The sequence below is a fragment of the Petromyzon marinus genome, chromosome 47 (assembly GCF_048934315.1).
Source record: "Petromyzon marinus isolate PM22_M1 ecotype Great Lakes invasive population chromosome 47, UKy_Petmar_22M1.pri1.0, whole genome shotgun sequence".
Taxonomy (NCBI): domain Eukaryota; kingdom Metazoa; phylum Chordata; class Hyperoartia; order Petromyzontiformes; family Petromyzontidae; genus Petromyzon; species Petromyzon marinus.
The window spans coordinates 3138139-3253065 of record NC_133713.1 but is presented as its reverse complement, the minus strand read 5'-3'; the positions used below and the strand labels follow the sequence as shown (position 1 = coordinate 3253065).

Here is a 114927-nt window from a genome sequence, read left to right as displayed (position 1 = left end):
AGAGGGTTGTTTCGTCTTTAATTTTTAGACAAGCTCCCCCTGTCTGCTTTCACACCGTAGCGTATATCTGTACCACACGATGTGCTTACACTCTACCCCTGGAAGACCCCCTTTGTCCCCACACTCACACCTGAGACTACGCGTTCCCGAACACACACACACACACCCTTAAGGCACGTGTAGCCCTAGCTGGCGGTCACTACCCACTTTTGGGCGACATTCACAAGAAAGCCAACTTCGAGGTGACGCACGACGTCGCTCGCCGTGGGCCAACCACGGCCCTGCCACCATGGTCCGAGTAGGAAGAGAGCCGGCGCCCTGCTGGGTCCTCTCCACAACAGGGGGAGCGGTCAGGGGCAGCGTCAGAGGCAGCTTCAGGGGTAGCCTCCAGGGGCAGCCTCCTTGCTTTCCTCTGCCCGCCCCTGCTCCCCGACCGGACGTCAAAGCTGGACGCTTGGAAGCCGACACCTTGTGTATTGTAGGTATTTTAACCACCCGCTTTCTCTATTACAGGTGTACCCCAGCCTCCATTGTGTTCTGCCTTTACACTTATTGGTGCCATGTGACAAACATCCATTTAGAGTATTTGGCTGCTATCAATTTCCACGTGAAAGGCCACTTGGCTGAGCTATGATTTGTGGCCAGGTGGCTTCTGAAAGAGCAATATTGCTCAGAGGGCCTTACATGGTACAATAAATAGTTTAGAAGGGGTGAATGCCAGTGATCGAGGTTAATAACGGAATGGAAGCCAAAACAGGAAAAATTCCCGAAAGGACTTCCACCAAAAAGATGGAGCCATGAGATGAATGGATTTTTTTACATCGAGGTAACATCGCAGGACCGTGAGAGACGCCGGCGGCTTGGGAATGCCTCCAGCACGTCGAGCGAAACCTCGGACGTCATGCCGAACAGCACGGAGTGGTACGGCCCAAAAACACGGCAGAGAGCAATTCCGGATATACATTTAATTTAATTTTAGTCACGTTCCATATATGAAGAGTTAATTTATACGGAACAAAATAAGTCGACAATGTGCCTCCTTCCCACATATGTCTCTGCACATTAATTTGTTTTTATCACATTGTGTAATTTACGTGCAATAAATTTTTATTTTCCGAAATGCAAATTGATTGGAAGTGTTTCTGCTGCAGTGTGCGCCACTGCTGCTTAACATGAACCAGCCTCACTCTTGCAGAGCACGGGGCCATCAGTGCGCGTAAACAAATTACATTTCACATCGCCCGACTCCTGAGGTGAGATTCAACAACAACAAAAACACAATTTTCAATTCAACTTCCTTTCCCAGAATTGTTTCGCTGGGAAATGACATAACGTGTGCTCCTGATAGCTTAGAAATGAATGTGTCATTGTGGCGATGTGTACAAATAAAAGCCACCACCACCACCATTGCATAAGCCTCAGAAAAGTGGTCTATGCTTACAATGACATACAGGCAAGAGTGAAGGGGAAGTTAATGTGTAGTAGTTGGTATTGCCTATAGGAGTTAGAGGCAGGGCTTGATTTCTTACCGAAAGTTGTTCCAGGTTGATTTAGAATGGGAGGTGGAACAATTAGTAGCCACAGCCAGAGCTGCAAGTATACTAGATGTTCTATGACGGGTGCATAAATAACTTCTGGACCACCGCCCAGACAGATCTGGCTGACATATATTAAGACATATTTGTTATTAATGGGCCATTTAAATGTGAGAGTTTCACTTATGAGTTCAAATCCCACCTTGGTTAAAAACACTGGTTACGATTGTCGGTCTAATCACATCATGTGGACAACAATGTATCTCATCCAGAAGAGGGGATATCTAAATTCAAATGCAGTGTCTTGAGTGATGGATTACTGCACAACTTGACGAAAACCACGACTAAATCATCTACTGGACATCTGTAAAAAAATAGCTTCATCGCTCATCAAATTTCTCTAGTATAAATAAAGATACGTATTATTGATTTATTTCAGTAAATGTTTTTTTTTCCACGATTAACTTTCCAGACCAATATTTGAAAGTATTCAAGCAAACAAACTCTGGACCGTACAACGTGGTATTAGAATGGGTGACAGGTGTGGGTTGTTCAACCGTGTTACAGAAAACCCAGGGCACGGCATGGGAAGAATTCCTCAACACCAGAAGAAGAGAGAGAACGACACAATTGCGTTTTGTTAAGGAAAAAAAATTGCCTCGAGTCGTCTATTATTACTCAACTTACAAAAAAAACACCCGGGGCTTTTATAACGCCAGGGAGACTTACAGATTTCCCAGGACTGCTACTTTAAGCAAAATCAGGACAGGTGACAAACTGTACTCCTAACTCTACCCCCGAACCATACACCCTATGAAGGTGCGCCTCGTATCCCCCAAGGCGCCGCCGGGTTGACACCCTTTGTAGGTTTGTACCGAGGCTCCCACTCCCACACAACGGGCATGGCAGCCACACCCAGACGCGCGAGTTATATAACAACGCACCGAGTCGGTGCCAATATTTTCAAATGTATGGGGTGGGGAGGTGTGTGGGCGGGCGGGTCACAGTGGCTGAGCCGTTCGCTAGCAGTTCGCACGCCTAATGGAAAACTACAGCGACTCGATAGAAGGCATTACAGCTAGGAAGCGTGGCCACGGGGCAGATGGCGCGGGCAATTTGTTTTTTTTTTTACCAATTTGATGCTTCGCTATGGATCCTTTTATGATAACTTCATTGGAAATTGCATTGGGGCGCATTTCCTTTTTTTTGTACATATTAGAGAAAGTCACCCAAATAGCTGTGTAATTTTTTTATTTAAAGCTTTCGTGACTGCAGGGATTCATATTCTTGTTTCCCTTCGACGTGACTTTACCGAAAGAACCAAGCATATAGCTGTGTAAGTTAATTTTGTAAGTCTACCAAAGAATAGCCTGAAAATAAAATGCCCGATCCTACTTGTGCGACAGGGCGCTCATAATTTAACATTGAAAGGTTTTTTTTTGCAACATCAATGTTCGCATGCGATGCAGTAGTTTTTGCTCCGATTTCTATCTGTTTCATTACTGTATTTTATGTTTTGCTTTTGTTCTTTCCTGACCCAGGTCCCTTGCAAATGATACACACCCTGCTCTCCCTTTAGTTCTCTGCTGGTTACACAAAAACAAACTCGAATCTTGAACTTGAGGAGTGCTGAACCTTTCCCTGAGGGCAGAGCAGGGCTTTAAAATACTGTATATTTTTACATATTGGCACATTAACACACACACACAATCGACACAGGCTAAAAGTGTAGCCCTGCAATTGCTTCCTCACACAAATGCTGGCAGAAGGGCTTTCACACCGCTAAAGGACGCTCTCAAGAGCCCGTCAATCTAGAGCAGTGGTCACCAAACTACGGCCCGCGGGCCGCATCCGGCCCGCGACGTCAGTCCATCAGGCTCGCCGACGGTACTTGAATTTGGTTGATAAAACGTATGGAACACGAGACGTTGTGATACAATTTAAATATTATGTTTAGAATACTAGGAGCTCTTCACGCGTGCGGAGACCTCCTGATTGCTATGTTCCTTAAATTTACAATTTTAAATTATTGTATCTAAATGTTCTTGTTTTTTTGTAATATTTGCTTATTTCGCGCCATCCCAAGTCCTTCCCCGGCTCGTGGTAGCTCCGCCTACGCTCTGACGTTACCATGGTTTCCATGGCAACGTCACGGAAACACGTTACCATGGTTTCCATGGCAACGTCATGGCAACACGTTACCATGGTTTCCATGGCAACACACACAAACACGCATCTTTCCCGCCCCCAGATTTCCCGGCTGTCAACACAGGTCCCACGCTCCAGAAATATTTATTTATTATGCGGCCCACGCTCGTCATTCTTTCGGTTATCCGGCCCACTGTGAAAAAAGTTTGGTGACCCCTGATCTAGAGGGTAATTGGTCTACTCTTCCACGCTGTGCAGATGTCTTGGAAGAGGTGGGAGTTCCCACTCTTTATCCCACCACACACGACCAGCTGATAAACTGTGGTTAACCCATTCATACTGCTACTCGGTGTAAGGCGGTGGCAGAAGATTCGAGAACGTTGCACATTTTTCTACTTCCTCGCCGGAAGATGGGAATCAAACTGGCCACCTCTGGATTGCAAGTTCAGTCTGCTGACCATTACACCGCGGCAGCTATGATCATTTACCGAAAGTATTATAATTCATTTCAATCTTTCCTGAGTTGGCAAGGCCATGGAAATTAGAATGCATGTGGAGATGCGACCAGTAGAGGGCAGGAGAAGTCGAGGGAGACCAAGGACGAGATGGGAGATTGTGACGTGCGGAGATAAACAAAGATTCAATGTGACTAGAGAATATCCACAGAATGGAAGCACGTGGATAATGGGACACTTGACTTTGTATATGTAAGTGTATGGGTCTCAATGTAAGTCTCTGGACAATGCAAGTGCATGCTAGTGTAATGACAGGGTGACACCTGCCGGCCTGAAAGGGGTAATTGCGGTTATGGCTGCATTACGTAATGCCTTATTATAAGGGGGGCGTGTCTGGGGTAAAGGTGAAGGGCGGGGTCAGTCGAGAAGCTCCGGGAACCAGCCCGAAGGTTCTGGAAAGGGGGCGTGGCGGCCAGAGGTGGAGCTTGGCCGCGCCGGGCAGATATAAGGGGGACCGACTGGGAGGTTTGGGGCTGGGTCCTGGCTGCTCGTCGTCATCTCTTCGTCTTCAACCACGTGGCTGTTCTTCTGCAAGACCATCTCCGTCGCCGCCGCTATGCTAGTCGGGCAGCTTAGCGCAGTGTATGACGGAGATGGGCTGTGTGCTATGTGTAGCTGCGTTACGAAGTGTATCGCTCCGTGTGCTCTTAATAAAAAAAAGCCTTCTCCTCGACGTGTCTAGGAAGTGGCTCACTACACTAGTGTAAGGGTCTGTATGTAAGTCTATGGATCTCTAAGTAAGAACAGTGGGCGCGACTAGAACAATGGCACAGAATGGAAGCACACGGAGAGAGAGAGAGAAAAAAAGCCCAAGCAGTTGACCCCACGCAATTCCGAATACTCTTGGCTCAGAAAAAAAGTTGACACAGGCCACCCTGGCCCCGACGGTGGGGGTCGTGGGTATCGGGTGAACACCTCTGATGCACTCTCGCGACATTAAAGAGGGGCTTGCTTGTTTTTGTCGGTAATTAGTTGGCAGCCTATGGGGCGCTGTGATGTCACGGGGTTCTGCAACATCGTGCGCAGGGAAATAGACACCGCCGGGCGTGCGTGGCACACTGAGTAACCACGCGCAGGGAACTTGTGCAACAAGGTGTGGATCAAAACACGAGCCCTGTTCACATCCCTGCTATTTAAATAAAATAAAAACCCTCCCACAAACAGCCGTTGATTCAGATAAATATAAAACTCCGCAATGAGTGATGCAGGCACGAGCACAAGTGTGAGCAGATCCAGGTCTCTTGGCTTCAGTTCCCGGACGAGGACCTCCCCACACACACCAAGCCGGTCACACCAAGCATAGCAGTACTTGACAATGTCTTGATGGAGGTTTTACAAGAATGTATTTCGTTGCACTGCCCTCTCCTACCCACAACATAACCCAGCCAAACATCCAGCTTCGGAGAACTCGGATGTTTGGTCAATACCGGTAACATTGTGTGTCTGTGTGTGTGTGTCTTCGTGTGTGTGTGTCTTTGTGTATGTTTGTGTGTGTGTCTGCGTGTGTGTGTGCCTGCGTGTGTGTGTCTGTGTGTGTGTCTGTGTGTGTATGTCTGTGTGTGTCTGCGTGTGTGTGTCTGTGTGTGTGTGTCTGTGTGTGTGTGTGTCTGCGTGTGTGTGTGTCTGTGTGTGTGTCTGTGTGTGTGTGTCTGCGTGTGTGTCTGTGTGTGTGTCTGTGTGTGTGTCTGCGTGTGTGTGTGTCTCTGTGTGTGTGTGTCTGTGTGGTTTCAGGAAAGGGCGGTCCTGCACAGATGCCATATTTCTGTCCGTCTGCTACAGCAGAGGTGTAGGGAATTCCAGAAAGACCTACATCTCTGCTTTATTGACCTGGTCAAGGCCTATGATACCATCAGTAGGCCTGGGCTCTGGGTTGTTCTTCGTACTTTTGGAGTACCTGACCCTCTGCTCACGATCATTAAGGACCTTCATGATGGTGAGCGGGCCCTGGTAAAACTACGTGGCCGGGAGTCAGAGCCATTCCCTGTACACCTTGGGGTGCGACAGGGATGTCCTTTGGCTCCCACATTATTTAACATCTATTTTGACCACGTAGTTCGTGAAGCCTTCAATAGCTGTACCGGGGGAATCTCTAAATGGTACAGATATAATGGGAGGCTGATCGATGCCCGGGTGCGGTCAAGGGATGGCTCCCTATTGCTCAACCACGTTATGTATGCCGATGATTTGGTAATAGCTGGTCATTCAGAGGAGGAGTTGGAGACGCTGCTGCTGAGACTGGAGCGTGCTACTAAGAGATGGGGCCTTACCATCAGCCCCACCAAAACTAAGCACCTGCCTGGGTATTTTGTACCATCGGACACTCCATCCCCACAACTCCCAATCGGTGATGGGGTAGTTGTGGAGAGAGTGGAGAGTTTCCCATACCTGGGCAGTGTGCTTATGACCGGCTCCAGTTTAACAGCAGAGGTCTCACTCCGAATCAGTCGAGCGCCAATATCTTTTCATCGGTTGCGTAACGCTGTGTGGAGCTACCTGGTCTGTCGCTCCGCACTAAGCTTCAGGTCTTCTCGGCCACGGTCATTCCCTCCCTTCTCTACGCTTGCGAAACGTGGACCCCCCTAATGGAACATCTTCGCCGGTTAGAAACATTTAGGCTAGCCTGCCTACGATCCATCCTGTGTTTAACCAGGATGGATTGTGTGACAAGCTCACAAATCTTTGAAAGATCTGGGCAAGGTGCCATCGGTGAGCTCCTCCGGCAGGCAAGGCTGCGTTGGCTGGGTCATGTAGCCCGCATGCCCAGCCACCGCATGCCGAAACAGCTTTTGTTCGGCCGGATCAAGGGGGCTAAACGGGTGCGGCATGGGCTAGAGAAGAGATGGAGTAATGTGGTACAGGAGGACGTGGAGTTGAGTGGACTTGCCGATGACTGGTACCAGCGGTGTCAAGATCGGCCTCTGTGGAGGAGGCTCGTGAAGGACGCTACTGGGCAGTTGGAGGCAGTCGCCCTCCAACAACAACGGAGGGCGGAGGAGCGACGCTCATAACAACGAGCGGAGCGCCGGATGGCTAAAGCACAGCAGGTTGGCACAGTAGGGGGCACAAGTGGTACATCAGCCAGGCATCTCAGTGATCTCAGTCAGTCGACCCGTGGCACCTGGGTCTGCCCCGTGACCTCCTGCCAGCGGGCGTTCGACACTTCACGTGGTAGCCTCAAGGTGCACATGGCCTGGCACAAGCGTCGTGATGACGTCACCGCCACTTAGTGGCGAATGGCGGTTGTTGTTGTGTCTGCGTGTGTGTTTCTGAGTGTGTATGCGGGGAGCGATAGTGCAGCGGTTAGCGCGCTGCGCTATGAAACTGGGCGATCCAAGTTCGATTCCCGCTCACGGCCAACATCAGTGACGGTTATCTGAACCGGTCCCGGGCCTCCCATAGGTCGACTCAGCCTCAAATGAGTACCTGGTGCGGTGTGTAAACATTGCCACTAGGGAGACAAAGGCGGTCGGGCGTGGTGCTGGTCACCCACCCCCTCGTGTACCGTTCCGGCCTTCATAGGTGCTCGTTAACAACACTTGCCCCTACAGTTTGCTAAGGCTATATGGGGGATTTTTTTTATCTTTGTGTCTGCGTGTGTGGTGGAACCACACACGCAGACACACCACATCAGCGGCATCCACGGCGGTCTCTTTCACCTCGGACATGTACACGCACCACGTGCACCGTCCACCAGCGGGCGCCATGCGGTTGACATGGGCCCCGATGAAAAGAATTAATTAAATTAGCGAAGGGGTCAATTCTAGATTTGAAGCTTTCGTGACTGCAAGGATCCATACTCTTTGGTTCTATTCGGTAAAGTCACGTAGGTAAAAAATAAAATAACAAAAATCACGACGTTTCGGCCACAACACAAGTGGCCTTCATCAGGCGTTTTGCTTCCTCCCACACAGCTTAAAGGACGCGACCTGGACTTGGCTGTTTTCACTCCAACGCTGTCCTCATGACAGCACGGCAGCGTCCACATGCTGGTGGTGTGAAAAGGGGATTTTAAGAAGCTGCGAAAGTTTGGGGTACGACTACTTGAAAAATATACTGTACCATTGAAAAATTAGTTTAATGTTTGGTTCGATTTAGAACATCTTTCCAATGGTTGCTTAATTTGAAACCATCTTCTCGGTTGAAATTGTGTCTGTGTTTGTAGATCTGAATTGCCTCGTGAATAAATCTCTGATAAAAACCCGTGTGTTTGCAAAGAACCTTGGTATCGGAGAAAATTATATCGTGATCACCCACAGCGTTGTAACAGTGATCAGCTACGGCAGAATAATTCATTCTGCCGTGTTTCAAATCTGATTTGTACTCGCGAATTCGGTCAGAGACATGTCGCTTTGTCTCCCCGATATAGCAATCACCGCAGGTACAACTCAATTTGTAAACCCCGGGGAACTGTAAGTCAGGAATGACATCCTTCACGGATGGGATCAGATCACGAATTTTGTGTACTGTATTGAACCGGACCTGGATCTTGTGTTTTTTTAGAATTTTGGAAATCTTTTTAGTAACGCCTGCTATATATGGTAGTGTGATGGTTTTGGCCGGAGTATCAAGTGGTTGTTTCTGTATGGAGAGAGAAACAGCTTGGCGGATGGTACGGTCAGAGTATCCATTCCTTTTGAGGGCCAGGTGTACATGTTTTAATTCACTGGTCAGGTGGTGTTGGTCCGAAATACAATGAGCCCTATGGTATAAAGTTTTGATGAGAAAATTCTTCTGAGCTGGGTGGTGGTGGGAATCAGGCTTCAAGTAGGAATCTGTGTGGGTGGGTTTCCTTTAGACAGAATGCCCCAACGAACCATCAGGTCTCCTCTCAAACAGAATATCCAAGAATGGTAGCCTGCCATCCTTCTCCACTTCCATGGTGAATTTGATGGCGGGATGTCTGGAATTGATGTGGTGTAGGAAAAGGTTCAGAGCTGGGAGGCCATGTGGCCCAATGACGAAAGTGTCATCCACATATCTCTTCCACAGGGAAGGTCTGAGGGTGGAAGTCTGGATGGCGTCCGATTCAAATTTCTCCATGAAAACATTGGCTACCACTGGTGACAAGGGGGAACCCATGGGAGTACCCTCATTTTGCTTGTAGAAAGAACCATTCCAAGTAAAGTAGGTGTTGGTGAGGCAGTGCCTGACCAGAGTAGCAGCATGTGGACGCTGCCGTGCCCCCTCGCCAGCCTGCACAGGTCGACCCCCTCCCTACGTTTCATCATGCTAAGTCCGCCTATTAAAATGCAAATTTTTCTGCTAATTCCTTTGTCAAGGCACCTTAATTACTCTCACACAGCTTAAAGGTCGCGGTCTGAGCTTGGCTGTGTTTCACTCCAGCGCTGTCCTCGAGACAGTCTGGTCCCTTCACCTGATGAAGGCCGCTTGGCCGAAACGTCGTGATTTTTGTTGTTTTATTTTTTACCTACGTGACTTTACCGAATAGAACCAAATAGTAGTTTCGATTGCAACACAAGCAATCATCATCAGGTAGAGGGAACACATAACCGCCGATATATATACAGACCTTAAGTAGAGGGACTTAACACATATATACCAAGGGATACAGAGAGACGGAACATCACACTAAATCAAACAGGGTTTAGCAAAATTTGGAACTATGTAAAGCAACACAGACGGTTGGTTAAAACACAATTAACGCAGGAGGTTTGAAATCTGTGTCTTTGTGTTCTCTGCTGGTGTACCTGCCTTTGTGTCTTGAATTGTATTTATTTCGCTGTGTTGTCTCTACATATAGTTGTGTACCTGGGTGCCTCTAAGTGTGCGCTGCTGCGCCCCCTCTGTGTGCCTGACAACTTATATCATGCTAATTTGTGTCCCATTGATATAGTCATAGGTTTGACCCTTTTAACTGGCACAAAAAACTGACACCTTTATTCAAGGCATCATGTCAGCAATAACCACAACACAAGCAGTAAAAATGCAAACAAAAAGACAACTCTGATAATAATATGCATTGAGTCCCAACCCCTCCATCTCTAGCTACTTAAAGCCTCGGTACAGAGTTGCTTCACTTCTTAACTGTGCACGTTTCTCCCCCCCATAGGTCTCTCTACGGTAAATATTCTATCACTATCTTAAATTTCACACTTAACTTACAATTTAACAATCTTTGATACAGCGTATTCAACCAAACCATGCGTTAATTGTGTTTTAACCGACCGTCTGTGTTGCTTTACATAGTTCCAAATTTTGCTAAACCCTGTTTGATTAGTGTGATGTTCCGTCTCTCTGTATCCCCTGGTATATATCTGTGTTAATTCCCTCTACTTAAGGTCTGTATATATCTGCGGTTATGTGTTTCCTTCTACCTGATGATGATTGCTTGTGTTGCAATCGAAACGTCGTATATTATGTAATTTTATTTTTATTTTTCTTATTTCTACGTGACTTTACCGAAAAAACCAAAGATTAATTCCTGCAGTCACGAAAGCATCAAATCTAGGGGGAAGGGGTCCCCTGTCCAATGCGTCCTCCACCTCGTCGTGGCTTGGTGTCTTGGTGCAGTGGCACGACCTGTAACACTCAATGGCTGCGGTCCATCCTGATGCTCACGTAATCCAAATTCCTTCTCATTCCGCGGTCTATTTCACAATTATCAAATTTTTTGTGGTTTTGAGGTGTGCCTATGTACAGCGCATGTGTCAAACCACTGCTGGATGAGTGCCTCCACACATCCTGCGGGTCGTGGGGGGGGGTTACCTGACAATTGCTTCACCACGCTAGTGAATCCAGGTTGTTCGTGAAGGGGGGGCAGCATAGACTTTGGAGCATCGGAGTACTACTGTACAACAATCGGTTTTGCTCTATGGCGCACCGCATAGCCCAGGCCGTTACCAAGCTAAAGGGAAACAGCATCGTGGTCGCATCCACAGCAACGCCCCGAGGTATTTGGCTACATCACTAGTCTTAGGAGGCTTTGAGAAGGCGCCTGGATTTTCGACTTCTTCACCTGTGATCAATCACTACTTTAAAACTGTTTTAATACAAGTTGTCAAACTGTGTTATAATACAAGTTGTCAAACTGTAGCCACGTCTGGGGGACGGGGGAAGTTCCCAGTTGCTACCCGACTCTGTCTGCCAAAATCCAACCGAGAGCAATTCACTCTTACAACGTGATTCAGTTTCTGTCCCATCATTGCTTTATTGCCATGATCCTTCCATCAAAGCCAAGTACTCCTTCTACCAGATTGACTGTTTCCTCTCACCCATGGCCCACGTTTAAACCTCCATGTCACAGGACAATTCAACATTTATATTTTTCCTTTCCTCCCATTATGCGACTTCTCTGTAACTCCCTCCCAAGTTCCTATGTTACATCCCATGTACATGTACTCGAGTTATAACCTGGTTCAACAAAATACACTTGACTTTATCCCTGTTGCCAGTCAACTCCTGGAAGAGAGGCTTCCCATGCCACGTGGATCGTGGGCATTGTTTGACAGGACCACGCTGCTCAGTGTGGGTTGGTTGAGGCGGCATCGATGTGGAAGCACAGCATCCATTTTTGGACTGGCACCGATCCAAGCATTATCCAGGCCTATACCTGTTTAGCTTCCGAGATCTGATGACATTGGATGCATTCCAGGTGGCTTGGCCGGACAGCTCCTGTAACCTCGCTCATTTCAAGACGTATTTTGTTATTGCCAGTCTAATCATTGCTGCAAAAAAATAAGCGTGCATTTCTCCACGCAAACGTTTTTTTTAATCCATCAACTCATGAGATAGTTCCAAACACACACTTAAACGTGCAGCATCAACAATACATACCGAGTTGTAACGTGGCTATTAGTCGTCTTTTTTTTCTTGCTACTCACTTCGCATTACTCGTATAGGCCTCTGTCAATATTATTTTGGAAATACAGTACTGTTGCTGCCAACGCAGCCACTCCGAGGCTTCAGACACCTGGCCTGCTCGGCGAACAAGTGACTTGGTGGAATCTGTTCCTTTGTAGCCACGATGGGAAAACATATTTTGTTTTTTATAGCTGTACAAAAAATGATTTATTAGAATTCATTCGTATCTGCTCTGTTACCCCGTCGCTCATGGAGGACAGAATTATGATCTTAAATGCTTATCTAGTGACCTTGATAAAGTGGTACATCATGACCCTGCGACTTTTACGGTGTCATGTAAGAAGTGGGGGCCAGCAGTTGAGGTCACAATGGGCAAGTTTAAATTGATTAATGTAGCCACTTTGCATTGCTTCACTCCTTCACATCGTGGCCCAGTCTGACCTCTCCGATAAAGAGTAAAATAGGTGCGGCCATAGGCCATCCCTGAAACGTCCCCTGGGGGATTGAGCACTGAGACATTACGAGTACGGACGGCGTGGAATTAACGACGACACAGAAAGGGCAGTGCAGATTTGTCTGGACAAGATTCTGGGTTTGGCCACCAAATGGATGCACTGCGATTGAGAAATGTGTTGCTTAGTGTATTGTTAAATTAAGGAAACATTTGTCACGTAATGTTCATTACAACATTGTGGTTGCCGTTGGAAAAGAGGGCATGTGTCACGTGTGGGGTTAGTTGACCCCCTGGTTAAATAAAGCATACAGACACATGTCACGATAAGGGAAGGAACAACATCGCTCACGGACTGGGGCAAATCCATTGGCGAGAGCAGACATCGGTAACCACCCAAGGTGCCATTGCGATAGTTTTTATTTATTTATAACCCACTCATATTGTACGAGTCACCACATAACCTACTGGTGTTGGCCACACAGCGGCATCGCCAAATAAAATATTACTCAAGTAATAAAGTTGCCAAACTTCAAAAAAGGAACGAGGCGGTCCTTGTAAAGTCGCCAGCAACATCACCGTACAACTTTGCTAATTACTGGTATTCATCATCATCATAAGTCATGATCAATCCACCGCTGGATGATAGACCTCCCCAATCCATCAAGAACATCTGCACACGTGGCCATTCCCATTGCTCCATCTCCCCGACTAATGTACTCTCGGATGCGTTCAATCAATTGCCTATCACTTGGTGATAATTTATTATTGTCGTTGCTCGTGAATGTAGCGAGCGCTCACACAGTGGACTCAATGCGTATCTCGGGAGTCACCCCGGCTAAACCTGCACCGGCGGCTAAGCCACTGTTCGCAGAGGAGTCCGTCCCTCGTGGTTGCCCAAACGTCCTCAACTCTCTCGCCGTGGAAACCAAATAAAGACGAAACCCCACGAGGTTGGCCCAACAACGAGTTTGAGTCGAGGACAATCCGCCTCGGGCCCCCATACCCCGCCTCTCAACCACAAATAAACACGCCGCCGTGTGGCTGATGGGATGTGTACAAACAAAATATTGCCCGCCTGGTTCAGTGTTTATATTCCCGCACGGACCGCGCACGAGAACGCGGCGACCAGCGTGCGGACGAGGGAACGCCGCCATCTGGTGGACGAGGCAGCCATCTTGTGGAGCCCGTCGTCTCGTCACCATCCAGCAGTGGCAAGCCTGGCTGCCTGGCTGCCTGCCTTACTGGCTGCTTGCCTGCCTGCCTGCCTTACTGGCTGGTTGCCTTACTGGCTGGCTGCCTGGCTGCCTGCCTTACTGGCTGATTGCCTGGCTGCCTGCCTGGCCGACTACCTGCCTGGTTGACTTCCTGGCTGGCTGCATGCCTGTTTGACTGCCTGGCTGGCTGCCTCATTGGCTGCCTGCCTGGCTGGCTGGCTGCCTGACTGCCTGGCTGGCTGCCTGCCTAGCTGGTTGCCTGGCTGACTGTCTTGCTGCCTGGCTGACTGCCTGCTTGGCTGGCTGGCTTCCTGCCTGCCTGGTTGGCTTCCTGGCTGCCTGGCTGGCTGGCTTCCTGCCTGCCTGGTTGGCTTCCTGGCTGCCTGACTGGCTGGCTGGCTGACTGGCTGCCTGGCTGGCTGGCTGCCGTTAAGACACTGAATGTCGAAACCAGCCCAGCGCGTGCTTGTGTTGAACCAATGCTGCCGAAAAGATGCACTCCCAGAAGGCCGTGAAGTTTGACGACGTGAGGTGTGTGCAATATATTTTTGTTATTCTATGTTGAGTGAGCAATAGACTTATAAAGGAGACACATTGCTTATTTATTCTTTGCCACCTTATGAGTGTAACGATACCACCGATGAAAGTTGACATGACCCAGCATCAAATCGCGTGTGTGTAAGAATAAATGTCTTTTTTAATTTGATTTACACAGCATCGTCGTTTCGTGTCCATCAGACCAACGGAGATCAACGACCACCATCTGTGGGCAACAGGTCCACAAACGCACGCACCCACGCACGGTCAGTCGTCGTGCTTGAGAGTCATCAGCTGTGCATGGGTCCCACCGGCAGGCAGACGAAGCTGATGCCGATGAGTGGTTGGAGGCATCACCGCAAGCAGCAGCAGCTCGTGATTTAAACTATAAACTATTGTTTTTTTTATTTTACCAGGCAAGGCCCACTGAGCAAAAACAGGGACTCCTCTACATACGAACGAGTTAGGTTCCAGAGGTCTGTTCGTAAGTTGATTTGTTCGCAAGTCCAACTTTACTCCTGTAGATTCCAAACACGTTATTACGGCATGTACACTAGACACGGGGAATGGCTGTAAAAGTTGTATAATCTCCAGTCGACGCAGATGCCACTGGTTCTTCACGTTCTGCAGATGTAGATGCCACCATCGTGATTTAAACTATAAACTATTGTTTTTTTTATTTTACCAGGCAAGGCCCACTGAGCAAAAACAGGGACTCCTCTACATACGAACGAGTTAGGTTCCAGAGGTCTGTTCGTAAGTTGATTTGTTCGCAAGTCCAACTTTACTCCTGTAGATTCCAAACACGTTATTACGGCATGTACACTAGACACGGGGAATGGCTGTAAAAGTTGTATAATCTCCAGTCGACGCAGATGCCACTGGTTCTTCACGTTCTGCAGATGTAGATGCCACCACCGCCATCTATTGCGCGGCGGTTGAACTTACGACTCTCGGTCCGAACAGGCAACTGGACATACGGACCAGGTTTGTTCGTATCTCTGAAAGTTCGTAAGTCGAATGTTCGTAAGTAGAGGAGTCACTAGAAATCAATTTATTTTCTGATGCGACCTGGCTATCACAAATGATAGCTCAACGAAGTGGCGCATCGTTCGGAATTTATAGCAGCCAAATAATCCAAACGCACGTTGATTCTAAATGTGGAGGGGAAAACCGGAGGACCCGGAGAAAAATCCACGCAACGTCGGGGAGAACGCGCAAACTCCAAATGTGCAGTCAGGATCGAACCCACGACCTCCTTCATACCAGGCGAGAGAGTTAACATCTCTCCAGCGTGGCGTGATGTTAACAACAGCCGACACCTGCCTGCATGGAGCCAGTAAGCGTGGAATGTTGGGCCAACGTTCCATGATTATTGGGAATCCGGTTCATTTTTCATTTCAGCTCACGGAGTAAAAACCGTACAAAAGACAGAAAAAGTTTAAAATGACGATGAGATGGGACAAGTTTGTTGATAATTAAGTCGATCAATCCAGCACATACCCAACATGGTGGCACTTCATTGGATTTCTGGTGGAGTGAATCATTATCGGCCTGGCCCCTCGAGTCCTATCCACTGTACTCTAGGATCTTTCCGTCAAGTCATGTAAATACAAAATCAACAGATCACGACGTTTCGATCGCAACACAAGCAATCGCTACGGCCCAGTGACTTCAGTTTTTGAATTTGGCACGCAAAAAAATCCATAAAGTTTCACATTGCTTTTATTTAATTTTAAATTAACCTAAACACGATACATGAAGGCATGATGAACAAAGAAACAAGTTTACAATATAACACAAGAGTTTAAAACAAGACATTTTCCTGCACCAGGGGTGGGGAACATTTTCTTTTACCGAGGGCCCAAACAGGACATTCTAGCGCCTCTGGCAGGCTACACAGTCTAGCACACAAACACCTTCGTGTCATACAATGATGCAACAAAACAACCAGGGCCCACCTTTACTGCGCTGTGAGAGGTGACCGGGCAGACGGAAATGATAAACAGTTTTACGAATATATTCCCCTCTAGGACCCGATTAGAGCGGCTAAAATGCTCGCCGTGACAGATAAATATCGTTTGCTGTGCTGCTTTGAAGCGATGTGGGCACAGGCCCGAAGTCATTAAGTCGTGGGCCATATCTATTCCATGTGCCGTATCTACTCCACGTGCCGTAACTATCTCACGGGCCCGTAACTAGCCCACGGGCCATATCCAACTAGCCCACGTGCCATATGTTCTCCACTCCTTATCTAAAGGGAAGGACACTCGGCGACACGACCACTGCAGAAGGCGCATGATGTCGCCCCATCCGTCGTTTACAAGACGCCTTATTCCTCCACCTAAGGGCGAGGCCAGCGATTAAACGGCGCCCTGCGACAACGATTGCAGTGAAACGCTCTGGCAGCAGACAAAGCTCTCCACTCGAGAGATATCGCAGACTGCGGCGACATTACCACTATGAACGTGCGCATGCCCCCCTCCGTTTTATCTCGACCGCTCGGAACCCCTTGACAAATCTCGTTCGCTTCAATCCCAAGGCAGGAGCCCCAATGGCCTCTGTAATCCATTTCCCTGCAGCGTGGAATGTCCCGTGTTGCGGGTCGCTCATAGGCACATGACCAGCAGCCGCAGCCATGGCGAGCGTTTATTTGAGATCCTGGGTTCTAATCAAGGCATCCGCGGGCAAGTTAACCGGGTTCTCAAGTGCAGTGAGTTCGTGGTATCAAGCCAGTCACCAATGACCTATACAAAAACACATTAAATTAGGTTCCACACTTAATTGGTTTAAATACCAGCTCTGAGAATTAAAATATCGGTTTGTCACGCGGTGAACATTACTCCGATATGCAGAGCGTTTGGGAAAGTGCAACCCTCTACTGTGACGACGGCAGGTCACTTGGGAAAGATCCCAGAGGTAGCTCTGTAATATCCGCTTACGTGGGCCTTTCCCTCACACGGAGGACCGTATTGCTCTGCTCGAATTCCGAATGGGATACCTCGTCCCGCGACGCGATGCCGATAGCGCGATCGGGATAAAATTGCGAAAGAAAAAATAGATAATTCCGCGAATAACGAAGGCGCTTGTGATTATTACAGCAGGTGGCAGACTCCGGACTTTCTCCCCACGTCGCCGTTCACCCCGTCACCGCGATCGCCCTCGGTGGCGCCGTCATCGTTGACCTCTTCGAAGAGGCCCATCTCGATCATCTCCTCCTGCCACGCGAGGGGCACGGGGCCCGTGGCAAAGCGCGCGTAGAAGCCACGGTCTTTGTCGTCCAGCTCCACGCCCTTGGTCTCCGAGAAGTCCTGGATGTCGCCCACGTCCTTGGCATAGACGATGCCGGGGTCTGGCACGAAGGGCGGGTCACCGAGCCCAGCCTCCAGCCGCTGGAAGTTGACGGTGCGGAAGAAGTCGTGACGCCGGGGATCGTCATCGGGGCCTCTGTGAAATCATCGTTTCTCGTTAAAGGGAGGTGTAGTAAAAAAAAGACATCAGTGGTTCCATCTCTTGTAGCTAGATGTCTGAGCTATCCCACGCGAGTTTGAGACTACGTTGTTTATTGAAATAAAAAAAAAATACTTGAAAATCACAGCCTAGTGCCTTGGGAGTTACCAGAGTCTGCACAGCAGCGTCTCGATATGCGGTTGCATTCAGGCGTTATGTAAATCCAAATTGTATTGTGTTATTATTAGTCCGACAATCTGCACTAGACAACAATGGAGATATCACCTCCTCTTCCCTTGAAGGCAAGGGCAAGGGAGGGATAGGGTCTGTTCTCTCTGGTTCTCTCGGGATGCTAGAGGGAGGGGTAGTTTAGAGGGCTGTACAGAAAATGCTCGTGAAATTCCACAGGGAACGATTGTAGTTGGATATGAAATGCCATTTTTAAAAAAAGAATGAAAAGAAAATACTAGTCAGATTGCAAATCTAGGAGCGCGGTAATCACTTCCACTCCACCAGCCAATCATCTACCGGGAATACAACCGCATGCAACATGGAAACTCGGAGGAGAGAACACCGCACAGACGAGACTGCGACGATACGGACACACGCTGGGGGACCGAGAGGGTCAGATTTGCCAAGACGTCCGCCACCTGCAGCCCAGCCGCTCCTGCGCCTTCTTGGCCAGCATGAGGGTGCACAGGTCACGTGACTGGTCCGTGAAGGCCGGGTGGCTGAACACGACCGCGTCCTCCAGGGTGCGGCGGCGCACCTCCTCCTTGGACACCTTCTCGCGGTAGTCCTTGAACGGTGCCCGCCCGCAGATCATCTCGTAGACGGTGCAGCCCGTGGCGAACCAGTCGGCGTCGAACGCGTACGGCTCCTCCAGCACCACCTCGGGCGACATGTAGCCGTTGGTGCCGGCCTGCAGCATGAGCCCACGTGCAGACGCGTATAGGGAGACGCACGGACACATGGATTATTGTCACGCCGAACTCTCGCCGTTTCCCCGGTGCCCACGTGTACGCACCGCAGCAGAAATGAATTTGAGGCCGAGGCGAATTCGGCCAGTGTTATTGTGTCGTGAGCGGGAATCGAACTCGGGTGGCCAGGCGTGCTGCGCGAGGCGCGCATCGCCGGCACCGCCGCTCCCCCCGGCGCAACGACACACAACCCAGCCACCCTTCCGCACTGGCACCCATCCACACCACCCACACACACCCCACACACATCCACACACACTCCACACACACCCACACACATCCACACACACCCCACACACATCCACACACATATCCACGCACGAGCGACGCACGCACACGCCCGCAAGGCCCGCACCGCCGCGCGGACCGACGAACCCTCTGGCGGATGGTCTCCTGGCCGTCTGCTAGGACCACGGCGAGGCCCAGGTCGGACAGGCGGCAGTGCCCGCGCTCGTCCAGCAGCACGTTCTCGGGCTTCATGTCGCGGTAGACGATGCGCGCCGTGTGCAGGTGCTGCAGGCCGCACGTGATCTGCGCCGCGTAGAAGAGCGTGCGCGCCGGCGACAGCCCCCGCTCGCCCATCTCGTAGATGTGGTACTTGAGGTCTCCGCCGTTCATCAGGCTCATCACCTGGGGGACGGGCGTCGCGGGTCGTTACCGACCGCGGAGGGGACGGGGGGATCGTAGGTTCGTCGGCTGGGAAACGTGGCCGTAGATCGTCGCCCGCAGTGCGGGGCACAGGGCCGTTAGGCTGAGAGACGGGGTCATAAGTCACCACCCGTTGCGCGAGGTCGCAGGTCGTTACCCAGGAGACGGTGTCGCAGGTCGACAACCCGTGTGGCGGTGTTACAGCTTGTCACCTGGGAGACGGGGTCACAGGTCGTTACCGGGGAAATGGCGGTCATGGGTCTTCACCTGCGGCGATCAGCTAGGAGGCGGGAGTCGCAAGTCCTGACCTGGGAGACGGGGGTCACGGTCTGCCGCCCGACGCGTCGCGCGGGTCGCGGGCGGCGGCGGCCGCCGTAGGTCGGTGCTCACCAGGCAGAGGTGCGTCTTGGTTTGGTAGGCGTAGGCGAGCCGCACCACGAAGGGGCTGTTGACGCTCTCCAGGATCTCCTTCTCCAGCAGCGCCATCTGCTCGCCGCGTTTCTTCTTCAGCCGCTTCTTGTCCAGCTTCTTGCACGCGTACATCTTGCCCGACAGCTTGCCCTGGATGGCACACACCTGGGGGAGAGCGAGCCGGCGAGGCAGGATGAGCAATATTGTCGCCGTGGTGGTCGCGTGGATTTTTCTCCGGGTCCTCCGGTTTTTCCCTCCACATTTAGAATCAGCGTGCGTTTAGAGTAGTTGGCTGCTATACATTTCAACACGATCAGGCGCTTTGTGATCATTTCTGGCCAGGTCGCTTCTGTTAAAGAGCTGTACAGCTCAGTGGGCCTTACCCCTTAAATTAAAAAAAAGTTTTATGGTTTAGTTTATTAGCAACGCGAGGAGGGCCGGGCCCTCTGATAATTATTTGAGTGAAGCGACGACTCTGCCAACTACCGGTTCGATTACTCGATTACACTCCAGGGAAATGTATTATTCAACGATTCGCGTTTGTGCAATATATTCCATTTCTCACGAGAGACACAGTTGTTTTCGCTCCGATTTTCGATGAGCTTAATTGCTGTATTTCTTATTTGATTTATTTGACTTTGGTCATATCGTGTTACCCCAGGTGACCCTGGCAAATGAGACCCCTTTTCGAGTTCTCACCTTGGTTAAGCAAAATCAACTTGATTCCTGACCAATCGGAACAACATGTAAGGAGTTGGGAGGGAAAAAAAAGGTAATCACTGCCGTTCCCTGGTGTGACACTGGACGGGAGGTGACGGATTGCGGGGGGGGGGGGGGGGGGGCGGTTTGTGAGATCACGATGGTGGATGTGGCTCGGTAACGGCGGGGGCCCGAGTGATAAAGCACAAGAAAAAAACAAGGAGCAAACGAGGACGTTTCAGCCAATTGACGAGAACCAGTCTGAATGAGAAGAGGGATCACGTGACACTGTCAACTGGATCCTGGTCAATTCTGGCAAACCAAAAAAAACGATTCATGATGGCTTAGAGCCCTTAAATCCACTGCTGCTGCTGGATGAAGGCACTCCCCATACCGTTTCGCTTCACGAGGAGGGAGGGGGGTGGGCGGTTTTCGACCGTACTTCGCCAAGCCGGTCAACCGCGGGGTTGGTAAAAAGGTGTGGCCAACCGCTCGTCAAAGTGTCGGATACATTTCGGCCGCTGATGGTGGGCGTGACCAGAGCAATGTAACTCGGGTCGCCAGGTTTATCGCGAGTGGCGCTAATCGCTGCGCCGCCACTCCTATGCGGCGCGCGCATATAAGGAATGGTAAGAGGCACTGTAACATTTGCGAGCGCCGCCTTTGATCGCGCCGTGTTTTATTTACGGAGCGGACGCCGATATCATGGCATTCACCCTCTTGTGATCAGTGCACAAAGGCTCGATTCAGAACGCAGCGTGCGCAATTTTGTCTTTTTGGCGTTTCGTTACGGACATCTTTTGAGAACCCTGCGCAGATTAGCCTGGATTATATTTCATTATTATTGTAATCTCGAGCAAAATCCGTAACATGAAATCCAGGCGGGAATCGGTTTAGATCCAATGTCGCCGTTTCACATGCAGGACCTGAAAAATGCAAGCCATGAGGACGCCGTGAGAATGGCAGAAAATGTTTTGTATCCGTTTAACATGGCCGCTGTTTAACATTCAGGGCAATGTCAATACATTTTAAAACACAGTTGATGTGCAGAGATTATCAACATTGCAACTAGGCTCAAGCGCCGATTAATGACGTCCGTGGTAACCATAGCCGATGATGTTGGTGAATATGACGGTAATGTAACTGCTGATACTGTTGCTGCTTCTCGGGCTGGTGGCGACGATGGGAGGCTAATAATGAAAATGACATCGTCGCTGCTGCTGCTGCTTCTAATGATGACGACAATGCGCGCCGACGGCGGCGGCGGCGGCGAGGAGCGGCGTCTCCATACCTCCCCGAAGCCGCCCTTGCCGAGTGTGCGGAACTCGTAGAAGGAGCGCTCGCTCACTGGCTGCCTCTCCAGCACCTTCCACTGCAGCAACCTGTCGAAGAAGGGGCTCGCCAGGAACTCCCGGAAGGGCTGCCCCACCAAGAAGAGGCGCGCCTCCTCGCGGGCGCGACGCACCAGCTCCTCGGCCTCTCGGCCACCGGCGGAAGCCACCGCGGCCGCCAGCTCGGCGCTCAGGAACGTCAGGGAGCGCTCGGAGTCCGCGCGCAGGAACGCCGCCACCGTCGCTCCCGCGAGGCCCTCGCGGGCGCCGTCCTCCGACAGCTGGACCTGCTCCGCCTCGTCCAGGAATTCGACGGCGTGAGCGTACTCCGGCACCCCGCCGGCGAACTGGCGGAACAGCCGGCGCCCGACGGGCTGCTCCTCGCACAGCCCCGCGTAGGTCTGCGTGCCGGCCACCTTGGTCCTCATGTCGGCGCACTGGGCTCCCCGCGGCCCCGGCAGCACCATGCTGCACCGTCGCTTCTTCCCGCTGCCGCCGGCGCCGTCGCCACTCTTGCGCGCCTCCAGGTAAGCCGTGTTGGCGATCAGGTTGTCGAGGGCGCCCAAGTCGCACATGGTGGCGGTGGCGGTGACGACGGCGGTGGTGGTGGTGGTGGCGGTGGCGGTGACGACGGCGGTGGTGGTGGTGGCGGGAACGTCGCTCTGCCTCCTCCTCCGGCTGTGTACGCCGCTCAGGTGTGGCTTTATTTTTTAATTTTCAGATGCGCCGCTAAGCCGTGCGCACGGGAAAGGAAAACGAGGTCAGGCTCCCTGCAAAACCACCCACCTCCACCCCCCCGCTCCTCAAAAATGAATCAAAGCGACCGGAGTGGCAATTACGACTTGCACAACGAGGAGCTATTATCTGCGACGAGAGGACCGGCTCTTGACTCTCGGGAGGGAGACGTCACCGGCATCGGATTTATCTCCGTCAAGTCCCGCGCTCGATCGCCAGCGCTGCGGCAACGAGCTGCCGTGCTGCGGCGCCGCTTAATACCCGCTTTGCCACGCCGCTCTAAGTCCATCTCCTCGGCACAGCCTAAGACGGAACTTTGCAAGCCTCGGCACAAAAACGGCTTAAGGGCCCGCGACCGTGACGGTGAAAGTGACGGTGACGGTGGCAGTGACGGCGGCGTCTGCACGGCCACGACGGGTGCTCCCTGACACCTCAACCGCGGGCGTCATCTCCTCCGCCACGCAGGCGTGCGCCACATTCCCGCGACGCAAACCGCCGCCGCGTCGCCGCGCCGGGCAAGCGCGGCGGCGGCGCACGCCCGCGCCGCAGAGCCGCCGGCGGCGGTGCTCTAGACGGAGCGACGAGATCGGCTCGTGCGCCGGAGCGCCGGGTGGATCGGTGCATCGCGGGACCGTGGAGGGACGGCCGACGGCTTGTGGTGGCCTTCGTCCAGCAGTGGATTGTGCCCTGGCTGAGGACGGTTGTGTTTATGCGAGCGCTGCAAGCTCGACGGTTGGATGTTTTCCCTGCCGCTGTCACCGGGCGTTATTTCGCCGCGCGCTGCGATTTGCCGCCGACGCTGTGGGGCTGCCAAGCGGGGCCCTCATTTGTGAGGGCCCTGATTTGTGAAGGCCCCGGAGGAGGCCCGGGGGGACCTCCTCACCGCTGGAGATTCTTTGGAGAAGCTGGGGACAACAGAGCTCTCCTCTTTCCACCACAAAAACCGGGTCGTCAATGCCCAATCAACGTTTCCCTTTGCACGTTCACCAATTCAACCGGGACAATCGAATCCCGAGTTGTCTTCTCGAGATAGGTGCACGACAGAGAAGTTTTAAAGAGGATCCGAGTGGCCGAGTACTTCAAACTAAAATGTATAAAATATGATTAAACGTGCTATCGGCGTCACATCACGAGAGCAAGAATACATTTGGACCTCTCGCGGTGCGGTACGACCCTTTGCGTTAGAGAACGGCCCCAAGAAGTGGATATCACAGAGCATCCTCCGAGATCCCTTCAAGCAAAAAATGTTCACCGAATACAGGGGCAGCACTTACCCACCCGCGCGACACGTGAGAGTGATGTTCACCACACCACATTCAATTCATTCTCAGAACCGGATTGCGACCAAATTAAGTGCAGAAGCTATATTTTTTACGTGATTAGCTTTTTTATGTTTTGCGCAGTCTTTGGTTACCAGGCCGAGACCGTCAACGCACTGTACTCGAGGAACCGGTTGAATCACACGGGCAGCCGCCTGGATTCGAAAGCAGGATCTCGGCACCCTGACCTCCGAGCCGTCGGCCACGTCGAGAAGCCTCAGGAGGGAGGCGCCCAATGGCGGAGCGCCGTCGCCTCCCACGGCCAAACTTTACCACTGGCCACAGCCTCGACGCCGCTACTCCGTAGGACGCGGAGTAGCCTGTCCGTTGCCTCCCCAGCCACGTGCGCACCGACTCACCCCGCCGCTCTTGCGAGCGAGACTATCTCTGGCCTCTTGCGGTCTCATAAAACCAAGCCGACTCGGCGCTTCTGGGTGCACCGTGGGAGTGTTCCCCAAGGGCACGTGGGGCCATGGCGGGCGGTGGGCCGATGGTCGTCGGGGACGCCGGCTGACCCGCACGAGAGCCTGAAGGGCCACGGAAAAGGACTTCATTTCGAGCTGTAGGTTGGGTGGGCAGGAGAAGTCACGGCAAGAGGTTAGACGCCGCTCACTCCCAATTGTAACGGGCTGCACGAAGTGCGTTATCTAAGCAGGGTTGAGCTTGGATAGGGCCTGGATGGGCGACCACAACTCGTGACAGGCGTTACAGGCCGCGGGGCTACATGGAGCACACAAGTGTTTATCAGCCCGCACCGGGGGGCAGCGTGGCCAATCGGGGTCAAACCAACCCCACGACTCGCACGGCGGTGGAGCGTGGAGGCGCTCGCACCCAGCGGTGGCTTGACAAGACGACGGCTGTGCGTGTACATTACGTAACGGTGAATCCCCCCGCGCGTCGGAGTTGAGCAGGCATGTGCCCCGTGCGCCGACACGCCCGTCCACCTCTGTGCGATCCGAGCTGCTCGCGTGGGCTCTCTCGCCCCGCTCGGCGTGTCGCTGCGCCAGAGATAAAAGTGCCGAGGCGGCGCGACCCGCCGGGCTGCAGACAGCGATGGCGGCCCCGAAGATTACGCAGCCGACTGCCGCGAAATCCGCTTAGCCACGGCCGCTCGCCAAAAACGCACGGCACCGCGTCCCCGCCACCCTTGAGCCGCCGCTGCTGTCGCCGTGGTAAGCGGCACACGGCGCGGCATTCAAGGACACGCCGGCACAAAGAGAAAGGTTCCCAACCCCCCCCGCCCCCCTGCGTAGCCTACATGGGCCTTGGGTGCCGTTAGCACCACACCCAACCTTTTGTATGAAACCCAGGGCTGATGTTTGCGCACCGCACCACCTATTCATTTGATGCCGAGTCGACCTAGGATAACCACAGGATCGGTTTAGATATTCGACACAAATGTTACCCGTGGTGGGAAATGGAACACAGGTTGTCGGGGTCATAGCGCAGTGTGCTCACCACTTCGCAAGACAGACAAGAACAAACACGCACGTACACTAACAATAAATACTGTGTAGCAGCGTGGCTCTGCTTCAGATGACAATCCGAGCAAGGGTCCTATCAGGTGAGGAGACCTGGGTCATGGTCAGGAGCTCCCATTTTGGCAGCCTGTAATTTACATTGCGCGAGATGAACACATCTCTCACAAACACACACTGCCAAAGCTCATATCAGTTAAAGAAGAATATATTAGGTGCCAGTAGCATAGCTGCACTAGTTTACCAAGCGAGACTTCGAAATGTTATTATGTTTTTAAATTCCTTTACCCTTCAACTTCCAGAAAGTTCGCCATTCGCATGGCCAGTTTCCAATCGCGTTCGATTTCCGGTGACGGCTAAACTTCACGACGGGCGATATCCGAACCAGCCCGTGCCCCTCTGCCCTTCACCAATCCACAAGGTCAAACAAGCAGCGTTGGTGACGGCGCGGGGAGGCCCTTCATGCAACGGTGGACGTAAAAAGTGGTGAACGACAATAATCATTGCCACGCAATTTTTCCTTTCCTGTAAATCGCCGCGTTTGATTGAAGTACGTTGTACGTACGAAAGTATGTTCAACTTATTTCGCACTGTACGTAGCCAACCGTGCTAAATCGGGAGGTGCGATTGGGATGCGGATCGCTGACCGATTCGCTCACCACGTCACACACAAGAAACCATTTCCACGCTCCACACGGGAGACTGCGACACGGGAGGGGGGGGGGGGGAGGAGGAGGCAAAAGCTCATCTTAAACGTTTATTTTCGTCGACGCAAATATTCTGCACACACGGTGACACGCAGCTTCACAAACGCTCCAGAAAAATCGCCGAATCCATCCTGGACCAAGAACATCCACCCTTGTATCGCGCTCCCTCACGGCGGCCCCCTCTCCAAGCCAGCCCCAATCACCCAGACGGCATTACGACGCATCAGCTCGTCACAAAAACACAAACCCTCAACAAGCGTCCCAACGTGCGCAAACGGCGGCCCGTTTAACCACTCCGATGGCGTTGTCGAGTGTCACCGCGTGCTGTCCGGCACGATGTCCGAGGTTTCGCTCAAGATGCGGGGAATTGCGTCAGGGGCCGAAGAAGCTCCCGGCACGTGCAGCGAAACGTCGGGACGTCGCGCCGAACGACACGCGGTACAACAGGGTGACGCGTCGGAGAGATACGCAGGACAACCGCGAAACCTACACAGTAGTAACAGCCTCTTTTCTTACAAGATTGCTCGGACAAGCTCACACACAACAGCACGCTCTAATACTGTGCACAAAACCGTGGGATTGGCAGCAATCACTTGGCCATGACAATCGCGATTCTGTTCGGCCACCGACCTCCCAGAAAACAAAACCAGACATGCACAGACGCACTTCCAGGCGTATCCTGCTTGCACACGCCACGTGACCACTCTCATGCAGGGGAATGGCTTGTGGCAGAATCGAGGACGTAGAAATTGCAACGGTTCTGTTCCACCACGCTCGTTAAGCCCGGGGGGGAGGGGGGGGGGTCTTGGGTTGGGGGGGGGGGTGACGTGGAAACAAACGACGGCGAGAGGAGCTTTGTTTTAGCGCGCCAATCCGATTACGCCGACGGTTTTATTTTTTACATATGTTTAGCAATTTATGCGAGAGATTAAGACGGGGCCCCGTAAGTAGTCTGCCGAGCATGGCTCGGCCTCGTTTGTAAGTGCCCACCACCCAAGGTACATGACTGCGTGCGGGCAAGGGGAAGGCCGCAGAGAGTCGACAAGAACTTGTATTGACTGGGTCTCTTGAGGCGAGCGCTGTTGCCGCAAAGCAGTGAACCGGCGAGGGCCTCTGGAGAGCGGCCCAACAGCACGCGCGCCCACCTAGCCGGGTGGTGGAGGCAACGGCAGCCGCCCAGGAAACTGGGTGAACAGCGGGTGTGCGTGTGGTTCAATGGTTGGGATCGCAATTAAAATAACCTCGTCTCTTTTGTTTATTTTGTGCCGTGTCTCATTCGATTTTTTGTCACATTTGTAAAAAAAAAACAAGTTTCACTACCACAGCCTAAATGCAACATTTTCCTGTAATTTGCGTAAATCGTGAGTAACCGATTGGCACGCACACGATGCCGATGCGTGCACCGCTGGAGTGAGAATCGATTTTAAATCTACGAGTCGTGCCAGTGCGCAGCGTGCCACTACGCTTCACTCCCTAAGACAGCCGCCCCACGCCGCGCTGACAAATCCACCGACAGAAAGCAGCGGTTCTACGGAGAGACATTCCGCGCACGGCCCTGTGAGAAGCCACTGCACGCGCTCCAACGAGACAAATCCACGGGGCCGAGTAAGCGGAACGCGGGGAGCCGATGCCCACACTCCTTGACCCCCCTCCCCCCCCACCCGTATGCAGCAAGCGGCGTGCCAACACGTGCAGCATGCAGACGGCTGCCCGGAAAATTCACAGCCCACACTCCCAAACGTGCCCACGCACGCCGCGCCACCGGCAATCGCTCCTTCCGGTTTATTCTTCAACTCCGCGATGGCCTGAGAGATTTCCCCCCCCCCGCCCCCCCCCCCCCCCACCAACGCCTTGGAGCCCTACCCACGAGCACGGCGCGCAATCTCCGTGTCGGGGTGGGGGCGGCTCCTCCTCCTGCTCGTCCTCCTCCTGCTCGTCCTCCTCCTGCTCGTCCTCGCGTCCACGCGTGGCGACGATGCCCGGGGGCATCATTTGCCTATTCTCTGCACCACCCAGTCCTGCTGGCACAGCGGGCAGCGGTTGTTCTGCTTGACCCAGAGCGACATGCAGCAGTTGTGGAACGAGTGGTTACACTCGCCCCACACCACTGCGCGAGAGGGAGAGAGGGAGAGGGCGGTGTGAGCGTGCACCCCGGCCTCGCGTTGTGTCCTGCACACACGTCACGCTCGAGAGGCCGCAGTGCACGGTGGGTGTGGGGGGGTAGCCTAGGCACCCTCCTCGCCGACAACTGTGGTCAGCAAATGCATGTACGAAACGTCGTACTCAGATTGTAAATGTTGTGGCTTTGCTCTCTCGAACACACCGGTGCTGCTGTACCAGTGACGAATTGGCCACGTTCTGTTTACGTGACAAACCTTACTAATTGGTCGTGTCGGGTTTAACGACGCATTTATATATTTACGCGATCTAACAAACAAAAAAACCTGTATTATGGGTTATACATTCATGTGTGTCGAACTTTTTTCGCACCGTACGTAGCCAACCGTGCTAATCGGAGGTGCGGGGGATGGACAACACACTAAAACGCAAAAAGCCGTCCTGAAGAAACCAGTTATCAATCTAGAATCATTTAAAAGTGCATAGCTCCGGTGGCTTCATAATATCGGCAGGAGGAGCGTTCCAGACGGCCGCAGAAGCGAATCCGAAACGCGCCGCGCGTCGCACAACCTCGTCGCGTCGTCCGGTAACCGTGCCGAGCCACGAGGGGCGATTTGAGCACGCGACAGAGAGCTCCCCCCGGTGCAACGGGCCAAGGAACAGCGACATCTGTTTTCAGGGTCGGACAAAATTGAAAAAATAAAATTCTCCCGCCGTGCCCGATGAGTGCGGAGAGCGACGGGAGACGACGCGGAGCGTGGCCAGACCCCGCGGGGTCACCGGTCCCCCGGCACCCCACCAGATTGTGACGACACGGCCCAGCCCCAGGGTGGCGGCGGCGGCGGCGGCTCTTACCCACACAGTCCTCCTGCTTGCTCTCCGCTTGGCACCGCAAGCACGCGTCTGTGGGAGAAGGGGGGGGCGTAGGACAAACCTCGGGGTCAATGTCGTCTGTGGTCGGAGCATTCGGGGAGACGGCAAGGAGAATGCTTCAGGTTTATGCAGGGCGCTTCAAAAAAACGTTAACACTTAGTGAAAAAAAGGAATAATGCACTTGAACACGATAGCAAATGTGATGTTAATAGCTTCAAGAAGCCAAAGAGTGTCCCCCTCCACTTGTTCGCCACCATTGTCAACGAGTGCCTGGATCTTCTCCAGGTGGTCCCCAGACTCCGCAGGCAGCAGCACCTCTGGCGGGCGCCGTTGCAGATTCTCGGGAGTGTTAACATTGTTTTGAAGCACCCTGCAAGCACCCGCGTCCTCGCTGTGTTGCCCAGCTAGGGCCGGTGCCGCTTCTCGGTTAAAGCTCCGCGAGAGGCCGGGGAGAAGCCGCCTGATGAAGGGGACCCCCACGATGAAGGGGACCCCCCCTGGTGAAGGGGACCCCCCCTGGTGAAGGGGACCCCCCCGGGGACCCCCCCCAGGGGCTCAGAGAGAGGGGGGGGGGGTAGATCTGGTGGGGGGAAGATCGGGGCCAAGGCGGACTCGGTGTGGTAACGAGGAGTAAATGGCGAGCTGTTTTTTGGGTCGAGGAGTGCCGTGGGGAGGCGACGATCCCGTGGCGTGCAGGCGACCCGGGGCCGAGAGGAACTGGGGGCCGAGCTGGGGGCTTGGTGAGCGGGAGGGGGGTGCTGAAGGGAGAGGAGCGAGGGGAGAGGGGAGAGGAGGAGCGGGTCGGCAGAAGCTGCGGCGGCGGCTGGGTTCGAGTCAAAGGGAGAGAGCTGCGAATCGTGCAGCAGGAGCAGGATGGGGCGAGGTGGTGCAGCAGAAGATGGGGTGAGGTGGTGCAGCAGTAGGAGCAGCAGGAGGAGGAGATGGGGCGAGGTGGTGCAGCAGGAGGATGATGGGGCGAGGTGGTGGTGCAGCAGGAGGAGCAGCAGCAGGAGGAGCGAGCGAGCGACTGAGCGCGGCCCACTCGAGGCTCCTCACCCATGACCTGGACGCGGCATATGGCGCACGTGTCGCACTCCACGTCCCAGCTCCACATGGCCACGGCGTTCCACTTCTTGAGGGAGAACATTCGCTCGGGCCCGGCCCGCTGCGGACCCACGGGGCCCGCGGGGCCCGCCGGGTCCCTCACGGGCGGCGCCGCCGCCGCCTCGGCCTCGTCACCCTCGGCGTCCGCCATCCCTCGGCTGCTGCTGCTGCCGGCACAGACGCCACGGGCCAGCGAGGGGGCAGTAGAGAGGGAGGGCAGCGGAGAATTTCCGTGATTGTTTTTTTCTGCAGTGGCGGTGTCTTCTCACACCGCCCCCCACCGCACTCCCGGAGTGATGATTCTCCTCCGTCTTCGGCACGAGGCCTCTCCTCGTCAGTCCGCTCCGACTCAACAAAGGTGGTGCTGCTGCTGCTGTGTCGGGTGGAGGAGGGCTTACGACAACACGACGTTGTTTTTTTCTCTCGTGCGATGTCACCCGGCCATCTGTTGTGATGCATCACAGGAACCGCGTGTTGAATCTCATCCGCTCCGGCCTCTCTCTATGCGCTATTAGGAGCATTGCCTGAAACGTCGTTCGTTGTAAATGTTTCCTGTTAAGCGCACACCGCTGTGACCTCCTAACGTGGTTTTGTGTCTTGTTCTAACGCTCTGACCCGCCTTTACTTGACATCTGTGGATAAGAGCTTTATAGCTCATCGGATTCCTCCAGTTTCAATACAGATTCTCATTCTGTTGAACGTTTTGAGTTGTTTTGTCGGTGTTCGTGCTGCCAACTCATAGCAACAACAACAACATTAAGCAGACACCATGCCCCTTACCATGACTGTCCTTCCACGTTACACAAACTAAAAGTACCCTATGTATTACACAGACCATCAGCAACAGCATTCTGCAAGTGCATAATTTCAATCTCAATGTAGATTGAAAACTCATTTCTTGTGTTTAGTTTCTTGTCTACGCACGGTGCGAAAGAAGTTCAATATACATCATTGATTCAATATGAGCAAACTCTGGTTTGGTTTCGATATTCATTCTCTGACCAGCAGATTCAGTGTTGCATGAACCGATGACGGTGAACTTGTTCAAAGCTGGTCAATCTATCAGCTGTGCAATAGCGATATTGTTTATGCCCCAAACGTCCCCTATTATATCGTTCTCAGTGTTATTGGCGAATGTGTTGAGAGAGTAGAATAGGACAGCAGACAGCGTAGGGTGGGTGGGTGTAGGGTGGGTGGGTGTGGAGTGGGTGGGTGTAGGGTGGGTGGGTGTAGGGTGGGTGGGTGTGGAGTGGGTGGGTATGGGGTGGGTGGGTGTAGGGTGGATGGGTGTGGAGTGGGTGGGTGTAGGGTGGGTGGGTGTAGGGTGGGTGGGTGGGTGTGGAGTGGGTGGGTATGGGGTGGGTGGGCGTAGGGTGGATGGGTGTGGAGTGGGTGGGTGTCGGGTGGGTGGGTGTCGGGTGGGTGTAGGGTGGGTGGGTGTCGGGTGGGTGGGTGTCGGGTGGGTGGGTGTGGGGTGGGTGGGTGTAGGGTGGGTGGGTGTAGGTGGGCAGCATCAAGACGAAAATTAGTGGGTGGGAGGAAAGATAGTGTAGGGAGCTATGGTGGGGGGGACGGGGGGTGAAGCATGAGGAGTAGATGGGGGTTATTGGGGGCTGTCGAGGTTAGCAAAGAGGGCCAGTAGGGGGAGCAAGAGGCACGGGCTATGTCAACTTTTGTCACGGTCTAAAGAAAAAAAAAGGTGACTGAAACGCCTCTGTGGTGACTGTGATTGTCACTGTGTGGTGCCGGGCTTACGAAGTCACGGCGGATAATGCGTTGGCATTATGTGTTAGCCCCTTACTGGGCGTAGTACCACCGGCCCTAGCGGGGCTTGGGTGAGCGCTGGTCAGCACGGAGGCACCACGTACGGTGTGCGGTGCGGGCTCCCGGTGAGGGAGCGTCAGCCAGCCAGGGTTACGTTGGGGCAATGTCTACTTCTGCCGTAGCGTGGCTAGATGGATCATTCAACACCCAAGTGAAGGTTGTGTTATGTTATGATGTTGAGTTACTGAATAAATAGTGTTGCTCCCAAGACAACGTCAGTTGGACTCATTACACTTCACCGTGCTAATGATGGGGCGTTTTGGACATGTACAAAATAATGTGTTTATTGTGAGAATAGGTTTTTTCCCATTTTATCTGGCAACAAAACAAGTGTTAAGTTTTTATTTAAAGCTTTCGTGACTATAGGGATTCCTATTCATGGTTCTTTCGGTAAAGTAACGTAGAAGGGAAACATTAAAATAATAAAAATATGAAACAATAAAATTATCACGACGTTTCAACTGCAACACAAGCAATCATCATCAGGTGTGAAAACCACAGCAAGAAAATTTGAAAAAAGTGGCGGGTTTTTAACGATGTGGTTTTCACACCTGATGATGATTGCTTGTGTTGCAGTCGAAACGTCGTGAGAATTTTATTGTTTTACATTTTTATTATTTTATTGTTTCCCTTCTACGTTACTTTACCGAAAGAACCAAGAATATAAGTGTTACGTTGTTAAAACACCAAACTGAAACCTTTTACAAGGAGTCATGTCTGGATTAACCACAATACCTGTGATCAAAATGCAAACAAAAAACATACTCTGATAATATATGCATTGTCTTTGAAACTGATTGGTACAGCACGAAGACAATGCACTATCAGAGTAATGAGAGCTCGGGGTGAGCAGGAAAACCTTTTTCCTAAGCAGCTCTCTCACTATATTTTTTCACCTGATAACGATTGCTTTATCAGGTGAAAAAACGTCGTGATATTTTTGTAATTGTTTTTCTATCTACGTGGCTTTACCAAAAGACCCAAAGAATATGAATTCCTGCAGTCACAAAAGCTTTAAGTCAAGATTTAACCTAACACCTGCTTTGTTGCCAGATAAAATGGGAAAAAGGTATTCTCAGATTATGGTACTGGCAGAGGAGGTCCCATGATGTAAATGTGTTTATTGTTGCATTAATTCATTTGTAGACAGGTTCGGTATATCACAGCAGGGCGATAACAATTTAGCACTTGTAAGGGGTGGAACACGATTTTAATCGTACTCAACGAAAACAAAAAGCTCTTTTATTATGTATAGATTTTCCCTCCCCAAGCGGGGAGGTGCACCATTCCCGGAGGTACTGCAATACCGGGTTGATGCGCGGAGTGGACGGAGCAAGCCCCTATTCCATCTCCCTGTCCCAAAAATCAATTTAATATAAGGTACCACAATGTGGTACGTATCAGATATTAAACTGATAAGAACAGATACTACACTTGATCTTAGCCAAAAGGCCGAGAAGCGATAGCTTAAAGCTGTCGGTGGTGGGTTACACATACCCACAAAGACTCTCTCTACGCTATGGGGTCAAACCATGATTATCAGAAAACAGCTATCATCACATGTAATACATCCAACTACGCGGAACAATTAAATATCGTAAATAACTTGACGGAAAATTTGGGAACTGGAAATCTGTTTGCATGAAAAATGTATAAGAATGTTGTTGTTAGAATCCCGCGCAATGGCCTATGGGAATTATGTCATTACGGCCATATCGACTTGCGCCACTTGGTGGCGTGTTACCCATGTGAGTGTGTGAATGTTTATAATCGATTCTCATGTTCAAGATCATTAATCTAAGCACTTTATATTTTCATGAATGATCCTACTTACACAACACGTGTTTTATAATAAGTACAGTACAGCATATTGTTAGAATCCCGCGCAATTACTTATGGGAAGATGCCAAAAGTTATCTATGGGTCGTATCGTGGTGAATTCAAAACGGATACATTACATGTAACACAATCTTAATTCTGGTTTTAAAACGTTGTATACAGATTTACATTATATTGTATATTTAAATTCGGACATCTGATTTTCATACCGAAAATATATAATTACATATAAATATTAGCACCCCGCGCAAACGCTCATTGGCATTAGTCGGTACCGCCTTGCACCACGTGGCGGCGTTGCTGTACACACCCGTGGGCGTGATAAGTCCTGGACTAAGTTCTAAATAGATATTTTCATAAATTATCCGTTTTACGGTCAAGTAAAACATCTTGCGATGCGGTCACATTTAAAAGCTTCGAAAATGCAAGTCGTATGTAATTGTGACTTATTTTCCCCAACCTTGTGTGTCGCTATACCAAGGCCGTAGCCATGGAGTCAACATGGGGGGGGGGGGGGTGTGACCAAATCTTCCAGGGAGTCTGGGGATCCCGCCCCAGAAAAAAATATCTACATTTTTAAACTCATTTCCTGCCATTTCCTGCCAAAAATATAAAAAATTCACTACCACATAGGATGGACTTTTTTTTTTACAATAATGTCTAATAGCGTATTGTATAACATTGCTCTGTTTTTACTTTTTTTACCATTTCCTGTTTCATTGTATGTGTAGTGGATTCGAATTAGGTGCACACACAACTTCTTGGGAGGCAACACTTATTTATTAATGAACACAACAGTTAACTCTTACATTACGCTTAGGGTGGTGACCACCGACTTACTCTAGCTAACACACGCTTCTCAGATACTCTAGGGAGGTACAGCCTCCTGTCTTGGCGGGACTCACACGTCTACCGCTATCCTAGAGTCCTCCGGCTGGGACCTACACACAGATCTCTTGCTAACCTAAGGAGGTACAGCCTCCTGTCTTGGTGGGACTTACTTACACGTCTACCGCTATCCTAGAGTCATCTGGCTGGGACCTACACACGGATATCTTCTTGGCGTCTTCATGATGCATCTTCATTCTTAATACGGGCAGCCTCGAACCTCGTGAAGAGGCTGCTTATATGGGCCTTGGCGTGCCCGAGCCCTGGCCACGCCTCCCTTCGAGAACCCTCTCGAAGCCCCCCTGCTGTCCACGTGCCCCCCGAGGTGCCCCCTAGGCCCCCGGACCCACAGGGGTCCAGTCACGTGTCCAACCGGGGTCACAGAGTCCAGAACCGGCCCTGACGTCATTCCCGCCTCCAGGCGGGATGACGTCATGTGTGTGTGTAGACCCGTGTGGTCGTGACGCTCCCCCGCATAGTGACGTCACACGTGTGCGTGTGTACACAGTCGTGATGCTACCATCACTACATATGTAATGGCAGAGATGAGGGATTTATAAAGTACACCCATAACCACAATCATATAAACAGAAATCTATTTAATCTAGATTTAAAGCTTTCGTGACTGCAATGATCCATACACTTTGGTTCTGTTTTATTTTTTACCTACGTGACTTTACCGAACAGAACCAAAGAATACCTATTTAATAGCAATATATTTGGGGGGACATTTAGAGCATATTTTAATATTGGGGGGGGGGGGGGCCTTGCATCATTGCAGTCACTTCAACTCTAGAAGTTTTGTATATTAAACTCGAGGCGTATACTCATGGACTCTCTCGTATGCCAATCTTTGAGGTGAGACAGGAGAGACCAAACCGGCGTGACAGATGGCACGTGTGATTCAGACGCAATAGAAACAGGACAGGCTGGTTGCACTCATCCTAGGTGCGTTCTCTCCACACCCAATGTGCTCATGTTCGCGCGAGTTGACCAGTTGCGAAATGTTCTCACCTCTGTCATTTGTTTAACATTTTCCCTCCCCAAGCGGGAAGGTGCACCATTCCCGGAGGTACTGCAATACCGGGTTGATGCGCGGAGTGGACGGAGCAAGCCCCTATTCCATCTCCCTGTCCCAAAAATCAATTTAATATAAGGTACCACAATGTGGTACGTATCAGATATTAAACTGATAAGAACAGATACTACACTTGATCTTAGCCAAAAGGCCGAGAAGCGATAAGTAAATGCTGTCGGCGATGGGGTACACATACCCACAGACTCTTTCTCTACGCTATGGGTTGAAACCGTGATTATCACAAAGCAGTTATTTCGCATAAAACACAGCCAATACACGGAAGATGAAAACATTCTAAAGAGCTTCATAATCATCTTTGTCGATGAAAAGCGGATTTTAAAATCGAAAATGTATAAGAACAGCACAATGTTAGAGTCCCGCGCAATGGCTTATGGGGAGACGTCATGAAACTAATCTACGCTATGGGTCGTTCCGTGGTGAAATACAAAACGGATATTTTAGATGTAACACAATCGAAATCGTGCCGTGCAAACATTGTATAAAGCTTTACATAATATATTTAAATTCGGATAGCTGATTTTTATTCAGAAAATATAAAATTATAGCAAATTATTATCATCCTGCGCAGACGCTCGTGTCATAGCCGATCTTGCTGCTTTTAGCCAATCAATCACATTATTACTCGATCCACGGATCGATTGATCGATCCAACTTTAACCCTCAACGTCCGAGGAGTCCGCGGCCTCGTGGACGCTTCTTGCAGCCGCTGCTTCTGCTGCGCCGGCCCTGCATGCCGCACGCGGTGTTAGAGAACGAGCGGCTTGGTTAATGTTGTTGCTGCTGCTGTTGTTGACGCCGCTGCTGCTGTTGCGGTTCTCCTTGCCCTGCCTCACTACCGGCTGCAGCCCAAGTCTCGCAGTGCTCCAAGACAGCTGCTGCTGCGCTTGATGGTGATGAAGGTGTTGCAGCTGCTCATGCAGCTGCTGATGCGTGGTGGTTTTAAAGGCCCTGCGGGGGGGGAGCCGGTGCAGGATTGGGGGCTGCACTGAGACCCATCGTCGCACTCAGATGTCCGGGAGACGGACACCGTTGGTGGTGTTGTTGTTGTGCCGATGACTGGTACCAGCGGTGTCGGGATCGGCCTCTGTGGAGGAGGCTCGTGAAGGACGCTACTGGGCAGTTGGAGGCAGTCGCCCTCTAACAACAACGGAGGGCGGAGGAGCGACGCTCACAACAACGAGCGGAGCGCCGGGTGGCTAAAGCACAGCAGGTTGGCACAGTAGAGGGCACAGGTGGTGCATCAGCCAGTCATCTCAGTCAGTCGACCCGTGGCACTTGGGTCTGCCCCGTGACCTCCTGCCAGCGGGCGTTCGACACTTCACGTGGCCTCAAGGTGCACCTAGCCTGGCACAAGCGTTGTGGTCACGTCACCGCCACTTAGTGGCGAATGGCGGCGGTTGTTGTTGCTGTCCATGAGGATGGTGGTGGTGGTGCTGGCGGTCAGTGGCGGCCCCATGCCCGCAGAGCCGCCGCCTCCGGGATTGTCCACTGATGGTGGACGAGCGCAGCATGGATGGAGGCGAGATGGACGACACGGAGGGGTGGAGGCTGGCCGTGGGAGGGCGAGTGGAGGGGGGTGACACTGTGGTGTCCACTACGGGACACGGGGACGCAAAGGGAGCGCGTGGCGAGCTGCATGGTGGGGCTAGGTGAGTCCACAAAGATAAATACACAAATATAAACTATACCCCTCGTCGCCTTGGGGCAAGTGCTGTTAGCGAGCACCAAAGAAGGCCGACACGGCGCACGAGTCGGAGGAGTCAAACCGCGCCCGACCGCCTTTGTCTCCCCAGTGGTGGTGTTTTTACACACCACACCAGGTGCTCGTTTGAGGCTGAGTCGACCTAGGGGAGGCCCACATGACCGGTTTTTGTCTGGTACGGAAACCGTCCCATCACTCAAGATGGCGATTCCCGCCAATCCACGCCTGGGTCTCGCGTTCCTTTACCAAGATGGCTCTACCTAGTTCCCTTGGCGCTGCGGCCCGTTGAACTGCCCTACCCGAGATGGCCGTGCCTGTTGCCGTACGACATTCTCCTCGGTACAAACATGGCCATTCGTGCCTCGTTACGAGGGCTTCTTGGGTTCAGGGGGCTCCTTACCAACGATGGCCGTTCCCCTAATCTTGTAACAACAAAAAAGGCCGCCTGTACCGTTTCTGTGCGGTGAATCACAATCCTCGTGAATGAAGAAATTTCAGAGGCTATATGACATCGGGAGGTGGTGGCACCACAACGGAGAACTGCCGAGATGAGACTCACGATGCTGAATGCCACCGTTAACCAGCACCACTGAGTGGACAGAGGCCCGCCCCTACAGCTCGTGGCTGTGACGTGCGGCGTCATCGGCGGACAGCGTGCGACGCTGGGGCAATTGAACACAGGAATGAGATGTAATCGATAAAAAATGGGTCAAATGGTAGTTGGGAGTTCTGTTAAGCCAGGAGAGGAGAGGGAGTGGCTGCATAGTCAAATGTAGACGACGCTGTTACACCAGTGCTGCGGGGATTATTACGTTAAGTGAACCGATTTGAAGACGGTTTCAATTTTATTTTGCTTAGAGACAAGGATGGTGTCATTTGCAAGAGTAACTTGATTCACCAAAATGACAAATGCAAGAACATAAAGTACAACAATCATCTCAATGTAATGCAACATCGTGAGACAAAGAATGGAAAAGGGCACACTCATAAATCAATATAAACTAAAATACATTTCCTGAAACGAAAGTTAGCTTGAGATAAATTACTTTTAAAAAAACGTTAATCATTAACATTCGTTCAGTTACAGATACATCAAAATTGATTGAGGGTGCTTGTTGCACAGGCAGGTAGAAATCACATTCCCACGGGGCACCATGTGACCTCAGTGCACTGTTACATCACTGTGATGTCACCATTACATCATCACGAACACATGGGATGCCACGTGACTCCAGTGCACTGTTACATCACTGTGATGTCACATCCCCCCCACAAACTTAGTTGCTAATCTGGCAGCGTGAGGGTCAGACGTATTCTGTCTTTGCTACATGGGTTTTATGTTTGCAAGTTTTTCAACAAATCAAAGTCAGCCATCATCATCTTGAGAAGGACACATTTTTGGACGCTTTTTTATTCTTTACAACCACATCACCACAATGTCGAAGGCCAGGAAAAAGGGCTTCGTTAAGCATCTCAAGAACATCTTCTGTTGCTTACGCAGTGTTTCAGATGATGAGGTTTATGAGCCAGGCAGCTGTGTTCCGAGCTCTGTGAAAAGTCATGAGGCGAGCCCAGTGGCTAGCCATGAGGAGACGGAGGTGGCAAGTCTTGAGGCAAGCCTGCTAGATAATCATGAGATGGCCCAGGTGGCTAGCCATGAGGAGACCGAGGTGGCAAGTCTTGAGGCAAAATCGGAGGCTAACCATGAGATGGGCGCGGAGGCAAGCCGCGAGGTGGATGCAGTGGATAACCGTGAGATGAGCCTGGTGGCTAGCCAAGAATGGACAGAGATGGCAAGTCTTGAGGCGAGCACGGTAGAAATCTGTAATATTAGCTTGGTGGCTAGCCATGAGATGGGCACGGAGGCAAGCCGTGAGTTGGACCGAGTGGATAATCGTGAGATGAGCCAGGTGGCTAGCCATGAGAAGACCGAGGTGGCAAGTCATGAGGCAAGCCTGGTAGACAATCATGAGATGAGCCCGGAGGCAAGCCGCAAGGTGGACCTAGTATGGAACTGTGAGATTAGCTTCGTGGCTAGCCATGAGATGAGTCTTGTCACAGCTATGCGGCGAGCCTGGTGGCTATCCCTGAGGCTAGCTGTGAGAGCAGCTCAGTGCATAGCAATGAGATGAGTCTGGTGGTTAGACTTGAGACGAGCCCGGTGCCTAGCCAAGAGGCAAGTCAGATAGGTCACCATGGGCCCAACCCAATAGCGGACAGCCGTTCAAACCGGGAGGCAGACCATGGGCCAAGCGCAGCGGTAGATCGGGAGCTGAGCCCAGCTGAAGGGGATAAAGCAAACCCAGTGGCAAGCCACCAAGATGTTCGTGCTGCCAGCAATAAGGCTGCCGAACGCAAGTGCTGCCAAGCTACAAGCGACCGGGACAGTCCAGGTTGCGGGAGTGGTCAGGCTGCTGGTTGCAGGGAAGGCCAGGCAGAAAATCGCGGGTTCGGCCAGGCAGCCGGTCAAGGGAGCAGACGAAGACGCCGGGGTGGCCAAGCTGCCAGACGGAGGGGCTGCCAGCATTCCGCTCTCGGGGGCACGCAGGATCTTAGACACAAGGGTACCATTCCATCCACAGCGCCTGCCATCATCAGGCCTACCTCCCAGAAGCTAGCTGCCTGTCCTGTGCCAGATAAGATTGCTGTGGAAGGTAAGCTTGTACCAAAGTGACTCTGTGACCACTAGCTTGACTTTGGAATTCCCTCTCATGGTCTCTTTTTCCAAGTTCTTTTAACATTACTTTATCCCAGAAAAAGTGTTAACTCTTAGATATTATAACTTCACTGCTGGGTAATTGACGTTTCGGCCATTTGGCACTGTCAACAAAAACACGTCATTGTAGAGAAACTGCAATCTCATGGGCTTACTCTGTAGTAGGGTTGAGTTTCAGATGAAAGTTTGTTTGTCACATTTTTGCACAATGTACGTTGTTATATACTTATGTTTCATCGGGTTGGCAAAAGTGACACGAAGGCATGAGGATCCATTTATGGATGAAAATCAACGTGAATTACGGGATACATTGCAGCCCTTCCATAATCCTTCATTTAGTGGAAACATATAAAAAATGAAAATATCGGACAAGGACCAGGTTCTTGCCCTATCCGTTGAATATTGTTACCCTTACCACGTTTACAGAAAATTACGTAAAAAAACAGCTCACTGCAGGGTCACCTAGAGTTGAAAAATACATGGTTGTGAAAGGGTTAATTAAGAGCACCGCACAAAACAATGATATCACAAATTATGGCTTTACCACACAACTTTCGAGCCAGTCTCCGGAGTGCCTCGAGTGTTAACAGAAAAGTCCGTATGTGTTTTGTGCGCAGATAAGAACAATAATGGAGCTCCACGACTTGCGCCGGAATCGGGGGAAAACTTGAGCCTCACATGGCGGTGGAATGTATGCGAGGGTGCTGGCCTTGACAACATGGGGAACACCTGTTTCCTTAATGCCACCCTGCAGTGCCTTACTTACACAGCACCCCTGGCAAAATACCTGATCTCCAGACACCATTCAGGAAGAAGTGAGTTCCCAAAACACTTTGAAATAACAAAGACCTGAAAATAATTGTGTTTTGTGAAGATTTCCTGGCTGTGTGCTGCACCTACAGCTGAGCTGTGTGATTGGTGTTGTTCTGACAGCATGTGCCACCTCTGCTTCACTTCACAGGTACAGAGAATGGATTTTGTATAATGTGCATACTGGAGAGGCACACCATTGCAACATTCAGCTCCAAGGGCAAGGTCATCAAGCCCTTGGAAATCGTCCAAAACCTCAAACGTGAGTTCCGTCCAATACAACACAATTGTGCACACTCAATTGTGAACCTATTCATTGGGTGGCAGAGTGGGGCATTCTTTAAACTTTTTCCTCGTAACCTTGTGTCCAAACCGCTTATGACCTCCATCCATTTACCCACAGGGATCGCCAAACACCTGCAGTTTGGCAAACAGGAGGACGTGCATGAGTTCTTCTGCTACATCGTAGAAGCTCTCCACCTCTCCTGCCCAATCAACCACCACAAGTAAGTAGTGCACGTCCTAGGCCACTGGTTTCCAATCTGTGTTACCAAAAATTGACAACAAAGTTTGCAGAATAATCTTTAAATAAGTGTTTGGCTGCGAGGTAAAACATAGGGGTTAAAACAAAAAGGAGTAACTCTCCCATGTGCACACTTGATAAAGATGATGCATCTGTAAGTTACCGTATGTGTGATGTCATTCATTTCCAGGTGCAGGCCAGAAGAACATGTGGAGAAGACCTCGGTGGTTCACCACATCTTCACAGGGCAGCTGAGATCGACAGGTAGATGCCAGCTCCATGTGCAACATCATCTCTGCAAGTAGCGATCGCACCGAGTGTGACGACGCATGCTGCACAGTGCAGATCAACTCTACACTCTCTTACGCACGTACACAGCAAAAACACACAAATACAGAAATCCCCCTCAAGCCTTAACAGAATGCTGGAGCAATTGCTATTAGCAAGTACATATGTAGGCCAACATGGCACATGACAAGGTGGTGTGGCTAGCACCATGCCCGGCCACCTTCTGGTGGCTAGCACCAGTGCTGAAGTAACACAATGCAGCAGATACTCATTTGAGGCTGAATCGACCTGGGAGAAGCCAAGGTTCAGATGTTTAAAAACATTTTGGCCGTGAGCGAGGATCGAACTCAGTTCGCTGGGTTTGAAGTGCAGTGCCGCTAACCACTAAATTTCCACTCCCCGCACAATAGGAAAATGCACACGCACACAGACACAACAACCCATTTGATGAGATACAAACACAAGTATTAAAGCTTAACATCAACTTGCATGCATGCACGTAATTATTTTTGCAGCATTTAACTTGAAATTACCACGTGGCTCAGTGGGAGAGCCAGCAGCTCACAATTGGAAGGTTAGAAGCTTAAATTCAGATTGGGGGTTGACTCGCCACATCATCAATCCGGGGTCACTAAATTGAGTACCACGTTGTGGGGAAGTCAACAGTGGTTGTCCTATTAACAGACTCCCCCTTGCCATATGAATGAGGAGTGAGGACATTCTACCACTGCCTCAGGTTTATAAAGAGCAGATGCGCACTATCTCAATGCCCATTTGAGCAGGAAATTACTTATAATGTGAGTCAATATCACATGTGGTTGTATCTGAGTGGGTGATGCCTGGGGAATGATTGTGAGTTTGACTAGGGAACTTTATTTTATTCGAGTCTTCTAATCAGAATGCTAACCTCTAATTGCACGTGTGAATGTGTGCTCGTGGGTTTACTTGTGTTTCACAGTTGGAGTGCACGCAGTGTTCCTGCACCTCGGACAGATTCGAAAACTGCCTGGACATCAGTCTTCACATCAACGTAAGAAACGAGGAGGTCTCGATTTACTTAAATGGTACCTTTACTCGTGACGAGTTTTGGATTTAAAAGTTGGGGTTTATTATTTTCTCATTCTTAAGCAACACTTTTTGATCTTTTTCAGATCATGTACATTACACTAGTACTGTCACTCAAACACATTCAGTTTGCTGATCGTCTGGAATGCTGTACATCGGATGAATCTGAAAATTGGGAGCACGTCTTTAATTCCTGTCACCTTAAGACACTGTCCTCTTATGTCACACCACAGCCAGTACAACATAAGGACTCACTGTAAAAGTTGTTTCCAGTGTTCATTTCAAGCACTCGTTTGCCTTCACGTCGTTCTTTTTCACGGAATTCCCCAGACCTGCTGGCTGCTTTTTCAGATTTCACCAAGGCAGAGACACTGGATGAATACACTTGCCAAAGGTGAGCATGGCACGACGTCAGTGTTACGCGAGTCTGTCTACTTTGTATGGCCAACATATTTGTACAGTTTTGCACTGTGTGCTTACGCGAGCATCTCGGTCCTTAACTATGTTACCCTATTTGTATTTTTTATTTATTTTAAGATTGCATCTTATAGCTATTTTATATTCTATATTTATTCAATTGTATATACTTTAGCCCCTTGGTGTTAGACTTTGAACCCTTATTATAGTAAGACTTGTTTACCACTTATTTAAGATTTTAGATTTCTATATGATGAATGTATGCACCATCCTGCCAAAGTAAATTCCGTGTCTGTGTGAACTTTCATGGCGAATAAAACCCTTTCTGATTCTGATTATACTGACGCTTATGCTTTTTGGTGCGCAGGTGCTGTTGCAAGGTGAAGGCCACGAAGAGGATGAGCCTTCACCATCTCCCAAATGTCTTGGCCCTATCCATCAAGCGATTTGATCTGTTTGGAAACAAGATCAATCGGGTAATGTTTTGGTTAATATACATGTTTTTTTTTATTTCTTCAAAAATGTTGCCGTATTTGCTCAATTTTTTCATTGCTTGTTTTTGAGCTACTTCCTTTTTGAGTAATTTCTGTGAATTATTTCGCATTATTTCTTTTGCCACGGTAGTAACCCAGATCACTCGTGCAAATGTGACTTTTCACGGTCTCTCGAGCTCCGACCTTGTTAATCTACCTAAACTGGACGCTATGGTAGCTAAATGTTAACTACCTCCCCCAGTATACAGGAGGTTCGTGGGTTCGATCCCGATCCTAATGCCTGTATATTTGGAGTTTGCATGTTCTCCCTGTGGTCACGTGGAATTTTCTCCGGGTCCTCCGGTTGCTGCTAGAGTATTTGCCTGCTATAACTATTCACGTGATAAGCCACTTTATTGAGCTATCATTTGTGGCTAGATCGCTCCTAAAAAAGAGCTATATAGCTTAGTCAGCATTACCTGGTGAAGTAAAAAAAATAGCAGAACAAAAATGAGAATAAAAAACTAAACTCGACACTGCATCAATTCTTCTCTTCCCTCACCACTGCAGGATTGCCCGTACCTACAGCACCTGGACGTGCGGCCATTGATGTCGCAGCAGGAAGACGCAGACCCTATGGTGTACAGGTTATACTCGGTCCTTGTGCACTCTGGGAAATGCAGCACAGAGGGACATTACTACTGTTACAACAAGGTGATGCACTGCATTATCACACAAACACACACCAATCATCCGTACGCGTAGATCCTTTAAATAATTCGATTCAGTGAAAAAACATCAAGACAATTCCTGCTCCTATTAGCCGTGAGGCGGTGCTCATCTCCCATTTATCGGCCTGAGCCAGTGGTGAAAATTCCCCGTGACCGAGGGAGAGCGTGTGCATAGAACAACCACTGATCACTTCACGAAAAATGTGTAGTCACTTTATTGACCCTGGATAGATGATGGACCAAGTGAAGTCTCAACCAGGATTTGAACTTTCAAATGTAATAAATTATTTTATGGATTATCGGTTCGATTACTCAACTTATGGGACGACACAATAATGGATGGAATAAGAGGGTCACCTCTGTTCCTGATGTGTCATTTTACGAATATATGGGGAGTTCAGGTGCAATTGGATAATCGTCGTAATTAATCTTCGATGTTTTTTTGGATACAGATCCGCGATGGGAGATGGTTCCGGATGGACGACGACTTGGTGACGCCGGTCGACACCACGGTGGTCATGGAGAAACAGGCATACATCCTCTTCTACGTCAGGTGAGTAACCCACGAGTTGTATTTGTGGGTATGCCCACAACAAGTGTGGTCAATGTGGAAGAGTAGACCAAATACCATCCAGAGTTTGTCTCCTCGAGGATTTTCTGCCAGCAGTGGCATGAGCAATAAATTTCAGAGCCACGCCGTTATCATTATAATTTTTACCTAAGTTGGGGAGGTTGCCTTCCACCTTTGCTGTTAAGGCTCCATCTCTGTTGAACTCACGGGAAGTTCACCAGGTTGCGCTTTGGGCCAATGAAACTCATCTAGCGGTCGTTCCATGTGCTGTGTGCAGGTCCCCAGAGATGAAGGCCATACCCGTGTGCAGTCAAATCAACGACGGCCATGGGAAATGGCATCAAAAGAGGCGGCAGCGACGATCCCTGACCCCGGCGATCAACCGTCATCACTGATGGATGATACCACAAGGGCCGTGGTCAAGCTAATCATCGGCACGCGCCGCTGCCCCCTGCCACCGCCGCTGCCACCACTGCAAGGGCAATGCTCACCGGGTCCTGATGAATACCGCTGACACAACACAGCCCAGCAGCACCAGCACCACACCCACAGAGAAGATTATTACCATTGTAAATGTGTACATTGTATAGTTTTGTGAATACAAGAATACGTACTTTAAAAAAAAAAGTTTGAATCAATTTATTATTCTTGGGTATGATTCTGTATGTAGTTGGTAAGGCCATGTCCAGATCTAATAGCCAAGGGACATCCAAACAGCAACGTGAACCTATGAAATGGCTACTGCATTATTTCTGTGTTTAAAAAAGTCGTGAATTTTGATGGCTGTTTTGCCATGCAGTTCAGAAGTTCAATACCCACTTAATCCACGAGATGGCATCACTTCAGTGGTTGCAATATGGGGGCAAAAACAATGAATTGTTTGAGAAACATGTGAAATAAGTGGTGTTGTATGTATGTTGAATTTCTTTAGCATCGTATGTAGCCTAGTCGGGTGATCGGAGGTGCGGGTTATCAAGTAACACACTCATTAGGCGTATTTATCCGATGGTGCGACTAAACATACTACCTTACGTTGTACTGTTAGGGTCGCCGGCCCCCGGGATCTCCCCTGCCTGCGACCCTGTCCGCGAAGTCCCGACGCTCCCGGACTCTCCACTAGTGTGGGAGCTGCCGCCGCCGCACTCCTCCCCGGGCGGGGAAAGGTCGTCGCGCTCCTGTTCCCCCCCGTGTGCTGTTCCCCCCCGAGTCCGGGTTTCCGACCGGTGAGGCATCACACTCGACCGCCCTGGGGCCCGCTAGCGCTTCGCCGGCACCCAAACGCGACGCTCCCCGCCCGCGCAGTCCCACGCCCCAATCACACGCGGGTAACCGGGGGGTTAAAGGTCGGAGGGTAAGCGACGTCGTTCGTGCTCACTCCGACGATTGGGGGGATTGGATTAAACGGGTTTAAAGGGCTATGCGATGGGCATGCGCACGAGACGGGTATCCGCTCGCAACGCGGGAGTCCGCAGCCGACGGTTTGTAGCGCACACACTCCACGCGGCGCCGCTCCACACACGCGGCGACCACCGAGAACAGCAAGCGCACCCACGCTTCCACTCTCTTTCCACACCCTCGCAAAAACCACCACACCAGTCTGTTATGTAACGACCACCGCGACAGCAAGCGCACCCACGCTTCCGCAAAAACCACACCAGTCCGTTATGTAACCGCCGACGATTTATTCCACCGCGTCGGCGAGCCCTTATTTAACCGAGTCAGTCGGGATCAGCGGGGCAGGACCAATCTATCTCTCGATAGTCGGCACTACACTCTACCTGTCCTTCTCCCCTTTACCCTCTCCGGTTTTGCTCTTAAGCTAAGTCCCAACTCCCTCTCTCTCTCTCTTACTCACGGTTCGTCATCACTGCCGTCTGGTCCTCGCGGCGCCTCGATACGTCCCACGGACGTTCGCGCGGCTGGACTCGGGAGTTGACGGGCCTGGGGGTTGACTCGAGTAGCCAGAGAACCTTTTTCCTTCGCCCTGACCCGCTTTATTCTTTCTACATCAAAGGGGCTACCTGGTGCCGACTCGCGGGCCAATCAGCTCGCTGGGATCACCCGCCAATCGGTAGGCCCATCTGTATCCCAGCATCCCCCGGGCCGTTGCTTTCAGCGACGTCCGCATCTAAATTTACCTGCTCAGCGGCCCTCCAGCCAGAGGGCGACCCTGCTTTCCCGCCGCTCGTGGCTCTGCCCTCCTACCTGCCTGCTGACCCGTGTGTGTTGTGTGTGCTGTCTACCCGCGGTGGCTCGGCAGCCCCGTCGTGACCATGTAATTACAACCAAAGTCACGGCGCCGCGGTGGGTGTTAGCGTCGGGGGAGACCGTCCAATTCCCTGGCTGCAGGAAACCGTGAAGATTATCCCTTTACGAGGGCTTCTGGGTGAAAACCTGTCGGCCAGGGTGTCTCCCCACGCGCTCTAATGGTGGGGGGAGTGCGTGCGTGTGTGTTCCGGTGGGGGGGGGTGGGGAGGTGGTGGGGTGGAGCAATGTTGGCCTCGCCGCTCGGGGCGGCGAGATCGCAGGTGGGCCACCCGCCGATCGGCTCCGTGGCGGCGGCATCACATAGCCCCCCGAGGTGCCAGTCCCCGTCCCGGGTTGACTGGAGCACCTCGCCTGGGCCGCGCCCACGAGGTAGCGCTGCGGGGTCCGGGGGATCCGCCCGGATCTCGTGGCTGGCCTCGGGGGAGGTGGCTCCGTCCTCGGGGTTTCCTGCAGCGGTCTCCTTCTCCACTCCAGTGGCTCCTCCGGTCCCTCGGCACCTGGAGGCTGGGGGACAAACTCTGCAGCAGCGGGGTTTAAGGGGCGACGTCCCCGCCGTCCTCTGGCGGGGCCGGGACGCCTCGGGGCTGGGGGCCCGGCGGGGCCCATGTAGTGCGCGAGGCCCCCGAGCACGGGTGGCGCAGGGGCACCGGGATTTCGCGGTACTCGGGCAGCGAGGTTCTCCCCCGCCGGGGCTGCCCTCCATGGTTTTAAGCGGCGGACGTTAACCACCGTTTCTCGGCCCCTCTCTCCACCCTGGATTAATACCATCCAGGGAGAGATCTGCCGTACCACGGTCCAGGGTCCCCGCCAGTAGGTGGTCAGCTTCCCCACCTGTCCGGCCCCGACGCGAGGGGTGTGTAGCCACACCTTGGTGCCTGTCAAGAAAAGGGGGGGCTCCACGCGGGGTCGGGTGCTCTGTTCCTGTCGCTGATGCGCGGCCTCCCCTTGCGGGTAGGCCCGGTCCCGGACCCCTCGTAGGGTCTCCATCAGATGTTCCACGGGGCGACTCCCTTCCTCCGTTTGGGGTGGAGGAATGCCGAACAGCAAGTCTGCGGGTAGACGAGACTCACGACCAAACATCATTAGGAACGGGGTTTGTCCCGTCGATGTGTGCACCGTGGTGGCGTAGGCGAACAGGGCGTAGGGGAGGTGTTTGTCCCAATCCCGTTGGTTTGCGGCCGCCATACGCTTGAGCTTTCCGGCCAGAGTCTGATTCATACGTTCAACCATACCGTTCGCCTGGGGGTGGTACGCCGTGGTTCGGTCTTTCTGGATTCCGAACTCCCGGCACAGCGCCTGAAACAACTCGGCCTCGAACTCGCTACCCTGGTCGGTAAGGACTCGCTCCGGGATCCCGTGCTTAAGTACATAGTGCTCCACGAACGCCCGGGCTACTACCAGGGCCGTTTTATCGGGGATGGCCACCGCCACGGGGTAGCGGGTGAAGTATTCCACCGCTACGAGGATATAGCGGTTGCCCCGGTGGGATCGTGGGAACGGCCCCTGGAGATCGATGCCGACCAGCTGGTTAGTCCGACTGACGCGGAACGGCCTTAGGGGTACTTGGTATCGTGCCGGTTTCGGCCCGCACTGCTGACAAGCGCGGCAGCCCTGTACCCAGGCGGCCACATCTTGCGTCAATTTGGGCCAGAGATACTGGCGACGCAGAGTCTCCCGAGTGCGCCGTTCCCCGTCATGGCCCCCGAGCGGGTGGTCGTGTACCAGCCGTAGCAGCTGGGGTCGCACCTGGGCGGGAACACAGATGCACCCCGGCTGGCCGGCCTCGGTTAACTCCCGTACCACCCCGTTCTGCACACACAACCGGGCATACAAACCGCTCCAGGGCCCTGGTAGGGTGCTTTTCCCCTCCCCCTGGGCCGCTTCCACCGCCGCCAGATCCGGATCCCGCTGCTGGGTCTGCCTCAGCTGCTCGTCGCTCAGGCCCGGGAAGGCACAGCCGACGTCCTCCTGGATCCGTCCGATCGGGGCGGGGTGGTCCGCTGGGTCCCGAGTCGTGGGCCCTGCGCTCGCCGGGCGGCCGACTGGGTCCGCGCCTCCACCTGTGGGGGTCTCTGTGGCGCATACCGCACTCTCTCTCGCCGGGGGGGGGTTAGGTTCAGCGGGTTCCCGGGGGTCCGTTGCCTGTCGGCAACGTCCCCCCGTGAAGCACGGGCAGGCCTCCTCCGCCCTCGTCTCGGCACACACCGCGGGTCGCCGTGATAATGCGTCCGCGTTTGCATGCGTCCGCCCCGCCCGGTATTCGATCTGCAGGTTGTACTCCTGCAGCTGCGCCAGCCATTGGGCCATCTGCCCCCGCGGTTCCTTGAAGGTGAGGAGGAACTGCAGAGCATAATGGTCCGTGCGCACTCGACATTTCCTGCCGTATAAATACGGCCGAAACTGTTTACACGCGAAGATCACAGCGTACAATTCCTGACGGGTCACACAGTAGTTCAGCTCGGCCCCGCTCAGGGTCCGGCTGGCGTACGCAATCACCCGTTCCACCCCTTCCTGCACCTGCGACAACACCGCACCCAGCCCGCTGCTGCAGGCGTCGGTGTCCAAAATAAAGTCGGTGGTAAAATCGGGGAAAGCCAGTGTGGGGGTGTGTGTGAGGTGGTCTTTGAGGGTGGTGAAGGCCGTCTGGCAGGCCTCCGTCCACTGATAGGGGTTCTTGGGGGAAGTGAGTTGGGTGAGGGGGCGTGCAATCTTGCTGAATCCCTTTACAAATCGACGGTAATAGGTGGCGAGCCCCAAGAATGACCTTATCTCCGACAGGTTTCTTGGCTGTGGCCAATACACTACGGCGCGTACCTTGTCCGGATCGGTGCGCACCCCCGCCTCGCTGACGCGATGTCCGAGGTACCCCACCTCGCGCTGTGCGATGTAACACTTACGCGGCTTGAGCTTGAGATGAGCCGCTCGCAGTCGCTGGAACACCTCCCGTAACCTGGACCAGTGCTCAGACAGATCTACTGAACACGATCACATCATCCAGGTAAATCAGGCATTGCTCCCACTGCAAGCCCCGCATCACCAACTCCATCAGCCGCTGAAACGTCGCGGGCGCGTTGGTGAGCCCGAACGGGAGTACTCGAAACTCGAATAGTCCCATCGGGGTGGTGAATGCGGTTTTTGGCCGATCCTCCTCCGTCATCTCCACCTGCCAGTACCCGGACGCGAGATCGAGGGTGGAAAAATACCGCGCTCCGGCGAGGCTGTCAAAGGTGTCGTCGATGCGCGGTATGGGAAAGGCGTCGCCGAGGGTGACTGCGTTTAGTTTGCGGTAATCGATGCAAAACCGGGTTGATCCGTCCTTTTTTGTTACTAGCACCACCGGGGCAGACCAGGGGCTCGCCAAGGGCTGAATTATGTTATCGCGGAGCATGTCCCTGACCGCCTCTTTGATCTGGGCGCGTTCGGGTGCGCCCACGCGGTACGCGGGGAGTTTTATGGGTCGGGCGGCCCCGGTGTCGATTTGGTGCTTAACGAGATCTGTGCGACCCACGTCTGAATCGTGTTCGCTGAACACGTCGGCGTACTCCCGCAGTAACCCGCGTAGCTGATCGGCCTCTCCCTTGGGTAAATCTGCCCAAGGTACGTGTACCGCGTCAAGAAGGGGGGCGACCTCGGCGTGGGGAGTCGGGCCGACTCGCCAGGCCAGGTCTTGTTGGTCCTCGGGGCGACCGGGATCCTCCGCCCAGAGTGCGAATACCGAGTCGCTGGAGTGGCGCGCGTGTAGGGGGTGCACGGTGGCTACTGTGGTGCGCCGTCGTAGTATTGCTGGGGTGCCGTGGGGGTTAAACACACACATGAACAATCGGCCCCCATCGGCGTTTACCAACGTGGCTGACCCCACAACCCCGTATCGTTTTGCCAACTCCGGGTGAGGAGTTAGCATTACCTCCCCCGATGGTCGGTGCGCGGGGTCGGTGGAGGGTGTCGCCACAGGCACCAGCATCTCGGCGAGCGGCCCGATGGTGACGGCCGTCGTCAGGGTGGCGGCCACAGGTGTGAAGCGGGGGCGATTCGGCTCCCGTCCCAGGAATGGAATCCGTTCCCCGCTGCCTTCCACGGTGGCGCACCGCTGTCGGGGCTGCACGTTGAGCCCCAGCTTTTCCAGGAGGTCGGTACCTGCGATACACTCGTGGCACAGCACACTCGAGACGTAGAACTCCTGAGTGCACACCTGGTTTCCGAGACGGACCTCGAGGGAGATCCTTCCTAGCAACCCCATCCCGGCTCCGCTCGCTGTGTGCAGCGCGCAATCCGGGGCCGGCAGGCGGCTCACGTCAACCCCGAGCACGCTGCAGTGCGCGGCGCTCACGAGTGAGGCTACGGCCCCCGTGTCCAGTAGGATCCGGGTGCGCTGCCCGTTCACCTGTCCTTCCACCAGTGACGTGGCCCCCGTGATTCCTGCCACCAGCTCCCGTAGCCAGTCGCCCGTCCTCACCGCATCCTTGGGTGTTGTGGCCGTGACCTGTGTGAATGTCACTTGCTTACCATTATTATTATCGTCGTTTTGTTTCAGGACCTCGGTGATTGCACCCCTAGGTGGTCCACTCTCTAGGGGGCGTTGGCGTTTAACCCTTCGGTATATCTAGCGCGGGCGATCTGTGGGCAGTCTCTCATGAGATGCCCCTGACGGCCGCACATATAACACGCCCAGGGGGGGGTGGCGGCTCCATAGTGGGCACCCTGCCCGCTCCCTCTCCCCCCCGTGCGCCGCTGCCCAGACTCTGCTTCTAGTCGGGCTACCCACCCAGCTAGCCCTCCCAACTCGGTCTGAATCGTCTCTACCGTAGTCTGCAGCGTAGTCACATGTGCCCGTACTTGGGTTACGTTGTTGTCCACTTGGGTTACTTTGTTGTCGATCCCCCCGATGCCCGCCTGTATCCCCGCTACCCATCCCGGGGTGGTCTCGCGGGATACCGGAGGCCCCCTTTCCCGACCCCCTACCATCCTGGCGAGCTCCTGTTCCTCCTCTTCCTCCTCGGTGGACAGACTTGCGATGGTGCGCTCCCGTCCCAGTCCTCGGAGCTGTGCGCGTTCGCTAGAAATTCTTTCACATTTGCGCGCGCGCTCGACAAGGGCATCAAAGGGGAGGCGCGTACAGTTCACGTCTGGCTGCCACCACGCCGTGCGCGTTAAGTATCGCTGGATTTTCTCTGCGGCCAGCTCCTCAATCGCTTCCGTGGTGTACCTCGGGCGTGCAATCTTTGTTAGCTCACGCACATCCTCGGCATAATCGCGCAGGTCCTCGCCGGGTTGGCGACGGCGTGCCTCTAAGGCCGCTTTTGCCTCCTCCTCATCGCGCGTACCGAAGCGCAGATCAAGTCGGCGCATCAGCTCCTCTAGCTGTGTCTGCGCGCTTGCGGGTAGGGCTTCCACAAAATCGGCTGCCCGCCCATCCAGATTCATATTAAGTTGACGTAGCGTCTGCGCGTCCGTCCACCCATTAATTTCCTTAGCCCCTAGGACGTTGCGGGCAAATGCTCTCCACGAAGGTGTACCCCGGCCAGTGAATATATGCCTTATTTTCGCGTGGGGTAACGCGGGGGTTCGTACCGCTTCTGACGCCATAATGTTAGGGTCGCCGGCCCCCGGGATCTCCCCTGCCTGCGACCCTGTCCGCGAAGTCCCGACGCTCCCGGACTCTCCACTAGTGTGGGAGCTGCCGCCGCCGCACTCCTCCCCGGGCGGGGAAAGGTCGTCGCGCTCCTGTTCCCCCCCGTGTGCTGTTCCCCCCCGAGTCCGGGTTTCCGACCGGTAAGGCATCACACTCGACCACCCTGGGGCCCGCTAGCGCTTCGCCGGCACCCAAACGCGACGCTCCCCGCCCGCGCAGTCCCACGCCCCAATCACACGCGGGTAACCGGGGGGTTAGAGGTCGGAGGGTAAGCGACGTCGTTCGTGCTCACTCCGACGATTGGGGGATTGGATTAAACGGGTTTAAAGGGCTATGCGATGGGCATGCGTGCGAGACGGGTATCCGCTCGCAACGCGGGAGTCCGCAGCCGACGGTTTGTAGCGCACACACTCCACGCGGCGCCGCTCCACACACGCGGCGACCACCGAGAACAGCAAGCGCACCCACGCTTCCACTCTCTTTCCACACCCTCGCAAAAACCACCACACCAGTCTGTTATGTAACGACCACCGCGACAGCAAGCGCACCCACACTTCCGCAAAAACCACACCAGTCCGTTATGTAACCGCCGACGATTTATTCCACCGCGTCGGCGAGCCCTTATTTAACCGAGTCAGTCGGGATCAGCGGGGCAGGACCAATCTATCTCTCGATAGTCAGCACTACACTCTACCTGTCCTTCTCCCCTTTACCCTCTCCGGTTTTGCTAAGCTAAGTCCCAACTCCCTCTCTCTCTCTCTTACTCACGGTTCGTCGTCACTGCCGTCTGGTCTTTGCGGCGCGTCGATACGTCCCACGGACGTTCGCGCGGCTGGACTCGGGAGTTGACGGGCCTGGGGTTGACTCGAGTAGCCAGAGAACCTTTTTCCTTCGCCCTGACCCGCTTTATTCTTTCTACATCAAAGGGGCTACCTGGTGCCGACTCGCGGGCCAATCAGCTCGCTGGGATCACCCGCCAATCGGTAGGCCCATCTGTATCCCAGCATCCCCCGGGCCGTTGCTTTCAGCGACGTCCGCATCTAAATTTACCTGCTCAGCGGCCCTCCAGCCAGAGGACGACCCTGCTTTCCCGCCGCTCGTGGCTCTGCCCTCCTACCTGCCTGCTGACCCGTGTGTGTTGTGTGTGCTGTCTACCCGCGGTGGCTCGGCAGCCCCGTCGTGACCATGTAATTACAACCAAAGTCACGGCGCCGCGGTGGGTGTTAGCGTCGGGGGAGACCGTCCAATTCCCTGGCTGCAGGAAACCGTGAAGATTATCCCTTTACGAGGGCTTCTGGGTGAAAACCTGTCGGCCAGAGTGTCTCCCCACGCGCTCTAATGGTGGGGGGAGTGCGTGCGTGTGTGTTCCGGTGGGGGGGGGGGGTGGGGAGGTGGTGGGGTGGAGCAATGTCGGCCTCGCCGCTCGGGGCGGCGAGATCGCAGGTGGGCCACCCGCCGATCGGCTCCGTGGCGGCGGCATCACAGTACCAATTACTGCTCTGGCCCATGGACTAAATAGCTCAATTACAACCACTATATTTGAATGCATTAATTCTGCGCGTAAATATACAATGTCCAACAGTGTGTGGCTACAATACCACAAGAGCTCCATGATAGAGTCTATTAAGCCTACAATCTCAATTTAATTGCCAGCTATGGGGAGCATCACTGGCTAGTGATAGCTGAACCGATCCTGCTACCAACCTGCACTCACCAGCGTGATGAAGTATGGCTCAACCCCTAGGAAATGTGTTTTTCGCCACACACTACACAATACATCTCACCACATACGCTACACTTGACACCACACTACACTATTCATCAAATTGACTTTATTATACACACTATACGCTACACCACATAAACCACACAGTACACAATATACACTGTACAAAACACTATTCAAACTATACTTGACACTTCACACTACACTATATATGACACAGACTGTACTATCCACGTTATTGCACACTATACACCACACTTACAGACACTACACTATAAACCACAAACTACAGACACTACACTATACACACCACTACACTGTATACTGCACTGCACGACACACTCCACACACAATATTCACTTTACACCACGCTCCAGTACATTACACCCCAAACCTAAAACAATACCGTAAGCTCGTAAAGGACGACCCCTGTGGAGACAAAGCGATGAATGAGTTCACGTGCAAGAGATGGACGGACGGTGGGAGCGATGGACCGTGAGCGAGGGCGACTGGTGGACGATGCCTTCATCCAGCAGTGGAGAGACGATGGCAGGAGCCGACTGCAACGCGCGGCGGCACTCTCCCTGATGATCTCCCTCATCCCTCTTGAGTTTTGTGAATCTACAGAGGCACAGAAATCACGGCCACATTCCCCGAAACCCATGAGACGCGCCGGAAAGTAAGAAGCGCAAATCTGGTAACAAGACAAAGATCCCCCGTGCAGCCTGTAACAGACTGTTGGGGCAAGTGCTGTTAGAGCGAGCAAGCAGCACCTATAAAGGCCGGCAGGGCACACGAGGGGGCGGGTGGTCAACAACCACGCCCGGCCGCCTTTGTCTCCGCAGCGGCGATGTTCACTGCACACCGCGCCGGAAATTCATTTGAGGCTGAGTCGACCTTGGGGAGACCCAATACCGGTTTAGATAATCGTCACCTGGTGTTGGTGGTCGTGAGCGGGAATCGAACTCGGTTGGCCGGGTTCGTAGAGGCAGCGCGCTAACCACTGCTCCACCGCTCTACAAAGACAAAGCTCGCCCGTGTAGCCTGTAACAGGCTGTTGGGGAAAGTGCTGTTAGCGAGTTGCACCTAATGAAGTCTCGAAACTGCACACGGGGAGGTGGGTTGGTCAGCACCACCGCCCGGCCGCCTTTGTCTCCCCACACACACGCACGCATACCGGATTGTAAGATGCACCCCCGACTTTTGCTTCACACTCGTGGGTGCTGGCCAGAGAGAGAGAGGTGGCGTCTGTCGTGTGTGGGGAGGGTGGTGCAGCGGTTAGCGCTACGCTGCACTACGAACCCGGTGACCCGACCACGAGTCCCGATCACGGCCACCAACACCAGGCGGCGATTATCTGAACCGGTCCCGGGCCTCCCCTAGGTTGACTCAACCTCAAATGAACACTTGGTGCGGCGTGTAAACATCGCCACTGGGGAGACAAAAGCGGCCGGGCGTGGTGTTGGCCACCCCACTCCCTTGTGTGCCGTGCCGGCCTTCATAGGTGCTCGCTAACAGCACTTGCCCCTACAGTCTCTTACAGGCTATACGGGGGATCTTTATCTTGGATCTCGTTTGACCCCAGGCTGAGTGGACGCGACTCCGCCCTCCAGTGGCCACATTGGTTAATTTTACTCCGCCTGCTCCATCATCAGAATGAAACTAAAACTAAACTATTTTTTTTATGTTGCCAGGTAAGGCCTGGCTGAGCTTCATAGCTCTTTTTCAGAAGCGACCTGGCCACAGTTGATAGCTCAACGAAATTGATTATTATGTGGACAATTTATAGCAACCAAATACTCTAAACGCATGTTTCTAAATGTGAAGGGGACAACCGGAGGACCCGGAAAAAAAAAAACTACGCGACCATGGGGAGAGAGACACGCAAACTCCATATATATAGAAGGCGTCAGGGTCGGGATCGAATCCACGACCTCCTGCATACCCGGCGAGGTAGTTAACATCTCATAGCCACCGGGGCACTCAAAATAGGTGGGGATAAGGGTCCATGTGGGGCGGGGGGTTCAGAATATTTTAACCGGTTCTGGGCATCCCCTAGGTCGACTCAGCCTACAATGAGTACCTGGTTCCCTGTGTGAACACCATCATTGCTAATATAAGGAGCCAAGAATGTGTCCCGCGCGTGACGTCACTCCGCGTTGAGCAGCCCCCGTCATTAATAATCATGAGCAGGTGACGTCACTCAAACTCGAGCAGCCCCCCTCATTAATAATCATGAGCAGGTGACGTCCTCCAAATGGACACCCCCTCCATTATTATTACCGATGATAATGAGCATCGCTCAGAATCAGCGCAAGTGTGTACGTTGAACTTTTTTCGCCAACCGTGCTAATCGGAGGTTGCAGGGGAAGCATAACAAACTAAACACAAACAGCAGCTTATCAAACTATGGGATCTTCCATATTGTTCATTATTTTAATCCAATCTACGTCACCTGTAGCTTAAATATTACTCTTAGATATGCATCTCTACATGTCAGAAAACGTCATTTTGGACAGCACTCGATTACAAAATACATTGTTTATTGGGTGGGGTGTTGAAACTAATCCTGGTCCCATTACCGCCGCATCTTCTCCACTCACCTGTAACTCAACAGATTTCATAAACAGACTGGGTACCCGCAGTAGCCAGAGGCAACGCATAGAGCGGTGTCTTGTGGAGACCGGAGGCAGCGGTCAGGAGCGGAGATCCAGCTCAAGCTCGAGTGCTGGCCTCCCAGCTGACGTTCAGTGGAGCAGATGTGCTGGTGCAGACATGGAATCGGTGGAATGTGTGTGTGGCAGGATTGCTTTAGGGCCATAGGCGTGAGTGAAATTCTGACTTTACGCCCGATGCATGTGGCTTTGTATTTCTTTTGGGGGTTGTTTGCCACGATTTAAGGTGCTTCTCACATCTCTCCCTTTGTGTGTGTTTGTCATTGTTTGCACTCACTGAATGAAGTTGAATACAAAATCTGACAGCCACAGGAACAAGTTCAAGATGAAGTAGGACATCGGAGTGCCAATGATCTTGTATGTACTCACTGAATGAAGATTAATACAAGATCGGACACTCACAGAATCAAGTAAAAGATTAAGTAGGAATGATAAAATGATAAAATCGTACATTAGCATAACATTGATTCACTAGCCTTTTGCCCGTGCAAGGACGGGTGTATTGCAATTTGCAAGCGAAAAGCAGAGCGCGACGTGATATTCACTGCATCAATGCGTGTGCAATTTGTAAGGGCGCGGTGACACAGACCTATTTCATTTCAAGGATATAATCTCTTGTTCATCACGACCTTTTTACTTTGATGTCTCAACAACAGCGTTACGGAGACCACGTGACGTGATGAGGGCTCTGCCTTTGTAGTGAGGGTTGTAAGTTGACGCCGAGGAGGAGGGAGGAGGCACCTCGCCCCCTCCATGTGGAGTGACGTCACCCGCTAATTATTATGAATAGGGTGAGCGGGTGACCATTTGGAGGACGTCACCTTATAATGATTATTAATTAGGGGGGCTGTTCGATGTGGAGAGACGTCACCTGCTCATGATTATTAATGAGGGGGGCTGGTCGACGTGGAGTGACGTCACGAGCGTTGTACGCAGACATTATTGGCTCATTATAGTCGGTAATAATAATGGGGGAGGGGGGGGGTGTCCATTTGGAGGACGTCACGGACTCATGAATTTAAAGTCAGACCCCCCTCAAAAATGACATCACAAAGCTCTGCCCCTCCCCCCACCAAAATAAAACATGCTTCAAATCGTTTTAAACTATTGTCATTGTAGTGCGTATTTAATGTGGCGCTGCACTCTGATGTTGTAGGAGAAAACATTTATTAAAAAGTATATTTAATTAAGTAGAACGTGTTGACTATATTTATTTAAAGTTGCGCATTTTGATGTGACGTCACATTTCTCAAACCCACCAACCCCCGTCGTCACACATCGTCACAAATGTCTGACCCACCCCACCCCCCAGGTGCGTGACGTCATTTACGGACGGTGATTAGTAGGGATTCCTTATAAACAAGGATATTGAGCTGGGCGCCGGATCGGCTGAGCGGCATCGATACAATTGACCTCGATTAACGATCCACAACACCATACATAGTCCAGTGCGTACTATTATTGAAACCGTTCATTTTTAAATCATCCGATTTACACCACAGGTGTCTCCAACATCTTGATATACAGTCATATGCTGCAAAAATTGAAAGTAAAAATGGTATGCGATTGACTTGTACATTGTGTATCGCGATTCAGCTCCAGGGGTTATACTCATGAATGCGAATCTTTGATGCACAGGCTACCGAAAGAGGTCAGTGTCAAGACAGTACAGGACAAACGTGGACAATCCATTGGGTTGATGTCAAACCGGCATTCAGACGTCAGTAAAGCCGCACCCTCGGTGCGAAACGAGTAGCTCTGTCATTTGTTGAACATTTTCCCTCCCCAAGCGGGGAGGTGCACCATTCCCGGAGGTACTGCAATACCGGGTTGATGCGCGGAGTGGACGGAGCAAGCCCCTATTCCATCTCCCTGTCCCAAAAATCAATTTAATATAAGGTACCACAATGTGGTACGTATCAGATATTAAACTGATAAGAACAGATACTACACTTGATCTTAGCCAAAAGGCCGAGAAGCGATAACTAAAAGCGGTCGGTGGTGGGGTACACATACCCACAGAAAGTCTCTCTACGCTATGGGGTCAAACCATGATTATCGGAAAACAGCTATCATCACATGTAATACATCCAACTACGCGGAAAAATTACATATCGTAAATAACTTGACTTAAAATTTGGGACCTGGAAATCTGTTTGCATGTAAAATGTAAAAGAATATTGTTGTTAGAATCCCGCGCAATGGCCTATGGGAATTATGTCATTACGGCCATATCGCCTTGCGCCACTTGGTGGCGTGTTACCCACGTGAGTGTTTGAATAGACTGATGTTTGTAATCGATTCTCATGTTCAAGATAATTAATCTAAGCACTTTATATTTTCATGAATGATCCTACTTACACTACACGTGTTTAATAATAAGTACAGTACAGCATATTGTTAGAATCCCGCGCAATTACTTATGGGAAGATGCCAAAAGTTATCTATGGGTCGTATCGTGGTGAATTCAAAACGGATACATTACATGTAACACAATCTTAATTGTGGTTTTAAAACGTTGTATACAGATCTACATTATATTGTATATTTAAATTCGGGCATCTGATTTTCATAGCGAAAATATATCATTACAGCTAAATATTAGCACCCTACGCAAACGCTCATTGGCATTAGTCGGTACCGCCTTGCACCACGTGGCGGTGTTGCTGTACCACCCGTGGGCGTGATAAGTCCTGGACGAAGTTATAAATTGATATTTTAATAAATTATCCGATTTACGGTCAAGTAAAACATCCCCAACCTCGTGTGTAAGCGCGTAGTATCACTATTGGGTAAACAGGGGGCGGAAGAGTGGCTACGCCGATGTTCAAGGACTATGGCCAAAGGGGCCATCGGTGATCTCTGGGATAACGGATCCTGGGACACAATCCCCAGAACCCGAGAGGGGGGATTGGGGGATGACGTCACCCTTACAGGACCTGGTGGAAGGTTCTGGAAGGCGGGGCCAGGGCGGAGCAAGCCCCGGACCTGCATATAAATTGGACCTCTGAACGATAGAGTCAGTCACCTCCACTCCGAAGACCTGGGCTGCAGCTAGGACCCTGGACCCCAAGCTCCGTCGTCCTTCTAAGGACCGGAGCTCAGTGAGGCCAATGGTCAGGGCCAGAAGACCCTGGCAGGGTCGGGTCAGCAAAGCCTCCCCTAGGGCCCAGCCGGAGGATGGGAAATTAGCAGGGTCCCAGTGGTAGGTCCGTGCAGCCCGGAGGCCATACCTCCCCAGGTATCGATCGGGTAGGGACCCTGCAGCAAGAGTGCTAATAAATATTGTGTTGCCTCAATTGGTGTCTTCCCTGGTTTTTGAACCACTATATATGTAAACGCGTAGCGATTTGTACATTAAACTCGAGGCGTATACTCACGGACTCTCTCGTATGTCAATCTTTGATTTAAAAAAAAAATCACACAGTCGAAGGGGCCGTCCATAAATGACGTCTCACGATTTCTGACCCCCCCCCCCCCCCCCCCGTCGGCACACGGCGTCACAAAAAGTCAGACCCCCCCCCTTCAAATATGACATGCTTCAAATCGCTTTAAACTATTGTCAGTGTAGTGCATATTTAATGTGGCGCTGCACTCTGATGTTATAGGAGAAAACATTTATTAAAAAGTCTATTTAATTAAGAAGGATGTGTTGTCTAGATTTATTGAAAGTTACGCATTTTGATGCGACGTCACATTTATGAAACCCACCCCCCCTCCTCACACATCGTCACAAATGTCTGACCCCCCCTCCCCCTAGGTGCGTGACGTAATTTATGGACGGCCCCGAATGGCGCCAACGGAACATGACAACCGAAAGAGTTCAATGGAGTCAGACAGCACAAAGGAGGACAATCGCATGAGGTGAGCCAGGAGAGACCAAAACGGCGTGACAGATGGCACACGTGATTCAGACGCAATACAAACAGGATGCCTTGTCTCTCGATACGCAATGCGCTCACGTTCGCGCTAATATGTAACGAGGTTACGTGCTGTACCGGGCGAGGTGACTTGTCAACAGTTGCGAACGGAATCACAACGTTGATGCCTTCTTACATTTGTTAATATTTTCCCTCCCCAAGCGGGGAGGTGCACCATTCCCGGAGGTACTGCAATACCGGGTTGATGCGCGGAGTGGACGGAGCAAGCCCCTATTCCATCTCCCTGTCCCAAAAATCAATTTAATATAAGGTACCACAATGTGGTACGTATCAGATATTAAACTGATAAGAACAGATACTACACTTGATCTTAGCCAAAAGGCCGAGAAGCGATAACTAAAAGCGGTCGGTGGTGGGGTACACATACCCACAGAAAGTCTCTCTACGCTATGGGGTCAAACCATGATTATCGGAAAACAGCTATCATCACATGTAATACATCCAACTACGCGGAAAAATTACATATCGTAAATAACTTGACTTAAAATTTGGGACCTGGAAATCTGTTTGCATGTAAAATGTAAAAGAATATTGTTGTTAGAATCCCGCGCAATGGCCTATGGGAATTATGTCATTACGGCCATATCGCCTTGCGCCACTTGGTGGCGTGTTACCCACGTGAGTGTTTGAATAGACTGATGTTTGTAATCGATTCTCATGTTCAAGATAATTAATCTAAGCACTTTATATTTTCATGAATGATCCTACTTACACAACACGTGTTTTATAATAAGTACAGTACAGCATATTGTTAGAATCCCGCGCAATTACTTATGGGAAGATGCCAAAAGTTATCTATGGGTCGTATCGTGGTGAATTCAAAACGGATACATTACATGTAACACAATCTTAATTGTGGTTTAAAAACGTTGTATACAGATTTACATTATATATTTAAATTCGGACGTATGATTTTTATATCGAAAATATATAATTACAGCTAAATATTAGCACCCTACGCAAACGCTCATTGGCATTAGTCCGTACCGCCTTGCACCACGTGGCGGAGTTGCTGTACCACCCGTGGTCGTGATAAGTCCTGGACTAAGTTATACATAGATATTTTCATAAATTATCCCATTTACGGTCAAGTAAAACATCTTGCTATGCGGTCACATTTAAAAGCTTCGGAAATGCAAATCGTATGTAATTGTGACTTATTTTCCCCAACCTCGTGTGTCGCTGTACCAAGGCCGTAGCCATGGAGTCAACATTGGGGGGGGGGGGACCAAATCTTCCAGGGGGTCTGGTCTCCCCCCCCCCCCCCCCCAGAAAAAAATCTAAATTTGAAAACGAATTTCCTGCCATTTCCTGCCTAAAATATATAAAAAAAGTTCGCTACCACATAGGATGGACTTTATTTTTACAATAATGTCTAATAGTGTATTGTAGTACATTGCTCTGTTTTTACCTTTTTACCATTCTTGTTTCATTGTATGTAATGGCAGAGATCAGGGATTGATAAAGTACAACCATAACCACAATCATATAAACAGAAATCTATTTTATAGCAATATATTGGGGGGGGGGGACATTTGACCATATTTGAATATTATAATAACGGCCTTGCGCTATACTCCGAAACGTGATTTGATTAACTGTATTTTTTACCTACGTGACTTTACCGAATGAACCAAAGAGTATGGATCATTGCAGTCACGAAAACTTCAAATCTAGAATTGCGCTATACTATATATATAAACGCGTAGCGATTTGTACATTAAACTCGAGGCGTATACTCACGGACTCTCTCGTATGCCAATCTTTGATACAAAAAAGTCCCACAGGTTAATGGCGTCAATGGAGTCAGACAGCACAAAGGAGGACAATCGCATGAGGTGAGACCAAACCGGCGTTACAGATGGCACACGTGATTCAAACGCAATAGAAACAGAACAGGCTGGTGCACTCATCCGAGGTGTGTTCTCTCTGCACACGCGATGCGTTCATGTTCGCGCTAATATTTAATGAGGTTACGTACGAGACACCGGTTAAACATATTCGCTGTACCGTGCGTGGCGACTTGTAACCCAGTTGCGCACTGCCTGCTCACAAAACGTTGACGCCTGCTAACATTTGTTAATATTTTCCCTCCCCAAGCGGGGAGGTGCACCATTCCCGGAGGTACTGCAATACCGGGTTGATGCGCGGAGTGGACGGAGCAAGCCCCTATTCCATCTCCCTGTCCCAAAAATCAATTTAATATAAGGTACCACAATGTGGTACGTATCAGATATTAAACTGATAAGAACAGATACTACACTTGATCTTAGCCAAAAGGCCGAGAAGCGATAACTAAAAGCGGTCGGTGGTGGGGTACACATACCCACAGAAAGTCTCTCTACGCTATGGGGTCAAACCATGATTATCGGATAACAGCTATCATCACATGTAATACAACCATATATCAATATTATAAGCATCATTAATAGATTACTTAAAATATATATTCTTTTTTTTCGAGAACCGAGCAAAACAATTATTACAAACCGGCGCAAAGGCTTATGGGAGTCATGGCAGTGTATATCTACGCTATGGGACGCAACCACTCTTATTCGTATCACAATAAATACTCAAGATGTTATGACATTCTAAACAACTTTACATACAATACTTGAATTAAAAAAGCTACTTTTTGTTCTGAAAATATTTCATTATAGCAAATTATTAGCATTCCGCTCATGTCAGCGCGGTCCATTCCCGCCTTGCGCCACGTGGCGGCGTACAATGCGCACACATCACCACAACGTGCGCTTGGTAATAGAATGTACCGCAATGCGATTCAAATCCGCTCCTTTTAGCTGCACGTTATCCCACATTCAAGCCCAGCGCATCTTGAGACGTGGTCACATTGAAGGGCTTCAAGTAACAAAAAATCGCACGTATTGTAGCGACATTTTGTTACGATGTTGCTGCTGACCTGTAAGCCTCTCCACGGAAGGTTCGACTCGCTCTTTCTCTTCGGAGTTTCTCTGTTCTCTCCCCGTGTTCTGCATGGGTTTCTTCCGGGTCCTCCGGTTTCTGTCCATAGCTGAAAACCCCACACAATGTAACTCGTATTGGCCAAACATCCCAATGCTGAGGAATTACCTGCAACTTACTCAATTGGGAATAAGCATAGCTTCATTGCCCTAGACTGTGACAAACCTGGCATGACCCTCCTAAAAAGAAACGTCGACGCTCTGGTAGGGTGGTAGTAATAATTAATAAGCTGCGTACCTGTAGTGACATTGGGGATGTCACTGTATGGTGCCGGCCCTAGAGGGCCATGGCATGCGATGTACTTACATCGCGGACAGCGTCGTGTGTGTTACAGAGTGTTGCCGGCTTTGCAGGCTTCGGGCGCAGAGGACCCGTCGACCGGACGAAGCCAACCTCGCTAATCGGATCTCCCTCAAGTCCACAGCTCGCTGGGCAGCATGCCCTCCTTGGAGTTGAGCGAGGGGTACAGATTCTCGTCGGCCAGGAAGCAGAGCGGGAACTGCACGAGGAAGCCGCGAACTTTCCGCAATTCTTCCGCGGCGAGGCCTGGCTCGGCGGACGCCAGGCCTGGGCTTGCCTGCCGCTCGCGCAGCTCTCCGTAGTTGCGCACCTCGTCTGACGGGAGGCAGCGGAACACCTGGCAGCAGTGGGGTCGGAGGTCACGGGAAAGGACGTTGCCTTCTCGACGAAAAAAAACGTTAATTCACAAGTACGCGTGTATTCGCGGCATTCTTGTAGCCAGGCTTAATTCGCCACTCGATATTTTCCGCAATGCTGCTAGGCTGCCTTGGAGTAAGGTTATTCGGTGTGCAATGACACCGATACACATTCTTGCTTGACTAATAGCCTTTATTGTGGACACCAATACTATTCTTTGGGCCCGGACATCGGTTCTTCATGTACGAACTTCGTCTTCTCTCCAAGCGTCCTTTCCCCTTGCGCTATCCCCTTTTATGTCCCTCAAGCCTCCTTTCTGGAAGGTTCGCTCACTCTATTTCCCTCGGCCAATCCCCGTCCTCCTTTTCCAATGGTTATCAACCGTTTCCCCGACAGTCAACCCTCGTTTCCCACCTTTTACGTTTAAATTTCTCCTCCAATCAGTTTAAATCTCTGACCCTAACCAATCCTCTTTGAGGCTTCCCTGCACCAATCAGAGGCATTGACACACTTCCTGACTGTCCGTTTGCACGCGTACCATGTCAGGTAAGTGGTCTGTTTTCAGCCTTTACAGGTGTAAGGCACTACTACCATTACCACGAGAAAACAAGGTACCGCCTATTCATAATAATCATATATTACGAACCTTATATTCCTATGAATGAAACGAGGCAAAATACAGTTGGTAGTACGGTGCAGCTACAGGTGCACAGAGGAAGGTACTAGAGAATGTATAGCAGCGGATAGAGAATGGACATCACCTTGTCGTAGACCATGGCGTTGCGCGCCGCCGTGGTCACCCACACCTCCTTGTAGAAGCGGTCGCACACGGGGTCACTAACGTCAACTGTGGCATCGTCCGACAGGCCCAGGACCATGCTTACGACACGGGACACAAGGGTGAGACACAGAAGGGAAGAGGGCTTCTTTACAGTCGTTGCTCAAGTTTTAAACGGCACATTTTATTCACGTCATAAACGAATCCACGAGACGGCAGACGTATCATGTGCTTGCACAACTGCACATCAGAACTTGTCTGCCCCTCAGAGGGGGCGTACCGACAAATGGAATGTGCCGAGTAATGGAGCTGCAATTACGTTATCCACGAGAGGCGCAGGCACGACACTGAACGTGTCTCCACCCTCACCGGAAGCAGTGCGTGCGCAGGTGCAAGGCAAAGCGCCCGGCTTGGTAGGGCCGCCCGTCCATGGTGGACGGCACCATCTCGCTGTCCTCCACCATCACTGCTATCTCGCTGTCCCTGCGGCCCAGCAGGCTGCGGTCGTTGATGTTGGCAGAGCCTGCAAGCGCGGCGGCGTTGGTGGTGGTGGTGACAGAGGCAAGGGATCAAACCAAGGGCGGGTGTCAAGAGTCAGAGGGATTTTTTTGTGGCGAGATGTTAACTAGCTCGCCGGGGTATGCAGGAGGTCGTGGGTTCGATCCCGACCCTGACACCTATTGTATATTTGGAGTTTGAATGTTGTCCCTGTGGTCGCATGGAATTTCTCTGGGTCCTCCCGTTTTTCCCTCCACATTTAGAATCAACGTGCGTTCATAGTATTTGGCTGCTATAAATTCCGCGCGATAAGCCACTTCATTTAACTATCATTTGTGGCCAGGTTGCTTCTGAATAAGAGCTATACAGCTCAGTGGGACTCACCTGGAAAAATTAATATAGTAAAAATAAAGAGTTTGTTTAAATGAGCATTGAAGCAGTGCTCATCTCCCATTAACAGCCCTGAGCCAGTGGTGGAAATTCCACATTCCTATGGTAGGCGCCAGTCTATCCGTAGGACAACCATTGTTGACTTCCCCACAAAGTGGTTTGTATTTTACGACCCCGGAGAAATGAAGGGCTGAGTCAACCTCCAACCAGGGTTTGAACTCGTAACCTTCTGATTGTGATCCCAGCAACATGTGCTTGTATGAGACGCTACCCTGCCAGCGTAATGTAAGTGTGCATTGTTTCACACCTAGTAGGCTTTCGAGACCAATGTTATCCATAAGAAAGGATTCTTGGGTTAGATCGCGTAGGTACTGCATATTCTCACGTTAACATAATCCATTGTAATTTATATGACCACATTAACCCCTCTCTGGTCTTCGCACCTCATTGGCTCTTAGTGATGACATCACCATTACTCTATTCAAGACTGATAACAGGAAGACTTCTTCACAATTCTGCCAAATCACCTGATGAAGCTGATTGTAATCACCAGCGAAACGTCGTACTCAAAGTGCAAATGTTGTGGGTTACTTTCCACCACACCGGTGTGCTGAAGTGGTAACTAATTGGCACGTTTTGTTTACGCGACAAACCTTACTAATTGGCTGTGTCGGGCGGTGGCAGGGTTAACAACACATTCATATTTACGTGATCTACCCCCCCCCCCAAAAAAAAATACCTGTATTATGAGAAAAGAATGCGTTGCTTATATCAACGCTCCTTACATACGGTGACGAGGATGCGCTTATATGAGGTGGGGGAGGATTGTGGTGACTGCACCGATAATGACGGTGGTGTCATCGGCGATGAGCAGCTTGCTGTGCACGTAGACAAGCTCCGTGACGAGGCGGCCGTCCAGGTTGGCGTGCGTGCGCAGACCGCAGAACGACACAAAGTGCATCCAGCGGTCACTCACTGCCGCACGCACAGGCACACAGACACGCACGCACAGGCACACACGCACAGGCACACATGCACAGGCACACATGCACACGCACACAGACACGCACGCACAGGCACACACGCACAGGCACACAGACACGCATGCACACGCACACAGACACGCACGCACACAGGCACGCACGCACAGGCACACACACACGCACAGGCACACACGCACGCACACAGACACGCACACAGACACGCACGCACAGGCACACACACGGATGCAGATAAGACAAAAATCCCCCCGTGTAGCCTTTAACAGACTGTAGGGGCAAGTGCTGTTCGCGAGCACCTATGAAGGCCGGTAAGGTACTCGAGGGGGCGGGTGGCCAGCACCACACCCGGCCGCCTTTGTCTCCCTAGTGGCGATGTTTACACACCGCACCAGATACTCATTTCAGGCTGAGTCGACAAAGGGGAGGCCCAGGACCGGTTCAGGTAATTGTCACTGGTGTTGGCCGTCAGCGGGAATCGAACTCAGGTCGTCGGGTTCGAAGCACAGCGCGTTACCTGCTACACCACCGCCACACATGCGCGTGCCAGAGGTCAGCCGTCAGAGTTTCAGCCCCACAGCGTGGTGGGGGGCAGGGTGAGTTGCCCCCCTGCCCCCTTCCCACTGCTAAATTCTTAAAGTCGAGGAAAAAAAGTGTTGGCACAAAAATGTGAACTAAGTGATGGGCGTCGCAGCCTTTATCGTGACACGAAACGGAGGTGAGAGGCAGAGCGGAATACACGGTGGACTGGAACAGATCGTCTCACTACCCGTTCAGTTCAGCGTTTATAGCATCTGTTTAAAGTTTGTTTAACATTAACTGTGTTGTGCCCCCCACCCCCTGCCAGCCCTATTTCTATGTTTTTTTCATGCCTCCCACTTTAAACAAGGTCACGCTACCAGGCTGCACCGTTTGGTAACAACAACATGAACACAATTCAACCGCAGAGACTAACGCCGGAGCGGCAGCTGGAGGAGGGGACACGGTAGCACTCACTCTCTGCCTTGAGCCTTTCGATGATGGAGTACTCTCCACGGCACATGGTCCTGAGGAATAAGACAGCGGGGGGTGAGCGTTTAGGCCAGTGAAACTACAAACTAAACTCTTTATTTTACCAGTTAAGGCCCACTGAGATATATACTGCATCTCTTTTTTAAGAAGTGACCTGGCCACAGATGATACACTCAACGAAGTGGCTCATCATCATCATCACGTGGAAATGTATTGCAGCAGCCAAATACTCTGCTGGCAGTGGTGATGGTCGTGAAGGTTTCCCAAGGCTTCATTTAGCAGTCAGTGACCACCGAAAAACGGTCCAGTGTAAGCCATCTTTAGTTAACGTTTCACCTATACATGCTTAGCAATACAATAGTATTGCTATCTCGAGAGGCCGTGCAATCGACTGCGTAACTATTACAACTGCTCTGTGTCCTGTGACACCGCCATATACACGCTTACATAAATCACAAGAGCCCCCATACGGCCAAGTATTAACGCTCCCTTACAATCGTCCCTGGGGTTGGCTGTCCCACCCCTGGACAGGCCACCACCTGTAATTGAGGTGCATGACGGCCTGGATGGCATTCCCGCCCCCCGTGGTGATGTCGCCTTCGAAGCCCGGTATGAGGGGCAGCACCACGTACACCCGGAACGTCCGATTCTCCCTGTAGGTGGGGTGAGGGCAGCGTGGGGGTGAGGGCGGCACGCTCGAATGCCAGGAATAATAACAATATTAATCGTTGCGGAGTAGTCCATCGGTTAACGTTTTTAATCCCTTGCAAGAAAACTACTGTTAACGGTATTAACTGTTCATCTATATATATAAAAGGGAAATTTGTGATTATGTGTGTCTGTTCAAAATGTTCAGCGTACTTCCCGACAGGCAACAAACTTGAAATTTGCCATGTGGGTACTTTCTAGACTTTACACCATGCAAAAATTATAAAAATACACTTTTGTATATTTTTTTTGGGGGGGGGGACGCAATAATGCATATATATTTTGCACGGCAAGTGAGCTGTGACGTCACATCTGTCATGTGACCCGTGTGCGGAAGCGTACCGGAGTGTGACTGCTAATCGCGGGTAAAGTGAAATACAAATGTGTTCCAGGTCTAAGGCGTTCTTCGCGCGGCATTGCTTTATTATTTCAGTCGTTTACTGCCGGACGCACCCTGAAAGTTGTGTGTGTCTGCAGCAAGCGCGTGTATGTGTATCTATGGACACACGCGCGTGTGTGTGTGTGTGGGGGGAGCGGTAGTGTCGCGGTTAGCGCCACGCTGCGCTACGAACCCGGCGACCCGGAGTTCGATTCCCGCTCACGGCCACCACCAGTGACGATTATTTGAGCCGGTCCTGGGCCTCCCCTAGGTCGACTCAGCCTCAAACGAGTAACTGGTGTGGTGTGTGAACATCGCCACTGGGGAGACAAAGGCGGCCGGGCGTGGTGAATACAAGTCCCGGGCGAAGCCGGGTAGTAAAGCTAGTCGAATATATATAAAGATCACTGGAGTCTTGCAAGAGAGCTGTTTCCCTTGCCAAAACAGAAACCGTAATGTGAACAAAGCCAGATGGTGTCTGAACACCTATTTAAGACGTTTTCAGTCCATTTAATGGTGAGGGTGTTTATTATTTACGTGTTTGGGAGGAAACCGGAGCGACACTCAATTCCCGTACAGATGGAAACAGATGCCGATGAGTCCACTTGCCGTGCTACCTTCTTCGGCAACAGACTTGTGAAGGCCTGGCATTAATGTCGGTGCTGCCCTGTACACACTTGGTCTTAATGTTAGTGCTGCCCTAAATTAGCAAATATTAACCCACAACAATTCGTTATGCAGAAAGCCTGGTTTCATTGTAAGTAGGTAGATGAAATGGATGGAGCGAGTGATTCAGCCCATTAGGTTGCCCCCATCGGTGAGAGATTGGTCAATAAAGGCCATCAAAAACACGTCAAACCGCCTTTAACCAATGAAGATGTTGCCTTTAATTTCTCCAATCCAGTTTCTCTAAAATATACTCTAATATTGATTTGAACAGCCTTGGTGATAGTGCATCTCCTTGTCTGACTCCCCTTTTGATTGAATTTTATTAAATCCTTCGTGGAATCTCCATGTGGCGGTTCCATCTATAATTGGCTTTTGTCATAAAATTTGCATTGGCAGACCGAAATAGCATGCAGCCAATAAGCTTTCCACATTCATTTATGCAGCAAAATGACGCTGGACTGGTTTTCGATTCAACTAGGACTCATCAGCAGAGTGTGACACCTCCGAATAGCACGGGTGACCACGTACGATGCGAGAGAAGTTCAACGTACATACATATGTGAAGACCGACAACAACAGACCGCTTACATGACACGGCACGTGTACAAACGGAGTCAGGAAGTGTATCAAGCCTCTGAATGGTGCAGAGAGGCTTCAAATGGGATTGGTTAGTGCCAGAGAATCGAACCGATTGGTTGAGAAATTCAAACGCAAAAGGCGGGAAAACGAGGGTGGGCTGTTGGGGTAACGGTTAAAAACCGCTAGAGCAGGAGGACGAGGACTGGGTGACGGAAATGGGGGTGAGCGAAAAAAAAGGGGCTGGAGGAATATAAAAGGGGAGAGCACGAGTGGAATGGATGGTTGGAGAGAAGACGAAGTTCAAGCATCAAGAACCGAAGCCCGGGATCTAGGAATAGCGTCGTCTCCAAAATAAAGGCTCTTAGTAAAGCGAGAGCACGTGTTGGCGTCACTACACATACATTAACAACCAGAAAATATTGCGATGTACAGATGGTACCTGTAGGCCTGCAAGATCCTGTCCACGAGGGCATCTCCCACCTTGTTAAAAACCGTCTTGTTGTCGGCACAGCTGATGAAGAACTGATTCTGTGGGACTCGCAAATAATCAGACCGTTGACACGGAGAGTGGAGGCGAGGGTCAGTGCCAGGGGATCTGGCGGCACACACGGCACGCTGGGAAATGGTAGTGCACTGCCACTGGCGGTGCGGTGGCTTGGCGAAGTCGGTGGTGTTGGTAGAGCAGGTGGTGTCATTGACATTACTGGTGGTGTGGTTACTTGGTGGAGTTGGTGGTACTGTATGCATGTTGAACTTCTCTCGTACCGTATGTTGCCAACCGTGCTAATCAGAGGTGCAGGGGAAGGTCAATAAACTAAACACAACAACAAGCAGTTCGAAAGGAATTCGTTTTCAATTTATATTTAAAAGTGCATAGCTCCAGTGGCTTCCTAATATAGGAAGAACGTTCCAAAATGGGTGCAGAAGCGCATCTGGAAGCGCGCAATGCTGTGACCACCGTCTTTCTTCGCTGGTTAGCCAAAAGCCGCTACTGTGAGGATGACCGGAGTTAGTTTGATGGTTTATGCTCCTTGACGAGACCAACAAGGTAATGATTGTGACCTCATGATTATATTCGTTGGGCAACCGGAAGCCAATGCAGCTCGGCGAGCACCGGACGGACACGTTTGGACCTTGCAAGTACCCGTCAGGACACGCGCCAAATAATTTTATACACCGCCGCTGGCAATGTCGCTGGTGGAGTGGTGGCTCGGTGAAGTTGCTTGAGCTGGTGGCGCGGTGCCCCACCTCTATGTAGATGTAGTGCTTGCTGCTGCGGATGGCCGATAGGTACGCCAGGTGGATGGACTCCTCGTGACATGTCACCCCAGCTGACCAGTGGCTCACAGAGCGCAGCACCTGGGCCGGCGCATCACAAATTGGCCGCGGAGCAAACGTTGTGGCACATCTCACGTGTTTATGAGATAACGCACACCACACGAGCGTGTTTCAACAGAGGAGAGGTGCAGCCCATCTGTCAATTTTATACATGATTAAAATCCACTGCTGGATAAAGGTTTCTCCACACCGTATGGTTCGTGGGGGGTTATCTGACTGGACTTCACCATGCTGTTCAGTGTGAATTGAGGAAGGTGGGCAGCAAAGTTGTGGGAGCATAGATGTACAGTATAACACTTAAATTTGCCGCACTACCCACAGTATAGCCCAGAAGCAGCCTATGACACTTGTTTTATGCATGGTGGTAGCACATCTAAGCCTTGTCCAAGTTGACCCCTGCTCAGCTTCCGAGATCTGATGAGATCGGGCACGCTCTGGGTGACTTGGTCAGAGGCATGGGTCGACAGCCAGGAGATATTTAGAATCCGCATCGGGTGGCAGCTTCAATCTGGATGTGAACTTGGCAAACCTGCACGTTGGTGGCCACGGAACCAGGCAGGGAGTGGTGGAGCTGCTGTGACGTGCGGTGGGATTTTGGCAGCAGGAAAGGGAAGGAGTTCCTTTTCGACTTCTTCTTCACGATCTGGAAGGACATCGCATTCCCGCGAGTCAAGAGAAATGTACGTGGTGCACCGTAGTCGCAGCGAGCCGACATCCTCGAACGTGACGGCTTAAACTAAGCTCGCAACTATATTTTTAATTTACCAGGTAAGCCCCACTGAGTTATCAGCTTCTTTTTCAGAAGCGACCTGGCCACAAATGATAGCTCAACGAAGTGGCTTATCGTGTGGAAAATTATTGCAGCAAAATACTCTAAACGCTCGTTGAATCTAAATGTGGAGGGAAAAACCGGAGGACCCGGAGAAAATCTATGCAACTATGCTAGGTTTGGGATCGAACCCACGACCTCCTGTACACCAGGCGAGGTAGTTAACATCTTGCCACCATGCTCCCGGCTTCCACACCGTTTTCCACTAGCACATCCGAGCGGAGCAAGCGCAGGGCCCTCGCGGAGCCAAACAGTCATAGGCTGGCCTCACACAAGGCCAAGCAGGGCCAGGGGGCCGGGGCTGTCACACATCGACTGCGCGTGACGTCAATCAAGCACACGGCGTCAACTGTGGTCATCAGCGGCACGGTTTGGGCTGTGCAGGGGAAAAACAACCTGGCATCTTCTCAAACCACGAAGGCCTGGCTTGGCACTTCCCTGGCGACTTCATTTCGTACATACAGAGCATGGCCACATGAGGCCTACCCAGGGCTTAATTGCTCATTGGTGGGGTAGGGTTGTGGCACAGACATAGCGAGGGGTATAATGGATGTGGGGTGTACTGGGAGTGGAAAATATTTTCAGGTTACTGACGCGGGCAGACCTTACCGATATTAATCCCTGGGCCTACTACATAAAATTGGCCCATCACAATAAGCACATCAGCAAAACTAATTATATCTCAGTTGTTAGCGCTACGGTGTGTGTTAATGTGTGGTCCACCAAAGGTATTTGAATGTCCTCTTTGGCCTTCAGTAGAGGAACCTGTTGCTCACCCCTCCTCCAGACATACAGAGCAAGGGAACATACAGGGTGCGTGCAGGAGGTACGACAGCCCTTGCATCCCCTTTGCCTCCCTGAAATTGTAAACACAGTAGCAGATGCCACAGCGGTAGCAGCAGAAGCAGCAGATGCAACAGGATGTTAAGTGAAAGCAGCAACAGTAGCAGCAGTAGAAGCGGTCCATAAAAAAATGTTGGGTTAGATATAAATGTGTCGTTATAACCCGGCACCACCCGATGCAGCCAATTAGTAAGATTTGTCACGTAAACAAAAAGTGCCAATTAGTTATTACTTCAGCACACCAGTGTGTTGGAGAGAAAGCCCACAACATTTACGATTCGAGTACGACGTTTCACTGGTGATTACAACAACCAGCATCATCGGGCGATTTGCCAGAATTGTGAAGAGGTGTTCCTGTAAAGGCGATGCCATCACCGCAAGCAGTAGCAGCAGATGTTGTAGCAATAGAAGCGAGAGCAATAGTAGGAGCAACAACATCATCATCATCAGTGGGCAGCAGTATCAACATCACCGTCGTCGTCGTCGTCATCAGTGGCGGGCGCACCTTGGTGAAGTTCCAGCGCTGGATGAAGTGCCTGGCGACGTCCCGCGCCGCCGCTCCGTGCACCGCGACGCCGGCGTCGTGCCACGGCATGCGCGGCGTCTTGTAGCGGTCGATGAAGTCTGCCGGGCAGAGCCGCAGCCGGGCGACCGACGCGGTGAACCGGTGAGCCCCCCCCCCCCCCCCCCCCGTTGTTGGTGTTACTAGCGGGGAGCTGGCTCAGCGACTCGGGCGGTGAAAAAAATATATGCAGGGCGATCCATCTATAGATGCCACAATCATTGCCACACTGCCCCCCCCCACCCCTGAACTGCCGTTTACTTTTCAGCAGGAAGACCGAAGGTCGTGAAAGCGATGGCTCGGTGTCTCGTAGCGGAGAGCTTTGGGGAGAATTTCAGACGTGCGTTGAGATCGCCGAGAGCTGTGTAGAGGTGCAAAGAAGTTATAAATTTCATAACATAGCCGCGCCATAGATATCAAACCCTTATCAGTGCCTACCTTATTACAGACCAATTCGGACCTTATTGGTCATCCCATGCCCTTATAAATCTCAACGTTCATCCTACAAAGTGCCTTCACAAGGGAGAAACACAAACAAATAGACAAAGGAATGTGCCCGTATTGAAACGGCTGTACGCCGTATGGACCTGAAAACTCTATTTCCATGTACAAGAACACGGCTAAACCGTATGGGTTGACAGGTATGTGAAAGGGTGTTATAAGCACCCTTAGCAAAATAGCATAAAATAGCAGAGCTGTCACATCCATGGACGGGGTGGAAACATTTCAGAGGGAGGAGAGGAGGCAATGCAGGGATTAGTTGAAAGGAGGGGGCAGAGGGAGAGAGAGAGAGGAGGGGGAAGCAGGACAGGATGGTGGCTGAGACTGGGAGCTGGACGTGTCAATAAAGAGAGCCTTTCCCCGTGTGCTGAGCCTCCGTGTTCCTTCTTACAGAGGCGTTGGAATGCGACGTCTTGTTTTCTCTACCGCGCCCTTGAATTTGAGTGTCCGGCCGCCAGGTGGCTCAGCGGCAGTGTGGGCGGGCGGGGGAGGTGGGTGGGCTCGCAATCGGAAGGTTGCGAGTTAAAATGTTGGTTGCGAGTTGACTCAACCCATCATCCCTCTGGGATCGATAAAACGAGTACCACGTTTTTTATCTTCTTTGGTTCTTTCGGTAAAGTCACATAGAATGAGAATAAAATAAAAAAATAAAATAACAATAAAATTCTCACGACGTCGTGAGAATTTTATTGTGTTATTTTATTGTATTATTTTATTATTTTATTCTCATTCTACGTGACTTTACCGAAAGAACCAAAGAAGATGAATCCTTGCAGTCACGAAAGCTTTACATCGAAAAAGTACCACGTTGTGGGATAGTCCTCTGGTAAAACTTGCACCAGCCATAAAATTATGGACTTTGATTATTACTTTAGTGGGTATGTATAACGTATATCTATATGGATCATCATGTTTTTCCAGCACACAAATTCGAGGACACCTCTTCGCAATGGCCGTGGCTATTCGTCATCCGACACAAGACAGTAGCACCCCAGTTTACGTCGGGGGATGCCTCCGTGAAAGATGCGACTACGAATATCAAAACGACGTCGATCAAAGCGATTTACAGGGTACGGTGGAGGCGAAGGCTGAGAGGCGACAGATAACGAGAAAGGACGGGCGACGCTGTCAGTGGCGCGAGTGTGGGGTTGAGGCGACGCTAATCAGGTCGTAGTGGTATTCACAAAGTGACGGCGTATTTGAGATATGACGTAAAAGGGGGAGGCGTAAATCGGGGTATTACTGTCCATCAGTCTACCAGCAAGCTGGAAAAAAATTGTTAGAAATGTCACCCTGCATACTGCCCTCTCGTCGATCCACTGCTGGATGCACTGAAAGAGGTGGTGGCGGCTTAGGGAGGCCTTCATCCAGCAGTGAATAGATCATGGCTGCTGCTGCTGCGACTGATGATGATGATCAATTCCTGGCCGCGATCAGTATCTGTGGGCGAGTGATATCCGAACCAGTCCTGGGCGGCCCCCTTAATCGACCCACACTGACCAGCATGGTGAAGTATGGTCAGACAACCCCTTGTGGCTGAATGACCGACACAGTGCGGGAAAGCCTTCATCCAGCAGCGGATTGAGAAGGGAGCAGTAGAGACACTGACCGGCAAAAGGCTTGTCAAGCTGCACCCAGTCCTTGAGTATGAAGTTGCAGTAGTCTTTCCCGTGCCAGAAACGTTCTTCACCACACACCGAGCCTGCAAAGCCAAAAATATCCTCCGAATAACCTTAACAGACTGGGCAGTACTGCCACCAAATTATTTTTTAATGTTACCAGGTAAGGCCCACTGAGCTATGTAGCTCTTTCGCAAAAGCGACCTGGCCACAAATGATAGCTCAACGAATTGGCTCATCATGTGGAACTTTATAGCAGCCAAATACCCTAAGCGCACGTTTCTAAATGTGGAGGGAAAAACCAGACGACCCGGAGAAAATCCACGTGACCACGGGGAGAACATGCAAACTCCAAATATACAGGCGTCAGGGTCAGGTTCAAATCCCTCGACCTCCTGCATACCAGGCGAGGTAGTTAACATCGAACCACCGTGGCACCATGTAATAATGTCAGCATGTGCTCGCGGGCCACTTCACCAACAAACTGCATCTCTCGTCTCCAGCTCTCTTAATATCTTATGGCTCTTTTATCTCCCTTATCGATTCTCTGTATCTCTTTATATCTCGGGGCAGGGTGGAGGGCGTAGCTCAACAGCACCAGCAGTGAATAAAACACGGCGCTGGCTGTCACCGGTCGGGACCCACGCGAGGCGACGCCGCGGTCTGCGCCACGGTTGCCGCTGCGCTCTCGGACGCGGTGGCCCGGGAGCATGCGCGGCAGGGGCCCCGGGCGCCCGCCGGACCCTGCGCTGCTCTCGGAACGCTCCCGTGACGATGACACCACCGCTGGTGTCGTGATCGTCGACGACGACGGTGGAGGCGACGGAACGATGCGGAGCGCGCCCTCCAGAGAGCTCGCCGGCACGCATGCCTCGTGCAGCGCCACCTCCTCGCGCCGCTCCACCTCCTCGCGCCGCTCCAGGTCCTCGCGCTGCTCCACCTCCGTCGTCACCATCGACTGCCGAGACCAACCGCTCGTAAAGTCATCTACTCCTTCATTTAAGCATTCAAACATCAACCCACTCGTCTCACCATCACCGTCACCATCGCGATCAGCTGGATGAGGCCTCCTTAAGACACCGCAACTAGCGAGTGGCCTCACACAAAAGAGGAATGAATAAAGGAGTCCCATGTGGCATTCTGCCCCGTGCCTCCAGGAACGTCTGGATGGCCCTGCCACCTCCAACCTCACAGTTCCCACAATGCATCCAGCACCAGTACACTAGCCAATCTCATCGCTCCATCTCCACGGTGGACGATCTCTTGCGGGCGCTTACACCCACTCACCTGTATACTCTCGCGGTAAGGCCCACACCCCCCTCACCTGTACGCCCCATCCCTAATGGCCCCTCCCCCCGCTCACCGGCGACTCGCGACGCGAGAGCGAGGGGCTGCGCTGGGGTGTCCGGTGCACGTCGCCCACATCCGTGAGACGGTGCCGCTCGTCGTCCCAGCGCCCGTACGCCAGGTCGATGCCGCCCAGCAGCGCCAGCGACTGGTCCACCACCACCAGCTTCTCGTGGTGCGCCCAGAACAGCACCGTGGACGACATGTGGTCCGGGTGTCTCATCACCTGCGGCCGCGTCCGTGGGGAGGGCGGGTTTCACCGGCTGGGTCATGGCGCTGCGGTGAGTTGCCGGTTCCGAGAGCTCGTTTAGCGCGAGGATAATTGCAGAGGTGACCTTCGGATTTTTTTGTCATTTTTGTTCACCAACATCAGAATCAGAATATTTATTTATACTGGAGGGATTCGATGAACTATGAAGCTATTTTTCAAAAAAGCAATACAAAAAATATGATAAGAGTCCAAAGTATAGTAAAGGTAAACAAATAACTTTAAAAAAAGTATGCAAATAAAACTAAATATTTTTATATTATCAGGTAAAGCCCACTGAGCTATGAGCTTCTTTTTCAGAAGGAACATTGGCCACAAATGATAGCTGAACGAAGCGGCTTATCACGTGAAAATTTACATCAGACAAGTACTTAAAAACGCGTGATGTTTCTAAATGGGCCGAGCCAGTACAGGGTCTTCACAGTACAAGTGCAGGGTCTTCGCAGTACAGGTGCAGGGTCTTCACAGTACAGGTGCAGGGTCTTCACAGTACAAGTGCAGGGTCTTCACTGTACAAGTGCAGGGTCTTCACAGTACAGGTGCAGGGTCTTCACAGTACAGGTACAGGGTCTTCACAGTACAAGTACAGGGTCTTCACAGTACAAGTGCAGGGTCTTCACAGTACAGGTGCAGGGTCTTCACAGTGCAGGTGCAGAGTCTTCACAGTACAGGTGCAGGGTCTTCACAGTACAGGTGCAGAGTCTTCACAGTACAGGTGCAGGGTCTTCGCAGTACAGGTGCAGGGTCTTCACAGTACAAGTGCAGGGTCTCACAGTACAGGTGCAGGGTCTTCACAGTACAGGTGCAGGGTCTTCACAGTACAAGTGCAGGGTTTTCACAGTACAGGTGCAGGGTCTTCACAGTACAGGTGCAGGGTCTTCACAGTACAGGTGCAGGGTCTTCACAGTACAAGTGCAGGGTCTTCACAGTACAAGTTCAGGGTCTTCACAGTACAGGTGCAGAGTCTTCACAGTACAGATGCAGGGTCTTCACAGTACAGGTACAGGGTCTTCACAGTACAAGTACAGGGTCTTCACAGTACAAGTGCAGGGTCTTCACAGTACAGGTGCAGGGTCTTCACAGTACAAGTGCAGGGTCTTCACAGTACAAGTGCAGGGTCTTCACCGTACAGGGTCTTCACAGTACAAGTGCAGGGTCTTCACAGTACAGGTGCAGAGTCTTCACAGTACAGGTGCAGGGTCTTCACAGTACAGGTGCAGGGTCTTCACAGTACAGGTGATTTTTTTCAATGGCTAGTTGCCGAGTCCAGCCGGACCCACACCATGACATGCTTGCAACAATCAGACGTCCGAATTGGCCTCTGGGCCCCTGCACTCACATACAGACCCGTAGACTCACGTAGAGGCCATAGACTTACAGTCATCGATAGAGTCATAAAGATTGTGCAATTAGTTGATGGTCTCATCCCGGTCACCAATGAATGCACACAAAAATAACCTTCCATTTAATTTGTTTTTGCTCTGAATTTTTGGCTAAATTGCAACTCTGAGAATGATAAATATAGTTTTTTTCTGCCATGCAGCAAACATTACTGTTACAGGACAGGTGGGAAAAGGCTGCCCCCTACTTTGTGCACCCGAGGCAACTTGAAGGAATCTCAGAGGTAGTTCTGTGGTGTCTGCTTCTTGGAGGTATTTTACTGATCACAAATCACCCAGGAGCGCAGGGTGGGGGGGAGGGTCTTGCCTTGATGTTGGGGTGGAGATCCATGAGCGTTTTCTTGGTGTAACCACTGTTGATGCCCAGAGCGAGTTCCACTTCCTTGTAGAGAAGCACAAAGATTCGTACTCCCTGCTCCTGCATGAGACACCACCATCACTATTATCAACAACAACACCGCCACCACCATTACCATCGACACCACCACCAGTACCACCGCTACCATCACCACCGTCAGCACCTCCACAACCACCATCATCATCAACAACAACACCACCGCCGCCACCATCACCTTCACCACCTCCACCAACAGCACCACCACTGCTACCATCATCACCGCCAGCATCACCACCGCAGAGTGTTATGATTTACCTCCCAGACGAGTTGATGACTTGGCTTGGTTCTGTGTTGAAAATTTGATTGAGGATTTGCTACTTTTTGTTTAAATTTAGTTTGCGTGTGGGGAGCAACGAGACATCAATGTAATTTAATTGATTCAATAAAGAGTCTCAGCACACACAAAATTGTTGTGTTAAATATGGGGTCTCTATAAAATTTCAGCGCTGAAAATGTTAAAATATCAGCATGACTGCCATGCGACAAACATCTCTACAGCTGGGCACGTGGGAAATTGCAGCGCCCATCTAAGGGATTTCAGAAGTAGTTCTGTGATACCCCCATCAGTGGGCCATTGTCTAACATGCGGTGATGCACTACGAGCTGCACAACTGTAAGGAAACTGGTGGGGAAAAAAAAGAGAAAACCATTCAAATGAGGGAACACCAATCCAAGGTATTATCCGTGTGATTCTGACCCGGATGTCAATGCGACGATCTATGATCAATGTACCGCCTTGCGCTTGAGAATGCAGTCCAGGCGCCACGTGTTCCCATCCACAATCGGCCTCCGCAGGAAGATCTCTGGGCTTAGCCTGCATGAGAGGCAATCAAATCCCAACATTATCCAGTCATCAGTCAAATTTGATGTTCACGCTTTTCTCAGGCCAGGTCTATACCCGAGCGACCGCTAAGCACAAGCGCATCGCTCCTTTCGAAATCACGCAACTTATTCGTCGCCCGCCAACTGCTTTGTTCACACCTGAAGTGAGTAGCTGCGCGGCAAAGACAAAGCGCGTCGTCAGGAATCGTAACGAACCCACTCACAGTTGTGCAAATGTGAGCAGAGTGGTGGTTAGCTGCGCTGCGCTGCAAACCGGGCAGGCCGCGTTTAATTCTCGGCCAGTAAGTAACGAAAGTGGCACGTATACGAACCAGTCCTGGGCCTTGCCTGGGTCGACTCAACCTTAAGTTAGGACCCTGGGGCGGTGTCTAATAAAAACATCGGCGCTGTGGAGACAAATGTGGCCGGGCGTTGTGCTAGCCACACCACCCCATTGGTGCGCCGTGCCAACCATCATAGGCGCTCGCTAATAACAGTTTCCCCAACAGCGCAAGTAGGCTGCGAGCGCGTGTGTGTGTGCGTGACCGGTTGCCCGCGCCTCCCACCACCAGTCGCAGATGAAGATTTCTTCCGTCGCGGCCTCCAACGCAACTGCCACGGCGTCAAAATACCCGGCGGCGTTCACGAACCTGCGGGACAGCGGCCATGCCGGACACGACCCCCGAGGTTTTACGCGGTTTTGAACCCGCGGCGACGGGCGAAGGGAGGACGTGTCCGAGCTCCCCTCGGCAGGTCTTACTGGACAACTGTGGAAAAGAGCTTTACAGCTCGCCGGATTCCTGCAGTATAAATACAGATTCTGAGATTGTAGCTGGGCACTGCAAAGGTTGAGGTGAGACGGGATGTAAGGTGCTTTTGAGTTGCTGAGGCGTTGCAGCAAGCGCCCTACATAAAAGCAAATCCTCACTAACACCCTGAAGTGGAGCTGCGGGTGAGGTGGCTAGCGCACTGCGCTATGAACCTAGCGACCAGAGTAAAAATAAAATATATTGCCACGGCTAACATCAGTGGCAGGTGATATCTGAACCGTGTCCAAGCAACCCCCAACATCCACCTTCAGCAACCCACAATGACCAGTGTGGTGAAATATGGTCACCAACCTCAAACACTGACAGTGTAGAAAGGCCTTCATCCAGCAGAGGTTGTGAAATAGGGCTGTAGGAATGATTCATATAATAAAATGAGAAGTCCGTGATGTGGCCAGCATTGAAGACAACTCAAGAAGTATCTCATGGCAACCTGACTCTTTTATATTGAGCTGAAATTTTACCAAAATAATTGGAAACCCCAATCGAATACGATGGGATTTTTGAGCCGAGACCATTAATTCACTCCGCTAGAGAACCCGGTTTAAACATGGGTGGCTTTGACCTCAAGCCCAGAATCTCAGTGCTGCCAGCCGAGCCCTCTGACCACTAAGCCACTTACTTGGTCACCAACAACAACGCAGAGTCAGCCTTGGTGGCTGCTTTAAATCAAACACAGAGGTGCTCCGACACGGCCGTACATTATTTAGATTATTTTGCTGATATACATATTCCATGTGATGATAAGCCACTTCATTGAGCTATCACTTGTGAAAAAGAAGGGGATAGCTCAGTGGCCTTTAACTGGTAAAATTAAACATAGTTTCGTTTTATTTGTATATTTTTAAAAGTGATTTGCATACCTTTCCTATACTTTGGACTCCTATCGTATTGTCATATTGCTTGTTGTTGTAGCGTTCTGACCCTGTGTCCCTACTGGACATCCGTGAAAAGGAGCTTTTATAGCTCATCGGATTCCTCCTGCAGTACAAACAACAGACTCCGATGTCGATTCGGATACCAGTTGGCAAGGGTTCCCTCGCGGACCGGGGTGAAGGAGTTAAAGCGGTTGTCGGAGAGGAAGTCCTTGCCGTGCTTCGACGCAAACTCCCCGATGGAGCAAGCCCACGAGTTGGCCTGCCTGAACGTGGGGAACTGCACGGTCAGGGACCTGCGCGCGAGACCGAGGCACGCGCGACGGCATCTGTGTCATCGTCGTCGTCCGCATCACTTTCGTCGTTGCCATCGTCGATGTCGTCGCCGTCATTATCGTTATTGTCATAATTATTGTCATCGTTATTGTCATAATTATTGTCGTCATCGTTATTGTCATAATTATTGTCATCGTTATTGTCATAATTATTGTCATCATCGTTATTGTCATAATTATTGTCATCATCGTTATTGTCATAATTATTGTCATTATCGTTATTGTCATAATTTTCACGGCTGCCATCGTTATCATTGCCGTCGTCATTTCCATCGTCAGCTTCACCACCATTGTCATCTTCATCACCATCGTTATTATCATCGTCGTCATCATCCCTTTGATAGCCGCCATCACCATCGTCGTCGTCATCATCGTCGTTCGCAGCTGTAACAATGTTCACAGCTGACATCGAGTCTCGTTGCCGTCAGTGGCGTCGCCGCGGGGTCTCCGCGTCTGCTGCGCTCGCCTGGACAGGTTCTGCAGCACGAGGCCGTGGCGCACGTCCACCTGGGCGGCTGCGGCGGCCGACTTCACGCAGAAGCCACGGTCGTACAGCAGCACGGACGCCACGCTGCCGTCCTCGGGCCGCTGGTACAGCACGAACGAGTCCTTCACCACCAGCCATCTTGTGCCGCAAAAATCACACGAAGACAAGAAAAAGATCCCCTGAATAGCCTCCAACAGACGGTCAGGGGGAAAGTGCTGTTGGCGATCCGCCACCTGTGGAAGGTCGGCACGGCACACGAGGGGGTGGGGTGGTCAGCATCACACCCGGCTGCCTTCATTTCCCCGATGCATTACACACGCCGTGCCACGGTGGTAAATTAAGTCTGAGTCGACTTAGCGGAGGCCCGGACCCGGTTCAGACATTCGTGCCGATGTTGGCCAAATCAAGCTTCGGGCCGTCGGGCTCGTAGCGCAGCGTGTGCCAACCCCATAAAAAATCAACAAAGATCCCCCATATAGCCTTAACAGACTGTAGGGGCAAGTGCTGTTAGCGAGCACCTATGAAGGCCGGCACGGCACACGAGGGGGTGGTTGGCCAACACCACGCCCGGCCGCCTTTGTCTCCCCAGTGGCGATGTTTACACATCGCACTAGGTACTCATTTGAGGCCGAGTCGACCGAGCGGAGGCCCAAAACCAGTTCAGATGATCGTCACCGGTGTTGGCCATGAGCGGGAATTGAACCCGGGTCACCCGTCAGGTTCGTAGCGCAGCGCGCTAACCGCTACCGCTGAACCCATCTCCCACGCGCTCCCCACACGCGCTCACCGCCTGGCCCAGCGGTAGCAGGCCTTGTGGTAGCCGCAGCAGTGGAGGCCCGGGATGCGGTGGCCCCCGGAGCGCTTCACCACGGTCCCCTCCCTGCGGAGCACGCGGCCGCAAACGTCAGCGCTCGCTCCGTTCCCACGTGTCAGTTTTTGTTGTTGTTATTTTTACTGAAGCTACCGACAATACCAAAAGGACCGCAGAGCTTGGGCAAAGTTAGCGACGGTTCTGGCCGCCTTCCCGCTTGTCTGTGGTTCATCGCAAATTCTACAGCAACATCGCGAGATGTCATTTGCATGAACGACGCTGCTTGCCATACATACACCGTAAAAAATAAAATATGACCAGTTTCTTTTCATCAACGAGAATGACAATTTAAAATAAAATTACTGAAGCGATGAGGCAGCAAGGGCAGGGAATAGGGTGGGGAACCGTGTGCCTCGAGGGCAGAAGTGGAGCCTTATAAACGATTGGCGCGTAACCTCACACTGGTTGACGCTAAAGTTTGATCGCACAAGGGTTGTACATGTATGCGTTGACCGTGTAGGCTCAGAACTATTCACATGAACGTATTTGTACGTCATATTTCTACCAGCATTTGATAGGTCTCTCCAGCAGGTGCAAAATCTCCCTTAAAATATCAAAGGTATTATGTTATTATTTCAATGGAATTTCACGTTTGATCAGTTTTTTTTTGGGTTGCTTCGGGAACTTCGGGGAAAGTCCCAGGGAAACGCTGGAGAAGCAGAACTCACAATCCCTTGGAGCCCAGGTCCCTGATGAACGAGAGCTCGCTGACTTCCAGGAACTCCATCTGAGCGGCAGCGGTCACAGCACCAAACACGTTTTGGAACGAGCTCACTCTTGTGGGTTTGGCTTTAAATCCCTTCCCTGCCCTGGGCTATTATTGAAGCCCGGAATTCTGTTTGTCCGTCACCTAAATTACAAGAACCTTTCAGAAAGTTCTAGCAAGTGGAACCCCCACCCCCCCCCAACCAAAAAAAATCACTCCCCTTTAAAAAAGAAATAGATTTTGCAGGCATACATGCCTACACATCCTACATACAATAGTTAGTATAATCTGCACACATTGTGGGGGGGGGGGGGGGTGGAAGAAGAGGACATCAGTGGGGGCGACAGACCAGGCATAAAGTGTTGGGAAGCTCTCCGTAGGAGTCAGAATATCGAATTCATTTTTTTAAAATTCCCTCCTTTATTTAAGATATCTCTTTATTTACACCTGTGGTTAGCGAACCACCCCCAGCACGATTTGTGGTTATATATTCATGAAAATGCACTGCATCGCTGCACATGTGGTTAACGGACTTGGTGCTTCAGCTTTGATGTGCAGTACCTGCCGATGTTGTTTGAATGGTGCATAACTTGAATGTTGTTTTCCTGTGTCTGCAATGATTGATGCGCTGCTGTAACTTTTTTTTTCACCAAGGCAAACAGATCAGGGACATATCTATAATGTTTTATTGCCAGAAAGGGTAAAACCTATTCTTATTTTTCATACTTTGATGCAGGCAAAAAAGGTCCCATGATATAGCTGCTCACCCCGAGTTATAAATGCTCTGATACGTGTGGCATTGTCTTTGTACTGTTCACCTTTTGACGTTCTCTGGTTTGACACTGGTGAGACACGGCCATAAAGAAGGCTGTCTCTGATGTAGGCCAATCAGTTTGAAAGACTATGCTTATATAATTATCAGAGCGTGTTTGTTTGCATGTTCACCACAAGTACGTGTGGTTAATGCAGACATGATTCCTTGCAAAAGGTGTCTATTTGGTGTTTTAACATCTTAACACCCTAATATAGATTTGAAGTTTTATTGTCAGAAAGGGTAAAACCTATTCTTATTCTTCAAACCAGGGACAATTTAGCTGAACCAGTCCTGGGACTACCCGAGGTCGACTCAGTCTTAAATGAGTACGTGATGCGATGTGTAAACGTCGCCACTTGGGAAACAAAGGCGGCCGAGCGCGGTGCTGGCCATCCACCCGCTCGCGTCACATGAAGGACTTCATAGGTACTCGCTAATGGAACTCACCCTAACAGACTGCTCAGGTTATACGGGGGAACTTTGTCTTTGGATACTCACAGTAGCTGGATGATTCATGTAGATTGGCTGCTTGAGAAGGTTGGTGAGGAATTCCTGTAAGAAGTCCTGCGAATTGACGGACATAAAACGTAAAGATTACCATCCACCACACGCGAAGGTGAGACTGGCGAGGACCCAAGTGTGGAGTTGTGTGTGGCAGAAACCTGGCCTCTGAGCAAGGAAGACAAGGAGATTGGAACGTCTTGAGGGACGGTGTCAAATGGGAAAAAAATTAAACCCGTGGTGTCATGTGAATGGAGAGACAGATAAATGATGTTCTTGATTAGGTCCAGGAGAAATATAATTTGTGTGATCTCGGCAAGGTAATTTACACGGACGATCCCGTTAAGCCACTTGCACGGATATTTTACACGGGAGACGCATGGTGATGAGCGAGTACAGCAGCAATGTACAGGGAGATTGGTCTCTGTAACCCTGTGATCCTTGGCCTCACCTTGCCGGTGGAGATGTGCTCTTCCGTTACCATGAAGCCAGGTCGCCGTGGCAACGCGGGGACCTGCTTCTGATGCCCTTTGACGGACTTCCTGAGCTCCACGTGACTGCAAAGGCAAAGACCGCCCCGTGTAGCCTTAACAGACTGTTGGGGCAAGTGCTGTTAGCGAGGAGCGCCTATGAAGGCCGACATGGCACACGAGCAGGTGGGTGGCCAGCACCACGCCCAGCCACCTTTGTCTCCCTAGTGGCGATGTTTACACACCGAACCAGGTCCTAATTGTGAGGCTGAATCGACCGAGGCGAGGCTCAGATAATCGTCACTGGTGTTGGCCGTGAGCGGGAACCAAACTCGGTGTCGTACCGCTACAAAGCTGTGTACACGAGATTTTTGATCTGAAAATTCCAAAAAGTCAGACGTAGTCACGAAATCGCGGACAACCCGAACGTTCCGCTGATCTTACGGGTCAATTGGAAATCACGATTTCCCAACAATACGTTGTGTCACGCGGCCAATATAGCACGCACTGTGACGCATATGAAACTCCGAAATTGTCTTTTAAACATGTGAAATGTTTCAATCCGAAACTCATCGTTTTCTCTAGAGACTGTTGGGGCGAGATTTGTTTGCAAGCAGGACTCGCCCTAACAATCTGTTAGCAAGCACCCATTCAGGCCGGAATGGCACATGAGGTGGTGGTGGTGCGGGCAGCACCACCACCTGACTTCTGTTGTCTCCCGAGTGATGATGTCCGCACACTGCACCAGCTACTTGTTTGAGGCCGAAGTGAACCTAGGGCAGGCGCAGGACTGCACCAGATACAACTTTCAGGGTTCGTAGCGCAGTGCGCCAACCGATGCGCCACCGCTCCCCACTCCATCACACGCACAAACACCCACACGAGACAAAGCACGTGGTTTATTGTTGAAGACGGTTGGGGCAGTCCCATGAGACGAACTGGGACAGTCTGCCGAGTGTAAACAAAGTGTATGTCTGTATTGTGTATAGTGGTGTGTTGCGGTCACACCCAGTGCTAAGCAGGCTGGCACCTTGATCAGCGTCTGAGATCAGACAACATCAGTCGCATTCAGGGCGATGATTTAGTCCGAGGTTAAATTAACTGACAGAAGTGCAGTGAACGAAAAATTACCCCAAGTAATTTGCAGCCTAAACGGCTATTTAAAAAATAAACAACGGTCTCCGATTGGAGGAAAGAGGCCTCCACGGTGATTGGTCGGGAGGGCAGACTTTAAAGGGACTGGAGAATAAGGCGGTTGAACGGGAAAACATAAATAATTCGTTAAAGGGAAAGGACGGGGATTGGCTAGAGGTAAAAACAAGGACAAGAAGGTTTGAGAAAGGGGGGTGAGGGATATATAAAAGTGGCTCTACTTATAGTCTTGTCATCGGAGTCATTACAGAAGTAAGGCAGCCCCAGAACGTGATGGGTGTTTTTTTAGTTTCTGGACAGACGGCGTGAGTGCGTGACGGGAGGGTGTCTGATCGTTGTCCTTTTACGTCTTGGTAGGAAGCGGGATCTTGAGGAGCATGTCGAATCTGAGGAGCTCCTGATGGAGCATCACGAAATGCTTGAAGCGGCGCTTGATCTTCCAGCAGAACTCTCCGTGCTCCAGATTGATGTTGTAGACGTTGGGGTTCAGCATCTGCCCGTGAAGAATGCAGCGACGCGGCAAGTCGGTGAGGTGGGATTGGGTGGGGTGAGGTGGAATGGGGTGAGGTGGGATTGAGTGGGATGAGGTGGGGTTCGAGTGGGGTGAGGTGGGGGTTGGATTGGGTGGGGTGGGGTGAGATGGGGTGAGGTGGGATGGGGTGAGGTGGGGGTGGGATGGGGTGAGGTGGGGGTGGGATGGGGTGAGGTGGGGGTGGGATGGGGTGAGGTGGGGGTGGGTGGGGTGGGGTGAGGTGGGGGTGGGATGGGGTGAGGTGGGGTGGGGTGAGGTGGGGGTGGGGTGAGATGGGGTGAGGTGGGATGCTGTGAGGTGGGGGTGGGTGGGGGTGGGGTGAGATGGGGTGAGGTGGGATGGGGTGAGGTGGGGGTGGGATGGGGTGATGTGGGGGTGGGTGGGGTGGGGTGAGGTGGGGGTGGGTGGGATGGGGTGAGGTGGGCTGGGATGGGGTGAGGTGGGGGTGGGATGGGGGTGGGTGGGATGGGGTGAAGTGGGGGTGGGTGGGGTGGGGTGAGGTGGGGGTGGGTGGGATGGGGTGAGGTGGGCTGAGATGGGGTGAAGTGGGGGTGAGGTGGGGGTGGGATGGGGTGAGGTGGGATGGGGTGAGGTGGGGGTGGGATGGGGTGAGGTGGGATGGGGTGATGTGGGATGGGGTGAGGTGGGATGGGGTGAGGTGGGATGGGGTGAGGTGGGGGTGGGATGGGGTGTGGTGAGATGGGGTGGAGTGAGGTGGGGGTGGGTGGGGTGAGGAGGGGTGGGGTGGGGGGGACGTATGGTGTGTTTCAGGTGAGAACTCAAGAGACCAGATTGAGTCTCATTTGCTAGCGTGACCTGGGGTCAACAAAATGACAGAAGCAAAAGCACAAAACAGAGCGAAGTCAGTAGTAAGACAGCGTTTCAGAAGAAATCGAAAATGCTCCATCAACACAAATTAATCTTAAAATAAAAAAATTCCTGAAATGAAAGTTCCCTTGGACAAATAACAAAAAAACCGTTAAATTATGTTACAGAAACATCAACACTGATTTAGGGTACGTGTCACAGAATCGACAGGTGAGCATCCAATTGTGATTTACATGCAATAATATTGAACGTTCAGATAATATAATCAACTCACAACAGTGGAGAACCAAGTCCATGAGAGGTGGCTAAAACCTGGTAGGAAACCAGGATCTCAACAGCGCCTCTCTGACCTTGTGCCACCTGTAACACTAAAGTTTATTTTAAATATCCAATCTAACCACCTCCTCCCCTTCCATTCGGGGGCAGCGGGAGGCAGGGAGGGAGGGGAGGGGTACCGTGGCGTGAGACGTGGAATCGTAGACGACTCGGCACTTCTGAATCTTCCCCAGAGCAGTACGACCCTTCATGATGGAGAGCTGCCCACGTATTAGCTGATATTACCGGCCTTTTCAAGTGACCTCCGGGTCCAGCAGCGGGTGACACTTTCCTACTCGCCCTGCTGCAGAGGAGTCAACGTTCGTCGGCCCACATGCTCAAAACCGACAATTCTCAATTCCGGGACGTGAAAATGAGCCGGATCAAGCGCGGAGGCGAATTTAAACCGGCGAGTAGCAGAGCCGCGACCGGGAGCATTTTGGTGTCATGTTCTCTCTTCAGAGCGGGCGCCGTTCGTCTCTCCGCACCTTGGCGGTGGAGGTGATGCGCTCCACGGCCGCCAGGCGTGCCCGCACGGGCACTCCGCCGGGGAGGAAGACCCTGCGCTCGGGCGCGCGGAAGGGGAGCATGCGGTACGCGGCTGTGAAGGGGATCACCGCGTCCCCTAGCAGCGTCAAAGTGGAGGGGAGGGGGGGTTTAGAACAGGGCGGGAGCGGGGTTGGAACGGGGGGGGGGGGGCGATGAAACGGAGAAATGCGTTACGGCAGCGGTGGCAGAAAAACCCAGAAGGATAAAATTTTACAAACTGGACAGCCAGCTGATTAAGGGAGGCTCAGCCTTTTTGGTATGGAGGTCCCTCCAATCTCGGTCACTGGTCTCTGTGCCCCCCCCCCACCCCCATATTTGCTGTACCATTGTCCAGCTTAGAAAACGCCCACGTGTTTACTGAGACCACAACATAGTGAGATCACATGTCCACACCTCGAGTCAAAAGTTTTCTGGGAAGACATTTGTTTTTATGTTGTGCATTAGCATGCATCGCTGCAAATGTTTTCTCCGGCACGGTAACCAATGCCACAGCCTGCCCCGCCTGCTGAAAGACTTTCCCTCCGATTGAGAACCGCGGTCTTAGGGGATTCGAATGTACAACACCGTTGCAAAGAAACAAGAAAACGCATGGACTAATGGACGCACGTTCATTGTACACTTACATCCTCGCGGTCTGTATGTATGTGTAGTGGAGTAGGAAGGTGCGTAGTGCAAACAGTGTGATTGCATGGAAACAAAGACAGTACGGCTTATGTGGGGTCAGCCTGTTGTGAAGGCAAAGTCATTACGGGTCATGTTGGGTCAGCCTGTAGCGAAGGCAAATACAGTACAGGTTATGTTAGGGCAATTAAGTTGGGGGAGCCAAGGACGGCGGTGATTGGTTGGTGTTGTTGTCAAGGCTGGAGTGGCGTCTTGAAGTCTGGCGAGGTAACAGGTGCACGGGCACGCGGAACGCCGTTGGGACGCGGGTTAATTAATTGGGGGTGTAATGAGAGCGGGGATAAGTTCGAGAGTTGGAGTCGGGAGTGGAGAGTTGGAGTTGGGGGCTGGACGAGGCAAGACGTGGAGCAGCTGAGGGGACAGAGTTTGGAAACAGAGTTAGGAGACAGAGTTTGGAGACGGAGTTGGAGAAAGAGTTTGAGACAGAGTTTGGAGCGGAGCTGAAGAAGAGAAGCAGCTAGCAGTAGAGAGAGCGTAACGATAGCGGAGCTGAAGAAGAGAAGTAGTTAGCAGTGGAGAGAGCATAGTGACGGTGAGAGCGGAGAGCAGAGACAGTTAGCAGTGGAGAGAGCATAGCGACGGTGATAGCAGAGAGCTGAGACGAAGCAGTTAGCAGTGGAGAGAGCATAGTGACGGTGATAGCGGAGAGCAGAGACGAAGTAGCTTGCAGTGGAGAGAGCATAGTGACGGTGATAGCGGAGAGCGGAGACGAAGAAGTTAGTGGTGGAGTAAGCGCAGTGATAGTGGGGAGTGGAGAGACAAAGGTGGCGAGCGAGTCGAGTGAAGCACGGCGAGCGAGCCGTGGCGACATGGATACTGTGGAATATTGAGGACATGCGGAGAGTTGGAAATAGAGCGGTGTTCGAAGAAAGACAAAAGTTGTCCGAGTGAAATCGAGCACTACATATGTATATATTGACCTTCTGTCGCACCGTAGGTAGTAAATCATGCCAATCAGAGGTGCGGGGGTCTCCCGCAGCCCTCATTGGTAAACGGCGAAACGTTAAACATTCGTTGGGGTCAGCTCGGACCGACGCTGTGAATGCAATGATCGATGCCGTCAGATTCGGTGGAGATGTACGTTTCACTTATTTTCTTTCGCATGGCTGATGTAGATGCAGAGCAGCAACAACTACAATTTCACATTCACGTGGTCAAGCCCAGACAACCGCATCAGAAGTTTATCGCTGTGATGTCTCGTTTCACTCAACTGCAATCCGTCTTTAAGAGTGTGAGGAATTCTAAAGGCAAAGTACGGTGGAGAATTTAGAAAGTAATCCAGAAGTTAACAGTCACCAGGTAAACACTTGAGCCTGCATGGGCTCTTTATACGGTCGACCTGGTTAAAACGGCCATGAAGTTAATACTCTAGAGTAATGGAGCGGATTGTTTCACTGAAGTGAGAGTCTTAATAGTGTTAATATTTCTGACCTGTTCCAGAGGTAGAATATGGGCTGAATATGGCAGCTTAATCAAACCGATTGCAGGAAGTTACAGTATCGGTTGGTCAATCTCTGCCTAATCAAAGAATGCACCATCGGCGATGAGATGCGTGGCGTTCACCAACTTTCTCGTTTAATTCTCCTGCGTCGGAGCAGGCGGAGCCCCCCCGTGTCGGTGGTCACTGACCGTGGGCCAGCGGGCTCGACAGCTCGGACAACTCGGAGAGGGCCTCAGAGAGATCCTCATCAGAGGCCTCGTCGGGCAGGATGCGGTCGTCGTTGCTCGCGGGAGAGCGAGAAAGCCCCACGGGGCGTTGCATCGTCCTGCAACAATTCACCGATTTTAAAATCGATTCTTGAACTCGCGGCACGTGTGACCGACGCTTTGGTGAAGCACGCCTGCGATCCAGCGCCGGGGATGCAGCAACGTTGTGAAACTCCCGCGAGCGGAGAGGAGGTGCCCGTACCCTGGCTTGCCTGGAGAAGGCGGTACAGCAAATGTGGACTCCACCCATTGCATCTGTATAAAATAGAGTGTTGCCCCCTCGCACGCATGGGTTTTCTCTGGGCGCTTTGGTTTCCTCCCACATGTAAAGACTCATTAATTGACCAATAACACCTCAATATATAGAGGACCGCAGAGCTTGGGAAACTGTTGGCAGCACCGGCTCATCGCCTGGCTGCTGCCTTCCAGCTTGTTAATGGTTCCTCCTCGCGCCTATGAGTAGTTCTCTCTCAGTGAGAGCAAGCTAATACTGTGCGGCACGTTACAAGTTGAAATTATTATCATCATTAACTTCCTCTTGCGAATATGGCTTAGTGTAGTGATTCCAAACCTTTCTGGACCCGCGCAGCGCTGTCAACCTTCGAAAAACATCTTTGCGGAGGTAGGAACTGGGTGCTCCCCCCCAGGTATGACAACATGATTCTAACTTCGGCCGCATTTGTGCCTTGTACGATGGTCATAATTGTTCGGAGTTTGATCAAAGGCTTTGGCACGGGGATGAAAGTCAAGCTTCTTGACTTAGTATTACAGCCATCCCATGCCTGGTCAGACGAGATTGTTGTGCCGAGCAGATGTTGTTAAATATCATGGGCGGACCTGGGGATTTTTAGTTGAATGTCACCAGGTTTTTGCCACCCCCAATCAAGAATTGTTTTCAAGTGAGTGGTGACTGATAGGGAAGTATCTGCGCATTGGGCAGCTAAATGTCTATTCATGTTGAATTTACTTAACCGGGTGAAAAGTGAGAATGCAATAGACCAGGGTGAGTCTGTTTTGCAAGAGTGATGTTGGTCACAACAATTACAAAAGCAATACCATAATCAATCCATATAATAGAGGTCGGTAAATTTAAACTCTGGCTATACTCTTTGGTTCTTTCGGTAAAGTCACGAAGGTAGAATTTTATTTTATTTCTACCTACGTGACTTTACCGAACGAACCAAAGAGTATGGATTCCTGCAGTCACGAAAGCTTCAAATCAAGATTAAACTCTGGCTGTTGCTTGATGGTGCTGGTTGTAATTACCGGCGAAACATCGTACTCGAATTGTAAATGTTGTAGGTTTACTCTCCAACACACCGGTGTGCTGATCTAATAACGAATTGGCACGTTTTGTTTACGTGACAAACCTTACTAATTGGCTTTGTCGAGTGGTGGTGGGTTTAATGACACATTTATATTCATGCAATCTAACCCAAATAACTTCTATTATGGATAATATTCGTCGTGAAAGTCCTACTACATGTTAAACTGAGCATAAAACAAAGGAGCAGTGATACAAATAGAAATGTGAGCAATGAGTCACGTTACAGAAGGAAACTGCATAAGCAAAAACCAATATATAAATGTCCTGTTATGAAATTCGGCTCAGGCATTTAGGTTAGATCGCGTAAGTATAAATGTGTCGTAACTGTCCACAACCCGACACAGCCAATTAGTAATGGATTTGTCACGTAAACAAAACGCCAATTAGTTACTACTTCAGCCCACCGATGTGTTGGAGAGTAAATCCACGACATTTACAATTTGAGTACGACGTTTCGGTGGTAATTACATCCAGCATCATCGGGCGATTTGCTGGAATAGTAAAGCAATTGACCTGATTATATCTATTTAAAAAAAAGGTCATTGTAAAGATTAAGTTACAGAAACATTCAGCTTGGGAGCTAATCTCACTACTGTCTTCAGCTGTGAGTTAAGCGGGCCTCATTTAGTTCGTACCGGGAAGGAAACCGGGGTGACTGTATTGCAACACAGCGCACAGGGAGGAAAACATGTCCTCACCGTGCCAAGCTGGAGCCTGACCATACCAGCACAACCTCGATTGCAGAAGAGCCAGGGTCAAGTACAAACATGACCTCCTCTCACTTCGACTCGTCATTGTGAAGGGTCGGCGAGCGCCGCGGGATCATGAGAGGGCTTAGAGAAACTGGCCCAATGTTCCTCGCCTCTGGGTTGTGTCTCCTAAGTTTTGGGCAAACCCTTATTGATGATCAATGTGGCCAAGTTTGCAGTCGGGTTAACTAACTACTGGCTGCCTCATATCGCATCAACCTCACAAGATGTATGGTGCTCCCCTCCCCACCACCTCGTCCTCTTGTTACAGACGGATTTACGGACTGGGTTAATGGCTAAACACGTTCAGCCTGATGTGTTTACAATTTAGAAAAATAAGGCATGGTAGAGGTATAGTGTGCAGAGGGTGTACATTATAGTACAGTGTCATTCCACTAATATATTGGCCAATTTGTTTCCACTTCCTGACCAGTGAATCACGCACGCACTCAGAGGGGATTGTGCAATACCCACCCACGCCTTCAGATATAACTTCCCCACGTGAGTGTGAAGAGCTAAATCAAATCACAAATCTATACGTGCCATGATGAGTTTTATGCATGTTGAACTTCTTTCGCACGGCACGTAGCCAATTGTGCTAATCGGGGGTACGTGCGATGCCAATGTCAATTGACACCCTTGCAAAAATAAGATGTTCCATCTCAAGGGACTTTCCAGGTGAAAGCCTGGTAGGACCAACGGACTCACAGGGCCTTTCTCCTGCTAGTTCCTCTACCCTCCGGCCCATAAAATGTTAACGCTTAGCCTGAAAGCGTTTATTTATTGGCATACGCTCTCATAATTGTTATCCAGTATGAACGCAACAATATTAACTTGCGTTGCTATTATTAAAGGCCTTACGCCGTTGCAAACCGGCCTGAATGGAGACAAACACACCTGAGCAAAAATAACTTGCAAAGGTGTTTTGCCCTGACAGCTACCCATCAGCATCCATATCGCTAAAAACAGCAATGCACTTTCCAAGGGAAACGTGTGATGGTAAGAATTACATAATCCATGCGTATCAATTTCTGTCCTGGCAGACACGCTACTGCACCGCAGCAGGATGCGTAGCCTCGCCACAATTCATTTGGCCCGCCCAACGGGAAGCCTATAGATCAACAGGGCCCACACGTGCCTTTATCGATCGACTCAATGTACGATTCCGTCAAACTATCCACGCCCCAGCCCCAGCATTCTATTTAACCGAGAGACGCTGTTGGGCGACGTGTACCTGCCGAGATCACTGACATTGACTAGCTCCACCAGGAGGCAAGAGGCTCGGACTGCCCGGGAAAAAACAAAAGAGACACGACCAGAGACAATCGATCTCCCTCGCTGTCGCGAAGAGAACACCAAACGTGCACTGGAGAGAGACACGATAAACAATTCATTGTTTGGAATATCCTGGGAAGAGGTGGTCGAGCTCGCTGGAGCTACCTTGCCCGAAGTGCTGTAGAACGATTAATTTCGCGAATTGACGGGAATTGCTTTGGCACGTCACATCCGGCTTGCCATATTTTGTCCCCGATAGTAATGCGACGATGCCATGCATTTCATTTTATAGACGTGTTCGTACGATTACTTGAAGAGAGGGTACAATAATATCGCATTATTTTGCATATGCGTACCTTGTACTGTAGTTGTAGTGCCTTACGCCATTAATCACGACTCCAAGTAAGCAGCTTAGCAGTAGCGTTCTGGAAAAAGAACATCGTGTGTAAAATTAAGCCTCGGCTGTACAGTATGAAGTATTTTAATGTCTAAAGCATGCGCCCTGCAAACGTCACACCACTGATGGGATGCCATCTCTCCCTGTCGGCACGGAGGGGTTGGGTATTGTGTGCCGGGATGAGGAAACCAAGGGGGGAAGGGAAACATTTTTGTAACAAGCTACAACATCATATTAGGAGCAACAACTCTACCCATTACTCATCACAAAATCGTCATACATAATCTGAAACATCACCGAGACAACGGCGAGACACATCTACAACTGAGGAATGATCCTGCACAGACATGAACACTGACATCACGTGCAACGTGCACAACAAACACACAATCCAAAACCACGTGAACTAAAACGACACAGGCGGTACGTGATGGAGCGATGCATTTGTGAGTTGACCCCAGCATTGCGGAGGGCTTCATCCCAACAGTGGACTGATCACGACTGATAACCATGATGATGACGATACTTAAATTGATAAAGAAACCAACCGCAATGCACTCACGTGAATAGCGCAGGAGACGGCAGGTGTGGTCATTCGAAGATTCAATGTCGGGAGGTCCAATGCGCCACAAATTAACAATTCGATGGCTGAGCGAGCGGGAGAAACTGAGAATTGGCGACGAGGTGCCCTGGACGAGGTGGCTGATGAGGCAGCTGCATGCAGCCGAGGTGACTGCCGTGCCAACTTACGACTGCGAGTCACTGTCAAATTCGTCCACTCGCCAGTATCGATTTTAATTTCCTCTTTTTTGAGCCGGGGTGGGGGGTGCTTGTGCAGTGACGCGCACTCAAAGGAGTCCCCCCCCCCGCCCCCTGTGTTATTTCAGGGCAGTCCCATTTTCATGTTGCGTCTCCCTGACTTTTTCCCCATTTAAAGGTAGTGTCACTCAAATGTACCGGTGTCCCCGTGGCCTGAACAATCCCGGTGAGTAGATTTATATCAGTTGGGTTTGCCTCGTTGGAAAATCGGCCCACAGAGATTCCGGATAGAGTCCCCTGTATCACGGTGTTTACCGTCACAGCTAACGCTAATGCAGTGACTGTGAATGTCACTGTGTGGTGCCGGGCTTATGAAGCCACGGCGGATAATATAATTATGTGCAGCCTGGTTACTGGACGTAGTACCAGCCCTAGCGGAGCATGGGTGAGCGCTGGTCAGCGCGGAGGCACCACGTACAGTGTGCGGTGCGGGCTCCCGGTAAGGGAGCGAGAGAGTGTCAGCCAGCCAGGGTTACGTAGGGGCATGATTCGCTGGTTGACCTGCCGACATGTGACCGGATGATATTGGAGGGGGGCCACCGGTGGACGGAGGCCGCTGGGCGGTCACGTGGTATAAAGGAGCTCTCGGGAGCCTTCGAGAGATCTAGAAGGTGGGCGGGGCGAGGGGCAGAGCCAGCCCCAGCCCAGGCTGATATAACGGGGGCCCCGTGAGGTTTCGGGGTTCGTCGGGTTGTTGGTGACGAAGATCCATGTCGGGTTGAAGAAGCCTCTAGCCACGCGGTCTGGGACCCAGCTCGTTGTCCAGACCAGGATAGCGAACCGTGTCTAGTTCTGTCGTAGCGTGGTTAGATGGGCATTCAACACCCAAGTGTAGGTTACGTTATGTTGCGTGTTGAGTTGGTGTAATAAATATTGTTGCTCCCAAGACAACGTCTGCGACTCAGTTGGACTCACTACAACTGGTGTCGGAAGTAGCCAACCTGCTAAGCTGTAGCTACCGGTAGACAAGTCATGTCTACACATCACAGAGTTTGTGTACGGGCGTCGGACGACGAAGACGACGAGGAGCTGATTCAACCCACCACGGCCGCCGAGGAAGGAGCGGAGGCGCTGCCGGCGGAGCAGAGCGCAGTCAGGGTGCACGGCGCCGTGCCTTCGTTGGAGGTGCTCGTCAGGGACGCGCACAGCCGTCTCGCTGACCTCCTTCATGTGGCGTCCTCGATCCTCGTCGAGATGTGGTCCCTGCCCTCGATGGCGAAGGAGGGAGCGGTCGAGTTGTCCGAACGAGGCGACTAGGCCGCCATTTCACAAAAGGTGGGAAGGCCATCGCCGCTGCCCGCACTCGTGGCGCCATTTTGCCGCCGGCGCGGAGCGCTGAGCCCGCCAAGCTTGAAGAGGGGACGTCCTCGTCGATTGACGTCTAGTCGCTCCGCCGTTGACTGCCCTTCATTAAATAATTTGTTGCCGCCAGCGGCGACTCGGTGGCGTTTAAGAGGCAATTTCTCACCAATGCCGACTTGATGGGATGGTCGGAGGCAGACGCGCTGAAAGCGCTGCCCGGCGCCCTAGATGATAACGCCTAGGCGTCATTACTTGCCTTTCCGCTGTCTGAGAGGTACACCCTAATGCAGGCGTTTGACCAGATGGCCGCTGTTTTCGAGCCTCCGCTGAACACCCGCCAGAAGTTCGCCGTAAGACAAAAAGGGGATGGTGAGTCGGCTCTCGCCTACCGAAGTGCGCTCTTGGTGCTAGTGAAAGCCGCGTTCTTAAAAATGGACCACGACAGCCTTGACGCCTTGGTCCTCAAGAAGATGTTGGGACTCGCCAAAGACCTCCATACTGTGCCCCCCGCTGAGGACGGTAAGGTGTCTTCACTCAAGATCGCCAGGTGCATACAGGAGCATGAGACCCTGCAACGTGACAGGATGTTGGTGGCATGCTCTGCGTCTTCCGCGGAGCCCGGGGCCCACGCGGACGAGGAGCCTGCTCCTGTATGCACGCTGCACCAGCGGAGCGGCGATCGTCGGGGTGACGGCGATCGGCCGCGGGACGACCGGCGGCGGGTGAGGTCTGCATCGTCCCAGTCCAGCAGTGGACGGGTCTCCTGCTACAACTGCGGCCTACCAGGGCACGTTCAATCGGGCTGCCGGGTTCTTCGACGGCGGCCCCCGGGACGTCCGCCTTCCTACAACTCTCTGCTCCCTAAGGCGAGTTGCAGCACATCCCACATTCGGCCCCAGGGTTCACTTAACCCATCGGGGGGGGTCCGATTTGCGTCGGGGTCGCGCACGGTTTCGGGAGGAGTTGGTGCGTGTTCGCAATGCGCGGCTGCTCTGACCGGATCAGAGGTTGGAGCTGGCACATTGAGTGGTTGCGGCAGCTGCGTGGTCGTCGGGTGTGCTTGGGTTCATTGAGGGGGTTGAAATTCGCATGCTAGTTGACACCGGTGCATCTTCAACCATTATTTCCGACCTAATTTACAATATTTTGTACCCCCGGTGTCGGGTTTTGGAGCCGGTGGATGCTTCGTTTTTCGCTACCAACGGCGGATCGTTGGGGATAATCGGTTGGATAACTGTTGAGTTGTGCATTGCCGGTCACATTGTCGGCCATATTTTGGTTTCTACAGCCCTGGCTGTTCCGTGCTTACTAGGGACTGATTTTCTCGGCAAAATGCCTTTGAAGATTTGTATCAATCAGGGCTGTTTGGAATTGCCATTGGGACGGCATATGGTATTTCTCCCGTCTCTAACCCGCATGTGTTCTGCTAATGCCATGGTGCAAACGCTTGCGTGGCGAATGGTGCGGATTCCACCTGGCGTGCAAATGTTGGTGCCCCTTCGATTGCGTAAACCGCTCGATATGCACGCTGTGGGGGACGGTATTGTGTTGGGTCCCTCAAATAAGCTTAGTCGGGGGATGTCACTCGTAGCGGCTGAGATGCTGGTGTCCCAGGACCAGGCACCATTTATACAAGTCCTTAATGCCGGGTTGGACACGACGGTCATTCAGGAGGGTTCCGTGATTGCACATGCGTCTCTGGCGTGTCCGGAGGCGGATGTCATAGGCAATGTCCGGGTCGGCGTTCGGGCTCACGGACCTCGGGATGTGGATGAGGGCTTGATGGATAGATTGTGCTCTGAATGTGGCGCTTTGTCCAGGGGACAAATGGGGAAGCTGAGAGCGCTCCTGCGGGAGTTTTCCGACATTTTTAGCAAAAGCAAATTTGATATCGGTCGGAAGTTCCTGTTGAGCCACCATATTGATACGGGAAATGCCGCCCCCATTCGGCAGAATCCTTACCGCCTGAGCCCGGCTGAAAAGGAACACGTTCGGCTGGTGGTTGATGAGATGTTGGCCACATATCATCTCGCCATCCACCAGTCCATGGGGTGCTCCGAGTGTACTTGTTAAGAAGCACAACGGCAGTTTGCGGTTTTGTATTGATTTCCGCAAGCTTAACAAGGTTTCTGTTGCGGATGCATACCCCTTGCCGAGTATGGACGATTCGTTGGACGCTTTGGCGGGCGTGCGGTTCTTTTCCACCCTTGACCTGTCCGGCTTTTGGGGCGGGCTGCTCATGTATTGGGATGGAGGATTGCGCCGTTATGCTATTGTTGTCCCTACCTCCCTGCGTGGCGAGGTTGTATGGGCTGTGCATAAACGATTGTTGCATCTCGGAGTGCAAAAGATGCTTCCGCTCTTTAATTGGATTTTTATTGGCCGGCCACGGCCTCCAACATCGAGGATCTGCTTAAGGGCTGCGTGCAATGTGCCCGGCTGAAGCCACCAGTGAGATCCTGTTGCTCTCCGCTGCAATCCATCCAGGTGTCGCGTGTTAATGAAATTGTTGCCCTTGATATTTTCGGGCCGTTTCCTACTTCCGCGCGTGGAAATATGTACTTGCTCGTGGGCATTGAGTATTTCTCACGCTGGCCTATGGCCTGGCCGCTCCCGAATCAATCGGCTGTGACTATTACCGAGGCGTTCCTCAATGGCTATGTTCTGGATAAGGGTGCCCCCGAGCGCCTCTTGACAGATCAAGGTAAAAAAAAATCGTCCAAGCTGCTGTGTGAGGTTTGCGATTTGCTTGGGACGAAAAAGGTACGCACGTCACCGTACCACCCGCAAACGGATGGCATGGTCGAACGCCTACACCGGACTCTGACCTCTATATTGAGTCATTTGGTCCGCGAGTCACAGGTCGATTGGGACTTGCATATTCCTACGGTTCTCGCCGCTTATAGGATGACGCCTCACACGTCCACTGGCTACTCTCCCTGCTTTTTGATGTATGGGAGGGAGTATGATCCTCCCATCGATGTGCAGTTGCAAGCTGTGCCCGCCCCGAAAGTGTCCAAAATTTCGGATTCGGTTCGGTTCACGCTTGCCAAACTTTCTGAGGCGCGGGAAGCTGCCAGTTGGCCAACGAGCGGCTCAAAGGAGCCCGTGTTGCCCTGTGCAATTGGTCACCGGGGGACAGGGCCTGGTTGCATTGTCCGCAGGTGCTGGTGGGCACATCTCCCAAATTGCTGCAACCAAGGAGAGGGCCGGTTGATGTGGTTCGGGTCGTGTGGCCGCAATGTGTCCAGATTTGGTTTGGTAAGCTGAGCTGGTTTGTGCACCCCTCTCGTCTTAAACCGTTTATCATGCCGAGTGTCGGGTGTGCCCGACGAGCTGGGGCGTGCGTCTGCCGACGCTGGTCCTCAGGAGAGTATTTCTGTTCCGCCCCCAGGCGCCGCGCGATTGATGCCTCACACGCGGCCGCTCGTGTCGGCCTCGCGTGCTCTGGATGTGAAGGACCCGACGGCCCGGCCTACTGCTCTTTGTGAGGAGCCGGCTACGTCGGGTCGATTTCTTGTTCCCCCCGGGCCTTCCAGGGCAGACGAGCCCAACCCGCCTGGAGGGCCGGCGTCACGGACTCGCTCAAAGACTCGATTCGCGTGATCCCCGTGCATTGCATACTCCCACACCGTCATGGGTTGTCGTGCTCGCTTGAGTCGTGGCGAGTATTTGGCTGATCCTGCTCGCCATCGAGCTCATGGGTGTTGTTACACGTTGTCGGTGGGAGATGTTGTGGGGATCTTGTATGACGCGATTGTTGGGTTCATTTTTTTCTCTCGCTGTTGTGTTTGTTTCTCTCTCGGTGTATATATTGTACAGTTGGGTTTGGATAATTTATTGCGCTGTTGTTATTGTTGGAGTACACTTGTTTGTTGTTCTGTATACTTGTATGTCGGTTGCTTACTTGCGGGGGAGTTGGCAGCCGGGATGGCTGGAAGCTACGGGGGGGGGGGGTGATGTCGTGACTGTCACTGTGTGGTGCCAGGCTTACGAAGCCACGGCGGATATGTTATCATTATGTGCAGCCCGGTTACTGGGCATAGTACCAGCCCTAGCTGGGCTTGGGTGAGCGCTGGTCAGCGCGGAGTCACCACATACAGTGTGCGGTGCAGGCTCCCGGTGAGGGAGCGAGAGGGAGTGTCAGCCAGCCAGGGTTACGTTGGGGTATGATACGCTGGTTGACCTGCCGACACGTGGTCCGGACCGGGATAGCGAACCGTGTCTAGTTCTGCCGTAGCGTGGTTAGATGGGCATTCAACACCCAAGTGAAGGTTACATTGTTGTTTGTTGAGTTGGTGTAATAAAGTGTTGCTCCCAAGACGTCTGCGACTCAGTTGGACTCACTACACTAAGATTGCAGTGCATGGCCAAATTTCAGGATGTGCCTATATTTTTATTGTGCTAAATTTAGACCTCCACTCGACGTCTGATCCTACTTGAGGGTGTTGGATTGAGAACTGGACTCCATGCAGAAATTGTGCATACCCTATCTTTGCTAACTTTTATCAGCGACACCGCAAGATAATTTTGTTCTATTTTGACAGCTTAAGACTCTAGTTGAAATATGAACCTTATGGCGGGACCCCGGGGTCCCAAATAAACGGTAGTAAAAAAAAGTAATTAATTATTTTTGGCGACTCCGTCCCACCGCGCACATAAACGCCGCGACCCACCTGGCGCAGATCATTCTGTTGTCGTCCAAGCCCAGCAGTGAGGACGAATGCGCAGAAGAGCTGAACAAGCGAATTCACTCCATGCTCGGGTATGGGCAGGATCATAAGTCTTATCCAAAGCTGCTCAAACTGCCTTCACGACTTAAGTCCTTTATTTGTCATAACTGTATGCATAATACGGTGAAACTGCTCTTATCTTCATTATTATTTGTGACCTACCAATGTCTGCAGCCAGGATAAATCGATGACAATCCTATTACCTGCAGATATTTAACTGATGAGATGCGTTGCACCGTTAATTCCTCCTGTTTGATATACTTCTCTTGTCCGTATTCATCTGTGCAGATAGGTTTTTTTTGCGGTTAAGCCATAGTCCAATGCGGATAAAAGGAGCAGCGACCCACTACTCTGTAGAGTAACATTGGTATAAACGCTTGTTACAATATGAACAACGCATTGAAAACGCGTACTATTGTATGTACTGTTTACAAAGTGTGTTCACAAATCCACATTGAGAAACACGATGACTTGACAGAGGGGTGTAAATTATTTTTTCGGTAGTGTCTTTAAATAGAGGTACTGCAGGTAAGTAGTTTTCAGTTTTAAAGGCATGGTTTAACAAGACAACACTTGCCACCATCCTTCAAACCCATTGGTGAAAAAGAGAAAAGGTTTTTTTCATGTTTATGCGAGAGCCGGGGGCTTATTGGGACCCCGGGGGGTCGCGCCGTAAGGTTCATATGTTGAACTTATTTCGCACGGTACGTATCCAATCGCGTTAATCGGAGGTGCAGGCGAAGGATAACTAAACAAAAAAAGCGCTCCTGGCAGTATAGGCGAATTTGAGACTGCAAAGCTTTGGGTTCCCAGTGCCCCCCACTGTCAAGGCACTACCTTGTTTGCGTGCAACATTTTCCTGTGCTGGAGAGTGGAACAGTGAACGTCATCAGGAAGGAACTCAAGTTTCAACTTCCCTTGTTCGAGTCTTGCCCAGGCAGTTTAACGTGTCACTTACGTTACCACGCAATGGGCTTTCGCGACCAATATTATCCGCGAGGTTTTTGGGTTAGATCGCGGAAATATAAATGTGTCGTTAAACCCGCCACCACCCGACACAGCCAATTAGTAAAGTTGGTCACGTAAACAAAACATGAATTCTGGCTGTCACCTGAATGATGCTCGTTGTAATTACCGGCAAAACGTCATACTCGAATTGTAAATGTTGTGGGTTTACTCTCCAATACACCGGGTGTGCTGTACTAGAAACGAATTGGCATGGTTTGTTTACGCGACAAACTTTACTAATAAGATGTGTCGGGTGTGGCGGGTTTAACGACACATACTGACGCGATCTAACTCAATAAACCTCTATGAAAGTGTAACTTGAGAATAGGTTTTCCCCTTTTTTCTGGCAACAAAACAGGTGTTAAGATGTTGGTGTTTTAACATCTTAACACCTCATCATTAGACTTCTTTTGCCAGTACCAAAATGTTTTCCCCTTTTTTCTGGCAACAAATATGAAGCCTTTTTATCTTAACACCTGTTTTGTTGCCAGAAAACAGGGGAAAACCTATTCTCATATTTTGGTGCTGGCAAAGGAGGTCCCATGATGAAAGTGCAACTTATTTAGTCCAAGTTCAACATCCCACCCAGTGCAAGGGCAGAGCGATAGGCCGTATGCTTTGCTCAAGCAGAGTGCTCTGCTGTGACAGGAACATTCTGGCGATCGATTGCGCGTCATCCATTTCCAGGGAGCAAAGTCCTTGATGTCAAGAAGACAGTCATAATATCGGCATCTGGGAGGAGTGACCCTTAACACATTCATGCGGAGGGAGCTGGTAGGAACGTTGGGTTGCTCGGTTAATGGCCAGGGTCAACGGCGGCGTCGTGTATTCCGCAAAAATGCCCGACTGTGAGGGCGGGCACAAGCATGCGTGAGTAGGTTAAACGTTGAGTTTTATTAGGGCACCACGGGGTGACCAGCCCACCCAGCCCCACCCTCCCCACCCAGCCCCACCCTCCCCTCCCTCCCCACCCAGCCCCACCCCTCCCATTTTTGGATGCACGACGGACGGACACAATAATCCCGTGGGCTGGTGTAACCAGGAGGTTCCTACCAGTATTAGTCCCGAATGTGGCGTTAACAGTTTGGTTTTGTGTCGCGCATTTAGCTTCGTTGGTTTGAGTTGAACTATTAAATGTTGTGGTTGCCAAGTGAGTTGGCCTCCCTTTCGTGGGCTTGAGGCGTCCCGAGTCCGGTGGTTCGGCTTATGGGGCCTGGCAAGTGGGTGGCTCAGACGGTGCCCCCAATCACAAAATACTTCGCAATACTTTCACGGCAGGCATGCTCTTGGAATGGAAATATAATTACAATACTGTAATGGGCAAGGCTGTGGAAAAGGAAAATATATTCTAATTTGGTCAGTGGGCGATAAAAAAGAGGTGCTTGGGATGCTGAATACTGGCTTCAGGAGTGTCAAGTGAATTCCTTATAGAATGTTAACGGCAGCTATTTTTAATTTCTCTTGTTCCTCTCGGCACTTCTACAGAATTTTGTGCGAATTGAACATGAATGGTTTTGAACTGTGACATTCGCATTTGTATTGTTCATGAGAGTTGACATCTGGAACGCACTACACTTTTCAGAAACAGTTCACGGCACTGTTCATATAAACACACGAGCATATGGTGTCATCAAACTTTTTATCGCCAGTGGTGAAGCAAGGCCCACAAAGACATGCAAACGTATATTCAAATTTGTATAACTGAACACATGCAAATGGAGGAATTCTCATCAACATGTTCATGCATGGCCTTTGGATAGAAGGGTTGGTTCATCAACCGTGATCAATCCACTCTGGACGGAGGTCCCAAGCCGTCACCACTGCTCAGTCATGTGATCTAACAATCCACCTAGGACATGCACACGAGTCAAATTCTAAACAGAGTGGCAGTTAAGGGAAGGAACACGCAGGAGAGGGCGTCCTCCAAGGAGATGGATAGAAGGGCTAAGGGACAAATGAATCCTTATATAAGGAGCAGAAACACCACGTGTGCCGGTTCCTGTCAAAACTAAACACGTCGTATATACGGCATTCGAAAATGAAAACGTAACAAAACCAACAGGTAGACAGCACTCAATTATTTTCTTTCTCGTCATCGTGATTCAGATGATGGGATGAGAGCTTGCAAATCGTCGCTGGAGGCTTTAGAATCGTGAGCGGTAACATTTCCATAGTAAGCGTGCCAATTTAACGGGGCTTTTATGTGGATAAGGAACGACAGCAGACATTCATCGGGCACAGAAACCTAATTAATGCCCATTGGCGTTTCACTTTAATGAAAAAAACCCAGCATAAATTAAAAGCAGCCACACTTTGTACTGGGCAGCACAGTGCGACCATAACGTTCGTTCTGCATGGAAATGTAACTTTTTTTTTAACAAACGCATTACACCGTGGTACTTAGCAGTCAGTGGTAATTGTATTAACATTAGCAATTATTGTGGCTTGGCGGTAGAGTGTGCGGCTCGCATGGGTTCAAGTACTGTGGGTCGACTTGACCAATCATCCCTCCAGGGTCCATGTTTGACGTAGCCAACAGTGGTTGCATTATGGAGAGCCTCACCCCCTGCAAGACATAGGGACGTGGAACTTCCATCTCCCACTGGGGGTTATAAATACGAGATTAGCATCGATACAATGCCTCGATGCTCATTTAACCAGGATATATCAACGACTTGCACAGATTCACCACCCCTAGCAATTTAATCAACTGTTACAATTGGATTATTTCAAGCAATTGTTACCGTCACATTTGTATCGCATCTCACTGTTTTGTTTGTAGTTGTGTTTGCTCCATGAGCTTAAATCTAACATAAGAATTTTGTTCACGTAGTTTATAGCCCCGTCAATCTACTATTAGATGAAAGCCTCCCCACGTACTGTCAGTTGACCATAATTGACCACTTTGGGCAGTGCTGGTTGGTGACGCGGTCGGCCAGAACCGGTTATGGCATCACTTTCCACTGTTAACCATGGCTGGGAATCGAACAGAGGCCACAAAGTTCATAGCGCAGTGCACTTACCCTGGTGCCATCACTCCATCCCACAGGCAAAACGCTTATCAGCATTGTCAAACACATCAACAATAAAAGGAGTCTTGAGACTCGGTGAGGCTCTCTTGAATAAATTTGTGTCATTTATAATTATATGAATGGCAGGGCCATTGGATTGTGACTCCATCCCAGTTGGGAAGAGATCCGTGCGAATACACACGTGCTGGTGTTCATGCACCTCTCATATACTTGTCCAAGCCCTTCCCCGTCAGTACTTTCCATGAACCATGCAAACCAGATCCAAGCGAGCTCCCGTTAAGAGGTGGGGATACTACCTGCAGATTTTTTTCCACACGGCCTGCAGCCACATGGGGCCCCCTACCACTTCCAAGCATCCGGCAAAGAAAAATTATCCATCTATGCAAGCATCCTAAATGCACGAGAATAGGGTACGAGCGGGGAATGTTAACCTAATGAAAAAAGTGTTTCTAGGACGAATTTCAAGTGGATAAGAGCCTAAAAAGTCAATGAATATGTAAAGTCCTCATGTTTGGCCCTCGGTAATTAAGTCCTATTTGGCCCTTGGCAATGAAAAGATTCCCCACTCAAACATGATGTTTAATGATTAGGTATACAGAACATGGAAGGGATGAGATTTACTTGCAACGTTCAGAAATATCACACCAATTATGAATTCCTTTTCACTGCATTAGGCATGCAAGGTGCAACCAAAAGTAATCAATTACATATGAAATTACAACCGCAAAGGAAATCCACAGAAGCCGAGAAACATAAAAACTTTCTAACGACGGCGAACATTTAAATATAAACATCTGGTTTAAAACCTCACGGGGAGTTAAACTCTTGTCTTGCCAACAACAAAAACAACAATATAAAGTTTGTCCAAGGAAGTCGGTCGGTTGCTTCTGCAAATTTCTGCATCGTGCGCAAGCGCCGCCGCGTCACTTGAGTCGCCGCTGCAGGTTGGGGATTTCGGCCGCCCTCACGGTCTCCGGGCCCTCGGGCTGGCCGAACAGCGCCCGCCCGCGGTGGTTGAACGTGTAGAAGGACGGACGATTGCTCATGTTCTCAAACGTTCTGCGGGAAAGAACGGCGTGAGCAGACAAAGTGGATTGGTCGCAGCTACTACACGAAACGACATAGCCCTTCATTTCTCCAGGGTCGATACAAGTGACACCGTTCTGGGGAATGTCAAAAGTAGCAGACAAATCGCTGACACTCACAGAGGAACCTCCTCCGGGTTTCACTTGTTCTACAAAGGTCTGCATTGAACTTCATCAGTGGCCAGTTGCACAAATTAAAATCTCCCTTGACACTGATTGAGATAGGAGCTCAGGCCATTGTTGTCCTTAAGTTGCTCTATGCAAAGGACCCCACGATTTCAATGGTGGAAGCTCAGCGCTCTGACCTCTGAGCCAACTGATCACCTCGCAAAGCATTTCACTACCACCTCCCCTACCAAAGTGGGTTGGGGGAAGTGGGGGTTAGGGAGTAGGGCATGGAGTAGAGAAGGCTCATTGCTCAAGGAGCACATGGCCAGATGGCTTGGTGGTATTGTTCATGGGTCATTCCTGCACCAGCAATATCCGAATACCAGCAGTTATGGAGACAAGGACCGTATGTGTGTGTGTGCTTGTGAGCAGTAGTAGGGCATATGTGCTCGCGATCAGCACTTTCCCCAGCGGCTCGCATAGGCTATATGGGGGATCTTTGTCTTTGGCGAAGGATTAGTGCCAGGGATGGCTCAACCTCACCGACCTCCACATTATTCACATTGTCGAGGACCGCGCCTCACGGCGACTAAAATGTGGAACGAGAAGGCCGATTAAACTCGATGCCATGGCAATCAAGTGACCTGAGCGATTCAGATGCAGACCTGTGACATCAAATGCAAGAGAGAGCTCCGGGAGGGGGGGAAACTCACTTGTACTTGAGCTCGGCAGTGGCGTCCATGTCACGGAACTCGCCGGCGATGTTCACCACGCCGTACACCGCCACCAGCAGCCCCAGTAGCGTCTGCAGCACAATCTGCACGGCATGGCACGGCGCTCGCTCAAGCCACGTTTAGCAGATCCACGTCAGTATCCTTTATTTGGGCGGTGAAATCGCATAGCTAAATGGCACGCTCGCCACTTGTGGCGGAGGTATACAGTTCGAATGCGGCAGGTCCCCTGGTTAACACCACGGGTGCAATGACCATGGAAAATGCGTCATCAGCTTTAAGATGGGATTAAATATGCCATGGTTATCATTTGAAGAAGAGACGGCATTGTGTCCTGGCGTCATGGTCCAAGTTTGAAAACAATTAATTGCAAATTAATTAATTGGGGTAACACATACCAATATTCACTTACTCCAGGAAAAAAAACCTAGGAGGATTTTCTACTTGAAACTGACTGTTCTGGGTAGTGTGTAATGTGGAACAACATTTAACCAGGAGATTAAATAAACCTGCTGAGACACATGAAACATTGCCTCTTTGCAAAGGGCTGGGTTACATTTAGATAATTTAACTGCACGATATTATACAATTGTAAGTAACCTAGACAGTGTACACATAATTTAATGTTAATTTTTGAACAAGGCTAAATAAAGAAGGTGCAATGCACTTTAGAAGTGGATAAGCACGAAATTTAATGCAATTTATGCAAAGGCGATTTGAATAGGTATATAGACGCAATGGAGAAAACTGCACTAAGGGTTATAAAATGGAAACAAATTAGCTTCACGCAGCCAGAAAACATTAAAACAAGGTTGACTTATCCATACCAATGTTCTGGAATAGCCCAAAATTGCAAAGTGGACTCTCTTAAATATTGAGGTCACACATACTGGACTCAGTATTCATCACTGCTATTCGAAGTACAGTAACAAGAGGGTATATCTCTCTCTCTCAACACTCCAGTGATCACGATCCCACCGTGGAGTGCTTTCTATGTTTACATTACCGGTCTTCTGCATTCAAAAAAACTCATCACGTCGTTACACAATGCACGCAATTCGTCAAAGGCTTGACAAAAATAAAAAAAACTAAGCAAACACAATTTGGGAACTTACGGAAAACCGAAATCACGATAACTGTTATTGTAGCTAAATTTTAATATGGGGTCATATCGTGAAAAACATAAAGACTGTGGCAACCCGAGTGGACATGTGCGCTCACGTATTGCCAGTTGAGGTGGTTCGGGCACCTTGTAAGGGATACCCCCTGGTAGACTCCCCCTGGAACTCTACCGGGCAAGGAGCACGTCCCACTGGGCAAAGACCCCGGGGGCCAGGACACGCTGGCGGGACTATGCCTCTTGGCTCGCCTGGGAATTCCCCAGGAAGAGCTGGAGTCTGTGTATAGTAGTTTGTTATGTAAAGCAGTGTATGCAGTGTAGTGTATAGTAGTCTATAGAAGTGTATAGTAGTGCATAGTGTAGTCTGTAGTGGATAGTACTGTATAGTGTAGTATTGCTGGAGTACATTGCCAGGGAAACGGAGGTGTGGACCGCGGCTACTCAACACGCTGCCGCCGCAACCCTCACCAGCACAAGCGGATTGAGAAACGAGCGAACGAACTTATTGTTTGAAACCACGGCTGCTGCGCCATACTGGCCGAAAGGCACAAGACGCCAAGCAGCAGCCAGCAACAAACAGCACTTACGTCGGAAGGTAGGCTTTCGTTCTCCTGCTCCGTTAACCTTGTGTACGAGCGATCTGAAAAGAACATCACAGCGGGTCACTTCAAACTGCCGATTGAATTAACACTCAACGTCTGTCTAAAAGACGTGCATGTGTGTCAGTGCCAGACTAAGCTAGTGCGGGGCCTGTAGCATATGTTATAAAGGGGCCCTAAATATAAAAAAACACAAATATTAAAACACGAATTTTAAACTTGCATGGTTAAGCAATTATATATTTTTTATTTGCTATACAGCTCGAGAATACAACAAATCGCTAACCTTAAACACCCGGTCGTTCATAAAAGTTAAAGGCGGTATAGTACTATAGTAATAGAGCAAGTACAGAATCACTGAACCGGAATTGACAGCTTGAAAGCATTTAGCACGGAAACCTTGAAAGTGCGGGGCCCGTAGCATAACATGAACCTTATGGCGGGACCCTGGGGTCCCGAATAAACGGAAGTCAAGATCATGATGAATTTATTTTTGGCGATCCGTCCGACGGATCATTCTGTTGTCGTGTCGTCCAAGCCCAGCAGCGACGACGAATGCGCAGAAGAGCTGAACAAGCGAATGCACTCCATGCTCGGGTACGGTGGGCAGGATCATAAATCTTACCCAAAGCTGCTCAAACTGCCTACACGACACAAGTCCTTTATTTGTCATAACGGTATGCATAATACAGTGAAATTGCTCTCCTATCTTGATTATTGTGTGACCTACAGCAGCAAGGATCAATCGATGACAATCCTATTACCTGCAGATATTTAACAGATGAGATGCATTACACCTCCTGCTTGATAATACTCTTGTCCGTATGCATCTGTGCAGATAGGTTTTTTTTGCGGTTAAGCCATAGTCCCCATATACCGCTCGTATCAATGCGGATAAGAGGAGCGGCGACTCACTATGTAGAGTAACATTGGTATAAACGCTTGTTACAATATGAACAGCGCATTGTAAACGAGTACTATTTTATGGACTATTTACAAAGTGTGTTCACAAATCCACACTGAGAAACACGATGATTGACACAGGGGTGCAAATTATTTTTTCGATAGTGTATTCAAATAGAGGTACTGCAGGTAAGTAGTTTTCAAAGTTAAAGTTTAACAAGACAACACTTACTCTTTGGGTCTTTCGGTCAAGTCACGTGACTTTACCCAACGTGTACTAGACCTACGTTACTTTACCCAACGTGTACTAGATCTAGGTGACTTTACCCAACGCGTACTAGACCTACGTGACTTTACCCAACGTGTACTAGATCTAGGTGACTTTACCCAACGTGTACTAGATCTAGGTGACTTTACCCAACACGTACTAGATCTAGGTGACTTTACCCAACACGTACTAGATCTGGGTGACTTTACCCAACGTGTACTAGATCTAGGTGACTTTACCCAACGCGTACTAGACCTACGTGACTTTACCCAACGTGTACTAGATCTAGGTGACTTTACCCAACGTGTACTAGATCTAGGTGACTTTACCCAACACGTACTAGATCTAGGTGACTTACCCAACGCGTACTAGATCTACGTGACTTTACCCAACACGTACTAGATCTAGGTGACTTTACCCAACACGTACTAGATCTAGGTGACTTTAACCAACGTGTACTAGATCTACGTGACTTTACCCAACGCGTACTAGATCTACGTGACTTTACCCAACGTGTACTAGATCTAGGTGACTTTACCCAACATGTACTAGATCTAGGTGACTTTACCCAACGTGTACTAGATCTAGGTGACTTTACCCAACGCGTACTAGATCTAGGTGACTTTACCCAACACGTACTAGATCTAGGCGACTTTACCCAACACGTACTAGACCTAGGCGACTTTACCCAACGTGTACTAGATCTAGGTGACTTTACCCAACACGTACTAGACCTAGGTGACTTTACCCAACACGTACTAGACCTAGGTGACTTTACCCAACACGTACTAGATCTACGTGACTTTATCCAACGTGTACTAGATCTAGGTGACTTTACCCAACGTGTACTAGATCTAGGTGACTTTACCCAACACGTACTAGATCTAGGTGACTTTACCCAACGCATACTAGACCTACGTGACTTTACCCAACACGTACTAGATCTAGGTGACTTTACCCAACGTGTACTAGTTCTACGTGACTTTACCCAACGTGTACTAGACCTACGTGACTTTACCCAACGCGTACTAGATCTAGGTGACTTTACCCAACGTGTACTAGACCTACGTGACTTTAGCCAACACGTACTAGATCTAGGTGACTTTACCCAACGTGTACTGGATCTAGGTGACTTTACCCAACGTGTACTAGACCTACGTGACTTTACCCAACACGTACTAGATCTAGGTGACTTTACCCAACGCGTACTAGACCTACGTGACTTTACCCAACACGTACTAGATCTAGGTGGCTTTACCCAACACTTACTAGATCAAGGTGACTTTACCCAACGTGTACTAGATCTACGTGACTTTACCCAACACGTACTAGATCTACGTGACTTTACCCAACACGTACTAGATCTAGGTGACTTTACCCAACGTGTACTAGACCTACGTGACTTTACCCAACACGTACTAGACCTACGTGACTTTACCCAACACGTACTAGATCTAGGTGACTTTACCCAACACGTACTAGATCTAGGTGACTTTACCCAACGTGTACGAGACCTACGTGACTTTACCCAATGTGTACTAGACCTAGGTGACTTTACCCAACGTGTACTAGATCTAGGTGACTTTACCCAACACGTACTAGATCTAGGTGACTTTACCCAACGTGTACGAGACCTACGTGACTTTACCCAATGTGTACTAGACCTAGGTGACTTTACCCAACGTGTACTAGATCTAGGTGACTTTACCCAACACGTACTAGATCTAGGTGACTTTACCCAACGCATACTAGACCTACGTGACTTTACCCAACACGTACTAGATCTAGGTGACTTTACCCAACGTGTACTAGTTCTACGTGACTTTACCCAACGTGTACTAGACCTACGTGACTTTACCCAACGCGTACTAGATCTAGGTGACTTTACCCAACGTGTACTAGACCTACGTGACTTTAGCCAACACGTACTAGATCTAGGTGACTTTACCCAACGTGTACTAGATCTAGGTGACTTTACCCAACACGTACTAGATCTAGGTGACTTTACCCAACGCATACTAGACCTACGTGACTTTACCCAACACGTACTAGATCTAGGTGACTTTACCCAACGTGTACTAGTTCTACGTGACTTTACCCAACGTGTACTAGACCTACGTGACTTTACCCAACGCGTACTAGATCTAGGTGACTTTACCCAACGTGTACTAGACCTACGTGACTTTAGCCAACACGTACTAGATCTAGGTGACTTTACCCAACGTGTACTGGATCTAGGTGACTTTACCCAACGTGTACTAGACCTACGTGACTTTACCCAACACGTACTAGATCTAGGTGACTTTACCCAACGCGTACTAGACCTACGTGACTTTACCCAACACGTACTAGATCTAGGTGGCTTTACCCAACACGTACTAGATCAAGGTGACTTTACCCAACGTGTACTAGATCTACGTGACTTTACCCAACACGTACTAGATCTACGTGACTTTACCCAACACGTACTAGATCTAGGTGACTTTACCCAACGTGTACTAGACCTACGTGACTTTACCCAACACGTACTAGACCTACGTGACTTTACCCAACACGTACTAGATCTAGGTGACTTTACCCAACACGTACTAGATCTAGGTGACTTTACCCAACGTGTACGAGACCTACGTGACTTTACCCAATGTGTACTAGACCTAGGTGACTTTACCCAACGTGTACTAGATCTAGGTGACTTTACCCAACACGTACTAGATCTAGGTGACTTTACCCAACGTGTACGAGACCTACGTGACTTTACCCAATGTGTACTAGACCTAGGTGACTTTACCCAACGTGTACTAGATCTAGGTGACTTTACCCAACACGTACTAGATCTACGTGACTTTACCCAACGTGTAATAGATCTACGTGACTTTACCCAACGTGTACTAGATCTAGGTGACTTTACCCAACGCGTACTAGACCTACGTGACTTTACCCAACGTGTACTAGATCTACGTGACTTTAGCCAACGTGTAATAGAT

The 114927-nt window shown here is 50.9% G+C and overlaps 5 protein-coding genes and 5 non-coding genes across 11 annotated transcripts in view; 1 reads left to right on the top strand and 9 right to left on the bottom strand.

Moving 5' to 3' along the window:
* Nucleotides 1-15931: 15931 nt before the first annotated feature.
* On the bottom strand, nucleotides 15932-25040 carry GRK7 (G protein-coupled receptor kinase 7). The gene is made up of 5 exons (XM_032972168.2): nucleotides 21704-25040; nucleotides 19693-19878; nucleotides 19030-19284; nucleotides 18325-18596; nucleotides 15932-17671 (listed from the first exon to the last, which is right to left on the bottom strand). The coding sequence occupies exons 1-5, from the start codon at nucleotides 22316-22318 to the stop codon at nucleotides 17320-17322; spliced, it is 1680 nt and encodes a 559-aa protein (XP_032828059.2). The 5' UTR covers nucleotides 22319-25040; the 3' UTR covers nucleotides 15932-17319.
* A 979-nt stretch (nucleotides 25041-26019) lies between these two features.
* Nucleotides 26020-30470, bottom strand: RNF7 (ring finger protein 7). The gene is made up of 3 exons (XM_032972172.2): nucleotides 30030-30470; nucleotides 28956-29003; nucleotides 26020-28089 (listed from the first exon to the last, which is right to left on the bottom strand). Exons 1-3 carry the CDS (start codon nucleotides 30226-30228, stop codon nucleotides 27971-27973), a joined length of 366 nt encoding a protein of 121 aa, XP_032828063.1. The 5' UTR covers nucleotides 30229-30470; the 3' UTR covers nucleotides 26020-27970.
* Nucleotides 30471-33174: 2704 nt separating this feature from the next.
* LOC116952644 (U2 spliceosomal RNA) lies at nucleotides 33175-33365 on the bottom strand. The gene has a single exon (XR_004404488.1). It is a non-coding gene; the product is annotated as a U2 spliceosomal RNA (small nuclear RNA).
* Nucleotides 33366-35678: 2313 nt separating this feature from the next.
* LOC116952636 (U2 spliceosomal RNA) lies at nucleotides 35679-35869 on the bottom strand. Its single transcript, XR_004404480.1, has one exon. It is a non-coding gene; the product is annotated as a U2 spliceosomal RNA (small nuclear RNA).
* A 103-nt stretch (nucleotides 35870-35972) lies between these two features.
* On the top strand, nucleotides 35973-46179 carry LOC116952625 (ubiquitin carboxyl-terminal hydrolase 36-like). 2 transcript variants are annotated; one of them, XM_032972169.2, is made up of 11 exons: nucleotides 35973-37376; nucleotides 40763-40960; nucleotides 41107-41217; nucleotides 41359-41461; nucleotides 41669-41742; nucleotides 42725-42796; nucleotides 43162-43225; nucleotides 43616-43724; nucleotides 44292-44435; nucleotides 44905-45005; nucleotides 45301-46179. In XM_032972169.2, exons 1-11 carry the CDS (start codon nucleotides 37241-37243, stop codon nucleotides 45416-45418), a joined length of 1230 nt encoding a protein of 409 aa, XP_032828060.2. In that variant the 5' UTR covers nucleotides 35973-37240; the 3' UTR covers nucleotides 45419-46179. The 2 variants fall into 2 exon arrangements, with proteins under 2 accessions (XP_032828060.2, XP_032828062.2); XM_032972171.2 differs by having other exon boundaries at nucleotides 37305-37376; nucleotides 40900-40960; nucleotides 45301-46178.
* Nucleotides 46180-59113: 12934 nt separating this feature from the next.
* On the bottom strand, nucleotides 59114-59304 carry LOC116952645 (U2 spliceosomal RNA). Its single transcript, XR_004404489.1, has one exon. It is a non-coding gene; the product is annotated as a U2 spliceosomal RNA (small nuclear RNA).
* A 2101-nt stretch (nucleotides 59305-61405) lies between these two features.
* On the bottom strand, nucleotides 61406-61596 carry LOC116952646 (U2 spliceosomal RNA). Its single transcript, XR_004404490.1, has one exon. It is a non-coding gene; the product is annotated as a U2 spliceosomal RNA (small nuclear RNA).
* LOC116952528 (phospholipase D1-like) lies at nucleotides 61410-97021 on the bottom strand. Its single transcript, XM_076074272.1, has 27 exons — nucleotides 96798-97021; nucleotides 96195-96263; nucleotides 92410-92546; nucleotides 90039-90175; nucleotides 88223-88368; nucleotides 86705-86810; nucleotides 86251-86316; nucleotides 84901-84959; nucleotides 84149-84241; nucleotides 83341-83499; nucleotides 82686-82835; nucleotides 81404-81487; nucleotides 80748-80829; nucleotides 79926-80036; nucleotides 77967-78176; nucleotides 77114-77561; nucleotides 76594-76716; nucleotides 74427-74545; nucleotides 72779-72892; nucleotides 72160-72270; nucleotides 71351-71439; nucleotides 69116-69229; nucleotides 68562-68611; nucleotides 67408-67542; nucleotides 66049-66202; nucleotides 65663-65780; nucleotides 61410-64881 (listed from the first exon to the last, which is right to left on the bottom strand). Exons 3-27 carry the CDS (start codon nucleotides 92540-92542, stop codon nucleotides 64657-64659), a joined length of 3336 nt encoding a protein of 1111 aa, XP_075930387.1. The 5' UTR covers nucleotides 92543-92546; nucleotides 96195-96263; nucleotides 96798-97021; the 3' UTR covers nucleotides 61410-64656.
* On the bottom strand, nucleotides 63365-63555 carry LOC116952647 (U2 spliceosomal RNA). Its single transcript, XR_004404491.1, has one exon. It is a non-coding gene; the product is annotated as a U2 spliceosomal RNA (small nuclear RNA).
* Nucleotides 97022-107687: 10666 nt separating the features above from the next.
* MMGT1 (membrane magnesium transporter 1) overlaps nucleotides 107688-114927 on the bottom strand; it is a 10068-nt gene continuing 2828 nt past the window's right edge. Inside the window, exons 2-4 of the mRNA XM_032971863.2 lie at nucleotides 110761-110813; nucleotides 109036-109139; nucleotides 107688-108188 (exon numbers count right to left, since the gene is read on the bottom strand). Coding sequence (XP_032827754.1) covers nucleotides 108053-108188; nucleotides 109036-109139; nucleotides 110761-110813 — 293 coding nt within the window. The 3' untranslated portion in view covers nucleotides 107688-108052. The remainder of the gene's footprint in view (nucleotides 108189-109035; nucleotides 109140-110760; nucleotides 110814-114927) is intronic.

Bases quoted from the DNA above. Each gene is read 5' to 3' on its own strand.
- LOC116952528 (XM_076074272.1), bottom strand. From the start codon at position 92,542: ATGCAACGCCCCGTGGGGCTTTCTCGCTCTCCCGCGAGCAACGACGAC. The intron at 69,230-71,350 runs GTACCATCTGTA...CCCCACCTACAG, and splicing joins AGGATCTTGCAGGCCTACAG to GGAGAATCGGACGTTCCGGG. The intron at 64,882-65,662 runs GTGATGTCCATT...CACTGCTGCCAG, and splicing joins ACGCCATGGTCTACGACAAG to GTGTTCCGCTGCCTCCCGTC.
- LOC116952625 (XM_032972169.2), top strand. From the start codon at position 37,241: ATGGAGGCGAGATGGACGACACGGAGGGGTGGAGGCTGGCCGTGGGAG. The intron at 41,462-41,668 runs GTAAGTAGTGCA...ATTCATTTCCAG, and splicing joins TGCCCAATCAACCACCACAA to GTGCAGGCCAGAAGAACATG. The intron at 43,725-44,291 runs GTAATGTTTTGG...TCACCACTGCAG, and splicing joins TTGGAAACAAGATCAATCGG to GATTGCCCGTACCTACAGCA.
- RNF7 (XM_032972172.2), bottom strand. From the start codon at position 30,228: ATGGCGGACGCCGAGGGTGACGAGGCCGAGGCGGCGGCGGCGCCGCCC. The intron at 29,004-30,029 runs GTGAGGAGCCTC...CTTCTCCCACAG, and splicing joins ATGCCGCGTCCAGGTCATGG to ACGCGTGCTTGCGGTGCCAA. The intron at 28,090-28,955 runs GTAAGAGCCGCC...CCTCTCGCGCAG, and splicing joins CAAGCAGGAGGACTGTGTGG to TGGTGTGGGGCGAGTGTAAC.
- GRK7 (XM_032972168.2), bottom strand. From the start codon at position 22,318: ATGTGCGACTTGGGCGCCCTCGACAACCTGATCGCCAACACGGCTTAC. The intron at 19,879-21,703 runs GTATGGAGACGC...GCTCTCCCCCAG, and splicing joins GCAAGGGCGGCTTCGGGGAG to GTGTGTGCCATCCAGGGCAA. The intron at 17,672-18,324 runs GTGGCGGACGTC...ATGATTTCACAG, and splicing joins CAGGAGCGGCTGGGCTGCAG to AGGCCCCGATGACGATCCCC.